At 37.3% G+C, this 144,179-nt stretch overlaps 4 protein-coding genes across 8 annotated transcripts in view; 3 read left to right on the top strand and 1 right to left on the bottom strand.

Moving 5' to 3' along the window:
* Positions 1 to 2,662: 2,662 nt before the first annotated feature.
* On the top strand, positions 2,663 to 63,328 carry bmpr1a.S (bone morphogenetic protein receptor type 1A S homeolog). Of its 5 annotated transcripts, XM_041570413.1 has the most exons (14): positions 2,663 to 2,840; positions 24,859 to 24,961; positions 40,003 to 40,142; positions 47,320 to 47,417; positions 50,033 to 50,195; positions 53,353 to 53,455; positions 53,613 to 53,709; positions 54,608 to 54,704; positions 55,222 to 55,360; positions 55,446 to 55,638; positions 55,835 to 56,132; positions 56,391 to 56,566; positions 58,506 to 58,636; positions 60,044 to 63,328. In XM_041570413.1, exons 5-14 carry the CDS (start codon positions 50,068 to 50,070, stop codon positions 60,167 to 60,169), a joined length of 1,488 nt encoding a protein of 495 aa, XP_041426347.1. In that variant the 5' UTR covers positions 2,663 to 2,840; positions 24,859 to 24,961; positions 40,003 to 40,142; positions 47,320 to 47,417; positions 50,033 to 50,067; the 3' UTR covers positions 60,170 to 63,328.
* A 21,161-nt stretch (positions 63,329 to 84,489) lies between these two features.
* Positions 84,490 to 119,794, bottom strand: mmrn2.S (multimerin 2 S homeolog). Its single transcript, XM_018239474.2, has 7 exons — positions 119,174 to 119,794; positions 107,556 to 107,678; positions 105,957 to 106,063; positions 98,303 to 98,377; positions 95,884 to 96,045; positions 92,907 to 94,805; positions 84,490 to 85,636 (listed from the first exon to the last, which is right to left on the bottom strand). Exons 1-7 carry the CDS (start codon positions 119,452 to 119,454, stop codon positions 85,254 to 85,256), a joined length of 3,030 nt encoding a protein of 1,009 aa, XP_018094963.1. The 5' UTR covers positions 119,455 to 119,794; the 3' UTR covers positions 84,490 to 85,253.
* On the top strand, positions 87,561 to 89,292 carry LOC108703398 (protein FAM47E). Its single transcript, XM_018239475.2, has one exon. It carries the CDS (start codon positions 87,620 to 87,622, stop codon positions 88,964 to 88,966), a length of 1,347 nt encoding a protein of 448 aa, XP_018094964.1. The 5' UTR covers positions 87,561 to 87,619; the 3' UTR covers positions 88,967 to 89,292.
* A 19,323-nt stretch (positions 119,795 to 139,117) lies between the features above and the next one.
* The window catches only part of sncg.S (synuclein gamma S homeolog), a 16,116-nt gene continuing 11,054 nt past the window's right edge, over positions 139,118 to 144,179 (top strand). Inside the window, exon 1 of the mRNA NM_001087359.2 lies at positions 139,118 to 139,333. Coding sequence (NP_001080828.1) covers positions 139,213 to 139,333 — 121 coding nt within the window. The 5' untranslated portion in view covers positions 139,118 to 139,212. The remainder of the gene's footprint in view (positions 139,334 to 144,179) is intronic.

Here is a 144,179-nt window from a genome sequence, read left to right on the forward strand (position 1 = left end):
CTGAATATTTCCAAAACTCTAAAAATTTTAGTTTTTCTAATAATTCATACCTACAAAAAAAATCTGAAAACCTCTAAAGTTTTTTCACTTAATTAATCTCACATTTTTAGAGCTTTTTAGAAATATAGGAAAACCGCAATTTTTTTGTGATCCGTGGAAAAAAAATCACAATTTGATTGTTAGTAAATGGATTTCTTGAGGTCTTCGTATTTTTTTGTTAGATTGTTCAGAGCTTTTTTTTGTTCTTACTTTTTTTAAATCAGAACTTTTGAAAAAAAAAATCCAACCTATAATAAATAAGCCTCTTGCAATGAGGCTTGCACTACTGCTGTGACTAATATACTGTTCGGAGGAAATAAGAGAAGTACTGCAGGAAATCCTCTACATGTTCCAAATTGGCTAATATATTCCGTTTTATACACAGAGGAAATAATTAATTGCGCTAGAAAGGAAAACAGCTGTATTTCCTGCGGGTCTACTACAATCTGAGCTTGCCCTTTGGTTCATAAAGTGCATTAATAATAACTATCAGTAATAATGGATATTCCCTGCTATTCTTAGATTTTGGTTAATACAAACTACATTAATTCACACACAGTATTTATAATTGGCAGGTTAAATTGCATATGTATACTATTTTTAATTACATTTTTATAATGGTATATAGATATACATTTGTTATACTCATTTTAGAATGACAGTTTCAATACAGCTATAGAATCTAGAGAGGTGATCCAGTGCATCCAAAGGGGGATCTTGACCATGCTTGCCCCATCCCTGTATCGGCCTGAAGCCCCCTGTCATGCTCTCTGCTCCAGTGCTTCCCATGGATATCAAAGTATTTTGGCGGAAGATTCTATATATACCTTTCAATGGAGTGGGTAAGTTAAGTTTGGATTGTTTTGCCACCAATATGGATCCATGCTGCTTATCAAATACAAGGTACTGTTTTATTGTAACAGAAAAAATCATTGACAAAAAAAATTGGTTATACGACTCTGTGGGAGATAGCCTTCCTGTCAGAGCTTTCTGGATATTGGGATTGCAGATAATAAAATCTTTTACTCTTCGTAAAAACGCTCATATTGGACAGTTTTCATTGCATTGTATAGGAACAAATCCCTTTCCCGATAAATACTAGTTTTAGTGTATAAGGGTATAAGAAAATCTAGGCCAAAATTGGCTTTGTTCATACCATAGTCAGTTTCCTGTTTTTGAAATCTTTTATTTTTTATAGATTGGTAACAGTTTTAACACGTTTTAAATGTACAGCGCTTCACAGTAAACTAATATTTAGCAAAAATAACTACACAAATATTGCAGTGCAGCACCTGAGGTAGATATTGAGCTCTGTGGTAGGGGAATGCCATCAAAAATTCACCAGCGACGGCTTTGCTCACATCGCAACACTTCGCCAGGCGTATATTCGCCAGTACAAAGCTAATTCACTAAAATCCAAAGTTGCGTCCAGTGAGCCGAACGCTGGCGAAGTTGCACTAGCGTTACTGTGGCAAGTGAATCGAAGTTGCGCTAACGTTGCCTAATTTGCATACGGTGGGAAGTTAAAGTTCAATGGATGTTTTTGTTGCAGCCAATACATTACACTAGATAATCCCAGGAAACGTTAATAAAATAAAACAGAGTTGTTATAATGCCCTACACATGATCCCAGTGTATAGTTTATGTGCCATATGTTAGGAAATGTAGAGGGGAAGCCTATCACCCTGAAAAATTAAAAGTCACCAGCATTTTTTGGGACTTAGAAAAATTTTTAACTATCTTTTGAGGAAGTCCTATCTACTCTATTGCACTTCGCCTGGTCTTAGGTGGCGAAAGCAAGTCTGGCACAAGAGGTAACGTTCAGTAAAATCCGCACCTTAGTGAATTTGCGTAGTTACGTCGCCAGAGCGCATCTTTGCCAGGCGTAAGGGAGCGAATTACCGCTAGAGTCTATCTCCTTCGCTAGCGAAGTTATGACTGCGCCCGTAAGTAAATCGGTGAAGTAACAAAATGGCCTATTTTCGCTAGCGTTATTCACTTCGCCCATAGTAAATCTGAGTGAGAAAGGTCAAAACGAAGCTGAAGAGCTACCCACAATGCTTCAATATAAACACCATACGTTGAAACATCTCTCTCGTATTGTATTTCAGCCAATAACAATTGTGGCGAGTGGCACCCTCTAAAGGTGGCCATAGACGCAAAGATCCGATTGAGAATTCGTACGATTTTCGGACCGTGTGTGGAGAGTCCCGACATTTCTCGTCCGGCGGAGATCGGTCGTTTGGTCAATCGGACAGATTTGATTTCGTCCCGACTGTCCCGCCGGAGCCCATTGTGCTCTCATCGTAATCCGATCGTTCGACCATAGGCAGAATGTTCAGATTACCCCGATATAGCCATGCCCGTTATAGGCATATCGGGGAAATATCTGCTCGTTTGGTGATGTCGCTAAACGAGCGGATCTTTGCGTCTATGGCCACCTTTAGCCATCGAGATGTACAACCTTGTCCTGTAAAATATAGTAGGTATTACAGTGTTAGTAGGAGGTGGAGCCTTGAAGACGTTTTTGCCACCTCGACCTAATACTTTCTATCTAGACAGCACTGACAAGGTTAATTTTTGTTTTGAGACGGCGTGAATGACGTCAACGCGTGCGTGTCCCAGCGGGCCTCTAGTTGTGTGGCGTGGCGCCGGCGGCGGCGCAGTGCATGGAGCTTCTATCGCGCGCACGGGGGAGGTGTGAGAATTCGGGATAAGCGGCTGGAGGAGATTTACGCAGTCGGGTGACGGGATTTTTATCACAATTAAGCAAGACGACAAATGGGAGCCCCGGAGAACCAGTGAGTAAACAGTCATGGGAGGCAATTCGCTGTTTGTTGATAGAAACGCTTTTCGTACTTTCCCTATTTAGGACTGCTTGTATTCGTATAGGCGCTGGTGGGAGGCGGGTTATTTCCAGACTTCCATTTGTTATCTTATTGCTTGTAGTGTAGGGAAAGTACTACCTGGCTGACGCAGGATGCTGGGAGCGGAGGGCCACAGATAAGTCATATTTTGTTTTATTGTAAGTGTTGTATTGCTGTGATTTAACAACAGCTCTACGCACGTTCCGTATTGAATTGAATTTGAGCTCGTTCCTATACACAGTAGGGCTTGTTTCTTTCTCCTGAAAATCTGAGCTTTCCATTTCCCGTGGTCACCTCTGGGTGTTTGTTTAGCTCTTTATTTGCAGTTCTTTCTCCACCATCTCCACCATCTTGTTCTTCCCGCCCCATGTGTCGAGTCTATTTACTTTCTGCTCACCTTCTTTATCTGTTAGTGCGAGATAGGGCCCTCCAGGTGTTTCATAACTTCCAGCAGTTTGCGCTTGAGTGGAAAAAAGCTTTACTCTTGCAAACCCCCCTTCCCTCCCTTGTTGTTATGCCTGTCCTTTTACTGGAATTCTGGGAGTTGTAGTTTTGGAACATCTGCTAATCCACAAAGGTAATCTGTGCTTTAGTCTTTGTGTCAACATCTTTTTTCTTTTTTTTGTTTATGTAGTTTTTTTTAATGGCATAGATACAAATGGTTGCTCTTTGGTGTTTTATATTTGGAAGTCTTAGTGAATGTTCTCACTAATTGTTTTTTGATCTTAAATTTGTAAATCTATGCAATTATTTTGGGGAATCCTCTCTTGCCAGTGACATGAATTTAGTATATTCTGACAGACTATGTTAAACATTTCTAGTATATATTGTTTTGGCTTCATCTGTTGTTGTGGTTGACACTAATCTAATCTGTAACAGCATCCTAAGGCTTTATGCTGACAATTGCCATTGACTTTATTACAAATCTATGGAAATAAGCGTGTTCCAATTTGCTGGATGTTTGAATATTTGTATAGAATATTCACTGTTGTGGTATCCTCATGTGCTTTAAATGACATACAGCACGTTATAGCATGTTGTATTCACAAAGCCGTGAACAAACTACAGTATACAACGGACCTACATTTAGAGGGTTATTTATTTAAGTCTGAATGCTAAAAACTGGAAAAAAAAATATTATTTACTATAAAATCTGAATTTTTAGTGGAAAAAAGCCTCGAGATTTATAATACGTCTCTAACTTGTCGAGATCCTGTAGAAGTCAATAGCAGAGAATATATTATGGTATATATTATGGTTAAGGATGCACCGAATCCACTATTTTGGATTCGCCGAACCCCAGAATCCTTGGTGAAAGATTTGGCTGAATACCAAATCCTAATTTACATATGCAAATTAGGATTCGATTCGGCAGAATCCCGAACCAGATCCTGGATTTGGCGCATCCCCAATTATGGTCTGTGCTGGTTTTCATACGAGAATCCGAACATTTCAGGCTTTTCCGTCGATTTCTCAAAAAAATTGGACTTTTCTGGTATCAAATCCGAAAAATTACGTTTTTTTTGCATGACAATCCAATTCTTTCCGTGTTTTTTTTTTTTTTTTTTTTTTAAGGATAAATATGGGTAAATTGTGGATTTTTGTCTGGTTGGACTTTTTTTTTAATTTGAAACATCAGATAAAATCAGATTTTGATAAATAATCCCCTTTGGTTTAAAAGAAAAACAATGATCACAATCGTTTAACACATATATTAATGTGGGTAAAATGTCTACACTTGTCTTTGTGAATACTAGAATGTTGTGCCTGACATTGCTTTGTGTTGGTTACTTGCGTTCATTATATTGCTGAGTTATTGAGTAGACAAGTAACTTTATTCACAACACTGCTGAATATGTTGATGCATTTTAAATAAATGTAATAAAAATAATGGCACATGCATGTTTTTTTTAATGGGGTCTTGCATTCAAAAACTGATTATTTTTTTTCTTTTGAAAAAATAAATTCTAATTATAAGATATTGGCACATGGAACAGCTTAACCTTGCAGATTAACTGTGGGTGACAATGTGCCTGTGGGAAAACATATACCTCACTTCCGCTTTCCAAAGTTACACACAGGCTGAGGCCCAAACACTGACCTCCGCTCTGCTGTATGCAACCGCACACATGTTGATTGGATTCAAATCAATGGAGCAGGGGCACTAAGCAGATCTGCTTCTCTCAATTTGCGAAAATACACAGGCCGAGAACAACCAGAGCCAACAACCTGTGTGTCCATAAGGTGGCCACATCTTATATACAACAAACAATTCAGCCCCTTCTACCCAAGTTCACATCTTATTTGAAAGTTTATTGGCTTCTTGAGGGGCTCCCTGACAAATGTGGCAGGCCTGTTTGTATTGACTGAAATGGTTATATACCCCAAATTAAAATGTTGCCATTACCTTAATTATAAATCCTGTGTAACATTTCCAATGGTTTTTAAGTTGTTTATATAATTTAAATGTTATGGAGATCAGTTTGTGTCATTTGCTATTCTGACTACTGAACAAACTAGCAGGTGGCAGAATTAGTAGATCTATGAAGAAGCATGCCAGCATGGTAGGAAATTCTTAGCTGCAGTTGAGTTGACTTATCCCAAATTCAAATATAAGAACCATCAATGCAGAGAGATAAACCTGTCATATAATCTCTATCTTCAAAACTGATATGTAAATACTTAATCTTATTAATATAAAGGCTCTGCCATTGTTGGGTGATGTTTAGTTGAAATATTATTGCACTTGAATTAAAAATTAAAGTTACATACAGTATGGGTTGCAGTGCAATATGTTTTTGTCAGATTTGGCCTATCATATGTTTTTTCTTTCGGTATTTGGCCGAATCTTTCAGCAAGGATTTGGGAATTCGGGCGAATCCCAAATAGTGGATTCGGTGCATCCCTAGCTGCAAGAGAATAGCACCAAAATTCGGTTAGGAGATTATTTTCTGTTATTATATCCCAAAGAATGATCTGACTACTGTGTTGGCAAAAAGTAATATGTTGATTGACTACCAGGATATATAACTATGCAGGCTGATGCATTTATGCTATAATTACATTTTATTTTTTTCCTGAACACTACTAGAAGGTACCCTCTTGTTTGTTCAGTTATATTTTTTTGTTGAGTGGCTCAAGGATTGATTCAACCTGGCAAAGGAGAATATAGCTGAACATACCAGATTTATTAGAATTTTAATTGGTTTTTTTTTCAGGTTTTATACAACATATCTTGATACTGCTATCAAGTCACGTTCACAGATAACTTTAGTTACAACTCCATTCATTTAAATATATATTGTGGTTTGTTTGAAATTATATATTATTTCATTATTCTCAGGGATGAATTTAGGAATTTTATTTGAGGATTTGGTGTGTACTAGGACTTTACTTCTTCTGCTTATGACTGCTATGTTTCAGCTGTGTATGTAGTCAATTAAGCAAGACTTTCCTAGTGCTTCAGTTATGATTTTAGTTTATAATAATATAATATAATTTTAGTAATAATATAAGTTTTTGTTATGGTTTTGTATGGTAATCAAATATTAACTTTAAATATGTGACTTGTAAACGCTACCTGCTGATGGTTTACTGAATAAAGGCAAAAAGGAAAACCTATATCCAAATTTAAATTGGTGAAATGTTAAATTTTTTTCTGTTTAGAACAAAAAACTAAAATTTTTATCAAACGCAAATGTTTATTGAAAAATCTGAATATAATTATTATTTTTTTATTATAAATAAAATTGTCAAGTAAAATTTCGATACCTTGAATTTCTCCTCTATGGTATTCAATAGGTCGGAAAATTGAAAAACCTTGCATTAAAAAAAGTTTTACATTTGCTATAGACAGCTCCCAATGACTTCTACATAAAGTTTTCTTTTACATTCAAGGTTTACATAATTTTTCTGCTTAAATTTCCTACATCTGAATTTTTGAAAGCATGATTTTTTGATTTGTGGCAAAATTTTGAATGTGGGTAAATAACCCCCATTGTGTCTTTTATACCCCGATGTCTTTTAGTAGATTACCCCCAATAGGTTCTTTAGGGACTGCATCCCCTGCATTGTCTTTATTATTAATTAAAACAAAAAGTCATATACATTATATACAAAATATACTTTAATTACAACATTTCAGGGATTTTAAAACTATGCACTTTTGTTTCTGACTCCAATCACACTTTGCCTGGCCCCTGTTTAATGCATTGGTGCTATGATGCCATTGTAAAAAAAATTTTTTCCAGTAGATATGGCTTCTGTTTAAAACAATATTTAAATGGGGAACATGCACCTTGTCTGATTAAAGTCATGGCCTTGAACCACAAGATTCTTATAGGTAAGAATGAAAAGCAACTAATATTTACAATATTATTAAATAGTATTTAATTATTTTTTCCACTAAATCCAAGTTTAACAGGTATTGCAAAAGGCTGTGAATTTTACTGCTTAATGGACTCTAAGTGCAGATATGGGATTGGGATAAATCAAATCCAGAAAGCTCCAAATTACGTGAAGGCCATGTCTCTTAGAGTGCATTTCGCAATGTATTTTTCCCTTTTCTCTGTAATAATAAAGCAGAACCTTGTATTTTAACTTACGTTTGCATAAATTATATTGGTGTAAAACAATCCTGTTGGATAAATGTAATGTTTAAATGGCTTTTAGTGTCCTTAATTATGGAAAAACACATCTGAAAAGCCCCAGGTCCCCCAAGCATTTCACATAATAGGTCCCATACCTGTATATTATATATTTCCATACTGTGGTTTATTGCAGATAAGTCCAGCAATGTATTGTTATATGAAAAAACTGGTCTATGGTATGGAGTGTGTACAAAACATTGAGGGGGTTATTTATTAAACTCTAAAATCACGAACAAGTTTGTGATTTTTTTATTTCTTTTATATAAAATCAGACTTAAAAAATTAAGAATGCTTTGGAATTTATTAAACCTCGAGGATGGAAAAGTCTGAATCTGAAAATCCGGCATTTTAAGGTGGCCATAGACACGACACACAGATCCGAGCGTACGAATCGAGGATTCGTACGATTTTCAGATCGTGTGTGGCGTGTGCCGACATCTTTCGTCCGGCGGAGATCGGTCGATCGGTCAGGTTTGATTTTGACCTGACCGATCCCGCCGGAGCCCATGGCACATCGTAATCTGATCGTTCGGCCATACGACCGAACAATCAGATTACCCCCGATATAGCCATGCCTGTTAATGGCATATCGGGGAAGATCCGCTCGTTTGGCAACATCGCCAAACGAGCGGATCTTTGCATCTATGGCCACCTTTAGACCTGTCAAGGTTACATATAAGTCAATGGGAGAAGTCCCAGTGATAATAAGCGCAAAAAACCCGAGCCGATTTGATCGGAGTTTGTACCAGAAAATATTGAGATAAATTCGGACTTTGATAAATAACCCCTGAGACTGAATGCCTTCATTTTATTGCTTGTAAACAGCAGTATCCTCATCATCTGCAGTGCTTTTAGTTAGGTTCTTTTTTATTACCACAATTTCTCAGCACATAGGTAAGGAAATCTGTTGGAAATGTTAGTCTGCAGCACAGATGCAGAAATCCTATTGGATTATGTATACCAGAAATTTAAATTGAATGATCTATTGGTACTGAATGTCTTAATGAGGACATGAATAATAAAGTGCTTGCCAAAGTTCATAGTAAAACATTCCAATCTACTATGAAATTTCAGGTACCTTTATTAGTTTAGTCATGGTCTGGTGCATGAAATGTAGGCACCATGTGTAAGCTTATCTGTGGAAATTCCTGAATGTTCTACTTTTCTCTGACCCTGCATGGGGCCATATAATACCCTTGCTGATGTATGTACTGAAGGAGAAACTTCTAGTTAATGATTGCTGCATACAGTGAAACATTTACAGTTAATTTTGCTGCTTTTAATTTAACTACGATTAAAAGTTATTGTATTCTAGAAAATGTTTCTTCTAATATTCAGCCTTCCGGAGATATTTATGTTTACTTACTATAACCGCAGAGAGCATGCCTAGTAAAAAAAAAAAACTGTACAAGTAGATAGGTTGGCTATATGGTTCAAAGGTGAAACTTATTTCGGTTATTCTGTTGGCTTCTCAAACCATTAGGTAAATAATTCTCCCGAACTGTTTTCCAATACCCTAACTTAAGATGACCATACGTTGAAAGATTCACTCATTCAATGAAGTTGCTAATACGGTCCTTGCCCCAATTGGATTTTCAAGTTTGCTGATCAACATGTGGCTGATTTTGCCTGTGATCTCATTTCAGCTAGCATTAATAAATGCATTCATTACTGTTGTAATTTGTAATGTACTTTTTTCTGCAGAGTAAAGGTACACAATAAGTTTCATATGATTTTTGTGGGTGTATGGAGGCCTCCTGATTTTGTCTGATATCGATATGAGCTGAAATCCGTTGCCCTTAATGTCAAAATGCCCAGCAAATGTCACACAGTGGACCCTACCCTTTTGGCTTCTTGTGAGAGCATCTGGTACTATGAGTCCTTTGGAAGATCATAAAGCTTGTATGCCTAAGTGACAGTTTAGGTATCTGAGGCAGTATCCCCTTCAATGGACCTAAAGGAAAATGCTATTAGAAAATCTAAATTCAACTTGTAGTTTCAGAGGGAAAAAATGTAGACCACATTTAAAGGAGAAGGAAAGGTTTTTTTTTTTTATACTTTGGGGGGCAAAAAGTTATGCACCCCGAGTGATTGTATTTTCTTACCCGACACTTCGGGCCAGTTCTATCCGCAGATAACTGCACTGGCCCAGGATTATTCCAGCGAGCACCACGGAGTGATCTTCTTCTTTCTTCATATTTCAGTTTTCGTCTATGCATGAGCAGTAAAGCAAAAAGCCAAACGTAAACTAAAAAAGCCAGCTATTTCGTTCTACTGCACATGCGTCTGTCCCAAGAAATTTGAAAAGCTAAGAGGATAACTTGTGGTGTTCCCTGGCAGAACCCCGGGCAGTTGCAGTTTTCTGCTGATACAAGCACCAGCCCGGGGTGTCAGGTAAGTTAATTCAACCACTCGGGAGTGCTCCTTTAATTCTTTCCTGGGCACATTTTAAAGGAGTTTGTTTGGTTTCTCCAGTTCATTGTGGTTTTTTTTTTTTTGGTGTATGAAAATGCATAATGTTTTTAGCGAATAGCACATGGGGCAATATGGGGTAATTAAAGTGCTGTTTTTTTATGTTTCCCAGAAAAGCAGCACCAGAACACGTCTAAAACTGTCCTGTGTCAGCATTTGCTACCCGGACCATTCTCCATAATTCGCAGAATTACAGAAAGGCTGACTCCCATAGATTCCATTTTAATCAAATAATCCAATTTAAAATTATTTCCTTCTTCTCTGTAATAATAGAACAGTACCTTGTACTTGATCCCAAGATATAATTCTTATTGGAAGCAAAACCAGCCTGTTGAGTTTATTTAATGTTTATATGATTTTTTAGCAGACTTAATGTATGAATATCCAAACTACGGAGAGATCCGTTATCTGGAAAATACCAGGTCCTGAGCATTCTGAATAACATGTCCGATACCTGTAGTTTGTGAAAAGCTGGTCATTGCTTAAAGGGGTTGTTCACCTTTGAGAGAACATTTAGCATGATGTAGAGAGTGATGATATGAGACAATTAGCAATTTTCCATTTTTTATTAGTGGTTTTTGAGTTAATCCACATTTTATTCAGCAGCTCTTCAATTTGTATCTTAAGCAATCTGGTAATTAGGGTCCAAATTACCCTAGCAACCATGTATTTATTTGAATAAGAGACTGGAATATAAATAGGAGAGGGCCTGAATAGAAGGATCAGTAATAAAAATTACAATAACAATTTATTTTTTAGAAGGGAGTCTGCGACGCCCATTTGAGAGCTGCAAAGAGTCAGAAAAAAAGGCAAATAACAATAAAACTATTAAAAAAAAAAAAAATGAAAACCAAAGTAGCTTAGTCTATAGCATAAGAAAAGTTACCTTAAAGGTGAACCACCCCTTTAAAAACACCCCCACGTACCATTAACCTTATAGTACCTATTCTGTTATATGATTAGGCTCTATCCAATCATTAAATTAAACCATAAAATGTATACAGGTATGGGATACATTATCCAGAAAGCTCCGAATTACTGAATGGGCATCTCCCATAGACTCCATTTTATCCAAATAATCCTAATTTTTCTAAATTTCTCTTTTATTATTAAAGAGAAAAAATTCTCTTTTCTCTTTAATAATATAACAGTAACTTGTACTTGATACAAACTAAGATATAATTAATCCACACTGAAAGCAAAATCAGCCTTTTGGATTCATTTAATGTTTACATGATTTTCTAGTAGACTTAAGGTATGAAGATCCAAATTACGGAAATATCCGTTATCCGGAAACCCCCAGGTCCTAAAGTAATAGGACCTGGGGGTTTGTGGATAACGGATATTTCCGTAATTTGTATCTTCGTACCTTAAGGGTTTTCTTTTTTTTTTTATTTATTTTATTTATATAAAATCTGACTTTTAAAAAAAAAAAAAACACAAATTTTTCGGAATTTATTAAACCCCCGAGGATGGAAAAATAAGACCTGTCGAGGTTGTATATAAGTCAAAGGGAGAAGTCCCAATGATTTTTTGATGAGCGCTGGGTTTCGGGGAATTACCAATAATCAAAAGTTATGAACAAATTGTGAAAATCAGATGAAAAAGTCTGAAAAAATTGTGAAAATCTGATATTTTTCCCGCAAAGCAAATTTTCGGGGACACGTAATAATAAATACCGTAAGCGGGAAAAAAAAAACCAGAGCGGGTTTGATCAGAGTTTGTAGCAGAAAATATTGAGATAAATTTGGACTTTGATAAATAAACCCCTAAGTCTACCAGAAAATCATGTAAACATTAAATGAATCCAATAGGCTGATTTTGCTTCCAATATGGACCCATACCTGTATATATTGCAGCATGTAGTATGAAAATGTATTTTCAATATAATTGTGTTATACATGTGTATAACCTTACATTAATTCCATATATGCTAGTTTTTACAGTGTACAATAACTTTTAACTTTAAATGGCAGAACATTTTCTGCAATTGCTGCATATAACGCATTGTTTACAATGATAAAATTATTTTCAGATTGACTTAACTGTCTTAACATGTCCTTGACTGACCCCCTCTTAAGTTCTTCATTTTACCTTGGGCTTGGAAACCATTATATTTGCTGAAAATTCAGGCAAAGGAGTTTGTTATTGCTATCTTCCTTTTAAACTGTGATTATAGCCATTGTAATAGAAGTTATATACATAAATTGTTCTTTTTATTTGTTGTGGTGATTTAGCTCTGGACACTAAGTGGGTTCATAAATGATTTGCATGCTTTGATTTTTAGTCTTGAATACTGATATTTTTTCTTCTCCTTGCTGATGTGCTATGCCATTATAAGAGCTCAAATTACATGCTAAATGTGGCTAAGGTAGAAGGGGGGGGGGGTAAAAAAGATCAAATTACACATTCTGAGTTCCACTGTTTGTAGCTACACTTGAAGGCTGGAGCCATGCTGACTGGGAGGGAATATGCAATCTCTGTATGTGTTTAAACTCTTCCCCCAACCTTGGGGAGTAAAGAAAAAGCTGTTCTTTTCAGTTGTTAAGGATTACAAGTATTTGGATTCATTCTGCATGGAAGTACCAATCTTGCAATTCTGAATGAATGCAAATCTGATCCTTGCCATTGTTAGCAGTGATTAAATCATTAAAATACTGGTTTTTCATCTTTGCTTTAGAAGATGTGGTTTATTCTGCACTATAGTACGCCATACGATAGTTAAAAGGGCCTTTTAAAGGACTAGTAATATTAAAGGGATCCTGTCATCGGAAAATGTTTTTTTTTCCAAAATGCATCAGTTAATAGTGCTACTCAAGCAGAATTCTGCACTGAAATCCATTTCTCAAAAGAGCAAACAGATTTTTTTTATATTCAATTTTTAAATCGGATATGGGGCTAGACATTTTGTCTGGTCATGTGACTTGTGCCTGCACTTAAGGAGAGAAATGCTTTCTGGCAGGCTGCTGTTTTTCCTTCTCAATGTAACTGATGTGTCTCAGTGAGACATGGGTTTTTACTATTGAGTGATGTTCTTAGATTTCAGTGCGGAATTCTGCTGGAGCAGCACTATTAACTGATTCATTTTGAAAAAATTTTTTTTCTCCCATGACAGTATCCCTTTAAAAAAAAGTTTGTTTGTATATATTGAAAAAAAAAAACCCACCAAGACAGTTTATACTTAAAAATCGCAAAATCTTTATTAAGAAATAACTTCCCGAAAATCTGCTTGCACTCCTCTTCAGAAAGGGATCAGGCGATCCATCGTGCAGCGCTTGATTTCTCCTCCCTGCCTTCCTTATAGGAGATATCCAGGGAGGAGAAATTGTGTGCCGCACGATGGATTGTCATCGCCTTTTCTGAAGAGGAGTGCAAGCGGAGTTTCGGTAAGTTATTTCTTAATAAAGACTTTGCGGTTTTAAAGTTTAATTTGTGTTAGTGGGGTTTTTTTTCGATGTATTCTTACGATTTTTTTTAACCTTTTTTTAATGTAACTGGTTTTAAACACCACATTTTTGGAGTCTGCTGTGTAAAAATGTGATGCTATACCTTAGTAGAGGAAATTAAGATGGCATTGTTTTATGGTGTCTGCTGTACAGCGCATAAGAACATCCAGGGAGGTGACTCTGCCATCGAAAGATAAATCTGTTGCCCTTAATGTCAAAGCTCCCAGTAGATGTCACATTGTGGAATGTGACTTTTTGACTTCTTGAGATTTGACACTAGGAGGGTGATAATGCTGACATTTGTGTGCATTACATTTAGGCAGGGCTAATAGTGTGACTGGTGCAGTAACAACTTTATAGGAACTAAAGGAAAATGTTATTGGAAATTATACATTCAACTCTTAATATTTTTACTGTTTAAATTCAAGGGAACAATCTAGGGTCAAGCTGTACTGTGCACAGAATCTTCTGCACCAACACTGTAATCGTTTTATCAGGGTGATGTAGATGCCATTTTTGGTGGCAAGAACAGGGTTAAATGCTTTTAAAGTCTATATATAAATACTTATTCTCTCATTTTACTGAAATCCAATTCCTACACTGATGAAACCTTAGCAGAAACAGGGTGATCACAGCAGCCCTGGGTAAAGTAGTATTTCCACCAACGGCACCCTCCCTCCTTCCCCCTGCTCCACTCGCTGTTGGTACTTCCTCTCTATTCTCTCCCTTACAGCTGTAACTAACTTGCTTTTTTACCCTCCCTGAGCTGTATGTTTCCAACTGTGCTTGGGATTGCACCCTTTCCTCCAAGTGCGCCCTGGGCAATGAATCAAACAATGTTTTGGCCATTCATACAAAAGTTATATCAAACAAATAGAAGTGACAATCACCCATAGATATTGTCAGATACACAATATATGCAGAGATATTGTCGTTCGCCCACAGAAATCTTCTAACCTTCTCGATCGATCACAACCGATTGCCATGGTATGGAAAATGTCCGTACGATCCACACATGGTCCAAAAATCATACAAACCTTTGATTCCTACAACTATATCTTTGCGTCTTTAGCTTTAGCCAACATATGTTTAGAATAAAAAGTTGTGTAAATTGACACTTTTTAGACCAGGAATTCTTGGCCAATAATACTAAAGAGCTGGTACTTGGTTACCAGCACAAACTATCTCAGAAAAAAGCTTTGTAAAATAAAATGTGAATTCATCAATTACACAGAGGTACAAAGCAAATGCAAAAACAGTACAAAGCTAATAAAGTGTGTGTGTATATCTATCTATCTATCTATCTATCTATCTATCTATCTATCTATCTATCTATCTATCTCTATTTATATATATATATATATCTACATATATAACAGTGCATAGTATATTATAGTATGTATATAACCGTACAAAGCTAATAAAGCTATATAAGTATAGCTAAAGTATAAGTACACTGTTATCCTTACCTCTTGTTTAAATACTAAATGACAAGTGGAAGAAAGGCTTATCCATCTCTCAGATGCCCTCCTATATGTGTGTGTCACTGCTCAAATGGGGCAGAGTTTGGCCAAAAACATATGTATTTTCTGGTCAAAATCTGCACGTTATGCACGTGGCAAGCAGATTTTCATTTTTTGTGACAAGCAGATCTCTCATCACTGAACACACAGGCTGGCATGTGGCAGAAATCAACTATTTTTTTGTAACTTAATTTTTTTAATTGAGTAGAATGTTGTTTTACATTGAAAAAATATGTATATAGCAAGTGGAGAGAATTTATGTCATATATAGGTGGAATAGAGCAGAAGCTAACAATTCCCAGGCCACCCAAATTTCTACAAAGTTGGGGGGTCCTGTTATTTATATTATTGATTCATGAATTTCTACTTTTTGCCCTGTGTTTCATTTCAGACAACATGGAAGGTTTAGGTGTTTTCCATTTGGCTATAAACTGGTGGAGAAAGCACCTTGTCTATCATTAATTTGTGCTGTTTATGAAGCCTGAAGATTTTCAAACAGTCACAAGCACACACTATAAGGGTTATTATTATTAACATGTATTTATATAGCACCAACATATTGCGTAGCACTGTAAAGTAAATGTGACTATACAAGTAAATCACATGAATTGTATACATATGGAGTTACATACATCACAATCAATACCTGTACAAAAGGTGAGGAAGGCCCTATGCAAAAGAGCATACACTCTAAAGGGAAGGCAGTAATACACAAGGCGTGGGAGTGAGCAAGATCGAATTAAGTGGGTGAGAAATGTGGTACTGTATGTGGTGTTGCATTTGGAAGTTAAGCAGAGTGAGGGTAGGCTTCTCGAAAGAAGTGCGTTTTAAGAGATTTCTTGAAAGCAGAAAAGTTGGGATAAAGTCGGACAGACCGTGGGAGGGGTGCAGCCCTAGCAAAGTCTTGAATGAGAGCATGTGAGGAGGTAATGAGGGAAGAGTTGAGTAGCAGGTCAGTAGAAGAGCGTAGTAAGCGGTTTGGTGAGTATATAGAGATGAGTTCAGAGATGTAGGGTGGGGCAGAGTTATGAAGTGCTTTGAATGTCAGGGTCATTAATTTGAATATGATTCTGAGGTAGCGGAAGCCAGTGCAGGGATTGACAGAATGGCGTGGCAGAGGAGGCATCGGGTGTTACTGGTGTTAGTTGGAGGAAAGAGAACCATTTCAGTTTTAGATTTAGTTTTTAATTTAGGGTAGCGTTGCGACATCCAGGTAGAGATAGCGGACAGGCAGGAGGAGACGCGAGTTAGATCAGTTCTGGGTTGAGATCAGGAGATGAGAGATAGATCGTCAGCATAGAGGTGGTAGTGGAAACCGTACGAGTTGATTCATTTGCCGAGGGAGGAAGTATAGAGGGAGAATCTTAATGGTCCCAGGACAGAGCCTTGAGGAACCCTAGAGGTAGGGGAGAAGATGCTACTCCATTGTAGGAGACACTGAAGGAACGATTGGTGATTTAAGAAGAGAACCAGGACAGGGCAGTGTCACGAAGGCCAAGCGAATGGAGGGACTGGAGGAGGAGAGGGTGATCTATAGTGTCAAATGCAGCTGAGAGATCAAGCAGTATTAGTAGTGAAAAATGATTGTTAGCTTTAGCGGTTAAAAGGTCATTAGTTGGTCGAGTCAGGGCAGTTTCAGTGGAGTGTTGTGGCTTAAAACCAGATTGTAGGGGGTCCAGCAGGTTATTGTCAGAGAGTAATGAGGTTAGTAGGTTGTAGACTAGACGCTCAAGTAGTTTAGAGATGAAAGGTAGAAGAGAGATAGGTCAGAGATTGGCGGGATCAAGAGAGGGTTTTGTCAGAATGGGGGTGACAAGAGCATGTTTTAGTTGACAAGGAAACAGTCCAGTTGCGAGTGAAAGATTAAATAGGTGAGTTAAGGCTTTGATTAGACAAGGGTTCGTATTGCGGAGAAGTTTTGAGGGAATTGGTTCAAGTGGGCAGGTGGTAAGGTGAGAAGAGGCCAAAAGCTTTGAGACTTCCTCATCAGTGACAGGGGTGAAGGAGCACAGGAGAGACTGGAGAGTGTGGAGGGAGGGTGGTGGAAGTCTAGGGGGGTTGGATGTGTTTTGTATGATTCTTCTTCCTACAAGCAATGTTTTATGACAGAGGCACCTGCTCAGATTCAGGAAGATTAGTCGGCGATAAATCACCTCTTCTTTGGGACGACTAATCTCTCCCAAACTGCCTCCCGCTGGCTAGAATCTAAATCGTGGGGGATGGCAATCGGTGTGCTTTGTTTTCTGAAGTTGCTTAAGGAGGAAACTTGGGGCGACTTCGAAAAACAAAGCGCTCCGAGTGCCACCCCGCCGGCGTTTTCGATTCTAGTAGGCGGGAGGCACTTCGCCCCAAAGAAGAGGCGATTTATCGTTGGCCGACTAAATCTCCCCGAATCTGAGCATGTGTTTCTGCCCTTATAGGGTGGACCATGTTTGGTCTTTTTGATGGATCATGACCACATTCATGCATGATGTTCTGAAGAAGCAATATAACTCGTTGTTCTGTATACGTTTAATGTGAATGGGGCTTATGCTGGATATATTAAATATTCAAGTAAAAGCAAATAAACAGTGCCCTCTATAATTTTTTTTAACAAAAACACATGTTTTGGTTTACCCCTCTGCTCCCCTGTGTGTAATTTTAATTCAAACAATTCAGACATGATTAAAGTGCACATTCCAGACTTCAAAGTTATTAGCATTAATTTGAGTTTCACAATGTAGAAATTGCAACCGATCAGAAAATCCCTTCAGGAAGCATGTGTGTCTTTGTCAGACTACTATCCGCAGAAGACTTCATGAACAGAAATACAGAGGCTATATTGCAATATGACACTAGTTTGCCACAAAAACAGGATGGCCATATTTCAGTTTGTGAAAAAGTACTTACAGGGGTTGTTCAGCTTCAAACTTTTTTTTGTTTAGTTGGTTTCAGATAGTTCATCTGACATTAAGACTTTTTCCAATTACTTTCTGTTTTCTATTTGTTACCGTTTTTCTAATATTTAAGTGTAAAATTTCATTTTTCACCTTCTAAAGCAGCTCTGGGAAGGGGGTCGCAAAATGTTGCTGAGCAAGAATCCCTGAGCTTCTTTAAGCTGGCCATAGATGTTGAGATTTTTAAAAGATCAGATCCTGATCGTAAGACCACGATCTTCTCAGAACGATCGTACGAATTGACCATCAACTAAAAAGACCAGTTTGCCAGGAAAACAAAAAGGGGAGCTGCCAGCTTGGCCCTGCAAACATAGATTGCACTGGGGCCGACAAAGATTTTTTGACCTGGCCGATCAATTTCCTGACAGATGTCGGCCGAAAAATCGTAAGATGTACGATCGTTCGAATCCCACTAACCGCACGATAATTTCGAAGGATCGGTCGGGCTTCCCTAAAACCGGTCGTTCGGCAAGAAGAATCGTTGCGTCTATGGGGAGCTTTACAGGCTGCTGTTAGAATTGATACAATTGTTGCTGATATTCCACAAATACTGCTGAAAAATGTATCAACTAATTATATCGGCTAAATGTAGCAAATTGTAACCTGGATTACTGAGCTGCCAGACTGAACACTAGAGACCAGAACATTAAACGTTAAACTTAAATTTTGGGAAAACTGTAAAATAATAAAAGATGGAAAGCAATGGTAATGTTTATGGTAAACAATGTGAAAACCACTGAACTGAAAAAAAAGTGTTTGGAAGGTGAAAAACCCCTTTAAAATAGCCTGCAGAAATGCATGGGCATACAAGACCATTATTAACCTGTATCAGAGTGATGGCAAGAGTAAAGTGTGGAGACAAAAAGGAACTGCCCAAGATCCAAATCGTACCAGCTCATATGATAAACATGGTGATGACGGTGTTATCGCTTGGGCTTGTATAGCTGCTACATGTACTGGCACACTTATCTTCATTGTTGATATAACTGCTGATGGCAGTTGCACATTGATTTTTTTAGGTGTTTATTAACATCTGCTTAAGTTCCAGTAAATGCTTCCAAACTCCAACTTAGACGACACTTCATCCTGCGACAAGATAATGATCCCAAAGATACTGCTAAGGCAACACAGGAGTTTCTTGGATAAAAAAAATGGAAAACAATTGAATGGCCAAGCAAGTCACATGATTTAAATCCAATTAAGCATGCCTTCCATATGCTGAAAAGGAAATTTGAAGGGACAAGCCCCTGGAATAAGCAGGAATTGAAGGTGGCTGCATTAGAGGCTTGGCAGAGGATCAGCAAAGGCACTCGGCACCTGGTGATGTCTATGGATTGCAAACTTCAAGCAATCATTGCATGCAAGGGATATGCAACAAAGTACTATATATGAATGCTATAATATACCTACTATTACTTTGTTCCAAACATTATGGTACCCTGAAATGAGAGGGGATTTTTACAACTATATAGAAAGTGCCCGCAGTCTGGGCTCTAACACCCCTCCCTCATTGTGGGGTCAACTTCACCTATAGTTGGACCACTGATGCAATCCAACTTTGGGATAAAATGCGATGCATGTTTTTCCATTGGCAACATTACAATTTTTCCGGTTCCCTAATCGCCTGCATTACATTAATGCAGGTGGGTAGGAAACTATGGATGTACAGTAAAAAGGCACATAAGGTCCTCTTCTCTCCGCCTACAATTTGTATGCAGTCTGATATAAGCATATCCATTCCTATTCAATCCTGTGTGTAGCCCCCCTCACAAACATGGCGTCTGGAGAAGCGCTACTGTAAAGAGCTTAGATGGACCGGAAAAAACAGGAAAGCATGGATTTTCAGGCTATCCGTTCAACCGATGTTGTTTGTCAGTAATTGTAAACAAATGTGCCAATAAGAGTGGATCTACTTCTCTCCACTCGTAAACACAGGCAAAAAGAAGCGAACCATACGCACTGTGCCTTTATCCTTGAGCACATGCGCCAATCATTCTACTCTTATAATTAAAGAGACTGTTCTATTACAGGACTAGGCCAGATAAATTACCCTTAAAATTTAACAAAATGCAGCTTGAACAATCATTTATCTGATTTATCAATGCGTGTGGAAAAAGAATAGCAGCTGAAATATAGAGGCACTGAAATCTATGTATCGGGAAACCGTTCAAAACTTGTTTAAAAAATACAATGTCCCAATGTATTTTATTCAAATTCACGGTCTCTTTGTCTTTCTTTCAGTGGTTAACTAGAAACCTTTTTACATGATTTTTTAGTGTGCTTGCTTTGCACTGTTAGTTAATTTGCTCACAACAATGAATAACAGCTTGCAGATTCACAATGAAAAGCTGAAGGCCATTCAGAAGGTTGCATCCGATTACTCCCACCGTTCATATTTGTCCTCACTTTATCCTGCAGCCTGCTTAATATCTTTTAATTAACATCACTGCCCATAATTACATTTTAAGCATTCATCAGCTAGTGGTTAATGTGTAAATCAGTGGTGCACTGTCTTGCCCCAACTGTTGTTGAATTATTTCATGTTAGGAGATAAGATTTTTTTTCAGAATATAAACAAAAGCCTATTTTCTGTTACTGCCCCTTTTGTGATGACAAAAGACCTGAAATTTTTTACCATCGTAGGACTTGAGAATCGTTGCAGGTAAATGCTTGAATAGCATAAATGTGTAAAAAAAAAAAAATACCTATGTGCATTTAAAATGTTTTGCCTGCTATGATTCTCAACACCCATGATGGTTATTGGACTTTTGGTGTTTTTTCAATAGCCTTTATTTTTTCTTCGTGGGTTTTACATATTAAGGACCTTATTAACATATAACATATTCACATATAAAGTAACATATAATTTATATACATTTCCAGCAAGTGACGTATTTCAGTATCATGACAAAAAAACATACACATGTATACATACTCTAAAACAAAATACTGTTTCACAGTTTACTTGAAAAAGCTTTAGTAATTTTAAAGTTAATTATGATAGAATAAAGTGTGTAAATAGGCTATCTCCCATAAACTCCATTATAATCAATAAATCCCAGTTTTTAAAAATGATTTCCTTTTTTTCTGTAGCAATAAAACAGTACCAGGTACTTGATCCAATCTGATATTAATCCTTATTAAAAGTAAAACCAGCCTATTGTGTTTATAGATTGTTTACATGATTTTCTCGTAATGATGTTATTCGGAAAATACTAGGTCTCGAGCATTATGGAGAACAGATCCCATAACCTGTATATGAATTATTTGGAAATCACAGCAGGCAGGCACTATATTTTGGTCACTGTAATGCAAGCTTTGTGTCGCCCTCAAACTTCTTTTATGCGCCAAAATGGGGGATCTGCTACCCATGCCTGTGCACAGACTACACATTTTGATGATGATGATGAGGAGGAGGGAGGAAAATGTGAGGATTGCAGTGGCATCTAGAAAGGACAGAATCTAAAGTAAAAGAATTGCCTGCCCCGCACGGTAGGCAATATACGATTGACAGCTGAGATTTTTAAATGCCTTTATAACGGTTATGAATGTTTTAATTTTAAACAAATTGGATGTTGTGTTTAATTCGAAAGGACTTTTATTATACGTTTTTCTATGTCTGGGTATCCGGTCCCATTTAATAGAATTAACTTTGGGTTTAGGGTATTTTCCCTAAAGAGCCTTATTTATTTGTATAATTTTTATCTTGAGTTTTTCACTGTTCTGGTGGCATCGTTTGTGTATTCTGCTGTATGATTGAATGTGCGAGGTACTTTGTTAGCGTGCACCACTTTTCTACTCCTTGTGTGGCCATTCATGCTTAGCCACAAGCGTGTTTCAGGACACTCGACTTAAGGGTGAAGATATGCGGAGCTATTAGCAGCAGCTGCTTGTCATGGCTACAGAATGTGAGAAAATACCCTGCCATAGACAATATTGAGACTTACCTCTGCCAAAACATATGGGTCTGCACATTTATTAGGGGCTGAATTTCAAATTCACGTGTTTTTTTTAAAACTCCCATAAATTCGACCAATCGAAATTTATTAATAAAATCAAATTTTCTCAGCTCGGACGAATTGAATTGACCCGAAAACTCCTAATTCAATTTGAATTAGAAAAACTTGATTCAAATTTAAAGGGGACGTATAGCATAAATTTTCACAATGCATAAAAGCATGTAAAATAGTGTAAAGTAAAAGAAATATGTTTTTAATTTAATACCTTAGCCAGAAAACTGAAATCAGCCCTCCCCTTTGCAACTTCTTGTCCAGAACTCTCCAGTATCTGAGTCTGCAGCCAGGTGAGGGAGCACTGGGCGTGTTGGTGATGTCACATCAGTCCTTCCCTGCAGACTTCTGTTAACCCTTAATGCTTGCTTTCCCTTCACTAAACTGCTCCTTTCTATCCCTCTCTGTCCTGTTCTTTTCCCCCTCCCTTTCCTGCAGTGTCCCTTTCTCTCCCTCTGCCTTGTTCATTTAACCCCCTCTGTGCCCTGTTCATGTAACCCCCTATGTGCCCTGTTAGTTTTCCTCCCCCCTCCGTTCACTGCTTGTTACTGTCCCTGTATAAATAAAACATAATCTGCTACTAAAAGTATTTTATTCTTTTTTGGGGGCAATGTGTATCAGCACAGTTAGGGGCATATTTATCAAGGGTCAAATTTAGAGTTTATGGGAGTTTATAAAAACTGCATCAGCTGCATTTATTCCTTTGCAACTCCCTGCAAATAAACATGAATTGTTTCATAAACAGTTGCATTTTTACCTTGCAACTCTGTGAACCTGATCATAAATTGTTCCAGAACAGCTGCATGCATTCCCTTGCAACTCCCTGTGTCTAACCATAAACTGTTCCACAACAGCTGCATTTTCCCTTGCAATTCCCAGCACTTGATCATAAATTGTCCCAGAACAGCTGCATTTATTCCCTTGCAACTCCCTGCAATTAAACATTAACTGTCCCAGAACTGCTGCATTTATTCCCTTGCAACTCCCTGCACCTGATCATAAATCAATATGCAGGAAAACAAACCTACAGCTGCTATTATGGAATATCATAACAGTTAAAACTAATGTGCACACTTTGTATAACTTTTATAATGTAATAGAGGCAGGGAGTTGCACAGTGTATAGCAATGCATTATGGACTGTAGATTATGTCCAGTTGGGCAGGTACATTTGACTGATGCCTATTTGCTGTGGAACACAGGAGCATACTGTTGTACTTTAAATAAAAAAAAATATTACATTACTATTACAGTTTGTATTAACCTTCATGTCTATTGCATTATGTTGAGCATTTAAGGTATATTTTTATAAGTGAATGATCAGACAGCCGCATAAGACGGTTATGTGCAGGCTGGGAACACACAGGACACAGGAAGGGAGGGGAGGAGTTTCCTTGCAGAGTTCAGCCAGTCAGTCAGTGCTCTGACCACTTCCTGGGAAGATTGAAAAGACACTCCCACTCTTCATTTCAGCCTAGCTTCTGACCTGTAAACATCTCTCTGCAGCTCTGATATAATCACAGTTTTAGGAGGTATACTGCTTTCAGTTGCGGTAACTGACCGCAATGGACTGCCCCCCCCCCCTACCTTCCAGTCCCACACAGAGCAAGGCGGCATAGGTGGAGGATGGTGAGAGAAGCTCCTATCACTCCCAACGTAGACAGGCAGGTGCTCTGTGTGGGACTGGAAGGGAGGGGGGGCCGTCCATTGCGGTCAGTTACTTACTTGACTATCAAGCATGGCGCTATTTAAGCCTAATTTTTGGATCTGAACGAAGGTCCTGCCATCTGTCCACCTTTGCGTTGTTTTAATTGTTTGTTTTTTATGGACACAGTCCAGCACTGTGTGCTTACACGCAGTGCATTTGTCAGTGTGGTTGTGGGGTGTCACAAGGTTCACGCTTTGAGTTCACACATTTTTAAAATGGAATTATTAAAAGTTAAATTTTAAAAAGCCTTGTCAGTGCACAAGACTGTAGCAGGCGTTCTGAACTGGGTTGCAGGGGGGCGGGGCCAGATGCACTTGGCTAGCTGGGGGCACGGCTCCAACCCCAATGTTTCTATTTAATGTTGTTACTTTGTATACAACCTTGCAGAACAGCCTAGCTCATAAACTGTAGTTACATTGTGGATGCTGTTTTTTCTATTAAGTGCTTCAGAAACGCATAAGAAGGTAAAAAATTAATCTTTAAACTTCAATATTAGACAAACGGTCACAAATACATAATAAAAAAAAAAACGATAGCAAGTCACATTTCTGGTGAACTATCTAAAACTGAACTGAAAAAGTGTGAACAGCCCCATGGTGTGTACTGTCCACCTTAGTATTGAGCTAGCTAGGGCATGCATAGTTCAGCTAACACTGTTGCTTCCCCTATATAATGCATTCTTTATTAATTAATATGTAATAAGTTATGTAAAAAATACAGAACAGTGTGTAAGAAAATGAGTTCCTTATTGGTTTTAACCTATAAACAGAGATTCTGCAACTTATGGGCTAGGATAGGATGTCTGCATTAACTGCATACAAAAGATCACTGAAGTCTGCCATATATTAGAAAACAAACCGGTGTGGTTGCCCAAAGGTTTGTGTGTCCAATTGATCTGTGAAGAAAAATAAATTGTGAAGTGTTAGACTGCCTATTAAGCAGAGTGGTTCACATAGCTAAAGCTTTTCAATATGTTTTGCAGAGTAAGGTTCCTTAGTGTCTACCAAAGAATAAACAATGCCACATTACTAATGACTTATTCTAATGGATTCTGGAGAAAGAGATTTGTAACCTTGGGAAGGAGGTCATGTAAATCCTGGAATTTTATTTAGTGCTGCCGTTAAAAGATTAGATGATTCTCTGGATGGTGAAGCATATCTTTCTTAATCAAGCATACTTTTTTATTAGTTTTGTTTTACTCTCTTCTAGATCTGCAAGAATATGCTCGAATTTGATATTTCAATAGAAGCAACTGTTAAGCAGCAGAGATTTTTCTTATTCCTGGCAAAAGGCTGTTCAAATAAGAATTTAAGTAAGTATTATTTTTTTTAATTTTGCCATGAATGTATTTGCCTGATGCTTTTACTTTACATTTCTTATGAGGAGGCTGCCATATTTGTGCAGCGGTAGTCCGTTAGCATTAGAAAAACTAACTGACAGGTTAACATCAAAAAATAAGTGTTTTAAAGTAATGAAAATATAATGCAGTGTTGCCCTGCACTGGTAAAACTGGTGTGTTTGCTTAAAGGGATACTGTCATCGGAAAACATGTTTTTTTCAAAACATATCAGTTAATAGTGCTGCTCCAGCAGAATTCTGCACTGAAATCCATTTCTCAAAAGAGCAAACAGATCTTTTTATATTCAATTTTGAAATCTGACATGGGGCTAGACATTTTGTAAATTTCCCAGCTGCCCCATGTCATGTGACTTGTGCCTGCACTTCAGGAGAGAAATGCTTTCTGGCAGGCTGCTGTTTTTCCTTCTCAATGTAACTGAATGAGTCTCAGTGGGACATGGTTTTTTACTATTCAGTGTTGTTCTTAGATCTACCAGGCAGCTCTCATCTTGTGTTAGGGAGCTGTTATCTGGTTACCTTCCCATTGTTCTTTTATTTGGCTGCTGGGGGGGGGGAAAGGGAGGGGGTGATAACCACTCCAACTTGCAGTAAAGAGTGATTGAAGTTTATCAGAACACAAGTCACATGACATGGGGCAGCTGGGAAATTGACAAAATGTCTAGCCCCATGTCAGATTTCAAAATTGAATATAAAAAAATCTGTTTGCTCTTTTGAGAAATGGATTTCAGTAAAGAATTCTGCTGGAGCAGCACTATTAACTGATTCATTTTGAAAACATTTTTTTTCCCCATGACAGTATCCCTTTAAGAAACACTACTATTGTATATATAAATAAGCTGCTGTGTAGCAATGGGGGCAGCCATTCAAAGGAGAAAAGGCTCAGGTTACACAGCAGATAGCAAGTAAGCTCTGTCTGGCTAATGGTGTTATCTGTTATCCATTAGTTAACCTAATGCCATATAGCCGTTTTTCAATTTCCGCCATTGCTCCACAGCAGATTTTTATAAAGTAGTGTTTCTGAAGCAAACAGATCAGTTTTACCAGTGCAAGGCACCAGTACATGATATTTTCATTACTTTAAAACACTTACATTTTTTGGTGTTACTGTTCCTTTAAGAAGGGACATGTTGGTAAAACAGTCAGGTTTAGGAGCTTCAAGTGACTTACAAAAGCAGAACTATCCGTGAAAAACTATCAACATGACTTATAGGTAACTTTTAATGTAGATTAATATTTTAAAAAGAAAATTTTTAGTTTCGGTATCACTTTAAGATTGTAAACTTTATTGAGCAGTTCACCGTTTACCTTTTGTACTGGTTTTTGTAAACTAAATGTTTAACACTCGCATTTATTGTACAGAGCTGCAAAATGAAAATATATTGATAATAGAAGTAATCACTTACTGTCCACACTTTGGTCAGTTACCAAGAAATCTGATCATTCATATAAAAAATATGAGTGGATCTGTTTTTCTCAGACTGCAAAAATTAAAATACACAGGCTGAGAGCAGCAGAACCTACAGCTCCAAATACAGAAAAACCACAGGCTGAGAGCAGTGGAGTCGACACTGTGTCCCCTATGCCTATAGTGTGGTCTACTTTGAAGGAACAGTAACACCAAAAAATTAAAGCATTTTAAACGAATGAAAATATCATGTACTGGTGCCCTGCACTGGTAAAAGTGACCTGTTTGCTTCAGAAACACTACTATAGTTCATATAAACAAGCTTTTGTGTAGCAATGGCGGAAATTGAAAAAAGGCTAAATGGAGCAGGTTAGATAGTGGATAACAGATAACACCATTATGTTTTACAGACTTTATCTGCTATCTGCTGTGTAACCTGAGCCTTTTCTCCCTTGAATGGCTACCCCCATTGCTACACAGCAGCTTATTTATTTAAAATATAGTAGTGTTTCTAAAGCAAACACAGCAACACTGCATTATATTTTTACTACTATAAAACCACTTTTTTATGTTACTGTTTCTTTAAACATACTTTTGAAATTAGTAGATTAATTCTGAGCCATATTAAGCTAAAGAAGAGACACTTGGGCTTCATTCACAACAATGGACAAATTTAGCATTAACTAGTTAATTAAAATACATTAATTAAAACAAGTGTACTGTATGGTTGCCCACTTACAGTAAATGAGCCAGTTTTTAATGTAAAATGGTAATAGTGAGTAATTCATCAGTTTCGCAACTGAGTAGTAGTTTTTCACCCCTAATGCAAATTGTAATGACTGAGAAAAAAAGTACAGGTACTGTTAATATTAGTAGTCCAGTGATGTAGACGTTCATATTTTAAGACACTTTTACAATTGTTTTTTTATCTTTTATTAATAATGGTCCCAGCTGAAAATCCGAAAAGAGGCAGATAAGAAATGCATATAATTTGAAATCTATGAAAAATGAAAGTTAGTACAATTATGTATATATACATATATTATTTGACGTGTAATAAGTAATGTTAACTTAAGTTGAACTACCCCTTAAAGGAGAAGTAAAGGCTCTTCAATCATTTGGGGCACCCCCAGTGCACGAAGATTTTGATAATCTTTTTACAAAAGTAGATTGCATTATTGATATAGATAAGTGTAATTGGTATATAGTAATTGGAATATTATTCTACAGTCTTTACTGAGTAATTTCTCATGGTCTCAAGGTTTACAGCCCAACAGTTGCAGGAGGAGAGAGCTTTGTTTAACTTTGAACAGGTCTGAAAACACCTGCAGTGGAAAACTAAGGGGCCTCATCCTCTGTATAAATGATTTATTTCCTTCCAAATCATTAACTTAATTTTGTTTTTAACTCCACTCTTGTGTAGAATTTGTAGGCAGAGAGAGATTTTTCCATTATTGGCTCAAATAAATCTTTAGTTTAGTTTAAAGGGGTTGTTCACCTTCAAACAACTAGATGGTTTCAGATAGATCACCAGAAATAACGACTTTTACCAATGAAAATGTTTTGTATGTGTGACGGTTTTTCTAATATTGAAGTGTCATTTCTCTCCTTCTGAAGCAGCTCTGGGAGGGGGGTGTTGCCGATCCTGTAAACTGTTCTAAATTGATACATTTAGTTGATACATTTCTTATCTTTGTCCCTGCTGAAAAGAATCCCTGAGTTTCAGTACAGGCAGCTGTTAGACTTGATACAATTGTTGCTAATACTCCAGAGATGCTGCTGAGAAATGTATCAACTAAATGTTGCAAAATAAACCCCTTTAATAGTAAATTTTATCACGTTACAGGTATTGGACCTGTTATCAAGAATGCTCGGGGACCTGGGGTTTTCCGGATAACAGATCTTTCTATAATTTGGATCTTTATGCTTTAAGTCTACTAGAAAATCATGTAAACATTAACTAAACCCAGTAAACTGGTTTTGCATCCAATAAGGATTAACAGTATATGTTAGTTTGGATCAAGTACAAGGTACTGTTTTATTATTACAGAGAAAAAGGAAATCGTTTTTAAAAATGTGGATTATTTAGATAAAATTGAGTCTATGGGGGGACATCCATTCGGTAATTCTGAACTTTCTGTATAATGGGTTTCCGGATAACTGATTCCATACCTGTATGATTGTACTGCAAGAAGCTGAAAGGTGACGTAGCCTAAAGCTGGCCACAGCCCGCAAAAAAAATAAAAACGCTAATTCGGTCCCTTCAGAACAAGTTTGCTGTTTAATTTGCCATGTACATATGTGTCCCAGTGGCCAACACGACTGATATATAGCTAGAAATTGCCCTGATATGTCACGTTTTAATATCTTGTTGGTCGAGGATCATTTTGACTCTCATTTTGCAATGTTGTTGTCCTGGGGGCCAAACAATTTAATATTCTATAGTGCATAGAAAAAAATAGAGAAAGTGTACCATATTTCCAAAAGTCTCCTTTTTTTTCCCTGTACGTGCTCAGTGGGAGTGTTATCATTGGATTAATATGCACACTGAGTGTGATTTATTAACTTGTTTATTTACAGGGTTAATAATACAAGCTTCCTTACTCGCCATTATACATACAATACTGCTGGATTTCCATCAGCAGGTAGAATTTACAGGTCATTTACATTAATGCATTTATTGTGGGATTTAGTACCTGGGCAAACTTTTTACCTTTCATTACATATGAGGTACATTTATGAATAAAATTGGCAAGTCTCAAATAGGACAATTCTTAATTTGCTCTCTATGGACTAAGTTAATTTAAAGGTGAACATCTGCTTTAAGCTTGAGCTGCTTTCACCATACTAATTCGAAAGCCATGTAGTTTAATGGTTTGGTGTTTGCTGCAGGTAAATCAAATGTGATAAACATGATATTAGCCTACAGAAAGGCCTTGATATTTAATAAGGAAAGTTGTGGACTACCATCCTGCAAACAGTTCTGTACTTAAAGGAACATTAACACCAACAAATGAAAATATTTTAAAGGAATTACAATATAATGTACTGTTGCCCTGTACTGGTAAAATTGGTCTGGTTGCTTTAGAAACACAATTAAAGCTGCTGTGTAGCCGTGGGGGCAGCCATTCAATCGCAGGATAAACAGTAGATAACAGATAACTTCTAAAGAGTCCCATTGTATGCCACAGAGCTGATCTGTTTCTACTGTGTATCCTGTGCCTTTTTTCATGTTTCAGATTTGAATAGCTGCCCCTTGGCTACACAGCAGCTTGTTTATATAAACTTTAATAGATTGTCTGAAGCAAACACACCAGTTGTACCAGTGCAGGGCAAGAAGACGTTATATTTTCATTAATTTAAAACACTTTCTATTTTTGGTGTTACTGTTCCTTTAAACAGAGTTAGAATTGCCTTCATAGAATCTAGAAAAGCAATATTTGAGTGAAATATTTACATTTTAATCACGTTGTTTTAATTATGTCTAAGGGTAAGCAAAACACCCCTTTAACCATAGTTAAACATCTTGATCATGGGTTTATGCACATTATTTCAATTATATGTTGGGGTTTATGTATGCTAAGCAATATTTTGAGTCCATGCATGTGCATTGAATTTTAGATGACGACTTAAGTGTTTAAAATTGTGCTCAGAGAGTAAGGAAGCCATTTGCTTCATGAAAACAATATATGTTATGAAGTCTTACATGCCAAATTTCTGCTAGTTAGTTGATGTGGAAAAAATGTTAATAATGTGAAGAATTCAAAAACAATCCTGGTGAAAAAGAGGTACACTGTACATGGTTGTTTGACTGTAAAAAAAAATCACTTTGCGCCGACTTTAACAATTTTAAAAGGTGTAGTAGGTTTACAGTATTTTCCTTTGTTTTTCATTCAAGTGTCTACCCTCTCTATTGATGTTTGTCCTGCGTCCTCATATTCCTTCTTTTTCTTTCTGCTCTTCCTATTATAGTTCTCTTTGCTGCCTTCCTAATCCATAGTACACGATATAATTGGAGTTTGTTGCTCCCCTATACATGCACTCCAAAATTGTATGAAAATTTTATTGGTACGTGTACAGCTATCATCCATACGCTGACTGCAAATTAAACATTTTAACATTAAACTGATTAGGAGTGAATAACCGTGAACCTTAGGCAGAGACACACGGACAGATTTGAGGAGATTTGTCGTCCGTCGACAAATCTCCTCTTTTTCAGGAATACTAATCTCACCGAACTGCCTTCCCTGCGGCTAGAATGAAAATCGCTGACGGGATGGCACTCGGAGCACTTAGTTTTCCGAGTTTCCTCATGAGGCAACTTTGGTGACTTCGGAAAACGAAGTGCTCGGAGTGCCATCCCGTCAGTGATTTTCATTCTAGCCACAGGGAAGGCAGTTCGGGGAGATTTGTCGCCCCCCAAAGAAAAGCTAATCTCCCCGAATCTACCATTGTGTCTCTGCCTTTAGAATCCCCCTCAGTAAATTGTTACTAGCTGTGTTTTGGCTTACTCGCCGGCAAATGACTGTTCACATTTCCCAAAATTAAAAATTACCGTTCGTAATGTAATATACATGCTGCCATTTTCTGGAGATATATTGTCAACAGTAGCACAGAGGTTGTTTACCTTTAAATCTACTTTTAGTATGATGTAGACTGATATTCTGAGCAAGTTTGTAATTGATTTTAATTGTTTATTATTTGTGGCTTTTGAGCTATTTAGCTTTTTATTCAGCAGCTCTCGAAATTACCATAGCAACCATACATTGATTTAAATGAGAGACTGGAATAAGAATAGCAGGGGGCCTGGATAGAAAGACGAGTAATAAAAAGTAGCAGTAACAATATATATATATATATATATATATATATATATATATATATATATATATATATATATATATATATATATATATATATATATATAATGTGTATATATAACAATTGATGAACCACCATGTTGTGTAAATGGTTCCTTCCACATTACACAGTTCAACTGGTTTGGACATATTACATATACATACATATTACAAAACACTGTGACATTGCCCTTAAGCAGCTCTTATGTGACAGTTAGATTCAATACAACTTAATACATCCCTGCTCATGTTTTTTTTGTCCTACTTTTAATGTTTTCTTCACAAAACCAAACTTAATTTAAAACAACAAAGGTGGTTTGAAGCATGATGGGCACGAGAATAAAGTATGGGGATATTCTGTTGAAATGTAAACACAACACCATGGTTTTGCCAACTTGTTGAAAGATCAGGTTTTCTTTTTGACACCTACCAAGTGAAGAGCAGTTCAGCATTTAATTTAATAGCACATATTTAGAGCATGTATCATGGTGTGTTCAAGAATTGGTGTGTGCAAGAATGTGAATCCCTGGCGGGATGGCATTTGTATCTTTGTTTTCCGAAGTTGCCTCATGAGGAAACTTTGGGCAATGCATATGCCATCCTGCAGGCGGGAAGCATTTGGGGAGATTAGTCGGTTGCAGTAGAAAAGAATTGGCCCTGGGCGACTAATCTCCCCGTGTGCCACTGTTCTAAAGTTGCTGATTTTAAACAACCTTTCGATTTGCCTTAATTTTTTTTCTTTTTTTATAGTTTTTAAATGATTTGCCTTCTTCTCCTTCTGACTCTTTCTAGCTTTCACATGGGGGTCACTGACCCCATCTAATCAGCAAATGTTCTGTAAGGCTAAAAATTTATTATTACTACATTTTATTATTCACCTTTCTATTTAGACCCTCTCCTATTCATGTGCCAGACTCTTCTTAGTATCAGTGTGTGGTTGCTAGGGTACTCTAGCAACCAGATTTCTGAAATTGCAACCTGGAGAGCTGCTGAATAAAAAGCTAAATAACTCAAAAACCACAAATAAAAAAATAAAACTGAATTGCAAATTGTATGATAATGTCACTCTCTACTAGGGATGCACTGAATTCACTATTTTGGGTTCGGTCGAACCCCCGAATCCTTTGCGAAAGATTCAGCCAAATACCGAATCCTAATTGCATATGAAATTAGGGAAGGGAAAACTGTTTTTACTTCCTTGTTTTGTGACAAAAAGTCACGCGATTTCCCTCCCCACCCCTAATTTGCATATGCAAATAAGGGTTTGGTTCGGCCAAATCCTGCTGAAGAAGGCAGAATCCTGGATTTGGTGCATCCCTACTCTCTCTACTAAAAGAGAGCTAAAAGTTAATTTAAAGTTGAGCAACCCCTTTTTTTGGCTCTTTATAGGTTTTCAAACCTACATCTGTAATATATAATTAAGGTAACTGTACAAAATAATATATAGTAAAGGTAACTGTACAAATTTAGATTTGTCTGGTTTGGCCACCCTACATTCTGGTACAAATCATTCACTGAATCATAATGGGTACCTGTGCGGAGTGCTACATAAACATGCCAATGGTGGGGTTTTCAATCCTGCCTAATATATATCTGGCTTTTCAAGTATATAGCTATTGGAGAGGCATTCTGTGTGAGCCCATACATGAGCAGGTAAGCTGCTCACTGTCTAAATTTGCATATAGATTAAATGACTGGGTGCCTTCTTCAACTTAGATTTGTAATATCAATAAAGCATAGCAGTCACTGATCTTTTAAGCACACAAAAAGTTTGGTATCCTTTATGACCCCAGCTTTATACCCCTCCATATTTGCCCATGTGTCATTCTGTGGCAGCATGGCTTGTACACACACTTACACACTTACACACTTCTTTAAGTTGTAAAAATAACTCCTAGATACCAAAGAGGATGTTCTGGCGAAATTTATTAATTAAATATTGCAAATAGTCTTAAGAGAAAATGTGATTATAGTGTAAATATATTGTATCATTTGCTATGTTAGAACAAAGAGCCACACTCCATTTTTCACTTCCTGGTATAAGGCTAAAGGCACAATTCTGGCAGAGAAGCTGATTTGCTTCTTTGGGTTGCTCCACTCGTGCACAATGTTGGCCTGGGTGCAGCTACACACAGCAGATATCGATGAGAAAATACTTGCGTTTGCCTTTTTCACGCTAATAACTGCTCATTTTGTAGCTGCACTAAGGCTGATACCATGCCATTGGAGCTACACGCACACAGGATCAGAAATTAGAGGATTGACTTCTGTCCAACTGCTTACAAAATGCAGGTGGAAAGAAGTGGACCCTATGCCTGGTGTGCCCTTAGCTTTACGATTGTTCTGACCCTCAGCCTGAATGAATTGAATAATCAATGTTATTTTCCTATGTATGACCACTTTTAAAGGGGTTGTTCACCTTCAAACAACTAGTTGTTAGATAGATCACCAGAAATAACAACTTTTTCCAATGACTTTCCATTTACTATGTGTGACCGTTTTTCTAATATTTAAGTGTAAAGTGTAATTTTTCACCTTCTCAAGCTGCTCTGGGAGGGGGGGGTCGGCGTCCCTGTGAACTGTTCTAAATGGATACATTTATGTGATACATTTCTTATCTTTGTCCCTGCTGAGCAGAATCTCTGGGTTTCATTACAGGCAGCTGTTAGAATTGATACAATAGTTGCTAATACTCCAGAGATGCTGCTGAGAAATGTATCAACTAAATGTTGCAAAATTGTAACAGTTCAGAGTCTGCACCTGAATTACTGAGCTGCCAGACTCAAACACCAGAGACACCAACATTAAACTTTAAAATTCGATTTTGGAAAAACAGTAAAAAATAAATAATAGAAAGTAATTGAAAAAAGTTCTGGGGAACAATCTTAAAACAATGAATTGAAAAAAGTGTTAGGAAGGTGAACAACACCTGTAACTGTTTTTTTATAGACAGTATGGTATGGTAATTTTAACATAAATAGGTCCAAATGATAGACATCATTGCTCTCCCTTAGCTTCACATTTAATCTCTTGTATGATTATGTCTATGCCATTCATGTGTAAGCAAAGGAATCTACTGCCCAGACTATCTGAATGCCTTAAAGGGGAACTTTCGTGAAAATGAATTCAGTATAAGCTTCAGCATACTGAAATATAAAACGTTCTAAATACAATCAATTAAAAATTCTGCATTGTTTCTGAAATAATCAAGTTTATAATCACTATCCCTCTCTCAGCACCTGTTTCTCTTCATTCTGTCTTCATACAGCAGTTGGGTGTCAGATATTCATTGACAGATCCAATATATGTTATAGGGGGGCTCCCTTTTCTATCTTATGAATTGTAGCTTACTTAAATAACTGATTCCAGTACAAACAAAATCTAACAAAATAACTGCTTTTGGCACAAATTCTGCATGCAGTGAGACAGGATATGTGGTCATTTTAATAGAATGAGCTCTAAAACATCTTCTAGGCAAAAGGAGCCTTCAAAAAGATATATTGGATCATTCATCTGACACCCGACTGCTGCATGAACAGAGAATGAGTAGAGACAGATGCTGAGAGAGGGATAGTTAAGATAAACTTATTTATTTCAGAAATGTTACAGAATTTTCATTGTATTTAGAAAGTTTCTTATTTCTGTATGCTGAAGCTAATATTAAATTGTCATTTTCGTTATAGTTCTGCTTTAAATAAGTGATAGCTATGTTTGTGTTTCTTATTTCAAGCTGCAGATATTAAGGGCACTGGAGAAAAAAGTAGCTGCCCTTGGATTCCACAGATTCCAGGCAGTTTGCTTTTCTGGTACTGATAGAATTAATAAGTGTTTCTTTAATTGAATTCAGGAAATCATAGTTTGTTAATGAGTAGCTTATCTTTTGTTATGTTCATGTTTAAAAGATGGCAAGCTTTTACAGATTTTGGACTCTCTGTAAGCAAGACAACCATATATATATCATGCTGGCAAGGAAGGCATATCCCATCTCGTTTACTAATCTCGTGTCTGCAGTGCCTTAAATGTGGAATCCCCAGTGCAGGCTTAAAATAATAGGCTTGCATTATACAATGGTCTTTTGTCGCCTGCTAAGTGTTATAATATCTCAATGGCTCCTAACGGGATGAAATGATTTGTGGATGAATTATACCGAAGAGAGGAAAGAAACCTGCGATGTATTGAGTATAGAGGGAGGGATTGTTGCTTGAATTTGCTGGCTTTAAGGGTGGATGGTATTCTTATGCTAATCCAGTCCTTGGATAAGGAGAGAGGCAGCCCCCTGCACACAATAGAAGTGGAGCCACGATGTCTGGCCTGTAGTCTAGCGCGCCTTGAAAAGCATGTCAGACAGGGCGCCTGAGGCAGCCTTTAGGGGCAGGAGCTCAAGGAAGAGGAGGGTCCCTGCTTCTTTATTGTGCTGGCATAAAGCCAGGAGTTTAATTCAAGAAATGCAGACGCTGGAAAGTAAAGTTTATATGTGCTTTAGTACTCTGCATTGGGGATTGTATTAAATTTATGGATATTAAAGCTCTCTTCATTTTACCATGATGTATAGACTTATATTTTTGAAGCTGTCTTCCACATTTCATATATGAATCAGGTGTCTCGATTTTTTTTTTAGTCAGGAGAAACAATTAATTCACCTAAAATAAAACCTGAAAGTTGAGAAGTCATACATGCCACATACAGGTATAGGATCCCTTATCTGGAAACCCGATATCCAGAAAGCTCCGAATTACGGAATGGCTGTCTCCCATAGACTCCATTTTATCCAAATAATCCAAATTTTTAAAAAAAGATTTCCTTTTTTTCTGTAATAATAAAACAGTAGCTTGTACTTGATCCCAACTAAGATATTATTAATCCTTATTGGAAGCAAAACCAGCCTATTGGGTTTATTTAATGTTTAAATGAATTGCTAGTAGACTTAAGGCATGAAGACCCAAATTACGGAAAGATCCATTATCCGGAAGACCCCAGGTCCCAAGCATTCTGGATAACAGGTCCCATACCTGTATTATATGCAGGGTTTTAACTCTCCTGCTCCACAGCAGGCTGTAGCTAAAACCGGATTATAATTGTATTATATAACAAGTGCAGATGCAGGAGTGATATAATATTGGGAAACTATATAATATTTGAACAGGTACAATAAGGGGGGGCCTTATTTTTCAAAATCTGAAATTTGACTATTTAATTAAAAAAGTCTGACCAAACTAGAATCCACAATTGGACCTTATTTATTATTTAAAAAAGCACAATTTAATGGCATCAGGGCCAAACATGCAAAAACGAATCAGAGTTTTTTCCCCGAATCGCTCAAAGCCAGGATTTTTTGTATTTTCAGGCTAATTCCAGCGCAGATAGAATCAAGGCAGGTTTCAGATGGCGGTTTTTCGAATTATGACTTTTTGCAGCAACAAGCTATAATAAATCCCCTTACGGTTTAGGAGGCTTTTTTTTAGATGGCTTTTATGCAGCTAAGTTAGTATTCCTTCAGTTAGCAAAGCATGATCAGTAGCTGTATATCTTGCCAAAGTACTTTCATGTTTTTCTCCTTAGGGTAAGGTCACACCTGGAGATTCGGGGAGATTTAGTCTCGCAGCGCTCCGTTTTCCAAAGTCGCCTGAAGTTGCCTCACGAGGAAACTTTGGCCGACTTTGTAAAACAAAGCGCCGCGAGTGCCATGCCGTAGGCGATTTCTCATTCTAGCAGGTGGTGGACAGGGATAAGCAGTTTGGGGTGATTTGTCGCCCCAAAGAAGAGGCAATCGCCGGGCGACACAATCTCCCCGAATCTTCAGGTGTGACCGTACCTAATTCTATCTGTGTGTGAGGGTCAAGGATAGGAAAGCTTTTTAAGGCATCTACATGGAGCATATACATAACTTTTGCATGTGTTGATGCACAAATATTCTCTGAGCAGTATTGGCGTATTCCCTTGATGTTTTCTATGATTCAGTCCAGGTTAAGTCAAGCAGTCATCCCTAGATATGATTTAGACCTAATTATGAACTAATTATGCATTTATGTTTAATTTCACTGTCTATTTTAAGATCTGGGAGATCCACCCTAAGTAAATTAAGCCAAAATACACACTAGAGTAGGGATGGGCCGGATCCACTGATACGGATTCTGACACATTCTTCACAAAAGATTTGGCAACACCTAAGTGGATCCTAATTTGCATATGCAATATAGTAAGGGTTAAAAAGAATATATGGCATTATTAATCAAAATCTGAATTTTGTTGACTATTTAAATAAAAAAGTATGACCAAACTAGAATCCACTATTGGATCTTATTTATTAGTTAAAAAAACACTAAAGATACTAAATCTCCCCGAATCTTGTTTGTGTGATGAAAAGTCACATCATTTTAAGGATTCAAAATTTGTTCTGCCAGGCACTTGAAATGATTGGATGATGTTCTTGACTATTCTTTCACAGGCCAGGCAGTTGATTATGCAAACTGTTGTTATGCTGTCTGAATAGGAAGGCAGCTGCCACCCTTCAAGGGATGTAAACACAGAGTACCCATCAAAGGTTAAACTTTTCTGTTGCAGCTAAATCAGCTGCAGAGGTAGGGTAAAGCTGGTCATACACAGGAACATTTTGTCACCACCCTACAAACTATCTTATCGGCTAACCGATTGTAACTTTGTCGCGTTGGCTGCAAGATCTAACATATATTAATTGATGTCTATCTGTTCCTTCATTTACTTTCATATTTAACTTAAAGGAACAGTAACATCAAAAAATGAAAGTGTTAAAAGTAATAAAAATATAATGCAGTGTTGCCCTGCATTGATAAAACTGCTATGTTTGCTTGAGAAACATTGTGTAGCAATGGGGGCAGCCATTCAAAGGAGAAATGGCTCAGGTTACTTAACAGATAAGCTCTGTAGAACATAATGTTATCTATTATCCATTATTTAACCTGTGCCATATAGCCTTTTTTCAATTTCCTCCATTGCTACACAGCAGCTTGTTTATATGAACTATAGTAGTGTTTCTGAAGCAAACAGATCAGTTTCACCAGTGCAGGGCAACATTACATGATATTTTCATTGTTTTAAAACACTCATTTTTTGGTGTTACTGTTCCTTTGCCACACGCAGTGATTGTTTAAAGGAACAGTAACACCAAAAAATGAGTCTTAAAGTAATGAAACCATAATGTACTGTTGTGCTGCACTGGTACAAACTGGTTTATTTGCTTCAGAAAGACTACTGTAGTTTATATAAACAAGCTACTCTGTAGCCTTGGGGGCAGCCATTCAAAGCTGAAAAAGGAGAAAAGACAAGGAGAAAAGTCTCTGTAGTATACAATGTGATTCTTCCAATATTATATTTTATCTACTGTGTATCCTGTGCTTAAATGGCTGCTCCCATGGCTACACTACATCTTGTTTATATAAAGTATAGTTGTATTCCAGCACAAACACACACTAGTTTTACCAGTGCAGGGCAACAGCACATTAAATTGTCATTCCATAAAAACTCTTTAATTTTTTTGGTGTTACTGTTCCTTTAACAACGATTGTCCAATCCACTAACTGATTTCATAATTTCACACTGAAAACTCTTAAATCTGTTAGATTGGCTGTTTGGACAATGCTGTTGGAAGGATTGTAAATTGTATGATAGTTTGCACCCCATCAGTGTAACAATAAGTACACCATTTTATCCATTAAAAATCTGCTGTGTTTGGCCACTTTAGGCTGAGGGCACAAGGAGCGTTGGCAGGCAGGGGAGTGAAACTGCTCCATTTCCCAGCTCAGTTTATGTGCAATTTATTTTGACATATCATCGTCTTCATCATCATTTATTTATATAGTGCCAGCAAATTATGCTGTGCTTTACATTAATTTATAATGAACAAGGATCTTACGGAAATGTAACAAATAAGGGTTTACAGAGCATGAAGTATTTGCGGGCCCTACTCACAGGAGCTTACAATATACTATGTGCCGTAAAGCATGTAGATTCAATGTAGCTTTATTTTCAGTGACATCTGAGCATATGTATACTGCCCTGTACTGTAGCACATGATTGTCTTTTAGTCTCTGTTGCATTTTGAGAATGGATCCCCCCCCTGTAGCTGTCCTGTCTCTCTTCCCTTGTGGGATGAACTCCTTTTGTTTCCTAATTAGTGAAAAGTCACAGATGTGTGAAAAGTAGGCCACAGGTCAGAGGCTGCATGCCCAGAACAGTGAAATTGGAAATGACGGGCATCTAGTTGCTGTGCCACTAATTTCCCTCTGTGTTAAATGTCTCCAGAGCCCCAATTAAAATAAAAAGTTCCTGGGTTTTGATGAACAGACAGATTGAGTTATTTATGGTGGATGTAGCCACCAACAGTAATTGAGGCACATCCTTGAACAAATACCAATTTCTCCATTTGTAAATAGCGCCAGGCTGACAGGGTCATGGAGGTCAAGCTCACCGAAACAAGAGGCCAAAGTAAGCCAAAACTAGTGTTCCTTTCATTTTAATACAAGCCTCTTTGTCTACATTAACCATTCAGGTGTATAAAACTGTTCCCAGAGTCCATTGAGGTTAATTATAACTTTTTTTGTATTGAACAGCATGAAGAATAGTGTAACTTTATAGACATTTACTGTATTAATTTTAGAAATAGCAAGTTTATTTTTACCAATATCAGTTACACTTAAAATATATCTTATTTGCAGAATTTCCTCAATTTTCATATGCCATATCTTTTTATTCCAGAAGGCGAGCATACTTCTTCAAGAAAACCATTGCCCCAAAGTTTTTTTGGTACCGGCCGGTTGTTTGACAAATTCCCAAAATGAGAAAACGACTTTTCATTGCATGTTTTGGAGTCTTGCTGCTTGCAATTCATGCCCAAGGTAAGAATCCTTATTGTATCAATTGGCAAAATGAAAATAGGGTAGGATGTTTTTGCTTTTAATATTATATGTATTTTCTGAGGCATACTAAAGGTTTATAGCCAAAAGCTTGTAGTTTGGCGACACAAACATGAAAAAAGTTTCGGGTGGGGTGACAAATAAGGATTGTATTTGGCTATTTGTTAGCCCCTATGTGGGCTGACAGTCTAAAGGAGGGTCTGGTTGGCACCATTCCTGTGTTTTATGCAAATAAAGCTTGCAGACAAGCCAGAAATGAAAAAATAAGCACCTGCTTTAAAGGGCAAAGTGAGCAACATGCTGCTCATAAGCCACTGTTCGTCAATCACTGTCTTTATCTTGAAGCTCTGTCCTTTTTAATGTCAGTAGATGTGTAGGAAAACCCAGTTAACTAAGGCTGTGGGCACAAAGGCTGAAGGACTTGGTTGTTCCTTGCATATTTTTGCAGGCTGAGAGAAGCAGCTTTGCTCCGTGCTCCTACTCCATTGATTTGAATCGGATCAGCCTTCGTGTGCACACACACAGTGGAGCTGAAGCTGAGATTAGCCTGGAGAGCCTCCATTGATTTATTTGGGGTGACCACACACAGGCTGATTGCATTCAAATCACTGGAGCAGGGGCCCTGAGCAGATCTGCTTCTCTCAGCCTGCAAAAATACACAGACTGACAACAGTGTGCCAATAGGCTATAGGGATGAAACTTGATAAGCACTAGTTTTCTGCTTATGTTATAAAAGGCATCATTACATTTTTTAAATAAATAAAATAAAAAAATTCAGTTGAAAACCCATGGGCCCCTAGACGTTAATCTGCCCCTGCAGATAATATATTAAAATGTTGTTGATTGTTGGATGATTAGCTGAGAGCTGAATAAACAAGACAAAAGACCTTACACCTCAGCTTCAGTTCCTTGTGTATTCTACTGTCCTACTCCTCCTTCTCAATAGCATTTCAACTGTTTTTTAATTGCTTGGGTCACTGATTTAGCAATTAAGCAATTTTAAACCTAGCTGGGGAAAATGGAACAGGATCTAATGCTAATATTGCACAAGGAATTTGTTCAGCCGCTGCAGAAAACCGCAATCTGCTCTTATCCGGATTTTGATATCCTCCTGTAAATGCAAAAGTGTTGGCTTTGATCCACAATTCACTATTTATGCACTGACTGATGTGTTTCTTCACCGGCAGAAAAATGCCTTGTTTGATATTAGTTTTTTTAGTTTTATATTGGGAAGAAAGACAATAGTCCTTAAATCATTGTTTTGTACCCACATGAATATTTGCCCCCAATTTTTATACATTTTCTTTTTTAAGTTTATCTTGCTGCATTTTTCAACATAAGTTTGTAGCACTTAGCCTGCTCAGTGGTTCTGTAGATAGTTTTTTTTTTTTTTTTTTTTACAAATATCATCCAGTCAGCAAACTATTAATTCCTTACACATTTACAAATAAAAGAACAGCAATACCTTTTATATTGTGAAACCTCCGTTTTACATACACTTGATTTTCCCCTCATTTTACACCATTTTTTTGAGGTCCCACCAATATTTAATGCATAATACATTTCCCTGATTTTATATTTTCTCAGATTTTACTCTTCATTTTCTCTGGACCCCTGAATTATTGCTGTTCACTGATCATTTCATTGCATTTGTCTATGTTCTAGAAGAGGATGAGGACAGTAAACCCATATCTTATTAGATAGTAATCCCTAAAGTGTTTGCCTGTGTGCAGACTTATGTGATCTATCATACAGTTATACATATTTATTGATTCTTTTGTTTCCTTGGTGTGCTATCACATGACGCAGACCATTTGTAAATACAGAAATAAAGCATTTTTTCAGTCTTCAGCATTGATTGCCTAATGCAATCACAGGTACACACTTACAGATATGCAATGCTGTGTGATGTTGCGCATTAAATAAAATGCCAAAGCTACCACCTGAGATAAAACCTAAACTTACTTCCCCATTATATTTACTTAATTTTTTATTTATTAAACATAACCGTTTGTCCATAATTAAAACTGTAGCACCATTCCCTTGACCTGTATGGAAACTAACCAGCCACTTAAGCCCTAAATGTTTTTTCCAGTGTTTAATGTGGTTTTTAGTGCTATTGCCTGCATGCCCAGCAACTGTGTACATGCAGAAATTCTTTCATGGGTGTGGTCATTGGCACTGGAATATTTATTTGCAAACACACTACTATAAATTTACTGCAATTATGAATCAGCATTTTATAGTTAAATTTAACACTGGCAAAATGTACAAATGAAAGATGTCCAAGATTTTAAATAAAAGATACATAAGTGCTTGTAAGAACTTTTCACTTCCATTCAGGACTGATTTTTTTTTTTTCTGTGATACTTTGTAGTTGCTGGACAATTTCTTTATCCCTACTTAAAAATGTTTTTTAAATACCTGTTCTGTACACACAACAGGTATGGGAACTGTTATCCATAATGCTTGGGACCTGGGGCTTTACGAATAACTGATCTTTCCTTAGGGCTCTTACACACGGGCATTTTAAATGCTGCTGAGTGCAGAAAAAGCATATATTGCATTTAAATGCCTTTATTAATGCAACAAAGTGCCCTTTTCCCCAAACACCACCCTCCGTTCTATTTTATTGATAGTTGAAAGCGCGGTAACCCTTTAGTGCCACAGATTGTAGAATCTGTGGATAAAAGTACTTAAGTGCCACAGAACAGAGATTCTACGATCTGCAGCACCAGTGATCGCTTCCTAAGGAGCAGCAGACACATGAAAAATATGTGGCTGCTGCGGCCTACACTTTCCGCGCCCCCAGGATCGCCCCCCCCCCCAGATCATCAAGGATAGCGCACTTCTCAAGCACCAGTGACATTCCTGCGTCTTCTGCCTGCCTGCTTGCACATGTAAGTGACACTACACACATACACAAATATTTTGGGGGACTTTCACACATTCACAGCACAACATAAACTAGTATACACGCAAACAAGCCCATAAAATGCAGTTTGCCAATTATACACACACATAAGCACACACAATTTTCTGATTTTGTTTTTTTTATTTTTTACATTATAGTCTGTCCTTTGCCTGAAAAAAAATGATTTATTGAAAATAGGCTATTCACTTACCGCCCTGTGCAATACCTTTTGTATGTTGTGATTATATTACATTTTTGGTGCATTTCTTGCCATTTTATTGCATTTTCAGTTCTGCAAATCTGTTATTCGATCGCTTCTGTCCGTAAAACTGATTTGACGAACACAAAATAATCAGACTGTGATTCTCACTGCTGATTGCACGAAGAGGGAAAAAAGTGTGCATTCTGCACTGTGCTTTGTTACTTGTTTTTCCATCCATTTGGATGCCTCTGTGCACCAAAGTGTTTGGTAAAGCTATACATATTGGCCATGAAACTGTTCAGTTGCCTTCATATTTAGGATGTTTTTTTGTTGCTAAATTGCAAAATGTGGGGTCATATAATGGGGTAAATGGCAAGCTTTGTGGCAAGTTTCAGAAATGTAATTGAAACCTATATGTTCAGCACAGCTTTACAGTTTGGTAGTTTGCTGTAAAAAAATTATTTACACATTTTTTTTAGAATGTTTACTTTCTGAAAATATATAATTTTCTATGGTCTCCCTACTGTTAAAGGGGTCTAATGGCACATAATGCGCATACCGGAAGCTTATATTGCAACAGCCAGAGTCTCCGACTTGAAAATTCATATGCACTATTTTAATTTGGGTGCCGCTGTATGCCACACCATTTGGTAAATTGCACATCAAAGTGTTCAGTATAACCCTGACGTTCATATTTTGTTGCTATGTTGCGAAATGTGGGTTGTATAATGTGGTAAAATGCAAGCTTTGTGACAATTTTCAGAAATTATATTAAAATTGCTATGTTCGGAATGGCTTTGCAGTTTGGTAGTTTGCGGTAGAAAGACATATTTTCCCATTTTGGTTTTGTCTGAATGTGTATTTATCTGAACGGTTAAAGGGGTGTTATGGCACTTAATACACACCAAGTGTCCGTCGTGACAATGCATATGTACTGTTTTCATTTGGGCGTCTCTGTACACCGCAGTTTAGTAAATCTATGCATATTCAGCATCAAACTGTTCAGTGAATGCTTGGAATTCAAATTTACAGACAATGTTGAGAAAGCATTTTTTGTATTTAGAGCTTATAAACGTGTTCCAGAAGTGTAAATACACAAAAACTCAGACAGATTTAGAATGCTCAGGTTCTCCCAAAAAAAAACAAAAAAAAAAAAAACAATGTATAGTTTTCCTATGTAAACTAAAAATCCCCCAAGGAAATGTCCCTAAAATGAGGGAGCAGAAAATGTTCAAAAAACGTCTGGCACTGAGTGTAAATGAAATGTGAAATTCTGCTGCAACTTAAAGAGTAGAGCACAAGAAAAATGCAACAAGCATCCAAACGCACTGAAATGCAAATGGAGCAAAACACAACTCCGAATGCTCATGAGTACAACCAGGCAGAATACAATGGAATCAATTAGTGAATGCATTTATTTGCACTCAAACCTTGAAAAAACACACTTATTGGATTTTTAAATGTTTTTCCTGGGAAATTAGAGTTTACGATTATTCCTTAGTGTATGGTAGGGATGCACTGAATCCAGGATTCGGTTCGGAATTCAGCCAGGATTCAGCCTTTTCCAGCAGTATTTGGATTCAGCCGAATCCTTCTGCCCAGCTGATCCGAATCATAATTTGCATATGCAAATTAGGGGCAGGGAGGGAAATCGTGTGACTGTGTCACAAAACAAGAAAGTAAAAAATGTTTTGTGTTGGTATTCGGCCGAATCTTCCGTGAAGGATTCGGGGGTTCGGTCGAATCCAAAATAGTGGATTCAGTACATCCCTAGTGTATGGACACACTTCCATGCGCAAACCTTTGTTGCTGCAGAGATGTTTCTTAAGTGTAACAATGCCATTAGTGACAAAACATTGTCAGACTAACTTTAGGAAAAGTATTTTATATGAAATTTAATCACAGTTACACATTGTTTTGATTCAGTCAGTGGAAAGTAACTATCCCTATTAAACGTAAAAAATGTTGCCTGTGAGATTAATCTGTTCTTATTTTGGTGGTTGGAATCTTGTTTTGTTTGAGAAGCAACATTGGAATTTGGAATGCGCAGCCCCTCTATACAAGGTCAATGTGGTGCACTTGGTGATGTAGATAATTTTGAGACAAATCACTCAAAATACCCCCTACCCTCCTTTAAGGTGAATGATGCAGTCAAGTGTTGTGGTTGTCACTTAAAATGTGGTATACAGTATCAAACATAAACTAAAAATCTGCTTCATATATTCATTCCAAATATCATTCTACAGAAATGATTAATGACCTCCAATTTTTGCATATATGGTCTCATGTAACCTTTAAAAGTTGACCATATGCACTTACAAATGCACTGCTATGCCTGACAAAAGGGCTTTAAGACAGGTAACCTTATGTGGATTATTGTTTGATGTTGTTTTCCTTTGAAACCGCAATAGTAAAGCATTTTGGAGGAAAAGCTGATTCACTTTGCCAGACCTCAGACTCCTTTGTGACTGCTAAGTCTATAAACAGGGAGGGGGGAGCAGTAACGCATGTGGAGACAAGATACGAGCTTTGTTTTTCAGAATTCCTTCCCATATGCTCACGCTAAATATTTTTAATCAGATACTTTCATCTTTCTTACCTTTACGAATTGCGTTTTCCTGTGTTGTTCATTTATATTATGCCAAGCCTAACTTATGTTATTGAGTGGATCCTTGTTCTGAGCTGATTTTTATTGAAAACCAATGAAACCCTGTGATGTAAAATCATAAAAAAGATTTTAGTTAAACTGAAAAATTGGATCATTTAAAAGTGATCAGCTCCAAAACTCTGATAACCATGGCTGGAACAAGTTTTCCCCAAACCTCTCCCCCAAGTTTAGATGGCTATCCTGAGAATATACTGTTTTAAATTAGAAGGAAAGGCTAAATTTAAGTAAGCTTTATCAGAAAGGTCTATATAAATAAAAAAATAGCGTTATGGTAAATGAAAGGGTTTCACGCAGAAGATAGCTGCAAAATATTTCAGTGCTTTATTTGTAGCACTGAAATATTTTGCAGCTATCTTCTGCGTGAAACCCTTTCATTTACCATAACGCTATTTTTTGAATATATGCTTCATTGGACGGAAGCAAAAATGATAAGGGTCAAGATTTACTGAAAATTTCCTCGACTGCCTCGGTCTATATAAATACACCAGTAAACCCTCAAATTAATGCTTCTCTGAGTCCTCAAAATAAACACTGCAATTCTTTCCTTCTATTGTGTATACATGGACTTTTATATCAGACTTCCTGTTCTCAGTTTAAACCTCTAGGGCTAGGGCTTGAGCATGCTCAGTTTGCTCCTCCCCCCCTGCTGTAATCGGAGCCCATAGCTCAGGGATAGCAGGGAGAGACTTGTGCATGAAGTGGTCATACTAAGCTAATAGGGCAGCTGCTATCCTAAACAAACAAGGAGAGTTTATAGAGCTGTTTACTCCGGTATGGTAAAGCATTCTGCAGAATAAATATAGTTATAGCTTGCACAATTATGGCTAATCTATTGGCAATAAATTGCTTTAGTAGCTTTCCTTCTCCTTTAAATAAAGAAAGATTACATCCCAAGAAAATCTGGTCCTAGAAATGACATTCAGTAGTTTTTAAATTGTTTCACTATGAAACAAATAGGAGTGTACATAATGCAGATGGAGGAAAGAGTAGCATATGCTTAATTTGATTTTTGCCAAGCAAAGTGATGTTCACGGGAATGTGTTAGACACCGCCCAGTGTATATATCATTAGCCTTAGACCACAGGTCGATGCTTCTCAAAAGTGATCCAGCCCTGGGTGGACTCACTATGATTTGCCAGTGCTTCAGCAATCCTTTTGTTCTTTTAGATCACATGTATGCCCTGTAAAATAATACAGTGTTGTTAAATTTCACAGAGCTTTAATTTTAATGTGCTTACTCTGCTCTGCTGAACACACTGTACAAAGATTTACTAGTCCTCTGCCAGCAGTTCTCTGTAGGCCCCCATTATGTGCCAGTCATTGACCTAGGATCCATTAAATCAAATTTTCTTTATTTTTCCCACCATGTTGACAGACAAATCAAATGGAGATGTGCAGATCGAACACCTTGCATAGCATCATGCCTTGTTAAAACTTTATGGATTTGATGATTTGGTAAACAACTATATACAGGTATGGGATCTGTTATCCAGAATGCTCGGGACCTGGGGTTTTCTATAACAGATCTTTCTTTAATTTGGATCTCCATACCTTACGTCTACTAGAAAATCATGTAAACCGTAAATAACCCCAATAGGCTGGTTTTGCTTCCAATAAGGAATAATTATATCTTAGTTGGGATCAAGTAGAAGGTACTGTTTTATTATTACAGAGAAAAAGGAAATCATTTTTAAAAAATTGGATTATATGAATAAAATGGAGTCTATGAGAGAAAGCTTGTCTGTAAATTGGAGCTTTCTGGATAATGGGTTTCCGGATAACGGATCCCATACCTGTACTAATTTTTTCAACATGACTTTACGTGATAGACCATTTCTCATACAAAGCAAATATACAAGTATCTCGGCTATTATCCAAAAATCTCAGAAAAATATTGCTGCAGTTTCACATGGGGTCCTATTTAAACTAATAATTAGTATTTTTACTGTTTTTGCACTTTCTCTGTAATAATAAAAACTACCTTATACGTAATGGTAACTGCATTTGGTGTTTGTTTAAAGGGAGATCATAACCCCCATTTTTGACATAAGCTGATTCAGTTGGACTAGAAAAGATACATAAACACTATTTGAACTATCCTTTCTATGCATTTTGCACATGCATAGAAAGGAAGCCATATTTTTTGTAAGAACAATTTTTTTTAATTTTTTTTTGTGAAGCTAGTGTCGCATATGTCACCATTTATTTTTCACTTCAAAAAGCCCTTTGTGTCTACTGCTTGTGGGTTTGCCTGGCCATACCAAAGACAGGGTGGAAGGCAGCAGATCTGCGTTTCCTCCCATCATCTTCTTTACGATGGATGAGAAAACGTGTGACTAGTTTATTTAATGTTGCACCTCATTACCCCTTTATCATCTAAAGCCATGGTTCCAAGCATTCCTGCTAGAGTCCTGCTTGGGTCCATTTTTTGGGACCCTTACCCGCAATCCGCAACCCGCATTCTTACCTGCTTGGAACCGCTACCAGACCCTACCCGCAAGTACCTTATCCGCAACCCGGACCTGCGACCCGCTGACCATCAAGAATCAGGAAGTGCTGTCATTGTAAACAAGAAGTGACATCATCGGAAGTAGACGTGATCAGAAAAAAGGGAGTAAAACAGGAAGTGCTGTCATTGTAAACCGGAAGTGATGTCATCGGGAGTAGCCGCAACCAGAAAAAAGGAGTAAATATCACTATTGAGAAGACCCGCGGCCCGCCCGCAAACCCACAGAACCGTCGATCCGCGTCTTTACCCGCACCCAGAACTTCTCCCCTCAACCCGCAAGGTACTGCAGGTATTTGCGGGTACCCGACCCGCTGTAGGACTCTAATTCCTGCTAATAATATATGTATTTGACCAATCAAGCGATTGCAAATCTTATAGTGATAACCAGTCTATGGTAACTCCTGCACAAAGAGGCAGTTTTTGAATTTCATGAATGCAGTTATTATAGACATGGAAAGTTAGATCATGAGCACTGCTTTGGCCTCAGCATTAGATTGTGTTTTTTCTTCATGTCCAAAAGAAAAACTCTTACACAGTTTTAAGCAAATACTTGCAGCAGAAAAAAAATACGTATTTCCTAAGATTTAATTGATCATGTCTGGAAACTTGTCTGCATTTCATTCCTTTACTGGGATTCCAATTTCATTTCACTATGCATGAAATGTTTATCACTTTGCATGTTTTTATTTACCATTAAAGCAAAATATGAAATTAGCATTACTTAAGTATTACTTTTTGTAATACCTGTAGCTAATTTCATTTGCTTACTGGTTGAGCAGTGAAGCTTACCTTATTTGTTTGGTTTCAAGCTATACCATATGGCACTAACAAACTACCATATCTCTGTTTAGTTTGGCGACATACTTCATACAATTGCCTGTTCTTCATTGTAATATCTATAGTTAGTTTTTAGTATCAGTATAAATAGTTTATATAGCTGAGTGTATAGATAGGCCTGTAAAAGTATGCGTATACATGTGCACTAGGATTCATTCAGAGGGGTGACCCTTTTTCAATCCAAATTTGCTATTTAAGTAACTATATGTAAAATGTATGTTGGGCACTAACTGGCAGTAGAGTCCTGCTCTGGTCTAATTCAGTAGACAGGACAGAAAAACTGGTTTTGCAGCCGAACACTGACCACTTTAAGGATATTTCACATGTGCCAGAGATGTGCATTGTGGATAACAGGCCACATACCTGTGCCTGCAGGTTCTGCATTTAAGGAGTAATGATAGAGATGCTATGGTATTAAATATCTCTGTAGGACTGATTCTTTGGACTGTCACTATAGATATTCACTTCACTATATTGGATGTCACCATATGATCATATAGGCAATAGAGATTTATTCTAATGAATTTATTTTAAGATTAATACTGTATATTTAAGCATACCCTCTCCGTTCAATATCATCTGTGCTACACTGAGGTGCTTGGCAGATGCCATAACATTTAGGTCACATTCTTTTTCTCTATAAATAGGAATGTTATGTGATTAGACTTGATGTTCAGACCAAAGTGGTTTTGCAAACTTATATGGTCTGTTTGTTAAATCACACCCTCTCTTCCACATACAGGACAGGACTTCAACATCTTGCCACACAGAACAGGGATGAAATCAAATTCAGACCCAAAGAAGCAGGAAAACGGCGTAACACTGGCACCAGAGGATACACTACCATTTCTAAATTGTTACTGCTCTGGATACTGTCCTCAAAATGCTGTAAACAATACATGCATGTAAGTGGTACTAGGACAGACAGATTTGCTGTTTCTAACTTGTATGTATTTTTGCATGCTTAAAAAGTATTATATGTATTAACTGGGTACAGTAGCATGCCCTCTATATATAGCTTGGAAAAGTTGTATGAGCAGGTTGGGATCAAACTGTTTAATTTAATGAAAAACTAAAGCTAAACTAGGATAGAAATGTTGTACATTATGTTTTGGGCTTCTGTACCAGCCCAAGACAACCACAGCCCTTTAGCAGGGAAGATCTGTGCCTCCAAAGATGCCTCAGTAGCTCCCCATCTTCTTTTCTAAGATGCTCTGTGCTGCTGTCACTTACTGAGCTTAGAGGTCCGACTCACAATATACAGCACACACAAAATACAAATATCGTTATATAAGGTTGATTATTAATTAATACAGATAATTACTACATGGCAGCACAGAAATCAGTCCAACTAGCATCAGAATTTAATAATCAGACCTGTAGCATCAGCTTATATTGCAATCAAACCTAATTTTCTGCTTCTCAACAGCTGCTCAGAGCCCACTGAGCAGACACTTTCCAAGGTGGTGACCCCATGTAACAGGTTGGAAATCTTGGATCGTTGCTGCTATTAAGATGACAATTTAGGCAGATGCAATTAGGTCATTATATAAATTATGGCATATTTAGCCATATTCAGTTTTAAGGTTTAGTTCTCCTTTAAGTCCAAATTCTAAACCATGAAAAACTGACATTTTTCATAATAGATATATACACTATAATGCCAAAAGACACTTTGAATCTATACATGTCAGGAATATTGATGAAATTGGTATCTTTGAGAGACATGTAGATTTTAAATTAATTTTATTTTCACATACCGTATATACCCAAGTATAAGCCGAGTTTTTCAGCATCCAAAATGTGCTGAAAAAGTCTACCTCGGCTTATACTCGGGTCAGCGGTACCCAACCCGAGTAGCTGAGATTGCAGTCACTTTTAATCATTCCTATACCAACAGTACACTTGGGGAGAGACTGCAATATCCCACAATGCCCTCTGTTGGTTATATGAAAGAACAGTGCGCCCTCTGTTGGTTATATGAAAGAATAACAGTGACTGCAATATCACACAGCGCCATCTGTTGGTTATATGAAAGAATAACAGTGACTGCAATATCACACAGTGCCATCTGTTGGTTGTATGAAAGAATAACAGTGCGCCCTCTGTTGGTTATATGAAAGATTAACAGTGACTGCAATATCACACAGCGCCCTCTGTTGGTTATGTGAAAGAATAACAGTGACTGCAATATCACACAGCGCCATCTGTTGGTTATATGGAAGAATAACAGTGACTGCAATATCACACAGTGCCCTCTGTTGGTTATATGAAAGATTAACAGTGACTGCAATATCACACAGCGCCCTCTGTTGGTTATATGAAAGAATAACAGTGACTGCAATATCACACAGCGCCCTCTGTTGGTTATACGAAAGATTAACAGTGATGGCAATATCAAACAGCACCCTCTGCACATAGTAGTGGGACAGTGGGACAATGCACACAGTAATCCGTTTGGCAATTCTCTGTCACCATCAACTTTGCAAAGAAGTCCGGTTGATCGCTGGGGGGGTCGCTTTGGCAGAATGTGCGCTGCTGGGAGACAGGGCTGTAGTTGTGTCTAGGCTTATACTAGAGTCAATAAGTTTTCCCAGTTTTCATAGGTAAAATTAGGTACCTCGGCTTATACTCGGGTCGGCTTATACTCGAGTATATACGGTACACAAAAAAAAGATTTCTGCTGATGTTTCTCTGTATTATAGAGACATTTTTACATTTTTGTATGTGGAATAATTAAAAACTGGCAGCATTCTAAAGGTTAAACTGCCCTGAAAAGCATTATAACATCTATATTGTTTAGTAAACTGAACATTGCCCATAGTTAAAGGAGAATCATTATATTCAAATCCCCTACCCTACATAGCCCCCCTTTCTCCCCTCCAGCCTAGGTGTTGGCCTCGGTAATGCCCCTTAACTCTTTACTTACCCTTCGTTGGAGATTCAGCACATCTGAGTTCATGGGTGATATTTTCTTCTCTTCGGTAATCTTGTGGTCTCCAGCGCTTCGACAATTTCTGTCAGTTTCGGCGCAGGCACAGTTGTCGAAAACTGTAAGACTGCTCCAACTGCGCATGCGCGATACGGCGCTAACTTCACAAAGAGTACCGAAGAGAAGAAGATGGCGACCGTGAACTCCGATACGCTGAATCTACAACGAGGGGTAAGGAAGGAGTTGGGGGTATTTACCAAGGGGTAACACCTAGGCGGAGGGGGGCGATGGTCTATGTAGGGTAGGGGATTTTAATATAATGGGGCTGGTTCTCCTTTAAGTCAGTGCAAAATGCTGAAATAATTGCTTTCAGTTGGAAAGTGCTTTCATGAGAATTGACTGGCAGTGAAAGAGTTAATGGAAGGCAGGCAGGGTTTTTTCTAAGCTTTTACCACTGCTAAACATTCCAGGGTGTTCTGTGTGTTTTAAAACAAGGATACGATGCTGCCATCATGTGGCTGTTTATATCACAGTTTATATTGTTGAATGTGTGATGCACAGTGAAGAAAAGTCATTGAGGGGCAAAAAAAAAACCCCCACTTCTTTTCATATAAGATATGTACTGTGCTATGCTTAATGTTGAGACTGAAACTTTTCTCTGGCTTGCTTTTGGATTTTAATACCCTTTAACGTAGATGGGTTAACAGATGTACCTTTTTCTAGGGTGCAAGTAGGCAGGTGTTAATGCCAAATATATATGTGATATTTAAGTAAGGTGTTGGTCTTATGAAAGTTAATTAAAAAGATAATATAGAATAAATATGCACTACATTAATATTTGTGCAATGATTATCGCACTGTTACTAAAGATTTACTGGTTCGATTTTTAATTATGCATTAACCTTCTCATTACATCTAGCTAGGTTAGTGCTTTGTGAACTTCAGGAGACATTTCCAAGTGATATTCGCCCAAACATTATTTCAATTGGTTTTACATTTAAAACTCCCTGCATTTTGAACAATACGTTTTATTTTGCTTTTTCCATTTGTAAATATATTTGTAAATATTTTTTACTTGACTAGCTTCATATCGAAAGGGTTTTGCTAAATCCTTTTTTAATTGTTTCCAGAACAAATGGTCAGTGCTTTGCAATGATTGAAGAAGATGACCATGGGGATATCATTTGGACATCAGGCTGCATGAAAATGGAGGGTTCAGACTTTCAGTGCAAGGTAAAATTCTTACAATCCATAATGAGCAAAATTGTGTGCCATGAAAAACATGTCTGTAGACTCCAATGGGTGAAAATAATTTGTTGGGTGTCAAAAGCTTTCCACTTGAATGGGGTTTTTCCCATCTCCTAATATTTGTCTAACTGTACATAAACAGGATTCCCCGAAAGCCCTGTCACGGAGAACTATTGAGTGTTGCCGGACTGATTTCTGTAACCGTGATTTGCAGCCTACATTGTCGCCAAAGATCGCAGGTATGATAAACTATTATAGGTACTTAAAGGGGTACTGTCATGTAAAAATATGTTTTGTTTTTTCAAAACACAACATTCTCCAAGGTTCCCTGGCCTTGGTTGGCAAGATTTTAGGGGGCAGCATGCTGTCAGACCACACCCACATTGGTTCAGAAACACTAGGGATGTGCTGGAGATACAATCGTTTTTTAAATTTCCAGTGCGCCAATCCCCATTTTCCCGAATAAAAGGGAGGGGATGGGGGGCAATGAACGTCAGCGGGCCTAGGGGTGCCCTCTATGTAAATCTGGCCCTGTAACTAACTATATTAGAAACCTTTTTCATTTTGTACAGCCTATTTATTTACACAGTTTTTATTTTCACACTGAACTGTTTCTTTAAAATGACAGTAAGTTTATGCATATACAGAGTATACTTGCTTTTGCCATTTTTAAAGCCAAAGCATTTGGAAGTGCATATAAAGCAAATGGAATTGTAATTCCTTAGATTTGTGTTGTTTTATTGTTACTAGAAATGTTTAAATGAAATAATTTAAACTGATATGGTCCTAAAATGTGAGGGCACGGCTTTTTGTTAGCACAGAGCGTTTACTGTATTACCTTTTTATTTCCATGTATATATGGTTAGACCATCAATGCAGAAGTGTTGCAAGCTGACCTCAGTCAAGATAAATACCATACAATATTCTACTCAATTGCAGAAATATTTGCACAATATCTTTTTTTCTGAAAGATTTTTTAACATACATGTAAAACTACTGTTACAGTTGCCACATGTGACTTTTATTCTTCTTTTTTACTTATGTAGTAAAATTTAAGCCACTTGGGGTACATGTAAGGTAAAATTTCTTTATTTTGTAAGCATTAACTTAATTATGAAATGACTTTCCTTGTTGCAGATGGAGAATATGGCTTGCGATTCATTGCTCTTATCATTTCGATGGTGGTCTGTGTTATTTTTATAGCAGGCTTCATTCTTATCATATGGATTTACAAGTAAGAAATTTTCATTTGAATATTCAAATAGCCTGCGCGTCTTGGCACAATAATTTTTTTGTTTCACCCCACAAACACGTTAATGTGGAATAATTATTGATGGCTCAGATGTATAGCTACAATAGTCACACTGATGATTGCATTCTTATATACAGTAGTAGATTATGACCTAGTATATTTGTTGAACTGTAGCATTTTTTTTTTTTATCAAATCTCAAAATACAATATTTTAATGATTTTATAAAAACATTCATAATACCGTAGGTTATCAGTTGCTTGCTTTTCATGCAAACAATCCCTGAGATAATATGGGTAGTGTTTAGTAATTTTGTATAGCTTGGTCACATACTTGAAGAGCCCAAAAGCAGTACTCAAATAAGCCGATTTGGATTTCTACAAGGAAGTTGAGCCACATCTTTTTTGACTTTTCATTCATCCATAAGTTATCTGCAATGTAGTTGCTCCACCTCTTGTTTGTTTTTAGGTGTTGTGGATTCATTTTTTTTTTTTTTTACAGACATAAACTACATTCCCAAAGGATGCTTTATAACCGAAATTTGGATCCTGATGATGCCTTTATACCTGCTGGGGAGTCCCTAAAGGCTCTTATTGATATATCACAAAGCTCGGGTAGTGGCTCAGGGCTGCCTTTATTGGTAAGGATACAATTCTTTTAACCTCTAGGTTTTGTGTTGATAAAATTACATTTATTGTTAATCTTGTGATGTTTTAAATCTGTAGGTGCAGCGTACTATAGCCAAGCAGATCCAGATGGTTAGACAGATAGGAAAGGGAAGGTATGGTGAAGTATGGATGGGAAAATGGAGAGGAGAGAAGGTGGCCGTCAAAGTGTTCTTTACTGCTGAAGAAGCCAGTTGGTTCCGTGAAACTGAAATCTACCAAACTGTCCTCATGCGGCACGAGAACATACTTGGTAAGTATTTAAGGGACAAATTTCCCAGTCTGAAAATAAAGTTGACTGTATTTTTCATACATAATCTTTGTATAACTTATGATTTTATAACTAATGATTATGTAGCCACATGTATAAAGCCTTTGAGAAACTGACAACAGGCATTGTTTTAAGAGATCATTGGCCCTGAAATAAATGCATTGTTTTTCATATTTAGGTTTTGTAGCAGCTGACATTAAAGGAACAGGCTCATGGACACAGATGTACCTGATAACAGAGTACCATGAAAATGGATCGCTGTATGACTTCCTTAAGTGTACCACTCTGGATACTCGATCTTTACTCAAGCTTGCATATTCAGCAGCCTGTGGATTGTGTCACCTCCACACTGAAATATATGGCACTCAAGGAAAACCTGCAATTGCACACAGGGATCTGAAAAGTAAAAACATACTTATAAAAGAAAATTGGACATGCTGCATTGCTGATCTTGGACTGGCAGTAAAATTTAACAGGTAGGTTGTGTCTTTCTCTGCATTCATGGTTTAGGTTACTTATGCTGTGGTACAAATCTGTATGAAAAGTTCAGCTCCTTGCAAGTAAACATACCAATATAAGCTGTCTAAAATAGTTATTTTATTCCTCTAGCTATTTCCATTCTATACAGCTGATTAAATATTGTATTTCTGCAAAATAACAGATTATTTTAATTAAATTTTTTGTAGACTACACTGGCCTTATTCATAATATTTATCCTGTTTCTTCTTTCATAGTGATACACATGAAGTTGATATTCCCCTGAACACACGTGTTGGGACAAAGCGTTATATGGCCCCAGAGGTTCTGGATGAAAGTCTAAATAAGAATCACTTCCAGGCTTATATTATGGCAGATATCTACAGCTTTAGTTTAATTGTCTGGGAGATGACTCGTCGCTGCATAACTGGAGGTACGGCTTCACAGGCAAAGCCTTTAGACTATTTTGCTTGTTGAAATATTAAACTATAACACTAAAGTTATGGGGCTAAATCTTGGTTAGGTTGTCCATGTTATTAATTACATTGCTTTGATTAACTGCATTTGGGGCCACTTTTATGGCATTATGCCTACATATGTAATTATGTAGCAGAAAAGTAATTTTTCAGAAAATACCAGTGCAGGAGATTAGGTGCCTCGCAGAGAAAACAAGCCCAACCAATGAGTTATATTTTGACAAAACATACAGCATAAATCCACATTACTTATAAAAATAATCCAAATTAGTAGCCTAAAGACAAGGTGCTCCAAAGTATGAAATGACCCCTTATCTAAAAACAAAAACACCATGATTTAAGCATTCTAGACAAGGATGTCCAAATTCTATTTCCCTATCATCTTTAAAGGACATGTTACACAAATGCATTAAAGTGATCCATTATGTTACACTAATTGTAAAAAACGCTTTACAGTTAACAGTTGGGTAACAGCACAAGCATGAAAAATTTTCCTGGGTAGTGCACAATAAGTGCTGTGATTAGCTATTCTATTAGCTATTGGGGATTGGCATCCTATGACTCTGTTAGGCAGTACAACTGGCTTTTGTACAACCAGAACTCTCCTCCAAACCAGGAATTTAAATATAAGTACCTGCTTTTAGGCGCCTGGAAACAACATCCAAGGGGTTAGTGAGCAATATGTTTCTCATAAGCCACTTGTCTAGAGAGATCCATGCATGGCACAATCCATGTTAATCTTCACTTAAAGCAAAAGTAATTTATGAATACTTAAGCAACAGTTTACATGAAATTAAGTGGCGTATTAAAGAATTTTACCAAACTGGTATATATATATTTCAGTAAATATTGCCCTTTTGTATCTCTTGCCTCGAACCACCATTTTGTGATAGTCCTTTTCTATCTTTCTATCTTTTCTATCTATCTTTAATAACCATTTTTTGATGTGTCTGTGCTGCCTCAGAGGTCACCTGACCAGAAATGCTACAGCTCTAACTGTAACGGTGTGTAAGCAAAAAACAGCACTGTCTGTTAATTGACTCTTGTGATCTAACATGTTTAGTTTTTTTTGTGCGCACAGTAAATCCTAGGATCCCAGGGGGCGGCCCTTATTTTTTAAAATTTTTATGATTACCCAATGGCACATACTACTAAAAAATGTTTATTATTATGAAAATGGTTTATTTACATGAAGCAGGGGTTTACGTATGAGCTGTTTATATATTAATATATTTTTATAGATCTATATATTTTTATAGAAAACTACGTTGTTCGGGGGGTGTAGTTTTCCTTTAAAGGGTAAGTCTAATACCCCCCTTATTCAACGAGTTATGAATAAATAAGACATGCTTTTGCATACTTTTTGTGTGTTATAAAGGGACAGGGAAAGCCCACTAAACATATTTCCTTATATGAAAAGCCTAACTACAATATTTTCTGAAGTTATCTTGAATCACCCAGAGTTACATCAATTTTCATTCAGTGTTAGCATCCTTCTGAAAATAGCATCTAGTAGTCCCATGACAATTTCCTATAAGTCTTCAGTCTGGGACCAAGACCAGAGATTTTGTGCAGTGGACAAACGAGACAGAGCAAGCTGTTCCAATTGCACATTAGCAGTTCAGTTTGTAAATAAAGTTACATTTAAAAAAAACAACAACCTTCAAGCACATCCCATATAATAATGTCTGCTGTTGCTCTTTTCTATATTAGCCTAAGATCACAAAGTAGCACTGGAAATCTGAAGTCATAGTTATAGGCTAGGCACTTGGACACCTAGATACATTTTACATAAAATACATTTAACAATGATGTTACTAGCATTTTAAAACCTAAAATAAATATTTTATTTGTTCATCCTAATGAATAGAAATATTTCATATAATTTGTTTGAAGGAATTGTTGAAGAGTATCAGTTGCCTTACTATGACATGGTGCCAAATGATCCATCCTTTGAGGATATGAGAGAAGTTGTCTGCATGAAATGTCTAAGGCCTACAGTATCAAATAGATGGAACAGTGATGAAGTAAGTGTTAAGATTTTTTTTCTGCTTTTTCATGGTCATTTGCTTTTGATGGAAAAAAATACTATTGTAAAAAATTTTCCCTGCAGTGTTTCTCTGCTAGAGGACATGAGCTGATAAAAAACCCATTGGCACCAAATATGACACTGGTTTGATTTGACATGTATTTTTATCCAGTTTGTTTTATTCCAGTGTCTTTATCAGCTCTTCTTTTTTTTCATGTCCTAGTTTTCCTGGCCCTTTAATTATGTTGGGTTTGAAAGGTCATATAATCCCTTTCATTTTAATTAACAATTAACACTTACCATTGTAAAATAAGGTAAAAAGCTGAACTTCCCCTGAAGGCACATAGAGGTGTGTTAAAAATGTCTTTGGACTGTTTACTATTTATCTACTACTTATCTTCCATTCTTACTTCCTACTGCTACCTGGTTGCTTTAGTAATAGTACTGTAGCAACAAAATAATTTCAGAGCTAAACAAGGCTATTTGCATATTGTCATAGAATTGTACTTTCAGGTTGAAAAGACATATGACCATTAGCACTTATACTTAAAGTTGATTAAGGTGAACAGTTGTGACTGTAACAGTGCATAGGGGCGCTTTAGACTACAAAGTTTTTTGGGTTTTTTTAAGGGGCCCAAAGTTCCACTATGGACTTGTATTCTATGTGTATAACCTGAAAATGACACAAGTAGATGGGGGGCAGTTTGATTGCAATAAAAGCAATGCAAAGGAAATAACTTCACAACAGTTTTATGAACCTTAATGCTATGAATATAGGCATATTTATAAGTGATTATTTATAAGATGCATTTAAAAATAATAATATTAAAAAGGGACATTTTGGAATAAAATCATATTGATAAGATGCATTTAGGAATCTGAATGCTAAAAACAGAAAATTTGGAATAAAATAATCTAAATTATTTAATAAGTGATGTTAACATGGTTTTGAATATTTTCTTGTGTTTATATGCAAATACTTCATTCAAAGCTTGCATGGAATACTACATGGCAGAGCAATCCACTATGTAGTTGTCGTGTTTGGAATATTTTTTTTCTATCAGCAGCCAGTTGTTCATACTAAAGCGAAACAACAAGGCTACATAAGCCTACTTACTGGCATGGCCTGCAGATAAAGCTAAATCATTAGACTGCTATTATAATGTCTTTGTAATCTGATCTGATTCATTAAAAAGGAAATGGTTATACATTACATTATGCAGTGAGGTAGTGATTGTTTTGCAAACATTGAGAACAGTATTTTTAATGTTGCAAGTATTAAATGTTATAGATTGTTCCAATAAATGCAAATGCATAGAATCAAGTAGTTGTGATAGCAAATGTTAAATTATTGTTTCTTCTGTTATTAACACTGACTTACACTATATAATATCTTCCTCTGTAGTGTTTGAGAGCTATTTTAAAGCTGATGGCAGAGTGCTGGGCTCAAAACCCTGCTTCCCGTCTCACAGCTCTGCGAATCAAGAAAACGCTTGCAAAGATGGTGGAGTCCCAGGACGTCAAGATTTGACATGGAACACAGGATACTCTATCAGAACTTTTTTAAAAAGAAGCCAAGTGCAAGGAGGAGGCAATCAATACTTCCTGTGCACCTCCTTGGTTTATTATGCTGGCTGCTATATATTGACTTTAGGTACTGTGTAGAATTCAGACGCATCTCTTCCTCAGTGGGAGCCTGTGTGTACTAAAGGACAGATTATTTTTGTTCAAAATTTTTATATTGAAACTTTGGTCTTTTTAACATGAAAGTATTCAGCTTGATGGTTACAGAATCGTATGTTCAGAAAATGTTGCTTTCCGTGAAAGCAGTAACCATAATAAAGGCATTTTTATTCCCTTATAGCCCTTATTAACCTGGAGAAGTAATTGGATACAAGTAAGAATTTAACAGTTCTTGCTTTATTGCGGATAGAATGTTGGTAAATCCCAATCATAACTCATACATTATGAATAAACAAAAAAAATGTAATCCTTTAGCCAAAAGTTATTTGCCATATCTCCATAGGTTGAACATCATTATGAAGAACCCATGTAAATATTTTTTTTTCTTAAATATGTTAAGCGTTTACTGCAAAAGAAATGTGCCTAGTAATCTAGATGCTGTACCTTAATGAAACTTTACAGCAAAAATCAAACATTTAAAATGACAAAAGGAATTTGCATGCTGCTACTTGTGACAAAATCTAAAGGATCCTGCTCACACCATTATTGTTTCCCCTCAACACAGCTAGATGGGAGTCTAAACGTGTTTATTGATGTATATTGTTTCTGTGATATACAGTGGCAATTGCAGCCTATCCATTTTAACTAAAACCTTTAACTACTTATTCCAGATTAGATTAGAGTAATATGACTCACTTTATGGCTGCATGATACATAGACAGGTATGGGACCTGCTATCCAGAATGCTTGGGACCTGGGGTTTTCCGGATAACAGATCTTTCCATAATTTGGATCTTCATGCCCTACTAGAAAATCATGTAAACATTAAATAAACAGACCGGTTTTGCTTCCTGTAAGGATTAATTATATTTTAATTGTGATGCAGTACAAGGTACTATTTTATTATTACAGAGAAAAAGGAAATTATTTTTAAAAATTTGGATTTTTTTAGACAAAATGGAGTCTGAGAGATGTCCTTTTCATAATTCTGAGCTTTCTGGATGACTGGTTTCTAGATAATGGATCCTATATCCGTTTGTCCTTTGCCTCCACTCACCTTTTTGCTTGTTTTTTGCTGCAGGTTATTCGAAAAAGAGCAGACCATGGCAAAATAGAGCATTTGTTAACTTGACACCGTATTTATGTACATTTAGGTATTTCAGTCCCTGCCAGGTAATTGCTATTATTTAGTGTCTAATAAAGTAATCCTTTGCCTCTTGGCTAATGGCTGGGTAATAGCTGTCATCAGATCCTTTTCCGTCACAAGTACCCTCAAAAATGTATAAGGCCAAGATAAAAATGTATAGCAAAATACTGGATAGAATTAAAATAACATATCAAGCACCTTTTGCTTAACACACTCTGCTTACTACATCCCCACTAATGGCCACATCATATGTATAAGTTTGCAGGAAAGGCAAGTACCATTGTCTACAGTACAGCTATGGGACCTGTTATCCAGAGTGCTCAGGCCTGGAGTTTTCCAGGTAATGGGTCTTTCTGTAATTTTGATCTCCATACCATATGCCTACAAAAAATTATTTAAAAGTTATTTAAAGCAAATAAAAGTATTTTGCCTCCTATAAGGAGTAGTTAGATCTTCGTTGACATCAAGTATATGGTACTGTTATATTACAGAGAAAAAGGAATTTATTTTTACAAATGTGAATTACTTGATTAAAATAGAGTTTGTGGGGATGCTTTCCTGCAATCCGGAGCTTTCTGGTTGATGGTTTTCCGGATAACCGGTCCCTTACCGTAAATGCTTGCCATAGTCATGTGATGTTAACAGGCATGGTAATGTGGTAAACACAAAGACGTAGAATGTTTACATTATAACCAGTATTTTCATGTATGGTTTACTGTGTCTAAGGTAAATCTTGTGTTTTCAAGGAGTACTAACCATGTGTGCATGCATAACTATATATAAAGTTGGTGGGGTTTTTTTTTTTTGCTTGTTCGTGTGCTTGAATGTACACCAACCAATCTCCTGTATTTCCTCTGTTAACCCAGAAAATACAGAAGTGCCACAGAGTTTTATGTGTTTAATGGGAAACAAATTAAATGTTCATAACCTGCTTATAGATTTTTTACATTATCCCTTTAATGAACTAGAGTACACGTGCATTTATACTGGGTCTTCAAATATAAAACCAAATAATTAACATTTTTAGGCATAGATTTAGAATCTCAACTTTACAGCTCTGTGGAACTATTGTCTACTATCTAGACTCCCAAAGTTCTACTACAGTGCATTGGTACTAAATATCTGATTATAAAGAAAGAACCTTGATTACCCCTGCTCTGCTGGTATGTTTCAGAGCTTAGCCATTACTTGGCAATATGCTTTATAAATCTTAATGCATGCATTTGTTTATTATTTCGTAAAAACATTCTTATGCCATTATCCCTCTTCTACTTTTATCTTACTAAGGTAAAGCCTGCCTACCAATAGATTAAGGGGCAGACTTATCAAGGGTCGAATAGGAAGGAAATTCGAATTCTCAAATCGTTTTTTTTGTCATAACTCAAAAATGCGAATTGGAAATAATACAAACTAGATTCGGATTTGAAATTTGAGATTAATGAAAACTATACCCTGGGAATAATTTGAATTCGACTATTTGCCACCTAAAACCTGCCGAGTTCATGTATGTCAATGAGAGAGGTCCAGTGACCCATTTGAAGATTAATAGCCTTCCTGACTGACGTTCAAGTTTTTTTCTGAGAAAAAACTTGATTCAAATTGAGTTGGGATGGTAATATTAATTCGAGTTTTAGATATTCAATCTTTTTCTTAAATAACCTTACAATCTCATTATATTCAAATTTATTAGCTTTAAAAAAAAAATTCACATGAATTGGAAATTCGACCTTTGAAAATTGGTCCTCCCCAAGTTAAAAATAAGAATAATTTAATAAAATGTTATGTGGTCTGTCGAAATACAGCATATCAGATGTAAATGTGTCAAAGCATAATAACATTAAAAAAATGGAGCAAGCTGTATGTTTTGTACTTTATCAGTATCACCACTTCATATACCTTTAGAAATAGTGTCTTGCTTTTAAGACTATTAAATCTAATGCTGTTTTTGAATATGTGAAGTTTAATCGACCTGCAGATGTTCCGAAAATATTAGCGAAAGAAAAATGACTGCGTGTTGTTCAGCAGACTTGGGCCAATACACACACAGATTTATCTTATTAATGAATGTAGAGATTTTACCTCATTTTAATGTAAAGTAAGTTTTGTACGTTGTGTGCCTAGTATTAATATTTGCCAAACTTATATACCATGTATGGATTGGAAGTTCTAGTTAGGCACTGCTATGATTTGAACATTTTCTGTGTTGTCTTTTTGTTGTTCAGTATATATATATATATATATATATATATATATATATATATATATATATATATATATATATATATATATATGTTTGTCCATATAGGTGAACGCACTCTTACCGGATTTGATGAAAGTGGGTGCGTGGGTCAAACGATTAATACATCATGACAAATGGACCCGCACTCCAAGAAATTTTGTGAAAATAGTGTTTTGTTTTTATTCACAGATGCATATCCAACGTTTCGGTCCCCATTGGGACCTTTTTCAAGGATAAATGGCATGTGTACAAACCAGTGCTTAAATCCCTTTGTAAATTGGCGCAAGTATGACGTCATAGCTAGAAAAAAACCTCATAATTAGCAATCAAAGTATTTGCCTGAAGAAAAAAAGTAATACATACAATTCACCACCAGGTGTCCCTGTTGTGCCAGTAGTAGTAGTGCTCAAATGAAGGTGATACAAGTGTCCATATAAAAGTATCCATTCAAGGAAAAAGTCCATTGAAAAAAATCTGTAAGTTCATACAAATGTGTTACTTTGTTGCAGTATTGTTAGATATGAAAAAATAGTTACACCACTTGTTTTCAATATTATTGCATTGCAATTCAATCTTAATGTTAAATATTAAATATTACATTTCAAATAAAATCTGGATATCATATCCAAGTCTTTGTGCTTTATTCCATATATATGGACACTTGCATCACCTTCATTTGAGCACTTCTACTACTGGCACAACCGCGACAACTAGTGGTGAATTGTATGTATTACTTTTTTCTTCATGCAAATACTTTGATTGCTAATTATGAGGGTTTTTTCTAGCTATGACATCATACTTGGTGCCAATTTACAAAGGGATTTAAGCACTGGTTTGTACACATGCCATTTATCCTTGAAAAAGGTCCCAATGGGGACCGAAACGTTGGATATGCATCTGTGAATAAAAACAAAACCCTATTTTCACAAAATTTCTTGGAGTGCGGGTCCATTTGTTCTGATATATATATATTTAAACAACAAACACGAACATTGCCAAACATTGAAATCTGGAAATGGCAAATTTAGCAGTTATAATTAAAACCATGTTTGATTTAAGTAACTACGTTTTCAAATAACCGAGAAGTCAGGGAATATATGTGGAACCCAATTCTTTGCGCCCTTGAGTTCTACTTCTAATGAATACTCCCATAAATTATACAACTTGGAGTTAAAACGAAAATATTTTTCCCCCAGTATTCTATGTGATGTGCATCAAGTTGTATGAAGTTAAGAGTAAGAATTAGGCACCTTAGACGCAGTAAATCATTTTTATAAGTCTATGCAATTAAATACATTCAATGTGACTGTTTGAAATGCCTTAGCTGTCCTTTAAGCAAATGTTTTTTATTTTTGTTTTAGCTAAAAATGTTAATGTGGCAGATTAGTATTTATCTTCATGAAAAGCCCATGTTTGCTGCAGTGCCAGAAAAAAAATTATAGAAAAATTTAGCAATAAATGGTACATCTTGCACCACTAATTTTACTCTTCAAAAAGGCCACTGGCAACAACAATGTTTAGATTTGTATGAGTTTATATGTTATGTTTTGTGCTTGCTTCAGAAGCTATAAAGAAAAACATAGCCAGTGTTATTCTTATGCTGCTACTGAATTTAATGGCAATTGCTAGTGATGGGCGAATATATTTGCTTAGACACTAATTCGCTGGTGATAAATCCGCTGTCAAAAAAATTGTGGCGTGCATACATCACCAGCAATTGCCTGTCTATTCAAACACAGCAACATTTTAAACCAAAAATTCACATTTGTGAGTTTTGCGGCCAAAATCTGCTGCATGTGTGTGAAGTGACGAGTGTCTGCCATTAAATTCAGCAGCAACCACCAAAATAGTCAGTGTAAGGCAGTATTTTCCCATTAACATAAGAAATGTGGGACATTAGCCTACTATAGTTTCTACAAGAAAGCTGGTGTGTTGCCCAAGGGAGTTCCATTTGGGTGTGTAAGAGCCACATTCACGTAACAGTTAAGCAGCTTAATCGCAGGGAGGTAATCGGGGTCAAATGTCATTCATGGCTCTTTACACACTAATAGAATAACAGAATGAAAACCTTTTCCCTTCTAAAATAGAAATATTGCTAGAAATAAATATGTAATTTAAAGCCAACATCTTCAACTTTTTTTTGGCCCTTCAACGCATTGAGACTCTTTAGCTATTTGCTGAAAAATTAATAAGTAAGGGATGCCCAGCAGGTCACGCAGATCTTGATGTGAACCTTCAGTTTGTCATGGCTCCCAATAATTTAATACCCATAAGTTAATCATAGATTGGGCTTTTTATCGTATGTTTAAATATATGAATGTTTTTTCCCAAAAAATATAAAATTGCATTTTTTCTGAAAAGAGAAAAGGTTGCAGCAAACCAACATTCTCCACTTTTCTTCCTAAAGGTGGCTAAACACGCACAGATATTGTACAAAACAAATTTTCTAACGATATTGAGTGTGTATGGCAAGAGATGAGCCGACTGATATTAGCAGAAGTCTCGTTGGCTCGTCAATCAGAAGCAATTGTAAAATTGCACCCGAACATTGGCAATTCAGCTTTTGTATTGAAACGAACGATCTTTCCTGGAAAGATCGTAATTTTAGCGTGCAACTTTTTCAAATCGTCACCCAAAAACTCGAATTTATCAATTATCGGACGAAAAACACAAATTTTTCAGATTATTGAATGAAAACCAGCATCAAACAGCCCAAAACTCTTGACAATCATGAAGGCAAAAAAAAAAAAAACATGTTCCAATTGAATTTTACATGACTTTTTTAGCTGGAGTATTTTCAAATTCTAGTTTTTATTAACTTTGCAGCCAGATTCTTTTTTTACCTCAAAATGTTTTTCCCTTTAAATACAGGACCGGAAAAATTTGAGGCTTAATTAATAGGCCCCATAAAAATAAACTATACTATTGGTGCACAAATTGCTCATTATATGCAGAATGGGAGAATTTGTGTTTGACTATAAAATTTGGTTTTGGAATTTTTTTGTTTTTAAATTTTCATAAAACCGCTTTTTATATTTTACTTTACATGTTAATGTATTTTTTTATTTATTGCAGAAGACCATTGGTTAGCTAATCCAAATGGCTTAGATCCACCAATGGCTCTAAATACACCAACTGTGCCATGCATTACATACTAGGTCATTTATTCTTGCAGGTCTATACTCAGGAATGAATGAGACCAATCAACATGTACTATGTACCAGCCACTAAAAAGAGTGTCCTGATTAGTTTAATTATAATTATAGTAACACTACCTTTAATAAAAGAAAATAAGCTGAATAGAATTTGCCCTGCATTTATATCAAATCCAACTATGATAGCGGTAGTTAGGCATGCAGCATCATTGCTTTCTCCCAAGCAGCCACAGCTCATTTTATTTCCTGATCTCTAAGAAGTCAATCAGAACTGTGCGTGAAATTAAATTAGGTACAACTTTAATGCAATATACATTGCCACTTTTTTTTATAATCTACAAAAATTACAATGTAGGGCTGACTTGCTTTAGTTTCACAGATTGTAGCAAATGCAGCACAGCATTTATTGTGACACTTTAAAAAAAAAAAAACGTGACAATTCCTTTTTTTAATACATTTTGTAAAACTGACATCCATTTTCCTCATGTGTTCTCGGTTCTTTTTCAGCATGGAAGGGAATTAACCCTTTACACATCACAGGTTGTAAAATATACAGCACGGACAGGCAAGTTACCCAGTACCAGTGCTGTATATTTTATTTTTCTGGGTTACAGGTTATTTGTTTGGGGGGTTGCAAGTTCCCTGGCAGCTCGCGGCCCCCTTCTTTATATATAAGAAATAAAAACGTCCGACATGCAAAGTGTTAAAGGGAACATTTTCTTACATGTGACATTACCGTTCTAAATGTTCAATTTATACCATGTAGTATAATGTATACAATAATTAACTGTAGTTAAATTAGTGGACTTGTAAATAAGGTTAAAATAAGCTGTATGGTTATACTATTGTGATATATGAAAAAAAATGTAAAATAATTTAAAATGTAACACTAAATGTATTTTGTACAGCATCTGGTTTCAGAGGTGCCTTATATTAAGTTTACCATAAATTGCTTTGTTCTGTACACTGATTATGTTCAATGTATCATTTCTAAGTAAATAAGCTTATTTTAGTAAATTATTGTTGTGTGTGTATTTCTCTGGTAACTGTTGGCTCCCATTAAGGGTATATACAATTAAGTATATAAAAACTTTCCATAGTACTTATTACCTCATAATAAATAAAGCATACATGCAGGAGTTGAAGTATGTATGCTTTACTTTTTTTTCTTTAAATTTCTTTATTTCAAATTTTTTTCCCATTCATTTTTTTAAAAAAAACAAACCATTCAATGGCTTATTATTAGTTATCTTGCATAATATAACGTTGACATGTAACGACTTATAAATATATATGTATATAAATGTGTGTGTGTGTGTGTGTATGTGTATATATATATATATATATATATATATATATATATATATATATATATATATATATATATATATTTATTATTATTATTATTATTTTTTTTTTTTTCAAGAATACATACATGCAGGGGTAACAGTGTATTTATACCCCCACCTACTTTTGAAATATATATGATGTCATCATAGGTTTAAACTTCACATCACTAATTAGCCATTGGAAAATGCATCAAAGAGAGAAAATCTCTTATCTCACCACTGGGTGTCACCGTTGTACAGCAAAACATGAATAGTCCATATAGTAACATTTTCTGCCGTGAAATCTGTGAAGTTCATACAAAGTATCTATTTAGTTACAGAAATGACAGTGCTGTCTTTTATTGTCAATTATTGGAAAAAAGAAACAATTTAATAAAAACATCCCTTAAAACCAATTTAAACAATAAATCAATGTTTAGCCTTGTTTTTCCGTTTATTTACACAAGCTTTTTGCTTTTTCATTTACTGTCTTAACTGTAAATTGCTATGTGGAAAGCTTCCTAGTTTAAAAAGCAATTTAGCATTGGTTGGCTGTTTAAACCTTTTGGAGCAACAGTATTCAGTTCATGGATCCAGTAAGCCTCTCTTTTCAATAGGGTTTGTGCATAATCCCCCCCTCGCGGTCCAATCTGAACCTGATCAATTGGCATACACCTGAAAGATGCTGGGCTATGTTTTGCCTCAGCCCAGTGTTTCGCAACCAGTTGTTGCGATATATCCTGTATCTTGATTTTTTCTTTTGTCACCTTTTCATTCTTATCGGGGTTCAATGCTGCTCTGATGCTAGACCTATGCATGCCCATTCGCTCCTTCAGTTGCCTAACAGTCTTGCCGCAATATATTAAGCCACAGGGACATTTCACTATATAAACGACCATGGACGTAGTGCAGGTCATCCTGTGCTTAATGTCATATTTCTTTATGGAAAGACTGTGTTTGCTGAATTTTTTCCATTTTGTTATTTTTAAACTATTCAAACTGGTATGTTTCCATTTTTGATGGAATTTACTTAAAGGGTATTCCCTAGATTCCAGCAAAATTTTATATAGTAATGATAATTCTCATGTTGGTCTATATCGTCCCATGAACAATTGCTCAAATGATGTATCAGGTGGGCCATTATGTCTAAAAATGTTGTACTTGCGTCAGGCGTAGCCCATCTATCCCTGAGATCTGGAGATAATATACTTTGTAATGAATGAGTTTTTCTGCAGGACATCAGTTGGTATGCAAGTAAAGAACTCTAAGTGGACCAGTTTTTAAAATATTAAGGGCTTTGGCCCGGTATGAAGTCCGGGTTATAAAAAAAAATAATAAAAAGGGGAGAAATCTTGATTTAAAGCTCAATAAATGTTTTTTTTATATATTTTACGCTGTCCCAGATTTTACTAGAAGATTCACAATCTCTGAATCTTTTAGTAAGGACTTATTTAGTTTCCACTGCCATGATCTCCTCTGGGTACTTGATCTATCCACCAAGAATAAGTTTGGAGCTTGGTCAGACCAGGTTATAGGACCAATATAAGCTTTCTTAACCAATGGTAAATAGTTCGGAGTTGACCAGAATTCCGTAGGTACACAGTGGAAAATGTAAACATCTTATTTCCAATAACACCCTTGACTGCTACACAGTAATCTAATTTGTCTGACATTAACCCTTTAAGTGCCACAGAACGTAGAATCTACGTTCTGTGGAAAAGTATCTTGAAATGCCACAGAACGTAGATTCTACGTTCTGCAGCATATGCGTGTAGGGGAGCTCAGGAGCGGCTTTAAATGCTGCTCGCTCCTTCCCCGCTCGCTCAGAACCCCCTAGGCAACGAGCAGAGCGGGTGGGAAAGGGGCTCCTGGGGCGCGATCGTCCAGGGGCCCCATAAACGCAACAGATGCACGTGTCTGCGCGCTGCTGCTGCTGCCTGCACTTCCGGGTCCCTCCAGCGACGCCCACGCATCGGATCAACGGATCTGGCGACTCCCTCCTGCTTCTCCACTCCTCCTGCCATCATGGACACAGATCTGCAGCTACACACCCCAGGTTAGTGTAACACACACACACAAAATACACTTACACACACTTTATACACTAATACATGGTTAGATTTACACTTACACACACTCACATACATTTTTTGGGGGATCAGGGGGGTCACACACACTTGGGGGGGTACATACACTTGCACACACAAACACATGCACATAACATGCAATTTACCAATTGTACACATGCACACACACATACACTGTTGTGTAGCTTTTTTTTTTTTTTCCATATTGCATTGTTGTGTTTTTGGCTGAAAAAAATGTTTTATTGCCTTTACGAATAGCGTATTCGCTAACCGTACTGTGCAATACCTTTTGTATGTTATTTCGGTGATTATTTTGAAATTTTGGGGATTTTGGTGCATTGTTAGCCATTTTATTGCATTTTCAGCGCTGCATAACTGTTATGTCTTGTAAATTTTATCTACTATATATCCAATTGGGCGTCTCTGTGCGCCACATAGTTTGGTAAATCTGTGACTATTGGGCATGAAAGTGTTCAGTAGACACCTGTCGTTCATATTTAGGATGGTTTATGCGGATACTTTACGAAATGTGGGGCATATAATGGGGTAAAATTCAAGCTTTGTGACGATTTTCAGAAATTTGATAAAAACCGTTACGTTCAGCATTGCTTTGCAGTTTGGCAGTTTGCAGTAGAAACACATATTTACCCATATTGGATTTATCAGAATGTGTACTTTCTGAAAATATATGGTTTTCTGGGGTCTCTGTACTGTTGGGGGGTCTAATGTCGCATAATACACACAGCAGGTGCTTATATTGCAGCAGCCAGAGCGTCAGCCGTGAAAATTTATATACACTATTGTCATTTGGGGGTCTCTGTGGGCCACATAGTTTGGTATATCTATACATATTGGGCATCAAAGTGTTCAGTAGACCCCTGGCGTTCATATTTCGGATGTTTTATGCTGATACACTACGAAATGTGGGGCATATAATGGGGTAAAATTCAAGCTTTGTGACGATTTTCAGAAATTTGATAAAAACCGTTACGTTCAGCAGTACTTTGCAGTTTGCAGTAGAAACACATATTTTTCCATATTGGATTCGTCAATGTGTACTTTCTGAAAATACGTGGTTTTCTGGGGTCCCTGTACTGTTAGGGGGGGTCTAATGTCGCATAATACACACGCCAGGTGCTTATATTGCAGCAGCCAGCGCGTCGGCTCTGAAAATGTATATACACTATTGTCATTTGGGGTTCTCTGTGCGCCACATAGTTTGGTATATCTATGCATATTGGGCATCAAAGTGTTCAGTAGACCCCTGGCGTTCATATTTAGGATGTTTTATGCTGATACGTTACGAAATGTGGGGCATATAATGTGGTAAAATTCAAGCTTTGTGACGATTTTCAGAAATTTTATAAAAAACGTTAGGTTCAGCATTGCTTTGCAGTTTGTCAGTTTGCAGTAGAAACACATATTTACCCGTATTGGATTCGTCAGAATGTGTACTTTCTGAAAATATATGGTTTTCTGGGGTCCCTGTACTTTTAGCGGGGTCTAATATTGCATAATACACACACCAGGTGCTTATATTGCAGCGGCCAGCGCGTCAGCTGTGAAAAATGTATATACACTATTGTCACTTGGGGGTCTCTGTGCACCACATAGTTTGGTATATCTATGCATATTGGGCATCAAAGTGTTTAGTAGACCCCTGGCGTTCATATTTAGGATGTTTTATGCTGATAAGTTACGAAATGTGGGGCATATAATGGGGTAAAATTCAAACTTTGTGACGATTTTCAGAAATTTGCTAAAAACAGTTACGTTCAGCATTGCTTTGCAGTTTGCAGTAGAAACACTTATTTACCCATATTGGATTCGTCAGAATGTGTACTTTATGAAAATATATGGTTTTCTGGGGTCTCTGTACTGTTAGGGGGGTCTAATGTCGCATAATACACATACCAGGTGCTTATATTGCAGCAGCCAGCGCGTCAGCCGTGAAAATGTATATACACTATTGTCATTTGGGGGGTCTCTGTGCGCCACATAGTTTGGTATATCTATGCATATTGGGCATCAAAGTGTTCAGTAGACCCCTGACGTTCATATTTAGGATGTTTTATGCTGGTAATGATACATGGACAATACGATGCTGGAAAGTTGAAGCTTTGAAGCAATTTTCAGATATTTCACCAAAACCGCAAAATTTGGCAAAGCCTCGCGACTTAGTAGTTTGGAGCAGAAAGGCATGGGTACCCATTTTAGATTCTGTAGAATGTGTACTTTCCAAAAATATATGGGTTTGGGGGGTAAACATATATTTCTGTGTTTTTACCCCACAAAAATGTAGTCAATATGTTGATTTTTCATTAGCTGAAGTTACCCACAGGACTATTTGTATGCGCTAACTTCGTTTTGGGGCCTCTAAATGCCAGATACTTTGGTAAACCTATGCACAGTGGGCACCAAACTGTTTGGAGGACCCCTGGCAATCATAGTTAGGGTGCTTTTTCTTGGTGCGTAATGATACATGGGTGATATGGTGCTGGAAAGTTGAAGCTTTGAGGCAATTTTCAGATATTTCACCAAAACCGGCAATTTTGGGAAAGCCTTGCGACTCAGTAGTTTGGAGCAGAAAGGCATGGGTACCCATTTTAGATTCTGTAGAATGTGTACTTTCCAAAAATATATGGTTTTGGGGGGTAAACATATATTTCTGTGTTTTTACCCCACAAAAATTGCAGTCAATGTGTTGATTTTTCAGTAGCTGAAGTAAAGACCTGAACAATTTTGGATGCGCTAACTTCATATTTGTGTCTCTAAATGCCAAATACTCTGGTAAACCTATGCATAATGGGTATCAAACTGTTCAATGGACCCCTGGCAATCATATTTCAGGTGCTTTTTCTTGGTACCTAATATAGTTTGGGATATGCGGAGCAGCAAAATAAAACCTTTGAAGTGATTTTTCAGAATTTTGAAATTTTTCTAGAAAAACCGCTATGTTCAGACAAGCTTTTATGTTTGGTAGTTGGGAGTAGAGAGACATAGTTACCCATTTTGGAATCAGCAGAATGTGTACTTTTCAAAAATGTATGGTTTTCTGGGGTAAACCTACGGTTTCAGGATTTTTTGCCTTGGAATCTAAAGCATGCCGTTTTCTGCCTTAGTGCTTTCAAAATTCGGTAATATACTGCAGGGAGTTTTTGCTGTACAGAAGTCCTAAATCTCCCTAAAACTACACATATCTGGTATTGGCACGTTCGAGAGACATAAGGCTTTCCAAATCAGTTGGATTTTCATCCGTAAAATGAAATATTTTTCTGGTATAAATTGATATACTATGAAAAATGGTAATTTTTCATTTTTTTTTGGTATTTAGCACTATAAATTTTTTTGCACAGGTGGAAATACATAAAAACTCAGGCAGATTTAGAAAGCTCAGTTTCTACCGAAAAAAACAATGTATAGTTTTCCTAGGTAAACTATAGGTTTCCCCTCAGAAAATGCCCCTAAAGTGAGAGAGCACAAAATGTTTAAAAAACGGCTGGCATTTCGCGTAACCAAAATGTGAAATTCTGCTGGCACTTAAAGGGTTAAGGGGCATGTTTACTAACATTGGAGATAAATATCTGGAGAAATTTCTGGAGATGTTGCCCATTGCAACCAATCAGCAATTAGATTTAAACAGCCACAGCCAAGTTAGAAAACAAAAGCAAAGATCTGGTTGCTATGGGCAACATCTCCAGAAATTTCTCCAGATATTTATCTCCAATGTTAGTAAACATGCCCCATAGTCTCTAAAGGACCAATGTATTGAATCAGAAAACAATTGCTGTTTATATGTTGAGAATATTGCTATATTTACTGTACCTCCAAAATACCTTACTAGCCTTCATATGTCTGTTAAAATAACCTCCTCTCCCTTTCCCTCTTTATTCCCTCTCCCCCCCCTCCTCCACCATCCCTTCTCTTCCTCACTACCTCCCCTACCCCATAGAGCTTTAAATCATCAGTAAACAGGTATAGCATATAATAGTGAACATATAAATAGTATATCATAAATACATAAAAGTGAACTTAAAAATAGTATTCAGTATATAGTAGTGAGAAGCATATAGATAGTATGCAACAACTGTATAACAGTATATTACAGTGAGCATATACACAATGTATCATAAGTATGTATCAGTATATGGGTAATATACCATAAAACAGTGCAATGTAGACAATGTACAATAAATATATGGTAGTGAACATGTGGATAATATACAATTAGTATTTAGCATTAGACATAAGTAATAAGTAACTAATACTAAATATGTGAATAATATACAGTGAACTCCACCTCCATCCAAGAATAAAATACTAAATTGAGAAGAGCTATAATAAACAAATTAGTACCCGTTCTCCATATAAGGACTACCCTAAAATAAGGGGGTGGGGAGGGACAGAAGAGGAAGTGAGCCTCTACCAAATATTACCATTGTTCAGAATAATAAATATAAGCTACATAGTCTGCTTAATTAGCATGTAGAAAGAAGAGAAAGGAAAAACAAAACCCCTACAAAATAGGGAAACACTTCAGCAGTAATACCATATGTTAATATCAAATTACTATATATGATAAGCTTCCCATAATCAGTCAGTTCATCTTAATTTAGCCATCAGTGTCCATTTCATTGTGATTCCTCTAGCCTCTATGTTTCTATAGGGCTAGAGGCCTGTTTCCTCTGTACTTTTACCAAGATTTGTATGCTAACATCGGCAATTAGTCTCCGCAATAAACCAACTGTCTCCATTCCTTAAAATCCAATATTGGCAAGTGTCTATGGCAGAAGATGTGTTTGGCTATTGTACTGGGCAGATAAGGAAAATGGATTTCTTACTAATGCCCTTCTCTGTAAGAACAGTAACTGGACTTAAAATCTGCGTTGCTGTAAGGTCTCTACTTTATTGCCCTGAAACATGCATTTACCTGCCGCCCACGCCTGTCATAATTATTTCTTTGATCTTATAGGTATTCAGGTGACAAATATCACGTGGCCAATCTCGTATAGTGGAACCTGCTGATCTATGCACCCTGTCAAATTCAACTACCGTGTCCGGTGGCCGTTGGTGAATCAAATTGAAGATATCCCTCAGTGTAATCTCATGATCTTCTGGCTTCACAGACTCTGGGAAGCCTCTTATGCACAGATTATTCCCATGGTTATCCAAATCTTCCAAAAGGTGTTTATGATGCTCATTAATGCGCTGGATGCCTCCTTCAATAGTTTGCTGTAAACACGCTCAGAGACGGGAGCTCTACCTATACACGTCCGTTCAGCAGTCCATTAGTTCACACTCATTTACTTTTCAGCTTTTGCAGAGGTATTTCTAAAGGAATAGCAATAAAAAAGACAGATTGGGGGGGTACTGTAGCAATTTTCTTCCCAGGTTCACAGGGGACCACCACCAGAATATCTAAATACATAAATAAGTGTTAGCTGCCTATTATGGTATTATTTAATAAAAAAAAATCTTAACTTATTTGCTTTCACTTTTAAAATACATAAGGAACTAAAAAATAAATCCTTTAAACACTGCTCTCTAAATGAAGAATAACAAATATCAGGTATTTCATCTGATTGATTTAAATGTAATTATACATAATGTTTTTCAAACTTGAACCTTGATCTCTGCTGTTATTATGCTTAGGTATCTGTATATGCAGAAAATCAGATGTAAAATAGCTGTTATTATAGACCTTATTTAATAGCTGACACGGAAGGCACAATAACGCATCTGAATATCAAAACACCAAATGAAAGATAATCCATTGGCTTTATTCCCACAGTCGCCCCTGAACATGGTCACCTAACCAGGAGCACTGGCATGAACAATGTTCTGCGAGTCTTAGTGAAAATGACCACTTAACATGGTGCTGTGTAAGCCATAAAGAAATCAGATGTGGTTGTTGCATCGACACAGAGGGGTCTATATGTCAAACAGTGTAAGAAAAAAACAAACCAAAGAAGCTATCAAATACACCATACATCAAAGCAATCAGGAGTCATCACCATTTCTCAAGAGGGGTATTCATAGCATAACATTTCAATGCAAAATCCATTCATCTGCCTTTTTAAAGATAATTTTTTACTGCCTGAACATAAATGTAGACCGCAAGTTTCTCATTGACTTGAATGGGTTTCACCATAAAAATAATGATGGTAAATACCATGTTCAAGCAGCATTAAATATACTTCCCTTTATACATTTGCCATTTATTTTACATAGTTTGCATCATAAATCTGTTTACTCAGCGTAATAAATGGACCCCTACGTGTTAACAGCCATAAACCTGGACTGAAAATCGCACAGAATATTCTATATGAGATGGTACTCATGCCAAATTTATGCATATTGCTACTACTGCGTAATAGCTTGCTAAGCCATGCAGAATACAGAGACCGGGTGTTCAGGGCCTACTGGGAATACAACATTAAGGGACAATCACCCTGACCCCCTTCACAAACTGAATTGTGCCCCCCCACCCTGCGGTGTGAACTCAAACCCCCCTGGCTGCCCTGTCGTAATTTCCTGGCTGCACGCCTTATATCTCCTACTGGGCCCACAAAATTTAACCAGAAGGTAAATGTGGAGGCCCGCAGACCCAGACAGCAGTCCTGGGTCACTGATTCCTCCCCAACTGCTACAGCCTCTCTCCTCTTGAGCCCACAAATTCCAGCCAGTAGGGAGAGAGTTAGGCCTCCTGGGCCTATTGAGTGCTGGGGCCCACCAGGTTTTCTCCCAGTGCTTCCTTTGCCCATTCCAACCCTGCCGAGAGCTATTTCCATGCAGGTCAACAGATGTGGGTTGCAATCCACTTACCATCATTTAAATAGATACTTGAAAAAGTGTGATTTAAAGTTCTATTCTACAGTATGTGTCTTTCTAGAAGAAAGTGGACTAGGTAAGACTTACCTAAACCTTTGCACTTTTAAGGGCAAATCCTACTTGGAAGTCTGTGTCATAGAGTTCACCTCAGAGCCAGTCTAACAAGCACTAGGCTCTCCAGCCCTAATGCGCCATTCACTTCTGGGCAGGCCCCTGTTATCTTCTTCAGTCAACATGAACTCCCTACAAAGTGCCACAAAACCATGGGCAGCTTTCCAGGACAGCCTTCCAAGTGGTTCACATTCTAGGTCCAAGTGTCCCTGTTCCAAACTGTCCCATCGCTGTCTTGGAATGGCAGTTGTACCTCACTTGCACTTGACAGCCGCTATGTCCACTTGCACCTTGGCTAGGAACCTCTTTTAATAAACTCAGTTTTTTTTGTGCTGGTTCCGAGTATTTATTCGCCGGCAGCAAATCGCGGGAATTTGCCCATCACTAGTGATATGATAACTATGTATAAATATTTAAGGGGATCATATAATAATCTCTCTAATGCTTCATTTATGAGTAGGTCTTTCCAGCTGACACAAGGTTCGATTAGAAGAAAAGAGGATCCGCCTAAATATCCGTAAGGGTTTTTTTACAGTGAGAGCTGTGAAGATGTGGAATTCTCTCCCTGAATCAGTTGTACAGGCTGGTACATTAGATAACTTTAAGAAGGGGTTAGATGGCAAGTGAGGGAATACAGGGTTATGGGAGATAGCTCATAGTACAAGTTGATCCAGGGACTGGTCCGATTGCCATTTTGAAGTCAGGAAGGAATTTTTCCTCCCACTGAGGCAAATTGGAGAGGCTTCAAATTGTTTTTTTTTTTGTCTTCCTCTGGATCAACTAGCAGTTAGGTAGGTTATATATAGAGTTAAAAGGTTAAACCTAACGGATGCATGTCTAACTTGTTATGTATATTACTATGAAACAATGTAAGTATGTTCAGCACAACTCTATTTGTTGAACATTTAAGGCAAAATTGCAAAATTAATTTTTTATATAAGTGGCAGGTAGATACATTTTACTCATTTTGACAGAAAGAAGATCTTTCCCCCAGGTCTGAGCTGGCAAAAACAATTTTTTGGAACACTGATAAAAAGTTACATTTATGTCAAAGGCCCCTTGAGCAAAACATTTCCATCAAAACCAAAGTCTTATTAACTAATAGAAAAGACATGGAAATTGGTGAAATTAACAAACTTTGCTATACATGGCATTGTTTAAATCTGACCTGAAATGCTGTATAGATTTTATTCACCACATGATGGCAGCATTGTGCTGCTGTACCAAAATATAATACACTGACAGCCAATGCCTTCAGATGTTAATTAGAATGACAATTGTACACATCTCTAGATGAGCCACAATGTGATTTAGACAAAACATTAGGCAGCGCTATAAAAGGGGTGTGAAATGAGGGACATTTAAGAATCTCTTTACGGCCCCCCTGGTTGAAATATGAGTTGTTATTATGTGTTTGTGTAATGAATAGGATTAAATACATGTCCCGGCACAGTAACTCTCCCAAAGTTGCTTTATGAGGGCTATGATAACAAGACAAAGAACATATGAGCGGCATAGTGTACCTTACAATTAGCGCAGTGTTCTGCGCCTGACACGCTCATAGCTCGGCCTCTTCCCCGGCTTTTAGCGTTTTAGTGCTACCTGACCAGTTCCCCCCGGATTCCTGACTATTTGTCTTTCTAATCAAGGTGAAGAGTTTACACAGGCACCAAATGACTTTGGCACACAAGCCGGAATAGGTGATCACATTAAGAGATGTTGATTAAAATCGCTGCATCAATAGAAACTGAATGATTTACGATACCTGCTTGAGATACCTCCATTTGGCTCTTCTATAACCAGGTTTTGACCTGCCCGTGGGAAAAAAGTGAGAGTTTTGTTACAGCAACACCAGGTCGGTGGCCATACACGGGCAGATAAAGCTGGCAATATCGGTCAATTTGACAACTTATCTGCCCATGTATGGGGGCTTCTGATGTGCCTTCCCGATCGATATCTGGCCACGATATCGATTGGGAAGGTTTGATTTTTACCCGACCGACCCGTCGGAGCCCCTTGGTGTATCTGAATTTGATCGTTCGACCATACGGCAGAACGTTCTAATTACCGCCGATATAGCCATGCCGTTAGTGGCATAACGGGGAAAGATCGACATCGCCAAACGAGCGGATCTTTGAGTCTATGGCCAGCTTTAGTCTAATGCAGGTAGTTGTGGAGTGAGCAATACATTGCACTTGTGAGGATTCAAACGATTTCTACGATCGATCGAACAATTTTACTTCGACCGAAAATGGCCGTAAAATTCAAAAAGAAAACTTCGACTATCGAATTTGGCCAATTCGATGGTCGAATTTCAAAGTTTTTTATCTTCGAAATTCGACCCTTGATAAATATGCCCCTTACTGTAAATACATTGGCCTGAGATTTCAAGCTTGAGGAACTTGAAGTGCTGCCATTTTCATTCTACAAGTGAACTTCCTAGGCAGTTTTATTGCTGGAAATTCTTTCTTTTTGATTCTAAATGTTGTCATCCACCGGAATATCCAATACAAACCCAATACTTTAAAGTAGTCCCTGTGACTGAGCAAGATTAATAAATGTTCTTAAAAACACTTTTATTTTATTTTTTTTGTCATTTTAGAGGTTTTCAGATTTTTACACTAGTAATTGTCTGAAAAACTTGAATTTTGTTTTTCTGGATTTTAAGAGCATCTTTAAGCAGTTTGTTCAATCGTACTTTTTATAATCAGATCTTTTAGAAAATTTCATGGCATTTGTGGTTTTAAAGAAAATTTAAAGGAAAAGTAACAACAAAAAATGAAAGTTTTTTTTAACGTAATAAAAATATAATGCAGTGTTGTCCTGCCCTGGTAAAACTGCTGAGTTTGCTTCAGAAACACTACTATTGTTTATATAAATAAACAAAGGGCACATGTGCCCGAAACATGTCGTTTTGATACACTCCTAATAAAGGAAATTGCAGCGAAGTTCTGCGCCTCAGCTTCCGCCATTCTAATGAATTGATTGATTATGCAGTGCCTGGACAGGAGCACAGAAGGTAAGCAATAAGAGGAATAATAACCAGCTTTTCCTGCTACAACTGTACACTTATTGGATTAGTGTTTCTAAAGCAAACAGATCTGTTTTACCAGTACAGGGCAACAGTACATGATATTTTCATGTCATATTTTCATAATGTAAAATACTTTATTTTTTTGGTGTTACTGTTCCTTTAATTGTAGTTTCAAAAAGCTGTAATACTATTAAAATTCGATCTTTGGTAAACGGGTCTTCATGTGATGGGATTAATATATCACTTATTACTAATACAAGATCCACATTTCTGTAAGAACATACAGTAACCCATACAGAGAGACAATATTGCTCTCTGATGATTCCTTGTGATGGTTTAAAGCTCTACTCTTTATAAACAACCAACCAACCATTTTTAATTAATCATTTCCAGAAACCCTGCTGTATCGGTAGTAAGCAATGATACTAAGAGGTTTCTATTAGTTGGGCAGCTGGGCATTACCTTTAAAGGAGAAGTCAAATTTAACTAAAGAAGGGCAGACATACTGTACAATGTTTTGTGCTTCTGTACCAGCCCAAGGCAACCACAGCCTTTTAGCAGTAAAGATCTGTGTCTCTAAAGATGCCCCAGTAGCTCCCCATCTTCTTTTCTACTGATTCACTGAACATGCTCTGTGCTGCTGTCACTTACTGAGCTTAGGATCGGAAGCACAACATACATACTATATTTATTTATTTATAATATAAATGTCACAATATAAGGCTGATTAGTAAATAATGGAGATTATTGCTACATAGCAGCACAGAAACCATCACACCTAACATCAGAATTAAATAATCAGTCTTACAGCATCATCTGCTTGATGATTTGTGACGACCCCTAAGCTTAGCTTCTCAACAGCTGCTTAAAGTATGTGCGTGTCACAGATAACAAGATCCAAGATGGGGAGCTGTTGTGATAGCTTTGAAGGCCTGGATCATTACTACTGCATTATTTGTAGTCATATTAATTTTTAGGATCTTGTCCTCCTTTAATGTTATCATTCTTCTAGGCCACAAAGCTGGCATGCTGGCTAGGTTTTTTTTTTTTAATTAGGGACAGTCAGAACACAATAGCAGGGCTATAAGACTTTAAAAAATTCTAATCTCTAACAAACCAAATAGGTTCAGTATGACTGGATCTACAGAGAAAAATAGTATGGCAAAACATTTCAAATCTGGCAGTGCCATTGGAAAGAATCTTTGTATATATGTAGGTCTGTATATAGGCACGTGGAGCAAAATTTAGTATGATATATTTATTGCATGAGATTTGCATATGTTCATATGCTATTTTAGCCATGTCCAAGAGTACTTACTACTTTAGCAGATCATTCCTGTACAGCTTGAGCCCGTGAAAGCATTTATGTTCTCCATGTCACGCAAGGAAGATTGGGTTTGCAAATATATATTGGTGAGTGACGCAGGAAACTCTATGCAAACATAATTATTTTTTTCAGTCAGTAAAATCATTGCTGTACAGATGTGAGTGTTCTCAAAAAGATCCAATCACACTTGAGTAACACTTCATCCTCTGGATGGCTGTATATATAAACTTTCAGACAATTGAGTTTGCTGGAAATAGAAGGAAGGACACATTCATAAATCATATTTATTCAGTGCTGCCAGAGCACAATTTACAATTTTTTTTCGTGATCTTTGTGTTGTATCCACAAATATGTATCTTTTTTCAAAAATAACACAAAAAGCGAATAAAGTAAAGAAAAGAAACAGTACATGGCAGACAAGAACATTTTTCCGAAAACTACTGTTGGCGAACAACAATAAAATAAATAGTGGAGTATCAAAAATATTTGTGCCTTGTGTGTAATATATATGTATATGTGTATATATATATATATATATACTCACAAGGCCCAAATATATGTGAGTGTGTGTATATATATATATATATATATATATATCTCTATATATATATATAATCACAACCTTAATGTTGCCAGCACTCTCGACAAAAAGGTTTACATGCCTGGGTGCAGTGTCCCACATATTTATCCAAACCAAAATGCAATAAGGTCCGCACTCTCAGGACTTCTTAAAAGGAAAAAATGATTTATTGTAGAACTTACAGACTGACGTTTCGGCCTGGTCCCAGGCCTTTCTATATATAGTCATGCAGTGTGACAGCACTCCAAGGAATTTCAAACAAAAAGAAGTTGATGCAAAGGAGGTTTTATTAGATCCGACGTTTCAGCTCCAGATTGAAGCTTTCATCAGGGAAACGTCGGATCTAATAAAACCTCCTTTGCATCAACTTCTTTTTGAAATTCCTTGGAGTGCTGTCACATTGCATAACTATTGATTGATTTTTTCGACCAGGACCCAGGTTAAGTTTTTGGCTGATGGTGTGCGTCCAAACGAACTGTATATATATATATATATATATATATATATATATATATATATATATATATATATATATATATATATATATATATATATATATATATATATATATATATATATAAAATAAGTTAGGGACCGCCATTCGGGGTTTACCTTGACGTGGTATGGTGGCTTATCAATTTTATGATCATAACTTTGTAACAAAATAACCCCTATTTGGGTACATATGCAATAGCATTTATTATACTTATATATATATATATATATATATATATATATATATATATCTTAGTTTAAGAAGGGCCCACACTCCAGTCTTTATAGTGAAGAATCAATGTTTATTCAAACTTGTGCATCCAACGTTTCGGCCGTGTTTGGGCCTTTATCAAGGGCCGAAACGTTGGATGCACAAGTTTGAGTAAACATTGATTCTTCACTATAAAGACTGGAGTGCGGGCCCTTCTTAAACTTCTACATGTTCACCTTTTGACCCAGCACCCAGTGTTGATTAAGACTGGATTTGAGTGCGAGTGTTTGCTGGTTTGTGTGTGTGTGTGTGTGTGTGTGTGTGTGTGTGTGTGTGTGTGTGTATATATCGAAGTCAATGTGTCTGCACTCTTCTCCAAACAATTTGCTGAAGTGCACAGTTAAGAATGCATATGTTTGTTAAGGATCAGCACTATCTTGTATTTGATTTAAAACAAACAAACAAACAAATAAAACCTTTATTTTACATAACACTGTGATGGCCCTAACCAAACATATATATGTGGGTGTTTATGTATATAGATTATACAATGTTTCCTCCCCCTGTAACCTTTATTCCCAGTACAGCCAGGACCCTGTTATTAATAGAAGTGCTGATGAAAACTTTTTTATATTTATCTGCTCTGTCTGAGCATGCACCCTTTTAGAATGCAGACACGTGTATATGTACAGAATTTACTTGCTGCTTGGATTTTACTCTTTGACTTGAATGGGTTACTCCATAAAAATAGGATTGCAAAATAGCAGATTTAAAAGGAGAGGTTCACTTTTAAATGAACTTTTATTGGGTGTTGATATTGATACTCTGAGTCAATTTGCAACCGTCTTAATTTTTTATTTTTCAGTTATAAAGCATTTTATTTGAAAGCTCTCCAGGGTTAATTTACTCTAGCAACCAGGCATGCTGCTGGGGTCAGTGACATGTGAAAGCTGGAAAGTGGCAGAAAAGGAAAGCAACAAAAAAAGACAAAAAATAAATAACGAAGACCAATTGCAAAGTTGTAATGGATAGGACATTCTATAACATACTAAAAGTTAACCTAAACTCAAACAACCCCTTTAAATACAGCAGTTAAGTTGCATAAAAGAAAATGCAAACTCTTGTGAATTTTGTTTGTTTACTCTGCATGTTAAACTAGGTCCCTTAGTGTTCTGAATATCCACAGAGCAAAGCATGCTGATCTCTAACTAAACAGGTCATGATGCAATATTAAAGAAAACTGCATCACAAGAGAACACCAATGGGCAGATTTATCAAGGGTTGAATTTCGAAAGTACAAAAAACTTCTGAATTCGACCATCAAATTAAAAAACTTCGAATTCGCATATCGAATTCAAAGTTTTTTCAACAAATTTGGCAATTCTGTGGTCGAATAAAAATCGTTTGATTGTAAGATTTAATCATTTGAATCGAACGATTTTAGTGATCGATTGAACGATTTTCCTTCGACCTCTAAAGACTTAGAAAATGGTTGTAGAAGGTCCCCATAGGCTAACATAGCACTTCGGCAGGTGATTTGGCGAAGTATTGAAGTCGAAGTTTTTTTAAAGAGACAGTACTTCGATTATCGAATGGTCGAATGTTCGAACGATTTTTATTTCGAATCGAAGTAAATTCGAGGTCGTACTATCCTATTCGATGGTCGAAATATCCAAAAAATCACTTCGAATTTTTTTACTTTGAAAATTCCCTCGATTTCACTTTGACCCTTAGTAAATCGGCCCCCAAAAGTTAGGAACTTAAAGTAACCAAGTGCAATTGTGGGCAACAACGATGTAGAATAAAAAATGACTTAACACTGGTAGACAGATAGATGCAGTCACTATACAGTATATCATTTCAGTAAACTGACATAGCAGAAGTCAGCCAAAAATTCATAGCTATAGACTTTTTAGCTTGAAGAAAGCCGCTTTACACAATGGGTAAAAGCAAATGATTCACTTACGCAGCTGTCTGCATGTCCAGATGTTGGTGGAAGAAAGGTTTCAAATTCTATTGTGCCTTCTCCAACACTAGTCCTACCATGAATCCAGTAATGGGTTATACACAGAATTATGTAAGTGTTTTCTACTACTCTCAAACTATAATTCGCATTTCAGATCTATTATACATTTGATAACAAACATGACTTTTTCATTAAAGTTCACTACTACCAAGAGAAGGTGAGGTTGTATAAAATACTTGCAGTATGATCCATGATAGCAATCACTAAGTTACTACCACACATGATATAATCTGGTAGGACAAAGTACTATGAGCTCCGACATATATATATATTAAACTGTATAGTTATTCAACCTCTCTTTGAGCTATTTTTGAAATATTTCTTATGAGACATATTTTGGAAGTCTTCTAGTATATTAAATTCAAGTTTTGAAAATTAAGTAACCAGCAAGAAGGGTGCCAGAAGAATTCTTCTTAATAGAACCTTGAAGAAGTTCAAGCCATACTTTATCATCCTTCTGAAGCTCCACCACCACAAAACTGTCTTTTAAGCTTTCACTTTCTTGTTTAATACTGTTGTAAAGAATAACTTTTTGTCGTCCTCCCAATAATAAATAACTCAGTGCACTTCCAGGACTAAAGTCAACAGTAACTGAAAAAGCATACACTCCATTACATGGGGCAGTGAAATGTCCATCTTCTGGTGAGAAAACATTCCCATAGTTGAGGAAAATTTTGTTGAAGGTTATGATTTTCACCCCCTCAGCACCTTCGGTAAAACCAGCAGCAAATGCCACTGAAGAATCTGTAAAGAACAAAATAATAATAAAAAAAATTAGAGAAGCTGTAACTGTCCAAATATTCCTCAAATAACCTTATGAGAATAAACAAATATCAATAAAATAATAAAATAATCTGGTAAATAAGAAGTTGCTCATAAAACCCTCTCTGGGTTGTTTGTGAAGGTTCTCATTCATCCAGGTCATGGTATATCTATAGAAATAAGTCAAATCAACTGGACTTGGTTAACAATCTAGTTAATCTGTGCATGCAGGAGTTGATGGTGAGATATTAAAGGGGTTATTTATCAAAATCTGAATTTATCTCACTAATTTTGGAAAGCCACTTTGACCAAATCTGCACAGACTTTTCTTTTCTTTTTTTTGGATTTGACGCCCAAATACCATAGCTTTTTCGAAAACCCTGCGCAAATCAGGATATCTTCGGGACATCTGCCATTGACTTCTACAAGAACTCGGCAGGTCTGAGTTGGAGTACTTTTTTATTCTGACTTTTAATACCATCGGGGTTTAATAAATCACAAAAATTTGAGGTCCAACCACAAAAACCGGACTTGCAAATTGAAAGAAGTAGTTGTAGTACTTCGCACCACCCACCTGGTCATGCACACCACTTTTGAAGCAAGACTGCAAATGCACAAAGTCTATCAAATACAAAATTGGGGTCAACTTTCACCTGGCCAATAATACTTGCCATTCAATCTAAATTTTAATTTGATTGATTTATTTTCTGCTGGCTCTAAGAAGCTAAACACTAATTGCTATGGGTTACTGCAAAGGTTCACTTTTGCACAGTGTTGAGAAAGGAGCCTGGTTTTCCATACTGTAGTAATTTCAAAGAGGAAATTCAGACACTATACAGGCTCTATAACACATTCATGGCATGAGACCATATACAATGTTATGTTTTTTGAAACTACCATCAGAATCAAAATATAACCCTAATGTAGTAAGGTCTGTGGTTTGTAATGGAAACACATAAAGCATTTATACGTTATGCTCACTTGCTTTGTAAGCCAGCATCCAGTAACTTCCAGTAATTACATACTGAAAATGCCTTTTAACTCTTTGAGGTCCCAAAGTGGGCAGTAAAATTACATGATTTTAATATTGAGCATAGAGATGTCTTGGTAGAACAGTTAGGCTGTCAGCTCCAGATCTCAAAACATGACTTCTCAACTTAACCTCTAGTACAGGTATGGGACCTGTTATCCAGAATGCTCGAGACCTGGGGTTTTCTGGATAATGGATCTTTCTGTAATTTGGATCTTCATGCCTTAAGTCTACTAGAAAATTATGTAAACATTAAATAAACCCAATAGGCTGGTTTTGCTTCCAATAAGGATTAATTATATTTAAGTTGGGATCAAGTACAAGGTACTGTTTTCTTATTACACAGAAAAAGGAAATAATTTTTAAAATTTTGGATTATTTGAAGAAAATGGAGTCTATGGGAGATGGCCTTTCCGTAATTTGAAACTTTCTGGATAATGGGTTTCCGGATAACGGATCCCATATCTGTAGTACTTTTCTGTCCAGTGCAGTAAATCTCCTTGGTCCACTCGTGAATAAAACAATAAACTTTATTTCAGCAGGTTAAAACCATCAAACATCCTGATGCATTTCGTATACATGATACGTAGCCGTAGTAAATCAATTTACTACAAGCTACTGCAGGTTACTAAACGGAAACACTGGTGTATGTATGTGATTGTGGTTTTATACTCGTGCACTGGTGTAATTTTGCACTTATGCTAATCAATTACTTAGGGGCAGATTTACTAAGGGTCAAATTTCGAAGTTAAAAAAACTTCGAATTGAAATCTTTCGACTTCGAATATCGAAGTTGAAGGATTTTTGACCGAATTTAGCGTTTGAACGATCGAAGGAAAACCATTCGATGGAACAATTAAATGATTCGCCGGGTCCTTTCCTAGGATAGGAACTAGCCGCTACCAATCCCACTGTGGCAGGATCATTTTTGTGCAATGTCAGCTTTGGCTTGGAGTGATTCACCGTCTCGTCACCCCAGGTACAAAGAAAGATTGCATAAAAAGTTCCTTAAAGAATCCAGCCCAAAGTTAAACTTCTCTGGAGCCTTCAATAGCCGCCATTGGAAATTTTTACCCAAGGGCCTGGATGATTTCCGAGATGGCTACCCCCCATCCTCTGACACTAACCATAGTCCATTATCTAATTGTACAGGACCAGCTCCCATTTTGAATAACAGACTTAATGATCCTGGATCAACAGAGAAAAAGCCAAAGCAAAGGTTTACCAAGGAACAAACTTGTTTCTCTAAGCTCCTCCCATTACAGCAAGCTCGTAGGGAGCACATTGCAGAGATAGTGTATGGTCTTACACAGCATCCACTGGCTCTTTACCCTCATCTAGAAGAAGGACTTCCTCCTGAATTATTTGAGGAAGTAGTGGAAATCATTGACCCGGACATGACAATAAGAATTTCTGCTGGGACCTATGAACATGTATTAGAGGAGCAAGAAGACGAGGGTGACACCTCACGCCATGAGCAACAGGAAACCCAGAGTGCAAAGTCAAGGGATCTAAGCACCAGAACCTCAGTGATGAGTGAACAGTCCAGATCAAAAAACCCCTACATTTGGATTTCGAAGGGTGAAGAGGAATGTGTGAAGGAAGACAAAAAGGCCAAGATAAAAAGGAATTTGACTCCTGGACTAGATGAGAATGTCAAAAGTGTTGCTAAGGAGTTCTGTAATTGGGTGGTTTCTTTGGGTGGGGAAACATGTAATATCAATGAATCAACCATCTTCGGTCTTTTTGCTAGCGGGTATGATACTAAACCTGCATTCAGCATCCCTAACCATGTGGTAGAGCTTAATAATGTGCCACCAGAACTGAGAATGTCAGCTGGAGCCACACCTACACAAAGCGCTTTGGGTGCTCAACGCAGAAATCAGAGAAAACCATATCAGGAACCTATATACCAGCCGAGCTGGGTGAAAACAAAGTATGGTGCTTGGTACCTGGACCCAAAAACATGGAAGAAGCAGACAATCAATGAATCTTTAAAAGATCCAAAAGATGAAGCTATAAACAAGAATGTAGATTCAAAAGCCAGTCTTAGTCCAAAGGATGAAGAATTGCTACAACTTTATGGAACAGGAGCTTTTAAAGAATTTCTGAAAAAACGAGGCTACAGAAACCCAGAGTTTGTCAACAAATTATTTCCTGAGGAGGAACCTGCCGGTCCAGCAAGTGTCTTTTCCAGGGAATCCAGAGCAGCGTCTACTTCAAGAAGTACCTGGATTCGATCTACATCAGCCTCCACCCATGAAGAAAGTCTTATAAACTAGCTTGCTTATTGATACTCCAACTTATAGGGTTTTCAAATCTTGCTATGTTCTAATACATGAAAAAAGCTGTTTCTAACTATAGGTATCCATATTTTTTTTCATTTGAATCTGTATACCTGAACTCATCAGTGAGAATGGAGTGAGAGTTTTCTGTTTTTTCTTTCTCCCCTTGTTAGTGTGAAATATAAGGGGCACCATTGGGTATGAATGATTGCCTATTCATTTTCTTCCTTAAGAGAACAGTACATATTTAGGCAGTCCATTGAGATTACATGATAAAGTTTCCAAAAATATTATGCCTAGTAAACTTCTATTATAAATCCAAATTTACTGCACATCATTGCTGTTCTTTAAGCGCTATATAGAGACATACAGTATATTTTGTGTTTAGGTAGGAACATAACTCTTACTATAAGTGGAGGTCAAATTCAGTTGGACATTTGTGCCCACTGCCTGTTTAAAAATGGACAAAAAACTAGGGATGCACCGAATCCATTATTTTGGATTCAGCCGAACCCCCGAATTCTTTGCGAAAGATTCGGCTGAATACCGAACCGAATCCGAACCCTAATTTGCATATGCAGATTGGGGATGGGAAGGGGAAAACATTTTTTACTTCCTTGTTTTCTGACAAAAAGTCACGCGATTTCCATCCCCACCCCTAATTTACATAGGCAAATTAGGGTTCGGCTGGGCAGAAGGATTTGGCCGAAACCGAATCCCGAACCGAATCCTGGATTCGGTACATCCCTACAAAAAACATCTCTTTTCAGAGCAGAAAAAACTTGAAATAACTAGGGGTGACCAGGCAGGTAGACACTTATGTTCCCCCAATTTTTTTTAAAGCCAGGTTACAATCATTTACATATAAAGATTATCAGGCAATACGGCAGCCCCAGATATCTCTTTATGGGCTTAAAGGAGTTGTTCACCTTTGAGTTAACTTGATGTTTACTTTACAGTGCTACGCAATATGTTGGCGCTATATAAATACATGTTAATAATAATAATAATAATTTTAGCGTACGATCGAAAGATTTTCCTTTGATGTACAAAGACTTAGAAAATGGTTGTAGAAGGTCCCCATAGGCTAACATAGCACTTCAGCAGGTTTAATTTGGTGAAGTATTGAAGTCAAAGTTTTTTTAAAGAGACAGTACTTCGATTATGGAATGGTCGAATAGTCAAGCGATTTTAACTTCGAATCAAAGTCGAAGTAAATTCAAAGTCGTAGTATCCTATTCGATGGTTGAAGTATTCAAAAAATTACTTCGAAATTCGAACTTTTGAACTGTGAAAATGCACTCGAACCTTAGTAAATCTGCTCCTTAATGTTGAAAAAGGTCAACTGTCCATCAAGTCCAAACCCCAGGGGATATATATAAATATAGATACCAAGATGGACCAGCACACTGTATTTCTTAAGCAGGTTAACTTTTATCAAATCATCACTCTGCATGGTGATGATTCAATGAACGTTTACATGCTTAATAAATACAGTGTGCTGGTTCATCTTGGAAATCTGAACAATACACTTCTGACCAAACACCCACGTGTACTAAAGGAAGGAGTGATGACACTTTCTGGACTGTTATATACAAGTGTGTGTGTGTGTATATACACAGTATATATTTATTTATGCAGAATTATCTATATCACTCTTCACATCAACCGGTAGGGCATTCCACAACCTCACAGCCCTCACTATGAAAAAAAAAACATTTTCGCTGCTTCTTTTCTATGTGAAAATAGATCCCCTGCTATTTGCCTTTAATGTCCTATAATATATGTGTGAAGTACTGTACCTTTTCTCCAGAGAAAACAACCCCAGCCTCAACAGTCTTTGTTCATAGTTTAATTCTTCCATTAACTTTAAAAGTTTAGTTGCACGTCTAGTTGCTAATGCCTCTTTAAATGCAAAGTGGAAGGATTTGTAAGGTAATATTTGTATCCATTTTGATACTAATTGCAAAATCGCCATCCTGGTTTTCCTAATCTTTTCTAGATCAATATTTTTGTAAAGTATAAACTCTCCGTTGTAACAAGAATGAATACAGCTTTTAAAATATTCAGAGTTTCTAAATCCAATTTAATGAAAAAATAACATGGGTCTTGGGAAATGAAGAAAACCTTAGGGAATGTTATGATGCTGCTGAATCACTTTTGCTTTGTTACTTTGCAAAGTCACATAAATCTTGCAACGCTTCCCATTAGCCTTTTCTATTATGTATAAATGCTGCATCTCAAAGAGATATGCACTTGAGCTTTAATAGAGCAGGGAGACAATTTTTTTTTTTTTTTTTTAAATATGTTTAAATGAGAATAAGAAGTATAAATACCCTGAAGATGTATTTTTTTTGCTTTAGAGGAGGTGGGCTTGCTTAGGAAGTAGCTTAGCTGTTTGTAATCACATGATGCAGGTTTCTCATGTATGCATTATTCTATCATAGATGTATTCAGGTCTGACTCAGACCTAAATAAGTCTATAGGCTGGTTTTATTGATTTCTGTGTCCTTAGCAGTATTGCCATTCCAGTCAGAGGATTTCTGTTGTGTTAAAGGGGAATCATCATCATTATTATTATAACAACCCATTACACTCTAGTGGATGTTTAATATTTTTGTTTCACAGTTTTATTAGTAGTATTTGTCTTACAGTTATTATAATAAGCAATGACATATCTGAGAGTTCATTGAAGCCATAGGCGGACAGTGAGGTTTTTTGTTTGGTAGGCTAAATGTGGACACACACAGGCAGACTTAAAGGAACAGTTCAGTGTGAAAATAAAAACTGTGTAAATAGATAGGCAGTGCAAAATAAAAAATGTTTCTAATATAGTTAGTTAGCCAAAAATCGAATGTATAAAGGCTGGAGTGACTGGATGTCTAACATAATAGCCAGAACAATACAGCACTTCCTGCTTTTCAGCTATATAACTCTGAGTTATTCAGCGACTTGTAGGGGGGGCCGCATGGGACATAACTTGTCAGTGAGCAATTGATCCTCAGCATTCAGCTCAGATTCAAAAGCAACAGATATGATCCATGTGGCTCCCCATCAAGTCTCTGATTGGTTAATGCCTGGTAACCAGGGTAACCAGTCAGTGTAAACGAAGAGAGCTGAAAAACAGTGTTCTGGCTATTATATTAGACATCCAGTCACTCCAGCCTTTATATATTACATTTTTGGCTAACTATATTAGAAACATTTTTTATTTTGCACAGTCTATCTATTTACCCAGTTTTTATTTTTACACTGAATAATTCCTTTAAATGACAAAGCTATACCAGACGTGAAAAGAGATAACGGATCTCTTGTCACAGAAGTTTGCAGACATACAATTCAAGGGCCCCACCACAATACAATATCTCAATCGGCTGACAGCAACATCCCCCCATCATCAGCTTCCGCTGAACACAAGGTATGAATATAACAGCAGTATTTGAAACTGTAAGGCTAAGGCCACACTAGGCGATAGCGCCGCGATTTGACTCGCGGCGACTTTTCGCCGCGACTTTTAAGCCGCAATCGCTGGGGAAACTTTTGCCCTGGCGTCTATGGGGAATCGCGAAAAATCGCCAGCGTAAAAACACACGCGGCGATCTTTTCTCTACTGTCGCTCGAAATTGCCTCGCTAGGCGATTTCGAGCGACAATAGAAAAAAGATCGCCGCGTGTGTTTTTACGCTGGCGATTCCCCATAGACGCCAGCGCAAAAGTTTCCCCAGCGATTGCTGCTTAAAAGTCGCGGCGAAAAGTCGCCGCGAGTCAAATCGCGGCGATATCGCCTAGTGTGGCCTTAGCCTAATAATACCCTCAAGGTAGGTAACAAATAGCAAACATTTTTGATGTAAGAAATCAATGCAATAAAAGTTGCTCATACAATATAAAACATTTTTGATGTGATAAATCAATGCAATAAAAGTTTTTATTATCCATACCATGCTTCATTGCAAGTCTTGCTGCTCCATCCGACTGCCAGCGATGCTCTAACTCCTTTTTATCTCTTTGTATATTTTGGATCACTCCTTCATTCTTTTTCATTTTCATCTTTTTATCAACAAAAGCTTGAACCTTTGCAACATTTAAAGTTGTATTGGTTGCAATCAGTGTTTCATAATTGCTAAATATCTTCTGGAAAGTATGTACATGATCTGTGAAAAGCTCTCTTAATGCAAATATATCTGACCTCATGGATCCCAAGGAGTTATTTAATGGTTTGAAAGCATTAAATATGGTGTCATTAATGCAATCATTTCCTTCAGTGACTTGAGATTCGATGGCCAATAACTTTACATTTAGATTTCTTATGTCATTTTTTAAGATAGCAATATCACTGTGCACTGGTTCATCTAAATGATCATCCCTTGAAGCTTCATTGTTTGGCTGTTTGTAATCACTGAACTGACCATAATTTGGAATGCCCTCTGTTTGTTGCTCAACATTAAAGATGGTAGAAATATCAGATGAGTCTCTTTTCTGAGGCTGCATCTCAAGAACCTGTAGTCTTCTGTTTAGTAAATCTGTAATCATCTGTTGGTATTCAAGCCTGTGACGTGTTTCATTGACAACTTCATATATCTCTGATAGTGACATCTGTAATACTACAGGATTATCTTCAGACATGACCTCTAAAACATCCTCACCAAGTAAAGCTTGTAGAGCTCTATCGTGTCTAGTGGCATCCTCCAAAAGGGAACTAAATGTACTGTCAAGAAGTTTGATATGGTTGTTTATCACATCGTTATCTTTCTTGAGAGATTCAACATCTTCTGAAAAGTTCTTAGCTTGGGATTTCAGCTGAGAAGTAATGTGTGCTAGGGTTCTTCCTTGTTCTTGTTGGGCAGATAGAGACTGACGATTAAGATGAAGAGCCAAAGAAAGGTCTTCAACAGAATTCTGCAATGAAGTCTTTGAAAACCCTTCTTTTACTTTGACATCTGCTATACCATATGAAACATTCTCAAGTAAGCTGGAAAGATTCTTCTGACCTTCTTCAAGAGCAAGGATATCCATTGTTATTTTTTGGCAGTCACAATCCTTCCACAGATCATTACTACCCTCTTGGAAACTTGTTACTGTATAATTGAGTTTCATTATCTGCCTCAAAAGAAAATCCTTATTCTCTTCCATAGTAAGACTTTTCTCCATCAAGGAAACTTGAACTTCGTGAGCATTCTTTTTGAATTCAGTTCGTAGTTCTTTAAACCATTTCTCCAAAGTAGAAAGGTTCTCAAATGCTGCATCTGATTCAGTGTATAAATCCCTAATTTGGTCTTTGTATTCTGCGAGAGTCTGATTAATATGTTCATATGTAATCTGTTTTGTTTTTCCTCCTTCAGTATGACAAGACACCCACAACTGGGTGATATTTTGAGTTAAAGATTGAAGTTGATCTTGAATTTGCTCTTGTCCTCTACTGAGTTCATCGATGCTTATGTTAAAGTGTGCAAACTGTGACTGTTGCAATTTTTGACTTTGCTTAAGTTTCATGTCTGTGTCTGCCTTTATCACAGTAAAATTGTAGTGAATTCCTGCCTGCTGAAAATGCAAATGGTTGTACAATTCATGCTTCATGTGATCAAGTTTGACAATACTGTCCTGGATTTTTGACTCAAACTTTGTTCCTAGCTCATGAAGGTCTTTTTTCGGTACTGTATTCTCCAGAAACATATCCATTCTCTTTCGGTTTGTTTCAACATTTTCTGAGAGGTTATTTACCACGTCTGAAAGATTTTGTAAGCTTTTGTTAAAACTGTTCCACATTGGATTAAACTTCTCCCGCAGGAAGTTTTCCATGTAAGGTAGAAAGATCTCTCTAAGAAGACGATCCTCAGCATCTGTAGTAAATCAAAAATATTTGTTTAGGTGTTTCAGTGTAGTATAACTGTTGTAAAATGCAATCATCTGTTTCTTCAACAGCTTATTTTTTCATGTAGAAGCAACTTGCATTTTAAGTAGAGCTTAGAGTGCCTTATCCTGATAGAAAGAGAGACTAAGCATTTGCAATTGTTTTACTGTATGTGGAGTTTGATAGACGTAATTTTTTTAAAAATAAATAAATGCCATTTGCTTGAGACTGGATTCACTAGGGAAATTGCCAGGACATATACAATTAGATCACTGGGCAAAATAGCTTCACACAAATGTAAAACTGATTTAATTTGTTTTCTTATCAATAAATACTCCTACCTTATGTTTCAGCATTCCCTTGAGACATAGCACTAGGCTAGGTGGAGAAGCATATTTCAGGGATAAATGAAAAAAACAGGAGAGATATAGGTAAAGTTGCAGAGTTACTTTATTAAAGTTATTTTTTGTACCAAGGATAGGCTTGAAGTGATCACATTTTCTTACCAGAATTCAACCCTGAACTCCTTTAAAAATACCTCCAGGCAAACCTAATAATGTAGATATACCTGGTTTACGAAGGTATTAGGCACAGGGGGCTGAATCAGCCTACTGAAATACACAGGCTGATCTCAGCCTGTAGCCTCCTCTTCTTTTCAAATCTAAAACCGTTGTGATGGCTTTGGCACAAACACACTCGGGCTTCAGCGCGATAATGCAACGTGTAAACCGACACAATGGTTCCAGATGAGAAAAAAATAGCAGATTATTGCGACTGAAATCACCCTGTGTATTTCAGCAGTCTTATATTAGCCCCCCTTGTGGCACTAGCCTTTACAGGAGTCTCAGGTGATCTAATTGACTGTAGACTCAATGTCCTTCTAATCTTATCTGCTGTGGCTAGGATTTTTGTACCCCAACCACAAGGAGGGGCTCCTTTTTACGTTTATTTTGCTCTATGTTTGAAATAGTAATTTGTTTGAAATGGTATTTGTATCCTATTAAAACCATAAATAAAACGATTTAACCCTCCAAAACATTTCTCACTTTATTTTTACTGTAATTTACCTGACTTAGTTTGATTCATGTTTGATGAAAGACTTGTGTTTTTTTCTAGTGCATTCTGTAAATCCAGAAGGTTGTCTGTTGCCTGATGAATGTCATTTTGGATTTCCTCAATAAGAGTTTCTTGCTTTTGTATGGACTGTATAATCTCAGGAACCTCTGTTGCTGTAAATAGTTCATAAGTGTAAGTTGTGGTTGAAATTAATAAAGAATCATTTCAAGAAAGAATTATGCTTGGTCATTTTGTGGAACATAGGGCTTTCTTACATAATGCAGGCTCCAGTGCAGCCTGGGAGTAATGCCCATAAACAGTTATCAGGATATTGAATAAATGTATGCGGTGATAATAGAAATATTTACTTTTCAACAGTTAAAAGCCATGTAAAAGAAGCAGCTGTATAATTGACAGAAGTTTTGCTTACCTGAAGCAGTTTCTGAATTGCCTGTATGAAAAGAAAATACATAAGGGGGCACATTTATCAAGGGTCGAATATCGAGGGTTAATTAATCCTCGAATTCGACCCTCGAAGTTAAATCCTTCAAATTCGAATATCGAATTCTAAGGATTTAGCACAAATACTTCGATCGATCGAAGTAAAAATTGTTCGATTGAACGAAATAATACTTTGAAAATCAAAGGATTTTTCTTCGATCAAAAAAAAGCTTAGAAAAGTGATGGGGAAGGTCCCCATATGCTAACATTGTACCTCGGTAGGTTTAACCTGCCGAAGTATGTAGTCAAAGTATTTTTTAAAGAGACAGTACTTCGAATGGTCGAATAGTCGAACGATTGTTAGTTCGAATCGAAGTTGAAGGTCGTAGTAGCCTATTCGATAGTCGAAGTACCCAAAAAAATACTTTGAAATTCGAAGTTTTTTTCATTCGAATCCTTCACTCGAGCTTAATAAATGTGCCCCTAGGTGTCATCTAGGATGTGCAGTGTGCAAAGTGAAATTTTGAAAATTTTCTAAAATAATTGAAACAGAAACTGGCAAACATATGTTACCTATTGAAATCCCTTTTGAATCAAACAAGACTCCATCAGCCATAACCATTACTAAGGCTAGAACCACATATGCATGTAGCTAGTTAACTGCTGCGCTTGGATAACTGGGGTAGACATGGCAATATTGCAGTGAATGGCTAGATTGCAATTATCATGGTGCAGTAATGGTGTGTTTCATATACTGTGTAGCCATAGACCAGAAATGGACATAAGGACTAGCTAGTGAGCGGCACTTGAGAAATCACTCAATTATAAACAAGTTGCTTCAACTATACTTGCTTTTTTGTAGCGTCGGGTGCATGCTGCTTTCCCACTGCCAATGGAATCAATTTTTCATAGAAGAATTCACGCTGCAGCACCCCGAAATGGTGAAAATTTGAATTTATTAGTGCCAAAGACTAGGCTCTTGAGAAATGCCACCTGCAGTTTTCCTTGGCAAGTGTTTCTTTTAGTAAGGGTTCGGGAATAGATCAATCTCGCACACCCTGGCGTTTCAAAAGAAAGATTACCTGGTTCACAGCTTTTGCAGGGATCGGCACCCTCCCAACCAATGTGGAAAGGGAAAAATCACTGGCACACAAGGGACGTGCTAACAGGGGATGGCCCTTGCAATTTTAATAATTGTGGAAAGTGAGTGCAACTTTGCAAGGGCCAGTGATTTTTTCTTTTATTAAGTGTCCCAGCTGATGTCCACCCATCAGGCTGCAGGTTAATTTCTGCAAGAAACTTACCAGTATAGGCCTTACCTACAATAGACAGTTAAAGAAGAACTAAACCCTTAAAATTAATAGGGCTAAAAATGCCATGTTTTATATACTGAACTTATTGCACCAGCCTAAAGTTTCAGCAGCAAAGACCCAAGACTTCAAACTTGTCATAATCTTGGAAAGTGTCTGCGACACTCACATGCTCAGTGTTCTCTGAGCAGCTGTTGAGAACCTAAGCTTAGGGGTCGTCACAATTTATCAAGCAGAAAATGAGGTTGTTCTGTAATATAAGCTGATGCTACTAAGTATTAAATTCTGATGCTAGTTACACTGGTTTCTATGCTGCCATGTAGTAATTATCCATATTAATTACTAATCAGCCTTATATTGTGACATTTATATGCTATGTGTACTGTATATTGTGAGTGGGTCCCTAAACTCAGTAAGTGACAGCAGCACAGAGCATGTGCAGTGAATCAGCAGAAAAGAAGATGGGGAGCTACCGGGGCATCTTTGGAGACACAGATCTTCCCTGCTAAAGGGCTGTGGTTGCCTTGGGCTGGTATAGAAGCCCAAAACAACTTTCTTTGTCCTTTAAAGCTCTATCTGTTTAATTAACTGAAATATATACATGTTTTTTTAGGTTGTAAAATCATAAATACATTAAATTGTTCACCATATTATTATGTGTCTTATCAACTGTCCATACCTGTGTTTAGCAATGGTTCCCATTCAGTCTCAGACCTTGCTGCTAGTATTTCAGGAATCGGAATTGAATTGGGATCTGCAATGGTTAAAAACAAACATGAGGTATGAGAATAATAATGCATTAAACAAGGTGTTGGGAATTTTGTAATTTACAATCTAGTACTTACAGTATTAGTCAGTGTTGGACTGGCCCACCGGGATACCAGGAGGGCCCAGGTGTCAGTGGGGCCTCATGCTGCTAAACTTTTGGCCTATTTTATGGTCATTCCCTATTTCTATGAGAACAAAATCTAAATCTGGCTAAATAGGTGGAATAATAGATCACAGTATGTAATGAAAAGAGACTAGGAGAATAGAGGTTGAGTGAGTAGAGGAACAAAATAGTACTGAGAGTGGGCCCCTGGTCTAAGGTTTTCTGGTGGGCCCCTGGTGTCCCAGTCTGGCACTGGTATTAGTACATTTCAAGGGAAAAATCAATTAATGCATTTAGTACTTATGCATCTGTGAAATAAATTTTTTTGGATTTTAGCAAACTTGTTTTAGCATTTAGTCTTTCTAATTTGAAATTATGTTTAATACAGCACTGCCTTAAAGGAACAGTAACAACAACAAATGTAAGTGTTTTAAAGTAATGAAAATATCATGTACTGTTGCCCTGCACTGGTAAAACTGATCTGTTTGCTTCAGAAACACTACTATACTTCATATAAACAAGCTGCTGTGGAGAAATGGCGGAAATTGAAAAACGGCTATATGGCACAGGATAAATAATGGATAAACGATAACACCATTAGACAGATAGAGCTTATTTGCTATCTGCTGTGTAACCTGAGTCTTTTCTCCTTTGAATGGCTGCCCCCATTGCTACACAGCAGCTTATTTATGTAGCGCTATAGTAAACTGACTTGTGCTAGGGCAGTTTAGCTACTTTCCTTGGTGGGCTGAGACCACCGATGAGCTCTCTTTCTCAGGGGTAAGCCCTCGCAACGGTGTGGCGGCAAGGGTGTAGTGTAACTGTAACCTGGTGCGATAGCACAATGATGGGCGCCAGTAGTTCTTTAACAGTTGAACAAAGAACAGTATTTATTGAAGAATAGCACAGAGATCATTTAGCACATTGATCCACAATGGAGTATAGAACATACACAGCAGCATAAAGGAAGCATATACTCACAGCACGTATAGGCTGAATCCCCACAGGCTAGGGAATATACAGCAGAGATTAAGTTGACAGCATGCGATGGGTATTGCCCAGTTTTCAGGATATCTTCCAGTGGCAGACTAGGGGAACTCCTGACATCCCTATCTCAACACTTGGTTCCTTACTCTGGGTCAGTAATACCCTGGGATCTTAATTCCTCTAATCTCCTCGGCGGAGCCTTGAGCTGCTCACTCCTAGAGCGATCTATAAAACGAGTATAGCTGTCTAATTACTAGGGCCAAGGCCCCTAGGGTGAGCACTACCCATTCCCTTCCAGCCTGCTTGGTTGGGCTAAAGCAATGGACCCAGAGCACATGGTTCCTAAACCTTTTATACTCTGGCACAGTGCCATCTGGTGTACACTGTGTGAACTGCAGGGGTTACATAAGCACAAGGTCCCCATAAGGACCCACTGAGGTGTCCATATTACTAGGGATGTGCCTGTCTGTAAAGTGTAAGGGTGTAGATTTTCACATCCCTACATTTATATAAACAATAGTAGTGTTTCTTAAGCAAACACAGCCGTTTTACCAATGCAGGGCAACAATGCATTATATTTTCATTACTTTAAAACACTTTTATTTTTTGACGTTACTGTTCCTTTAACCGGTGTCGACCGGGATGCCAGGAGCCCACCAGAAAACCTTAGCCCAATTTCCAAACTACTGTATTATACTTCTTCTTCTCATTCAACCTCTTTATTATTCTAGTCTTTTTTCTCTACATACTATGTATGTTATTAAACCTCTTTGTTCCCAGAAAGAAATTGGGAATGACCATGAAATAGGCCAAATGGCTAGAAGCAAGAGGCCCACTGACACCTGGGCCCACCGGGAGTTTTCCTGGTATCCAGATGGGCCAGTCCGACACTGGCTTTAACTTATCTAAATGATACACTTCACAGGCCAGCACCCCCAGCTATACATACATCTGGTGAGTAGATGAATTAGATCACCTTACACCCACATGTGTTTGTATGGAAAAGATTTGCTCATACACTTTTTTTAAGCAATAATACTGGCACATATGCACTTTTATTTACTTGCACCCTAGGTTTATTTTTTTGTGGCTTCCCTACAGAATTGTTGACTTCATTCCTATGGTTCAGCCCACAACCTGTGTTACATTAACCCTTTGCCTGCCAAGCACGTACACCGTACGTTCTGGCAGGCAAGGGCTTTAACTGCCAAGCACGTACATTGTACGTGCTTGCAGTTTTACATGCTGTACTCTGCATCAGCGGCTTTAGCCGCCTCTGCAGAGGTTTAGCAGCATTGACAGCCCCCTGGGCAACGAGGCTGGGGGGCTGTCATGTCGGTCCTGCGACTGGATTGTCGCAGGGCCGACCTAAAAGAGGCAGACACAGCAAATCGCGTGTCTGCCTTGCTGCACTGCTTCCTCCTGCTCACCTCGTGTTCCAGCGACGCCCACACACTTCCTGCTTGCTGTGAATCTGCAGATCTCTCTTCTCCAGCTCTTAGATCAGCCAAAAACGGTAAGTGCCCTTTATTTTACACACTTGCATACACCTACCTACCTTATACACACATACACACATATTTTAGTAGTAAAAAAAAAAAAAAAAACACGTTTTTTTTAATTTTTAATTTTCCACTTATATGCACTTATATGCATTTATATACACTTATATGGACTTATATACACACTTATACACACTTATACACTGTCACACAATTCTTGGAAGTGTACACACATGTATACACATTTTATTTTTTTTACTTTTTCATTTCACCAATTTGTGTTTTTTTTACCCATAAAAACTGTTTATTTCAGCAGCGTGACTATTGGATAATCGATTTCGGCCACTAATTACGCTGTCGGTGCAGTTATTTTGTTATTTCATTGATTTGCACAATTTTTGTGGTTTTATTGCAATTTTATCCCTGGATTATTGTTCCTTATGTATCTTTAGTATAGTTTTGCTGTTTGGTGCTTTGGTATATTATTTTACTTAGATTGATCCGTCAGAATATATGCTTTCCAAAAATATATGGTTTTCTGGGGTCTTTTTACAGTTTGGGGGTCTTACGGCACATAACGCACAGTTGGGGTTCTCTTTTCAGCAGCTTAGTTGGCCAGTGTGAAAATTCATATGCACATTTTTCATTTGCGGCCGTACACACCATATACTTTGGTAAATCTATGCATATTGGGCATCAAACTATTCAGTAGACCTCTGATGTCCATATTTGGGGTGATTTTTCTTTGTACGTAAAACATTGTGTGAGATAAATGTGGCATACTTCAACATTTTTAGGCGATTTTCAGAAATGTAAAAATCTCTATGTTTATAAAAGTTTTGCAGTTTGGTACTTTGCTGTAGAAAGACGTCTTTATCTTGGTTGTTTTCGTCAGAATGTGTACTTTCCAAAAACATATGGTTTTGGGGGGTCTTTGCTGTTAGGAGGGTCTTGAGGCACATAATATGAAGTCAATGGTCTATGTTTACAGAAGGCGAATCGGCAGCAGAGAAAACTCATATTCACTATTTACATTTGGGGTCCGCACATGCCAGCTGCCTTGGTATATCAATGCATATTGGGCATAAAACTGTTCAGTAGACCCTTGGCATCAGTATTTATGGTGTTTTACAATTGTATGTAAGAAGTTGGGTGAGATAAATGCGGCCAATTGCAATATTTTTAGGCGATTTTCAGAAATGTAAAAACCGTTGCTTTTATCGCCAAATTTAGGAAAGGCTTGCGACTTGGTACTTTGGAGTACAAAGACATGCATACCCAATTTGGATTCGCGGGAATGTGTAATTTCCAAAAATATATGGTTTTCTGGGGCGAACATATTTTTCTACCTTTGCCCCCCCCCCAAAACTATGTAAATGTGTTGATTTTGCAGTACCTGAAATGACAGACCATATGGGGGTCTTCCTTTTGGGGCCCTATATGCCACGTGCTTGGGTACACCTATACATATTGGGCATCAAACTGTTCAGAGGACCCTAGGCTTTCATATTTGGGGTGATATCTCTTGATACCTAAAAGTATGTGGCTTATACGATGCTGCAGGGTAGAAATTTTGAGGTGATTTTTGGAAATGTCGCCAAAATCATCAAATTTAGGAATGGTTTGCGGCTTGGTACTTTGGAGTACAAAGACATCCATACCCAATTTAGATTCGTCGGAATGTGTACTTTCCGAAAATATATGGTTTTCTGGGTTGAAATTACTTTTTTCTGCCTTTGCCCCCCCCAAAACGATGTAAATGTGTTGATTTTGCAGTACCTAAAATGAAAGACCATATGGGGGTCTTCCTTTTCGGGCCTCTATATGCCACGTGCTTGGGTACACCTATACATATTGTGCATCAAACTGTTCAGAGGACCCTAGGCTTTCATATTTGGGGTGATTTCTCTTGATACCTAAAAGTATGTGGGTAATACGATGCTGCAGGGTAGAAATTTTGAGGTGATTTTTGGAAATGTCACCAAAATCACCAAATTTAGGAATGGTTTTCGGCTTCGTACTTTGTAGTACAAAGACATGCATACCCAATTTAGATTCGTGGGAATGTGTACTTTCCGAAAATATATGGTTTTCTGGAGTGAACTTAATTTTTCCTACATTTGCCCCCCTCAAAACGATGTAAATGTGTTGATTTTGCAGTATCTGAATTGACAGACCATATGGGGGTCTTCCTTTTGGGGCCCCTATATGCCACGTGCTTGGGTACACCTATACATATTGGGCATCAAACTGTTCAGAGGACCCTAGGCTTTCATATTTGGGGTGATTTATCTTGATACCTAAAAGTATGTGGGAAATATGATGCTGCAGGTTGGAAATTTTGAGGTGATTTTTGGAAATGTCACCAAAATCACCAAATTTAGGAATGATTTGCGGCATTGTACTTTGGAGTACAAAGACATGCATACCCAATTTAGATTCGTGGGAATGTGTACTTTCCGAAAATATATGGTTTTCTTGGGTGAACTTACTTTTTTCTACTTTTGCCCCCCCCCAAAACGAGGTAAATGTGTTGATTTTGCAGTACCTGAAATGACAGACCATATGGGGGGGGTCTTCATTTTAGGGCCCCTATATGTCACGTGTTTGGGTACACCTATACATGTTTGGCATAAAACTGTTCAGAGGACCCTAGGCTTTCATATTTGGGGTGATTTGTCTTGATACCTAAAAGTATGTGGGTAATACGATGCTGCAGGGTGGAAATTTTGAGGTGATTTTTGGAAATGTCACCAAAATCACCACATTTAGGAATGGTTTGTGGCTTGGTACTTTGGAGTAGAAAGACATGCATACCCAAATTGGATTCAGGGGAATGTGTACTTTACGAAAATATATGGTTTTCTGGGGTGAACGTACTTTTTTCCTTTTTTCTACCTTTGTCCCCCCCCCCAAACAATGTAAATGTGTTGATTTTGCAGTATCTGAAATGACAGACCAAATGGGGGTCTTCCTTTTGGGGCCCCTGTCTGCCACGTGCTTGGGTACACCTATACATATTGGGCATCAAACTGTTCAGAGGACCCTAGGCTTTCATATTTGGGGTGATATCTCTTGATACCTAAAAGTATGTGGGTAATACGATGCTGCAGGGTAGAAATTTTGAGGTGATTTTTGGAAGTATCACCAAAATCACCAAATTTAGGAATGATTTGCGGCTTGGTACTTTGGAGTACAAACACATGCATACCCAATTTAGATTCATGGGAATGTGTACTTTCCGAAAATATATGGTTTTCTGGGGTGAACCCACTTTTTTCTACTTTTGACCCCCCCAAAACGATGTAAATGTGTTGATTTTGCAGTACCTGAAATGACAGACCATATGGGGGTCTTCCTTTTGGGGCCCCTGTATGCCACGTGCTTGGGTACACCTATACATATTGGGCATCAAACTGTTCAGAGGACCCTAGGCTTTCATATTTGGGGTGATTTCTCTTGATACCTAAAAGTATGTGGGTAATACGATGCTGCAGGGTAGAAATTTTGAGGTGATTTTTGGAAATGTCGCCAAAATCACCAAATTTAGGAATCGTTTGCGGCTTGGTACTTTGTAGTACAAAGACATGCATACCCAATTTAGATTCGTGGGAATGTGTACTTTCCGAAAATATATGGTTTTCTGGGATGAACTTATTTTTTTTTACTTTTACCCCACCCCAAAACGATGCAAATGTGCTGATTTTGCAGTATCTGGAATTACAGAACTGATAGCTCAAATGAGGTGTCTACAGTTTAGGGCCCCTATATGTCACGTGCTTGGGTACACCTATACATATTGGGCATCAAACTGTTCAGTGGATCCCAGGCTTTCATATTTGGGGTGTTTTACATTGATACCTAATGATGTGTGGGAGATACGATTCTGTAGATTGGAAGCTTTGAGGTCATTTTTCAAAAAATTCACCAATTTCTATAAAACATTATAACTTTAGGAAACAATTGCAACTTGGGAGTTTGGAGTACAACGATATGTTTACCCATTTTTGATTCACCAGAATCTGTTCTTTCTAATAATGGGTAGTTTTCTAGGGTAAACCTACTGTTAGTGGAATGTTTGGCCTTGAAATCAGAAGTATGCCGTTTGGGGAGCGGTGCTTTGGACATTTGCTAGTGTACTGCTTTTAGATTTTGATCTATACAAGTGAGAAATCTCCATAAAACTATATATATTTGGTATTGCCGCGTTCAGGAGACACAGACCTTTCCAAATCAGCTGTTTTCTCATACATAAAGTAAATAATGTTTCTGATATATGTGATTGTTCTTTGTGAAACATGATTTTTTTCATTTTATTGGACACTTAGAAGCCTATATTTTTTTACAGAAGTAGAATTACACCAAAATTCTTGCATATTTTGAAAGTTCAGGTTGTCCTGAAAAAAACAATATATTGTTTTCCTGGGTAAACTAAAAGACCGCCCCAGGAAGGGGCCTAAAAGTGAAAGAGTGCAAAATATCTAAAAACTGCTTGGCAGTAGATGTTCGCATCTAGGACAAAACGGCTGGCAGGGAAAGGGTTAAGGTGTCTTATAATGGCACTGTTTTGATTTTTATTGTTTGTTAAAGAAGAGGTAGGCAGTCCATATGTGGATTTTCAAGGTTTATTGAACCACACAGGGGCCAAACAATGGCTAACATTTGTATGTTCCAATAAGATCAATAGAGTTTGGCCATGACAGACTATCTTGCTTTCTATGTATTTCCAAACTATACCTATCTGATTTACCACTGGAATCAGTTACACTTGTAGCAGGAAGGAGGTGAAATTTTTTGTAATTGTCAGTTTATATCATGACCTCCCATTCATGCTGAAAGAATTCATTTTCTGACTTGATTTTCAGTGCTGGCAGATAAATCTAAAAATGGTCTGTCAAATTTGGCCCATGAAGGTTGCACACGAAACTACAGTCAAACAATATATTGGACTATTAGAAAACAATGTCTCTTACCGATGACCTCACAGTTGGTACCAATATATCCAGGGCAACATTTCCATTCTAAACTGGTTACTTCTTTCCTTTTAATTTCATACACTGGTTTCTGAGCAAGTCGGTACCTGTTAAATTCATAAAGTTTTATTATTTCTCAATGTAATTAGTAAGTAGCATTATTTTATAATTCATAGAGCTCCAAAGCAAACCTTCTATACACTGATCCACTGTCCATTCTCTTAAATGTAAGGGGAACCAGATTCTTTTGCCAGCTTTGTTTGCAGCAATTTGGTAAAAATATATTGAATTATTGAAGGAGTGGGCCTACCTCTATTGGTATGACCCTGAAAATGCAAAATTCATTGTTTGTTTGAAACTCCAAAAAAAAAAGAAGAAACTTTAGGTGTAGATGATTAATTAAATGCCTGATTCTTGTGGGTCTATTACGTTGTAGGAGGAGGAGTTGGCCTTGAGGTTAAACTTTTGATGTGGGATCACATGCTAGGGACCTTGGTTCTATTTCTTGTGGGAACTCCTTGTGACACTGGACAAGTCACCATCTTTTAGGGTCATCCTGGCATAATTATTATGACTTACCTTGATTGCTGTAAAGTGTTTTAATTCCCACTGGTTTCTGATAATTATCCTGTCCCTTATGTCATTTTTTTATTTTAAAACATAAGAGCATAAAATCATATCATCCAAAGTCCATACTTGCAAGTGGTACTTGCCATTATGTGGGACATGGCTAGGCCAATTACTTATATCCATAACAGGAACATGTGTAACCTTTCCCAGAATATTTATAACAAAAACACGGATATTAACTAATGGGAGCTACTGTTCAAAGGCAGGGATTCTTTACTGGTGAAGTGCTCTGAGATCGTTTAGTAGTACAGGTATGGAATCTGTTATCTGGAAACTCGTTCTCCAGAAAACTCAGAATTAGGGAAAGGCCATCTCCCAAAGACTTCATTTTAATTCACATTTTATTAGTAATTTCCTTTTCTTCGTAATAATAAAACAATGTATTGAACTTGATCCAAACTAAATATAATTAATCCTTGTTGGAAGCAAAACCAACCTGTTTTATTTAATGAGTCAAAAAATGGTGAAGGAAGCCATTCTTCCTTCACCGTTTTTTTGGCTTATAACTTTAAGAAATTTTGTGTGATGTCAGGAACACGTGGTGGAGCCAGCCCAAGATTTTTTCCAGCCAAAACTGGAACACTGGATATACCTGTACTGTTTGGTTTATTTAATGTTAACATGATTTTTTATAAGTCTTAAGGTATGAAGATCTGTTATCCAGAAACCCCCAGTTCCAGAGCATTCTGGATAACAGGTCCCATACTTGTATTTTGCACTTCTGCCAGATAGGCAACTACCTTTGACACCAATTAGTGAGAAGTCACAATGAATGCAACTCGAATGAATGCAATATCATTAGCTCACAGAAAGTGGGTCTGCATAATTTAGCAGATAAGTTTACAGCACTCATATGTCACAGATGAGCCTTTAACTATTGGCCTTTTAGATTCTACGTTACTTAACGTGCACAGGTTTATAAGAAAGCAACATTTTGGTTGAAGTTACTATAATTGTTTGCATACTCACATAGTTCTTTGGCAGTCTGGTGTACCAGATGGGCAGATGGTTTGGGACCTTATGATATACTTCTCTGTTTTACAAAGGTGTACAAATGACACAACTCTTGATCGAACATATGGACACCGGTTTCTTAAAACAAAATGATACACACGGTTATAATTTCATAACACATATTAATAACAACAATGACAATATATGAAATGAAAAAGGATGGTATCACTGACAAGTTTAAAGGGCAATAACAGTTGAGAATAATGAGGGGTATCTTTTGCCATAGATAGCCAGCCAGATAAAAAAAGGCTGTCTTCAAATTTGGGTATATGGCTCTGAATGGTTAGGCTATACATGTGCTTTAGGTTCTACATTCAGTAAGATTGACCACAGGGAAATTAAGGAGTAGTTTGCATGTCTTTACCCTTCCTTAATTGAGGGATAAAAACTCTATTTACTTTGAATGCATGATGTTTGCATCTAATATGTTTTTAGATCCCCAAGTGTGTCAGGTCCATCAAAACATGAACAGCAAAACATATTTTCTACCAGTGCTCATTTAGAAGTCATATGTATGAAAAAATGGCATAGGTTAAATAATTTGCTTTATTTGCTCCCCACTCCTGCACATTTATTGTGCTGCATAGCATAGTCACTGTATTTAGCCATATATTTTCAAAATGAAATAATTCTTAACCTTCTTTTATAAAAAATCTCAGAGTGCTATTTTTTTGCTTTGCAATGGTTACCAGATCACTTAAAATTCAGGGACTAACTAACTGCTTGACATCTTTCTGGATTCCCCAGTTTAACCTATAATAAAGAAGCCACATCAATTTTAAAACAACCCCTAAAAGTGTTTCTTCCAAAAGTTCAATTGCTACTACACAGTCCGAATGGGCCAGTACATTTCATATTGCTATTGTACTTATGAAAAGAAAATTGAAAAGGCAGTAATTACACACATCTGGAAGGTCAGTTTGCTTGTCTTTCACATGAGCTAAGAAAGCTACTGTATTCAACAAAACACCCACTCAGAAAAAGCAGGAATTCTGCTTGTTTGTGGAGAGAACAATGTCAGGAAATGGGGGCTTTTTACAGGTCATTGTATGTTTACAATCACATTCATTTACCATGGTGTTCCCAGCAGATTGGCAATCTCTGTTGACTAAATGAGACCAAATCTACATCTTATTAGGGGTGTGTGCAGATTCCCACCACCAACTGGTTCCTTACAAAAACTATGCTGCTAAAGGAAATTCTTAGATCATAGAAATAGATGACATTTTCTATTAAGTGCAAAATGCTGTATGGCGCTTAAAACAGTTTTATAATTGTAGTTGTACTACTTTATAAGGAAACTTAAGTGGGCATATTTGCTCAGCATTATGTTTCTGCTAAATGACTTTTCCCTATTTTGCTTATTGTGCAAAAATAAGTCTTTGTGCATGTATTTATGGATCAGTTGATATATACAGGCAAATAATTATAGAGGAAGCAGAGTGGGCCCAGGGGACAGGGGCACCTGGATCTTCTGCACTGAAATTTCCACTCCCAAGCCAAGTTCTTAATGTAAAATGTGCACACCCGCTGAAGTGGCAGGCTTGAGTGGGCGGACAGGGGGACCGGGGTTGCTGTGAGCACTGGGCCCACCAAAGTTTTTATTTGCGGAGGGCCTGGCAAAGGCTAGTTAGACCACTCCGAATCAAAAAAGGAGTGTTTTGGCTATGCTTCTTGCCTCTCTTGGTCTTCTGCCATTGTGTGTTTGTAAATATAATATAGGCAGCATATAATATTTTTCATTCAGTATAATTACTCTTTTTATGGTTATGTTGATATCCAAGTTGGCTTGTATAGTAGAATCAGCTCCCAGACTTTGTCAATTTGTAAGTCCTGGTGCACGTACCCTGACTGGCCACCTTCCAATCATGTTGATATCCAAGTTGGCTGCAAGTCAGCCAGACATGTTTGGGGCCTTCTGATGTACATTTGTAGGCAAGAGGAAACCATCTATGAACACTGGTGTCTGGCTGAAGCAGCCAATTTGAAAATCAACATAACCATGAAAATAGCTATGACTGCCCATCCAACTCATGTGTGCCTAGACAAGTAAACAAGTTGCATTGCAGTTTGAGTTTGCCTCCCCGTATTGTAGTGCTCCAGTGTTGCATGCCAGGAAGAAAAAGACTTACCAGATAAGGGAAAGCAATAGTAACATGGTGCTGTGCCATCGTGCTTAAGTCTCAACTGAAAAAGAGCTCTATAAAGAAAAACTTTTACACACAATATGGCAGTTTGGGGTATACTATTTGGAAGCATCCTTTTACAGTTTCACTTATGACACAAATTTATAGTTTCCTGAAAATCAGTTGTAGTCTTGATTCCATCCGTCAAAGGGCAGAAATAAATTTGACTTAATATTTGGAAAACGAGTTCTGCAGACATTATAACTACTAAGTGACAATGGAGTGTGTTGTAAAGCGCTGATATCTTGCTATCAAAATGCCATTTCTTTAATAAAGTGCAATGTGGTAATAACTTTGTATTTAAAAAAAAGTATTTTAATGAGCTTATTGCACCACCCCTTTTCTAGGGACTGAATTCTATGAAAAGTAACATTGTGCTTTTTTCCCCCCTGTTAAAGTCTAGAGGAAATGTATTTAAAATATGTGGAAAATTGGAAGCGAACCAATGAATAATTTAACACATGCAAATGCAACAGCATACACTCCTTAATGTCTCTATGGTTTTTCTAATGCAAACTGATACCAGATGAGAATTCAGTTTAGTACTATGCCAGGACTAACACCTCTCACATTTGCTGACCTGCAGCACTTCCAGGGATAGAGAAATGTGCACTTTGCTTTGTAGTGGGACAGAAAGAAAGATATGCGCTAAATTTGCAACATAATTATTGGGGTATTATGAACAAGGGGCAAATGGAAGTCACACATTTTTTCTATCATAAATTTTTCCATAGCAATAAAAATAATGTCAAACAAAGCAAACTTCCTTGACATTACACAATTTTTGCTAATTAACTTTAATCCATTTCCTATATACAAGTTTAGGGGTCTATTCCCTTCCCTCCAACCACAGATGGGACCAACGTCAGAAAATGTTCTTGGTTAAAGGAACAGTAACACCAAAAAATTACAGTGTTTTAAAGTAATGAAAATATCATGTATTGTTGGCCTGCACTGGTAAAACTGATCTGTTTGCCTCAAAAACACTACTATAGTTCATATAAACAAGCTGCTGGGGAGCAATGGCGGAAATTGAAAAACGGCTAAATGGCACAGGATAACTAATGGATAAAAGATAACACCATTAGACAGACAGAGCTTATTTGCTATCTGATGTGTAACCTGAGCCTTTTCTCCTTTGAATGGCAGCTTATTTATATAAACAATAGTATTGTTTCTTAAGCATACACAGCAGTTTTACCAGTGCAGGGCAACACTGCATTATATTTTAATTACTTTAAAACACTTTTATTTTTTGACGTTACTGTTCCTTTAAAGTACAACTGCAAAATTATCACAGTTAATATTTTCTCTTTTTAATTCAGGGATGGGATGTTGTGGAACAGTAGTTTCAGGGATGTACATTGTAGGCTGAACATTTCTGATTCCCATGAGTGTAATACAAGGAACAGAACACCCTGTTAGTTGTGGGGGCATGATTCTTACTGAAGTGCAAGTTCACCATATGTGTAAAAGTAAATATCTCCTGAAGATTTGGTGCACCTGCAAGACGGGAGCTAGGACCGCGTGGCCCGGCACTAGGACCTCACGACCAAGGGGCGCCTGCTGGTGAAATCCTGCGCTGCATGGGAGACAAATACCTGGCTCTCCAATCTCTTACATTTCAGTATTAACTTTCCTAGACGTGAACATTATTTTTCTTATTTATTACTAAAGTATTTATTATTAAAGAACTAAATACCCCCATTAAATCATTTTCTTTATAAACCACTAGGACTAAAGGTGGCCATAGACGTAACAATTACAATCTTTCCTGGAAAAGATATTTTCAAGAAAGATTGTTCCTTTCAATATAAATGTGTAGAGCGTAATCATCAGATATACTGGTAGAAACAATAGAATTCTACCTGTATCTGATGATTCAGCAGTAATAATGGCCGGGGGGTTGTTCGGTGCCTTCAAAGGCTGATATCCTAGTCTTCTGCCTTCTGTCTTCTGCTCGTCTCCCACCATACACAAACCGAATATCATATGAAAATTAGTTTTGTATGATATTATCTGTGCATCTATGGCCACCTTAAGAGTTTGCCAGTGTGAAGGCATGCACATTTTTTTTAAAATCCAAAGCCAGACCACTGGAATCCAACCTGAGTGTCACTAGCAGCCATTTCCACATAGAATGTGAAGAACTGCCTCTTTTGCTCTGCACCCAGCCACCCTCAGCCCTGGGCTGCTCCCTGTTTTGCCTGCTACGAGGTCTAAACAAGAGAAAGAACTGGAAAACCATAACAAGTCTTCTTCGCTGATGGCTCAAAATCTACTACTGAAAATCTACTGATCTGATGAAGAACTTATCTGTCAATAACATTACCAGGCAATATTCAATGTCCTAGAGACAAGCTGTTTCATTAGGTTGAACTATAGTTTTTTCTTTAATCATATATTTGATTAGCATCCCTTTTGCATGATGGTGTTCAGTAAATAATACTAGCTGGACTTGTGTGTGTTAACTCATTAATACTTTGGAGGAAAACCACAATCAACTGTTGAGGTATTTGCTGGCAACAGATCAAACTTAAATAATCTAAATGTGTTGCATTGTTCTCACTTCCTCCCAGTCATCCTTCTACACTTGGTTTAATCTGTATTTTTGGGAGTGGGCTGCATTCTGTGCTAACATTAGTTCTTCTCTAATAAGGCAAATGTATTATTTATAATTAAGTAACCTTAAAAAAGAAAATATAGACAGTTTCACAGCCTCTGTATGCACATATTGTGTGTTGTGATAACAGGTGCAAGTATGTACCAGTTTTAGTAACCTACAGCAAATACCATTTACTACTATTGTTTGAAAGCTTACTTCTGATTTTTTGCTATAGCTCACTAGGCATACAACATGCCTGTTACAACATTACAATATATCGAGGAATATCATAACAGGCACAAGGTTTGATCCAGGTCTTTGAACCTACACAAATACATGAGATGTGTGCTTTCAAACAGGGTAGAGTAGATGCTATGGGTCAGGGTAGCCAAAAGTCCCCAAAGAGGAGGTAAAATATGGCAGGTAATGCTAACTGGGCCTTCCTGGGTTTTGGTTTTCCCTCATAAACCAGAGGGAATTAAAGGTGTTCAATGTGCTTTACCAGTTTATTACCTTCATACCAAACAAGGGACAGTATGGAGCACCACTCGTTAACATTAACATTATTCTCCTTGATGACTAAAGCCTGTCTTGTTCCAGTTGCCCTGTTCCATTTGCCCTGCTCCACTTGCAATGTACAATGCTACATTATAAAGGGGTTTGAAATTAGATTAAAGTTTGTTTATTTAATTGCTTATATATAATTGCTGTCTGGTATTGTCTGATTAAAAACCTGTAACAGTGAAGTGTTCATGATTATAATGGATGACAGTGGAAGGTGTCTGCTGTGGAAGAAAAAAAAAGATGTTTCGCTGACTTATACACACGGATTAAAAATGTGTCCGTTTTTTTTTATCAAACTACTTTATAAAGTGTGAACATATTGTATTGTGCCTCTTTTTGAACCAAGGAGACTGGGCGTTCCTTTGTGGTTCCCAGTAGCTGCATATGGTGTCTCTGGGTGGGTTGATTCCTAGTATAGAATAACATTTGTCTGCAGACACAGTCTTGGTAATTATTCAGGGTGTTGCCCATAATTGGACAATAAACCAGCCAGCAAGAATATAAGCAGGAAGGTTTGATGTTTAAATGTTATTATTGTGAAATGACATCACACACACACACAGGTTGTCCATCACACATACTAGGACATTTAAGCAGTTTCTTACATGCAGAAACTGTCTTACACAATAGCACATGTAAGGTCTGTCCTGCGTACAGACATAAACTATATAGGCTGCCTATCCCACAGGCTGTTACACACACAGTAACAGACAAAAGCTGAGACACACATGGAGTGTCCCTATCACTCCATCTTTCTCTTGGTTTATCATGTGGCTATTTTTTTTCCTATATGTACTATTCTGTGGCCCACAAATGCCTAGGCCCCCGGGAGATCCATTGGTATTCTAGCAGGCCAGTCCAACACTGTCTCTTTGTGTTCACATCTCAGACTCATTCATGTTGTGTTGTATAGCAATTACTGAATATGTATAGTTCAAAGACTGAACTAGTCTAAATACCCTCTAATTATCTCCATTAGCATGTTACACTCTTACTGTCTATGCAGCCCCAGCAGTTAAGGGTCATTTACAATGTTGCAATCATCCTTTATTTTGCATTTTGCACACTGCTTGGGGCATTGTGCAAATATCTGGAAGCCTCTGAGCTCCATTTCTTGAGACCTGTGGAATGTGTTTAGAATGGGACACTGTCTGCAGTAGACAGCACTCCATTCAATAGGAGTGGGTGAGGGGAGGCACATAGGCGTCTTCCCCCCCCCCCACATCTATACCTGAAAAACAGTTCTGGAGGCAGAAAGTGCACATAAGTGTAATGCAATACAGCAGTTAATCCTACCAATTACCATTCATTGCATTATTGGTGTCCCCTTGATGCTAATTGGTAGGATTTCCTCCTCTCTTGGTGTCAGGTTTACCAAAGGTTCCAGTGAAGGAAGGACTTAGTCAAGATGAACTTGACCCACAAGAGGCTCAGACAACGCACAATCCTACCTGAAGGTTGAACAGGAGGACTGCGGGTGGAGAGAAGCCAATGAGGCTAAATAGTAAAGCGAGGTACCAGGGTTGAGATGAAAGGCTTGGCCAACAGATCTGGGTCAAGTGCAGGCAGCGTAGATTCAAGGTCACAAGCAGAAAGTCAAGACAGGGAGCAGAGGTTCATGGTCAGGAAACAGGCAGGATGGGCAAAGGATATAACAGCAGTAGGTATAAGGCTAGGCTTTAGGAATACACTTTACTAACCAGGCACAGAACTGCATCTGGCCTTTCCTTAAATAGCATCAGATTTGGCACCAATTCGCAGACATTGTGATGGCCACATCTGAACGCTACGCGTTAGAATGTAGGCAACATGACGTCCTGCATTTAGATGTACATGCGTCGGAATTTGTGTGCATACGGGAATCACTATAGCTTAATGTCACCGCAGAGGGAAGGGAGCGTGCCAGTGTAAGTATCCTTACACTGGGGATATTTTACTTGTGTTTTAATGATGTGTCAACTGTATAAAGCTTTGTAAAAAAAAAAAAACTGCTTCCCGACATGGTTCTACTTAAATGTATACAAAAAATATAAAGTACTATAGTTTAGTGAATGGGACTGATCTAACACTGAAGATGTAGTCAAAATGTTTGTCATGAGGGCAATGTCACTGTCAATGCTTACTAGGAGCCACATTCTCAGTCTGAGAAAAAGAGAGATCAAGAATTTGTAGGACTTGTGCAGAATGCTGGCCCTTGCACCAAGCAGATGACACACAGGCTTATCTGTCAGATGACATGTGATTAGGCCACACACATAGGTCAAATAATAGACCAGGCTGCAAGAGAAGTGTACATGAAATGAGGACCATTATCTACCATCTATCAATCAATTGATCTACCTATCTATGTTTAGCAGCTTGTTAATAAACTTAAAAGGGCTCATGCAGTTGAAATGCCATGTAGACATGCTGCTCAAGCCTCAAGCAATTTGCCAGGCCTTTGATGAGAAAACATAACTATCTGCTGTTTGGATAGCCTCTTTTGTTAAGTTTCCATGGTTTGCTGTTGTTATGGTTGCAACAAATCAAATTTTTCTTGAAAGAATGCTATAAAAAAGAGAGCGTATTTGTGGTTCTGGGGTCTGGGTAATCTAATTTCCCAATGTAATTTACAAAGAATGATCTGGCATATACAGAAAAAGTATTTGCATTACTGGAAAATCACTGGTAGACACACCAGTAATTATAGATTATTTATGGATAAATGCAGAATATACGCTCCATGAGATAGTAAAGTCTATAGTCTATAATACTCTGAGAGATTGTGATTAGTGTAAGATATTATAACATCATCTGAAATTAGATGATTGGCATCTTCTGAAATTGTTTGTTTTAAAATAAGTTAAACATCTGCAAGAATTTAACTGTAGCAATAAACGTATTATTATGAAATATGAATACATACATTCCATATTGTTGCATATATTCAAAGTCTTATGCGATTGAGGCAGTTATGGATGATATGTCAAAATGTGCACACTTGCGCATGTGATTCAGTGTAAATTGAACAAAGTTATCCCACTCCAGTCCAAGTGATAGAGGTAAGCCCATGAGGCACATACTCGGGTTTGTTGGCTCAGGAGACAGCAGATCCAGTTTACCTTTGTTATTTCATGGTCATGGGAAGCATGTCCCACAAAGGTCAGTGGATTCTGCATGGAGAACCATCAGAATGAACATTGAAAAAAACTGCATGAATGTGAAGTAGCAATTGGGAGAGTGAAACAACAGAAGAGAAGCAAGTATTCTAAAGGGCTGTGCATTTAACAGCAAAAGGGTAACAAAGAAAAAGATGTCTACATGGAGAAGGTGCTAGTGGAACAGAGGCCCACGGAGGAAGCACAGAGTCAGCAGGGAGTAGAAACACACACTAATTGTCAGGAGACTTCATATTGGGTAGTACATCCCCTCAGGAACAGTAACACCAAAAAATTAAAGCATTTTAAAGTAATGAAAATATCATGTATTGTTGCCCTGCACTGGTAAAACGGCTCTGTTTGCTTCAGAAAAACTACTATAGTTCATAGAAACAAGCTGCTGTGTAGCAATGGTGGAAATTGAAAAAAGGCCATATGGCACGGGTTAGATAGTGGATAACAGATAACACAGTTATGTTCTACAGAGCTTATCTGCTATCTGCTGTGTAACCTGAGCCTTTTCTCCTTTGAATCACTGCCCCCATTGCTAGCGCTACACAGCAACTTATTTGTATAAGCAATTGTCATGTTTCTGGAGCAAACACAGCAGTTTTACCAGTTCAAGGCAACGCAGCATTATATTTTTATTACACTTTCATTTGTTCATTTTACTGTTCCTTTAAGAGTATTACATAAAATACTGTATTGTGCAATATTTGGCAATTATTCTAGGACAATGGGGGGACAGTGCCATGTACTACTATCAAGCTAAAAGGGACACACGGTGGTGTTGCCTTATAATTAATTAGGGTTATAAAGACCATGTTAAACAAGCTCAGCTGGTGATATGCAGTCAGAGAGAGGTAACTGTTGAATACTACTGTAAAATTAGAACATCTTCAGTCTAAGCAAAATGTTCTGCCAAATAAAGTAAAAGCTGTTATAAAAGTATGGGTAAATGTAACCTTTGTAGCTGTGGTTTACTCTTAACAGTTTATAAGGGGCTGTATAACCCAGCTTCTTTAATAAAGCTTAATAAAATATGCCTAACTCAGAGCCCACTGGTTTAAACTTCTTCTCCCTTTTGCCTTGTTTAGGTGCCTGGGATTTCAAGATGGCAAAAGGCAAATGGTAGCAAGAAAAGTAGCCATAACAGCTCTCTGTGTGAGTGGTTCAACACAACATAAAGGACGGCTACACCTTAACATTTTCTAATAGAACTGTGCTTAGTTCTGGGTAGTACTTTTGCTTTCATTGGTATTATAGGTTCAAAAAAACCTTAGGGAGTTGTCCTACTATAGTAAGTATCAATTATAGCCTATTAAATGAGCCACTGCCCTAATGATATAGTTCCATGATCCCTAAATTGATAGGCCTCCCCCTTCTGCCTTGTTGTAATGGCATTAAACTCAGAGATTATATGAGATAATAAGGAGCTTGTGGTCAGTCTGACAGTGAGTCACTGGCTACTTAGGTAAAGCTAAAATTGCAAGTAGTTGTAGTTCTTTATAGATGCTTGGTAATATAAAGCAGAAGGAAAAGACTTTAAACAGGCTAATTCACTCTCGGAATCCCACATTCAACTAATTCATACTTTTTGTGCCTTAAAAAGTTGGTCACAGTTAAAGTGTAAGAAGATGCCCATGGACTTCCCCTACATACAAGTTGTGTCTCTGCATGTGCCTTATTTCTTGTGTTTGGTGGTGCAAAAGTTTGCCCCTAACAGTGGTGGGTATAAAAAAGCAAGTGCATTGTGGACACAAACATAATACTTTGATTCTGTTATTTGTAAGTTGCTTAATTCAGAAGATATTGATCATTAAAACCAAGCTATTAGTTTGAGATTGTAAACTATTATGGGCAGGGCCCTCTTCACCCTTTACATTGGTTACCGGTCACTATGTATGTAATTCTGGATGTTTTTGTATAAACCTGTACAGCGCTGTGGAATATATTGGATCTCCAAAAATACACGTTAAACATAATCACGTTAAGATACATTGTTGCCACTTACAGATACATTTATCAAAATCAGCTACATATTGCAAGGTGCAAAGAAAAGTGCAAATTTGCATTAATAAAACATCATAAAGAAATAATTCATCCCATGTGGCTGCCGTATTTAGCATCATTAATGTAAAACCTGTGCCTTACAGCTGGGGTCCCCAACCTTATTTTACGTGTGAACTTCATTTTGATTGGTCCAATTTTGAGTTCATGGGAGTTTTTAAAAATTCACATGAATTCAAAATTCAACCTTTGATAAACCTTTGATAACTGATATTACAGTTCCTGCTTTCCATGCCAATAAATAATGTTTTTGGTCCAGAATAAACCACGTCATTATGTTTATTTGAAATGTAGCTGTTACTAATAAAAAACATTAAGGAGGAAGTCTCTGAAAGGCATCCTACTGGCAGCCAGGGAAAGATATGGCTATGGAAAATAATTAGCAGAGTAATCAACAGAACCCTATCACTAAGTGACATCATGTCTGACAGGTGAAACAGCAGAGCTCACCCAGCAGCAGGCAGTGTGGGCAAGATTTACAGTAACCTAAGAAAATATACAATTCCATGGTAGGTAAATAAATCTGTAAAAATAAAAAATTGCTACTGCTTGCTGTTTTGAAACTAGTGTTTCAATTGAACCCATTCATGAAATGCCTTGTGCGCTTTTATTCAGTATACAAGAAGCAAGTATCAATGGCCATAGTAAATAAAGATCTGCTTGTAATTCCAATGCGCTTCCAGCTCCCAGTCTGACAGCTGAGCCTCTGCATGCTACTAAACCCAATGACACAATGCCAACATTTCCTCTGTATGAAGCGAATAATAAAGGAAAGAAATGGGGTTTCCTATATAATCTTAATCTTCTGCAAATAATCATGTACATATTCAAAAATCGATATTGCTCCCTTGAAGACGGTGAGCTACTCATGTCCATTTGACATTGTTGTGGAATTTTAATATTTACACTAGTGCACAACACAACAACCTAAATGCATTTAATTCAATATCTAAAGAAGGGAATGGCAAAGCATTTCAGATGTGCAGAAACAACAGATAACATTTTACTCACCCGCTTGTTGGGTAAGGCTCTTTGGCATCATGGAAATCTGATTTGCTGCCTTCTGATGGAACAGTACTTGGTACATCAGTTAAGTCCTGATCCAAAACATCTTTTCTGTCTAGGTTATCAGTGTGCCCAGGAAGTCCATGAGGATATGAGGATACCCCATGCACCTCTAGTCTGGCACCTATGGGGGACAATCCAGCATCATAATGATATCTGCTTGCTGAAGAAGTGACCAGGTATATTAGCCTAGTGAAGCAGATAAACACACACCGCTTCTCTGCCATGGTTCTCTCTCTCACAGGCTGATATCCACTTGAGCTTCCCTGCGCTCGGTCTGAAGGACTGACAGAAACCCCTTTGAACTGCCTTCAAGTTAGAAACTAGGGGTGGGGGAGGCTCTTCACAAAGAACGGAAAAAACTCACAATCCCTCTCAGCCAGTGTGGAAATGTGAAAGGTCAGCAGACAATGTGAGGGCCTGTTCCTGTGGGGTGAGCACAAAATCTAGTTAGGCGAAAAAAGGGTATTTTTCAAGGAAGCTTTGGATGCTGGCAGCCTCTTCAGTAACATTATTCCTGGGAATGATGGTCTTATCAGAATCTTCCTCTGTGGTCAGTGTGAAATAGGGCTGACAGAGGAAGGAAAAGGATGTTTGTTTTAGCAGAGCCAATAAGACAATGTTTACATTATGTTTCTGTTAAAACCATTAAACCTATATTGAGTAAATATTCTATAATCCCACTGATAAATGGTGAAGGTATAGCTTATAATTAAAAAAAAACAACATCTTAAAGGAAAAGTTGTAAAAAGCAAAATAAAAAGATAAAAATCATTTTTTTTTATCTTCTGATTTCTTCTGATTCAAATACTCTGGCAATTGCTGATGAATTGTGCTTAGTGCAAAGGAATATCTACAGTAGCTAATAATTGTAATGTCTCTCTCTTATTTGGGTTAAAATCACAGTTAGCAGATTGTTTCTGCTCCTGTTATACCAGAACAAATTCTGTTTTAAGTGGCAATGCCCCAAGTAGTGTAACACCCTACCCACTTGGTAACCAGGCAATGCCCCTTGCTGCCAATAAGGGGATAACAGTGCCAAGGAACAAAATAAGAACTATTGTGGCCTTGGCAAACACTGCAGACAATTAAGACTTACATGACTCAACTTGCCAGAATGCATGCATAGAAGCTAGAATGGAAATATATTTTCCATTCTGCTTTATATTTCCATCAAATACACTATATTGCCAACCTAATTCACACACCTGACTGTCCAACATCTTATTCCTAGAATCATGGGTATTAATATAACTCACTTCACTCTTTGCTTCTATACCAGCCTCTACTCTTCTTGGGAGGCTTTTCCTCTACATGATGGAAAACCTCACTTTGTGCATGGCGGCATTATTGTGCTGAAAGGCTGAGTGCTCTTCCCCAAATTGTTGCCTCAAACTAGTAACAGCAGGACTATTATGAATGCTTTTGTATGCTGAAGTGTTAATATTTGCTACTACTGGAATAAAGGCCCTTCGTAGTTGTGGTCCAATCTGACCCGTTTCCCTTCGCCAAAAATTCATGAAACAATGAAAATTCATAGAAAAGCATTAAAATCTATGGGCGAAAAATGTGTTCATCCATTAGAGTCTATGGGCAAAAACTTGGCATCATCACTAGCTCTTAGATGATACTACTGAAGAGTATTGCTCGATCATCCCCACACCTGGTGTCTCAACTCCTTTTCCTTTTAAATTGTAAGCTCTCCTCACACGTTGTAGGAATGCCTAGACATTTGTACAATGTAAAACTGCTTAATTTGCAGCATTTTATATTGTTACTGTTCAATACATCATCTTTTTGTTAAGAATCACTGGTTCTCAGTTATTTCTTAAATTACTTACTGGAAGTTACAGCTTATATTTCACCAACCTTTCCTCCACTACCTTGTAAAGGCCCAGATGATAGAGGGAGGATTGAAATGTAACGGTGCTCTGCCTGGGAAGAGTCTGGAAAGGGTATTACTGCCAAGAAAGGGTTACATATATAGTTACACTAATTAGAACGAATGCTTGAAATTAACATCTCTTTTGGTAAGTTTAGGTGCACTACAGCCTTTAACAAAGCTTGTAGTTTGACAAGCGAAACGCGCGTCAGGCGCATCTATTTTTAAAACTGTTAGGCAGGGACGATTACTAGCTGGGATGGGCGGCTCTGTGGAAGGGAGGAAGGGCGGAAGGGCTGGAGAAGGGCACCTTAAATTCGCCGATATCTACTTTAAAGGCAATCTGCCGATCAGCTACTCGCGTCCTAAACCGTGGACTGATCACAAAGGAAGGGTGGTGTGGGAGGATACGAGGGCTCTCGATATCGGAAGTTTGCTTCCGCCTCCAATTGTCTCACTACCTCTTCCATGATACAAGGGGCACCCCCACAGTTGACACAGGGACTCTCAGGTGGAAACTGCCATTACGGCATCTGAGTTTAAAGAGTATACATTGAGCTTGTTTTTCATATGCCTACCTAACTCCAAACGCCACTCATCCCTCACACGCACAGAGGCACGCCGGCACGGCAGCAGTTGGGATTGATGGTGGGCAACAGTTGCTACTGTAGCATAAACCCACGTCACACTCTCGATCTTATATATCGTATATTAGCTGATGACCTCGTGTCGATACAGCTACCCTACCTAACCTTGCTTTTAATTCTTATTATCATTTCTTCTCGTGTTAATTTAGTTGATTTAATAAAAGTTAAGTTTTACCTTATATGGTTGGAATTTCTGACTAAATAATGGGATGGTGCAATGACATGGGACACACTTTTCCTTCTTGTACTTCAGCACTACATTTCTTGTGTTGTTGGAATGGCTCTGTTGCAGGGATTTTTTGTTAAATTCAATATGAATCCATAGTACTCCATATAATCTTGCCACACTGTTTTATTTGCCTACTGTAATTCATCTGCTTATCTTAACTACACGTGTTTTGCCCTTTTGGATTGCTTTATGTAAAGTGAAAGTGAGACAACATGGATCAAAACAGGACAGATGGCAACCCTACTTTGTTCTGTTAATGAATTTACACTTATTACTTATGAATCTGCTAACCATAAATTCATTTCTGGACTGAGAACAATACATTTGTGATTCATTGCTGCACAACCATTTACAAATCCACACATTTCTGATTCCTATTATAGAATGATTTGTGGCAATGTATTATCACTCACTTCATGAACTGATCTGTAATTTGCCAAATTTCACTTAAAGTCTGATGATTTGCACATGATATTTAAATATTTGCATGCCCCTAATACAGAAAAACCTAACACAAATATTTAGGAACCGGCTTAGGGACCGCAAAGAACACAATGGGCATTTTTATCCAATGCAATGAGGATCAGTCAGCAATTTGCAGTGATATCTGGCTGACATATATAGCTTCACCAAATAAGTACAGTATGTATTGCCCAGTATGCTTAATTACATAATAAGCTATAACTTTTCAGTAAGCTGATGTGCTTTGTGTCACCAAAAGCATATTGGAAAAAGACACAACTTGGAATGTATGGATTGTTTATGGAAATATGTCCTTGCATGTTTCATGTACAAATGTAACAAATACACAAATGTCAATTCCATATGTAAAATTTATTTTGTTAACATGGACCATGCTAAACAGATGTACACCAAGAGCGAAAAAAATGCTTTGCCTCATGAGTTTAGAAATCCTTGCAGATCCCTGGCACTCAGATGCACTGCTAAGCCTTATGTTTCTGACAAGCTTGCAGGAGATTCTATAAATCTGAATATGGGGTGAGATAGAAGTCAAAGCTATTACCAGCACTTACTGTAAGTAACTCCTACGTTATTTCTAAAATGTCATTATATCACATTGCATATATTTTATGCAGGAATGGAAAAACAGACATTAGTGAAAACAAACAATCTTGGACCTTTATGGAGATGTTGATAGAAAATAAAAATCTTGTCAGGTTGTATACAGCAGAACTGGCCCCCTGGGAATACCAAGGGCTGCTACTGTAATTTTTGTATGCTTTTAAGATGTAATGTGTGAGGTAGGCCTCATAAACAGACCAATAAGCTGCAGACTTTGTCTAGAGGTGTTGTCACCCTGTGTATGGCCAGTTTAAGACAAATATACCACATGTAATGAATGAATGTTGGTGGATTGATGATGAGCCTGGCGGTGAGATAGATGGATTTGCCAGAAAGTAGATTTATGAATATTGCAGAGGTGGCAAATGGAATCTTTTCTTTGGGGAGAATGACTATAATTCAGTGGGATTAGAGGAAGGTCTATCTGTTATCTGATATGGCTAAATTGTATTTGTCAAGACCATTCGGCAGTATGGTTTAAATTAGCAAAACTGCCTATAGTATTCTCATTAATAGGCACGTTAATCATCTTTATTTATTAAGCTATCAATTATGTTGTCTGTTCTCTCAGGATTAATGAATAAGGAGTTCTTTAGTCCAGGGTCAGACAAGAGACTTTCTCACGCCATATAAATACAGGGGCAAAGTTTGTCTAGTAACCCATACCAGCTGTGCAATTGTTTGCAATCTTAGGCTGAACTGCACCAGCCTAGAACAAGGTTAACTGTTAGTTACTATGGGTACTATAGCTTGGGAAACTTTGCCCACTATATCACATAAATCTGTTTCAGGTATCCTGCTGCCTTCATAAACTGATCTGCTCTTGTTACTAAACCACAATAATCCACATAATAGACTGCAAATCTGATAACCCATTACCACGTTAATTGCAGATTCTTTGCTTAGTGCTGTATCATGGCTGTGAGACTAACCTGGAACCCTCTGTTGTTTCCTCACATCTGATGTGTTTAAAACAAAGGTGCTTTGATGTTGCATCTCTAAATCTGTTACCTTTGAGGTTTTCTATTAAACAGGAGAATGTTTAACATTTGGTGTAGTCAAAGCCAAAGCAGCATTTAAACTTTGCTACAAACACAGATAAATACAAACAAAGATAAACTGTATAATAATTAAGGTGACATTAATGTTTCCTCTTCAAATATTGACAAACAGATCATTGCACATGCTCAGAACTTAGGGGGTTATTTACAGAGCCAGATTTACATACTGGGCGCCCCTAGGCCCACTTCCGTTCGTCGCCCCTGTCCCCTCCCCTTTATTCATGCAAATTTTCATCATCAGGACCTGAGCAATCGGAATTGGTGCACAAAAAAAATTATATATTGTATCTCCTGTGCATCCCTAGTATTTTTTTAACCAATGTGAATTTGGTTGGGCAGCATGCTCCCCGCCTAAAATTCTGCCGCCCCTAGCCCCGGGCCTTGGTATCCTTTCCACAAATCCGGGCCTGTTTATTTATCAAAAAGCAAAAAGTTCTCACTATTTTCTGAAAACGAAAAAAAATCCACCGCATGTGCCTGTGCTTTGGGACAATACAGTGGTTCCGGGTGTAGGTAAGGAAGAAGGCTGATGCCAGTGTAGGGGCTGATTCTCATTAGTGTCTCTTTTGGCCTGGATACAGCTTCACAGGAGAGTTGCTCTAAAGCAGGGGTCTCCAGCCTTTTTCAAGGCTACATTCAAATATAAAGACAATTGGGGAGCAACACATGCATGAAAAAAGTTCCTGAGGGCACTAAATAATGGCTGTGATAATCTAATTTATACACCCTATGTGGATCAGCCTTCAGGAGGCTCTACTTGGCATTACACCTATTTTTTATGCAATTCAAACTTGCCTCCACAGATGGAATTTAAAAATAAGCACCTGCTTTGAGGGCAGAGGGAGCAACATTCAATGGGTTGGTTGGTCAGCAACATGTTCTCAAGAGCCACTGGTTGGGGATCACTGCTCTAAGCTTCATATGACAAGCTCCAAGAGGTGCCTGCTTCCACTATTTCCTTTCTGCCAAGTTCAGCACAACGTTGAACTTTTTCTCTCCTGCCCCAACTCAAAATTTTGCCTACTTATTGTTGGGGCTAGAGCTGCCCACACAAAATTCCATGCACACCGAGGAACATGTAGAGGGCAGAACCCCTCCACATTTATTGTGTCAAATCTGTTTAACATTTCAGGGCAGACCTATTTATCAAACATGCAATAAATGTGCTGCTTGCAATGTAAGCAGGTAAATATTACATCACTATGCAAAGTTTAGCGTTTACACCTTTTCTGGAATTACTTTAAATATTTTGTCGCAAAATACGATTTGCTATTCCAAAATTTTAATACATACACTGCGAATGTTTGAATGGAAGTTGTTGAGGTCTGTAATCGGTCAAAATAGAAGCAGACATGATCCTGGATATAATAATATCCAAGAAACAGAAATGATGGCAAGTATGTGTAAGAAAATCTTACCCTGGTGGTCTAGTGGGGGGACGGCAGGGACGCCTGCCGCCCCCTCGGCGAGGACGCTCGCCGCACTGAAGCCGTGTCCACAGCAAACGCCGGTCTGTTAGGGCGCGCGCGCGCGCCTCTTCCTGGGTTTATGCGCTTGCGCGCTGACGTGATGACGTCAGCGCTCAGTGGCGCGAAATTCAAATGCTATTTAAAGGGATCTCTAGTTTTATTCAGTGCCTGTGATAGGATTTGTTCCTGGTGCTGTTAGCTTTGCTATTCCGTTTGAAATCTGATCCTGATTATCTGTTTTGACCCCTGCCTGCCTGTTTGACCATTCTGATCTCTGGAACCTGACCTCTGCCTGCCTTCGACAACTCTTCCTGCTAAATCCCTTGATTGACAACCCGGTTTGACCCTTGCCTACCTGACGATTCTCGATATCTGCCTGCCTCGACCCTGCCTGTCTGACGATTCTCTTGCCTGTTCCATTTGTACCGAGACCATTGGCCTAACTGACTTTTACAACAGTCGTGCCCCTTTGCTTGCCAGAACTCCTCGCTTTGCTCCTCTCGAAAAGTCCAGGTGGCATCTGAGTACGCTGAGGGCTCCTCCCGAAGCCAAAGGTGGTCACACTACTGGTGAAGCCGAGCCGAGACCAGGGAGCTTGGCATTAGTTCTGGTTTAGGGTGCCGACCGTGACAGTATGAGATAAATCATGACATCCTTTGTGTGTGATGACCTAAATGTTTGTACAAAATATATGATTTCTCCGGGTTTATTAATTAAAGACCGATTTCTTCTGGTCAGACTTTTAAAGGGGAAAACCACCATTTTTTTGTAGAAAAAAACCTTAAATTTTTTGTGATTTATTAAACCCGATGGTGTTAAAAGTCTGAATAAAAAAGTACTTCATCTCATACCTGCCAAGTTCACTTAGAAGTCAATGGCAGATGTGGATGTCCCGTTGATACCTTGATCTGTGCTGGGTTTTGTTCAATAATCCGGAAATTTTGTGGTTTTTGGGAGTCAAATCCGAAAGGTTGGAAGTTTCGGCAACAAATACGAAAAATTTATACGATTCAGATTTTTTTCGCAAATTTATTTTGTTTTTTTCCTGCACAAGAAATTTTAGGAAAAATGTATTTATAAATAGGGGGACAAATCAGTGCAGATTTGGTCGGAGTAGTTTTCAGAAAATAGTGATAACTTTTCGGATTTTGATAAATAACTCCCTAAGTGTTCTTCAAAGCTATTCAAATTAACGGGTGGGTGTATAAAGAATAATGTGGTAGCAAAACCACGAAATACTAAGTCAACAATTATTTTATATATCTAAATAATGCCTTTGTTATGATGTACACTATTTTGTTGTTATATTAGGCATCTTCAGGAACCGGAATACAAAAGGACAGTCTAGACTTTAGGATTAAAGACATGGAAGAAGTGCAGGCATAACTGCAGTTGGATAACAGTAAATACAGTACATGAAAGGCAGCAGCCACAGTTGGGGGTTATAATTTTAAAAATATCAAGACCGGATAAATGAGTCACAGGAAAAACAGATCTATATTTCTTAACAAGAAAGAAGAAAAACACCAAACTAGGAAACAGTAAAATATTAGTTAGGAGATATAACCTTTAACAGGAAGATGCTTTAGCAATAAAAGGGTTTGAGGGAAGGAAAAGGAAGGATGTGGATGGATGTTTGTTGTGCAGAAAGAATATTTTGTTACATCACATAGGAAACCACAAGAGGGCAGAAAACCAAAGCAAAGGTACCACATGACATCAAAGCTTAATGGAGTACTAGGCACTGCCCTATAAGAAGAAAATGATAACATAATATAAAACAAAGTGGTTTAGAAGTATTATTTACTCCGCACCCTGTGCTGGGTGTGACAGTAATTGAAAGTCTTTGGCAAGCTTACTGTTCTTTTGTTACAGAAAGAAAAATAAGCTTAAACTTTTTATTCGTTATTTAAAAGGTATTATTATTTATTACATTGACTGCCATTTGTGCACACATATGTATGTGTTTGTATAGCAGAAATACAGCACTCCCCCTTTTTTAACTTCAGTTTATTATTTCAGTTGATATTGATACATGGCACTGACATATTACATGGTGTTTTGTATCGATGACAAAGCCCCAGCAAAGCTAACAATCTGACAAGATAACTAGACTGGGGCAGAAACAACCCAAGCCTTTATCTTTATAAGGCAGCCAAAGGTAGAAAAGTGCAAATGTGAGTTCCATTGGGCACAGTAACATGAATTCATTACATTCCATGAAAATCTGTTGTTTCTTGATGTTTCTCATCAAGGATAGGTGGATCACTTACAGTTGGTGCAGGTATTGCAATAATAATAGTATAGGTGTCGATTAATATCTATATCTAAGTTGGAGGGTCTTTAGAAGATAAAACAGTTAGGCAATCTGCAACAATCAGAAAATCAAAAGTGTAAATACTCTCAGCATAGAGTTAGTAACATGGCACTGGATCTGCTAGATACTAACCACTGATGTAATGTATATTGGTGGATAACTATTCCAAACCACACTGCTACTCCTCATATATATTAGGATGATGATACTATTAACATAACTATAACTAGCACATTACTAGCACCACTGGATTTCTATGTGGATTAGAATTACCCCTGAGCTTTGTTGTGGCAAGAGATTCATAGGGTCATTTATGACCACAGGGGGGCGCAAACGCACTTATGTCCCCCCTGTCTACTGCGTTCTGCTCTTTGCACACCAAGTGGTGCACAGTAAACGAGCCCTATAGTCATTTAAGATCTCTAGTGCAGGGTTAGATAAATATATGGCAAACCAGAAATGCAGGGAATGTTCAATCTAAAAAGGCTGGATTTGTCCAGATTATCTATCCCTACTCAATAGATTCTTTTCTTGCATTGTTGGTATTCTAGATCTGATTCTGACCCAGGCAATTATCTGCAAAGAGATCATGTATTGTGAGACAACATACTATGATGGTGTTAATCCACAAATTTAGCTTTCCTCCCACATGATAAAAAAACTTAAGGAAGATTAAGTGGCACCTAATGAAACTGACCATATTATGTCTGTCTGTGTGGTAGGCATAATGTAAGCTTTGTAAAGTTCTTCAGGATATATGGGTACTATATAAATGAAGGATAATAGTGCAAACAATGTATAAGAGACCTCTGACTTGGAAAGCTCTCACAGATTTCATATTAATATTGTTTCTTGTTTTTAAAAAAATACAAGTAATTCATCCTCTTAGACAGTCTTGTCTGTAGCCACTTCATGCTATTATCTTATTTTCATTTGTGCCATCTGCAAACAGTAAGATCTTCAGTGAGGTCAGACATGCTTTTTTAAAAAAAAACATTCTTTGGCAGTGTTTATTGAAATGGGAAGGTAGCGTAAAGGACACAAGCAAGATCTGTTGTTCTAGCTTAATGCTGACAATCCCATGGATTTCATGCTATTTATATTTTTAGAAATGCTCAGTACATCTCAGAGTTTATTCTGGCAAAGGAAATGACCTGTTTTATAGAAGTTTTGTTCAGGCCATGGATCAGTAGCATGAAAGCAAAGACATGAAATAGGAAGTCATATGCTGAGCCTTCTATTTAACCTCCTTCTTAAAGGAAAACTATACCCCCGAACAGTGTAGGTCTCTATAAAAAGATATTGCATAAACAGGTCATACTGTATGTAAAAACCTGCATTTTCATAATAACATACTTTTTTAGTAGTATGTGCCATTGGGTAATCCAAAATAGAAAATTGCCACTTTAAAAAATAAGGGCTAAAGGCTGCCCCCTGGGATCCTACTATTCACAGTGCACACAAACAAATCATACATTTTAGGTCACATGAGCCAATTAACAGACAGAGCAGGGCCGGAACTAGGGGTAGGCAGAGTAGGCGCTCGTCTAGGGCGCAATCATGGGGGAGCACGCTTTTAAGGAAAATTATTTTTCTTAAACCTTGGTTTGCTTGGCCTTCAATAGTTTTTCAAATTTATAAACCATCTGTTCCAACCCCCTCTTGTCCGTGATTTGTATTGAGGGCAGAAGCAATCTCCACCTCCCTCTTGGCAGCTGCTGGCACAGGTACATATTTGTGGGAAATGTCTTGGCTGCTGGTTGCACAGGTAAACAGATGATTAGGTGCAATATGATGGATTTTTGGCTGCTGCTGGCACAGGTACAGATTGGGGGCAATACGAGGGATTGACTGCAGCTGGCTCAGATATATGGGGCAATATGGTGTCTGCTCGTACAGGTACATAGACGTTTGGGGCAATATGATGGATGTTTGGCTCCTGCTGGCAAAGGTACAAATTATGGGCAATATGATTTTTTTGGCTGCCGCTGGCATAGATACAGATTGCGGGTAACAATACGATGGTTGTTTTGGTTTATGCTGGCACAGATACAGATTGGGGACCTGGAAGCAATCTGAGGGAATGACTGCTGTTGGAACAGGTACATGGGGCAATATGATAGGTGCTGACACATGTACAGAGGGCAATATGAATGGTAAGGTGGGAAATGGTAATGCAGGACCGGGTGGGTGGGGGGGGCACTGATTCGAGCTCTTGCCTAGGGTGCCCGGGCCTGAGACAGAGTTTTGCCTTTTGCTTCCCACACTTCTTCCTGTTACAGTTAAGGTGGCCATAGACGTAACAATTACGATCTTTCTTGGAAAAGATATTTCCAAGAAAGATAGTTTTTTTCAATACTAATTCAAATAATTCAAATAAATAAAGTTATACATACAATACATATATGTAGAGCTGAATCGTCAGATATACAGGTAGAAACAATAGAATTCAGCCTGTATCTGACGATTCAGCACCAACAATGGATGATGTTCGGGTGCCTTCAACAAGCCGATCTCCAAGTCTTCTGCCGATATCAGTTGGCTAGTTGCCCACCATACACGCACCGAAAATTTGTTTTGTTTGATATTATCTGTGTGTCTATGGCCAGCTTTAGAGTTGTGGTATTTCTGGTTAGGTGATCTCTGAGGCAGCACACAGACCATCATGAAATTGTAGGTCAAAGAAAACAATGTAAAAGGACAATATTTACTTAAAGGGGTGGTTCACCTTTACGTTAACTTCTAGTATGTTATAGAATGACCAATTCTAAATAACTTTTCAATTAGTCTTCATTATTTATTTTTTATAGTTTTCCAGCTTTCAAATGGGGGTCACTGACCCCATCTAAAAAGAAATGCTCTGTAAGGCTACAGATTTGTATTGCTACTTTTTAGTATTAATCTTTCTAATCGGGTCCTCTCCTATTCCTATTTCAGTCTCTTATTCATATCAATGCCTGGTTGCTATGGTAATTTGGACCCTAGCAACCAGATTGTTGACATTGCAAACTGCAGAGCTGCTGAATAAAAAGCAAAATAACGCAAAAACCACAAATAATAAAAAATGAAAGCCAATTGCAAATTGTCTAAGAATATCTCTATCTACATAACTCAAAGTGAACAATCCCTTTAAATATATATATAACAGTTTGGTAAGATTATTTAATATGTCACTTCATTTAATATAAACTGCTGCTTTAGTGTTCATTTTGAGGGTATAGTTTCCTTTAAAATGATTTTATGATCTAAACACTAGGCATTTGTTGTCAATGGTTTCCCTTTGAAAGTGGTTCAGTGTTGTACTATTGCGTCACTGATAAATATCTCCTGCTGCCCTTTAGCAATAACAGCTGCGTGGCTTTTCCATAAATCCAGATCTGTTCCCTTACAATTTTTTTAGTAGCAATATAACAGTTCTGGATGAGCAAAAACCAATGCAGTTATTCACTAACTGCCATCTAGTGGCATATTTTAGGTAGTTCAATTGCGTTATTACAAGGTGTATGTATGTATGACTAGGAGAATAGAGGTTGATTGAGGAGATAAAGAATATTAGTACTGGGAGTGAGCCCCTGGTCTAAGGTTTTATGGTGGGCCCCTGGTCTAAGGTTTTATGGTTGGCCCCTGGTCTAAGGTTTTTTGGTGGACTCTTGGTGTCCCAGTCCGACACTGTTGATGCCCCTGGTTGTAACACTGGAGCTGTTTGGGGAGACTGCACAGAAGGGGGACAGTATGGTCCTAAAAACAATAATGTGCTATTGAATAGTTGAACGATTTTTAGTTCGAATCGTTCGATTCAAAGTCGAAGTCGTAGTCGAAGGGCGAAGTAGCCAAAAAAAACCTTCTAAATTTGAAGTATTTTTCATTCTAATCCTTCAATCGAGCTAAGTAAATGTGCCCATTACTGTATATTTTGACCCATTTTTTTTCTAGAGCAGGGCCTTGTTTTCTGTCACTGTCAAATAATTTCAATTATAACCCCAGTGTATCAATATATAATTAATTCCAGTTGTTCTGCACATAGAAGTGGTGACACCTTATGACTCAGAGAATAAGAACTTACAACACTGATGCAACCCCAATATTAAAATGTTGTAATATTTAATGCTATATAATTATACATCCATTCTTTAGGTGCAATCATGTTCAGCCCTTTTCAGTTATGTCCAACATGATTATGGTTGTAAATTACTGCAGCATGGAACTGAATATTAGAGGCTGTTCATGAAACACCTGTATGGCTAATGCCGCACACAAAATGATTCATCATAGATTTGGCTTTTCAGAAAACATTTATCAAAACATGCACAAAATAAATCATAGACAAACGCTCTAGCATGAACAATGCTGGTCTTAGATGCATTAAAAAGCATTTTAATGCATATTTTAACAGTGGGAATTTCTCAGAACTTGTGAAAATAATGCGATTGTGAATACCACATGATTTCATCCCTGGTAGCTGTTAGTCCATTGGTTGCAAACAAAACAAAGAGTTTTATATGGTTTATGGGTCACATGAGCCATAGAGCCCTAATTATATGAGTCAAGGTGAATGGGTACTTTATGGCATTTGCAATATACCCTGCGGAAAAGATTCTCACCGTTTGCCACTGCACACTCCTAGGGGTGTCTCCACAGGTATGCTGGTATCAGCTCACCAATTCACATACACATATGTCTCATCATGTCTCATTCATGTTGATGTATGTACTGACCCAGCGCATGTATTCATGCCACATATGTATTAACACTGCAATTTAAATGGAGGCCCAGCAGAAAAACAAATTGCTTAGTTTTCTTCCTAGCCCGGCTTATGTCTGTTTCCTGATACCTTCTGCTGTGACCTGACTTGCAGGGATGGGCGAATTTGACCCGTTTCGTTTCGCCAAAAATTCGCCGCTGGCGAAATGTCGCAGACGCCCATTAAAGTCTATGGGCGTTATTTTGTCGCGCGTCTTTTTTTTTTTGACACACGTCTCCATACAAGTCTATGGGCGTCATTTTTTCGGCGAAACGAGGCGAAAAAATTCGCCCATCCCTACTGACTTGTTACTGATTTTGCTGTTTGTCCCCTATCTGTTTACCTTCCTGGACTAGATTTGCAGGCTGGCATTGAGGATATGCCCTATACATAGAGGCCCAAAGAGTACCCCAACCAGCCAAGTAAATATTGACTCTGTAAGGCATCTTACATCAGCCCCTCTGGCATTTGCTAGAATGCTATGGGTTATTTCTACGGAACTGTCCATAAAGGTTGAGTGAAATGATTTATTTCAGATCCTGCAACCATTGATTTGCTAATTAGCAGCTGAGAAATGTTTTTACTTTACATTTGAAGCAGAAGAGGAGAGGGGGTGTCATCAACTAGACATGATGTAGCCTTTTAAGCCTCTTTAAAACAGCTGTCTGAGCAGTGAAACTGTTGGTTTTATAACAAAAATAGGCTGCCTTGATATGTGCTATTGTTAAGGCAATCCCTTACAGTTCCACCTTCTTAAATGGAATCTCATGATTTTGTCACCCCTCTAATTCTTACATTTATTTCATTTTAAAAACTGAAGACAATCAAATAAGCTCTGTTTGGCAATACCCTAGTGATATCAAGGATTTTACTGTATAGAGAGACAGAAACCACGTAAAGCAGAGTTAAGGAACACGTAGCAGCATATTTGGAAGAGTCCCAGACAGCAATCAAGAGCAACATACTAAACTATTGGCCAGGCTACTTATTGGCAATATAGAGATGGAGAGGCCTTCTAGAAGAACAAAGAGCAGCAGCCAAAAGATTGTATTAAATGTCAAGGGGAGTGAAACTGAGAATGTACTGGAAAGGAATTCAAATTCACCACAATTATTATAAATTTGCATTTACATTCTTTTTATAAATTCTTTATTTATCTGACATTGTGTAGAGATACAGAAGGCAAAAGGGAAAGGGTGGGTTGGTAAGACTTTAATTTTGACATCAAAGGATGTATCATGCAATATCTCAACTCAATTTTCCACTATCACATATATTTATATTGTTACCATAAAACATAACACAGGGGGATAACTTGGGGGTGGGGGAAAGGTAACGTTTCGGGGGCACGCCCCATCGTCATTGTATTTGCTGCTACATATAAGTCCATTGTACTTTGACTTGGCGCCGTATGCAAATTAGACATCACTAGCGTAACTTCGCTTTGCTTGACAATTTAACACTTGCACAACTTTGCTACCTTTCGCCTCCCTGGGTGCAACTTCGGATTTTTGTGAATTTGAGCAGCCCTGGCGAAACTACGGCTGGCGAAGTGCGGCGAAGTGCGGCGAAGCCGTCGCTAGCGCATTTTCGGGCAATATTGAATTTGCCCCATAGAATCCATTGTAAACAATTCACATTTTAAAAACAGATTTCCTTTTTCTCTACAATAATAAAACAATACCTTGTCCCTAAAATATAATTAATCCTTATTGTAAACAGAACTGGATTTATTTAATGTTTACATGATTTTTTAATAGATTTATAACCTCTAAAATTGTGTTGTATATTGAAAGTGGGTGCATGCTGTTTTGTTAGGGCCATTTTGGCTCACCATACAACTTTGCAATTGAGCAGTTTTCAACCCTAGTAGATCAATCCACACAATAGGAATGCTGTGTGCTGGAAGAGCAGTATATAATTTTCCACAGGCAAATGTAATTTGTCATTAATTCTTTTTTAATAAAATGTGTACAATTTTAGGAATGTGTGTATATAAATATACTGTAATGTGGCTAATTAACACGGACCCAATAAAATCTGTTGCAAAACCACATTAAGGAAGATGCCAATTCTATTAAAAATGTATCACTGTCCCGTCATCCACAAACCATCTCATCGCACTGCAATGCAACATTCCTATACTATTCCATCGTTCCTTTAGTAAATTGCTGCTTTGGCCTATCTTGTTTTAGGTGATCTTTGCAATTTGCTATTTGCTTAATCATAACTATATATTAGTAAAAATAATCTTCATCAGTCACCAGGTCTGCTGCCTCTTTTGCTACATCACTTTTGATAAATATTTATAGAATTCAAAAATCTATGAAAATGATTAGGAATTTTACGATATGGAAATCCTGACAGGGTCTCACATATTAAGAGGTATGCTTTCTAGATACCACCACCAAACCAATCCTGGGCTCCAATTGTTACATTGTGATTATGACCAGATTTTAGATAAAGATGAGACCATAAAACAAGTGCTATTTGTAAACTGGTAATTTAAAGAGAGTGTTGGCATTTTTTTATGAAACCTTCTTATGCACACCAAGGCTTTAAGGCGGTGTTTTTTTTCCACAATTCTATTTTGCTGTAATTCTTCTCAGGCGTCAACTTTAGCTTGTTAGTAGAGACATGAAATGTTTTTTTCGCTGTTTGTGAATATCATAGTTAGAATTATCAGTTATTATCTTAGAAAAATGCATGCTCTGCAAATCAAGTATTCAAAATGGTATATCTAATAAATGAAACATGTACCAATAGCTTTGTTAATGCAATATAATGATTGCCCCTCCTGTGCTATAGACATCCAATGACCCAGCACAACTGTAAATAATTTATTCAAATGCTAGAAATCAATGGCACTGCATTCTCTGTGATTGTAGGCAATCACTAAAACAGGCTCTTCTGGGGATGATGTTCAATCTAAAATCAAAGCAACCCATGTTCAACCTTGAGAAAGTCCTTACTTTGCCATATATTTCTGCAAACTCATGAAATGTAATCCCTTTCCTCTGAGGTGATGACACGTGTTTGTCATTTGTTAGTGTGGGGAGCCTATATTTTCAGGAATTAGAATAATGTCCAAAGAGCTTTTTCGGGAAAATGTAATAATAAATAAGCGTTAAAACCCCGAACGGCTTAAATCGGAGTTTGTAGCAGCCAGTACTGAGATAAGTTCGGACCTTGATAAATAACCCCCTTAGTCTTGGTCTTCAGAATATTGGCTGCCACTCAGAAATCAACAAACTGGAATTTTATAGGAAACTGAACACTTTTTTCTTTATGTTCTGATCAACTGAATCATACTAGAATCAGAATATGATCAACTGAGTCGTAATAGATATGTTGTAAATTTGTAATTTTCTTGCTTAAAATGTTAGCTATAATTGAAGATGACCTACTTCACACTTTTATTATCTTTTATTCATACATACATACAATATTTATACATATATATGTATGGGATCTGTATCCGGAAACCCATTATCCAGAAGGCTTGGAATTACAGGATGGCCATCTCCATTAGACTCCATTTTAAGCAATGATTCAAATTTAAAAAATATAAATATTTCCTTTTTCTCTATAATACTAAAACAGAATCTTGCACTTGATTCCAACTAAAATAGAATTAATGCGTATTGGAGCAAAATAATCCTGTTGGTTTAATAGTTATATGTCTGTACTGCGCACCATTCTGGAGGAAATGTTAATGTAGAGGGCCAATTTAATTCTGCAATTAGTTTGCTATAACTGATCCTATCCAGCCTAGCCTATAATATACCAACACATATATTTTTTGACTTTAGCTCATATGCTGCTGCCTTCATCAATGTTTTATATGGGCGATCTATCACCCAATGCTGTGTAATCACTCAGTAGTCAGTACTGTGGCTGCAAGAACATCTGGTGGGGACCTTTTTACTAGAATTAAAGCTTTCAGTACTGACATTGAGAAAGTCCTTACAATGCTAATTGATTTTGTTAGCTCACTTAAATCTAATACATTTATCTTCCTTTAATGTATTGGTTGGAACATATCCTTGTCTTTGTGGGGCTTATAATGCATTTAACACACTTTGATGAGATTAGACGAACAGTAAATTTACAATCTGGTACTGTGAATTTTCCTCTCCACACAGGAGACAACCTACACATGTCATATTGTCTTTAGACTATAACCAAAATATCTATAACCCAAATTTCTATTTACCCAGTTTTTGTTTTTTCACTGAACTGTTCCTTTAAGTATCACCTAAGCTGCCATAATTATTATACAGATATAGGATCCATTATCTGGAAACATGTTATCCAGAAAGCTCTGAATTATGGAATGGTTATCTCCCATAGACTCCATTTTATCCAAATAATCCAAATTTTCTCTGTAATAAAAACACAGTACATTTTACTTGATCCAAACTAAGATATAATTAATCTTTACTGAAAGCAAAACCAGCCTATCCAAGATTGTTATCCTGAAAACCCCAAGTCCCGAGCATTTTGTATAACAAGTCCCATGCCTGTATAATAGTAATTATATAGAATAACAATATAACTTTTAACCTTGTACAAAGTATGATTTGAGCCTTTACAGTTGCCCAGATAATATTTAGAGACATCTATTATGCTTACTAAGCAATTTGTATTAAATATATCAGTATGGTCACCTATAAATGGGGGTTAGTTAAGAAGGCATTGCCTTGGAGTTTGGAAAGATTTTCAAGCTCTGATATATTTAGTCTGAATTAAGACAAAGTGTTAGTGAGTATTTGGCATAGGCTGTGTCTACAGTACCTTGAGTGAAGGCACATTGTCAATTGCTCATATATAAATCTGGTTACATTACCAGGTAGTGAAAAATAGTCCAAGCAGCATCTTTCTGCTTCTGCTGCAGGTACCAAAGGAGACCAAGAAATGGCTTTGACTTGTTCTCCTGAAGCCCTTTTAGCGGCTCTTTTTGTAACATTTATAGGGAATATACCATTTTAATTCAGATAAGTCTGAGCACCCTCTTCAATCTCTTGTCTTAATTCAGGTTCAGAATGGTTTTATGGTCCATTCAAAGGAATCTCGAGAGATAAGTAAGTGAATATGACATCACTGCACCAAAACTTATTCCCCTGATACAGCAATGTTACATACCCATATTTAGCTCAGAACTGATATATAGGCATGGGTATTGGATTATCTGCTTTATAGTAAAAAGAGCACTCAGATTGGTAGCACATCACTTCTGCCAAGCCCATTTTATATGGTGTGTCCCAGAGCAGAGAAAAATCAATATTTAGTAAAAAATTAGATGGGTGGAGAATATGAGGGGTGTTCATAATATGAGCTTTCCATGCTGAACACAAGCTCTTGAAAGTTGGCATTTTACATTTCATTGTTCCCATGCCATCACATCTATGTAACTCAGAGTTCTGCATAGTATGGGGACGTCACTTTAATTAAAATGTTATTAATTTGCAATGTTTGTTTTTATTTAAGATAAGAAATATAAGCGATTCCTAATTAATATGATATTAATTTATAAAGGGCCAGCTCTTTTCAGACAACTATTTCAGTGCACAGAGCACAGAGACTAATATGACAAAGCATTTTTTATGTCTGTGTTACTGATACTTTCTGCAATGCTTTTAATATCCTTTCTGCTCAAAGACTTTATTGGATAATGCCTAATAATGCTAAAAAAATCACACATATGTGTCTCTGTGTGTTTAGAGAAAGGATTCTGAAAATCGTTTGATGTTTGCAGTCAGAAAAAAAAAATTAACACTTTCTCTCCTATGTATACTGTATGTAGCTGGGCCCTTATCGTTCCATCTTTAGCTTTCCCTTTATAATTAGTTTTGATTATTGGCATACAGCTGCGTGTCATTTCTGAGTTAGAACCTTTAGAATAAACAATACCATAGAAAATACATATATTCTGCAAACTCTGGATTACAGTGGCAGGACTGGTATTGAAGATTCAATAACTCTGAAGGTCATTCAGTAATTCAGCTGTATTATAAACACCCCCCCCCACACACACACACATGCCACCACAATTTGTAAATCTACAGGAGAAATGTTATCTGATACTTTTCATATAATACAAGAATTATAGAGCTATCTGCATAAAGTATCTTCTGATTTAATGTTAAGGCAGGTTGTGCTTCTACAGCATCTTTCTCTGCATCTGCAGCTTGCCCTTGAAAGGCTGTTCTGTACTGCAGCACAGCAGACTGAAGCATGAAAAGTGGCTGGAAATTTTCCAGTGGTCCTTTAAGTTCCCTCCCCCTATGTAATCAGCTCTCACCCACCCCATCCTCAACCTCCTCCTCCCCTGCCCCCTATCCCATCTAGATGTACCATCCTAATGCATATCATTAATATTTTAGAGCTGGATTCCGGTGGTCATTGGTCAGACTGCAGTGCACCAGTTTAATAAGAAGCTGCTTGAAGCTCAGCAAACTACCACACTGCTACTACCCTTCAGGACCGGTGCATCTTCTCAAGAGTGACACACACAAAGTTGAGGACCCCCAAGTCTTGCAGAAAGCAAACAACCATGGATGTGTTTAAGAAAGGTTTTTCTATGGCTAAAGAAGGCGTGGTTGCTGCAGCAGAGAAAACCAAGCAGGGTGTGACAGAAGCTGCAGAAAAAACCAAGGAGGGGGTCATGTATGTAGGTGAGTACATATTTACTGGTTTGAATTGGGATTTAACATGGACATAGTGCAGTCAGTTAGCATTTCTCAGCCAAAATGTTTCCCATATAGCAGTGCTTCCCTGTTTGATGCTGCCAAGAATTGCCCAGAGGTCACAGGTGGAAAAATACTGCAACGTGTGCTTCTTGCACTACTTTAGGGAGTATATTATTTATGTGCTCTAACATGCCCATGTATGATGCAACAGAAAATGATCAGCTTTACACCCTGAAAATTTTTCCTCTTTTAATTTTACTTAAAACTAGTCAGTGATGTACACGGCCCATAATAAACTATAATTCCAGCTGTGATGCAACTGCCTGTCAGTCACTGTATGAATGAAAAGCATACACACCTGAACCAGGGCTGGGCATGTGCTGATCCTATGTGAATCCAGATATGATGATCTTACATAAAATGCACTGAATGAAAGCAATGATGGGCACATTGCACACATACTAGTTTTTGCAGAAAAATGTAATCCTTAGTAGTACTGCAAAGACTACAGATGATATTTTAAATCTCTCTCTTTTTATTCATTTAAACTGCATGCTACTCCATTTCATAGCCATTCTTCTGGTGTGAAGCAGTGACTGGTTAGTTATAGTTCGGGTAGCCTGCATGAAGATTCCATTCAACTAATACACCCAGTGCCCCTTAATGACTTTCAACCTACCAGAAGAAAATGATAATTATGTACCATTGTAAAAATTCATCAGTTTTTTTTGCTTGCTTAAGCATTTAATTCATGCGACAATGCGCCTTTTAATGTTAAATTCTTTTTGAAAAATACAGTATTATGCCTTAATGTATGGGACCCACACAGCATGGATAGTTACTTCATCAGGCCACCAAGTATTAAGTGTATCTTTATATCATTCAGTAATTTATTTTCTGCAGCAGAAGAGACAGAATTGAAAACATGACAAAAAATAAATCTAATCCATACATAATGTAGTAGCTAAAGCTGAATAATGGAACACATCCATTATGTGCAATTCTTTAGTCTAATATGTCCTGCTTTAACACAAAATTGTGACAAATGCTGCCAACTTTAATTTAAAGGGGCCCTAAATGATTAAACAGGAACTATCTATGTTGCTGAGCTGTTACAGTAGCAACTCTGTTGTACATATTACAGATTTTTTTAAAGTTAACTTTGCTTGGATACAGATGAATACTGTATCATAGAATAAAGTAAATGCAAAATTATTTACCTTTATTAATAACACAATGAATTTGTGAATCGGTCTTTGTTTGTCTGCCATTCTGACTGCAGCATATTTAGAATGTTATTTTGCAAGAATTTCTGAATTTGTTTTCCAGCAAGTTTTATCACAAAATCAAGGGCTGTAATGCAGTGCAGGTAAATCCACACATTCTCTAGTATCTACCAGTTTAATGAAAAACATTGTTAAATGTTGGGAAGAGAATAAATGAAAATTATTATATACCAGGCAGACAGAAAAAGCAACTCTAACAAACTGTGTGTGTTACCTAATTCGGTGTTTTTGAAGAAACACGTGTTCCTGCAGTATAGAAGATCTGTGCATAATCCGTATTTGGGTGGGGCAGGTGGCAGACACTGGCTTTCCAGCATTCGACTGGGTGTGTCAGTTTGAGCTGCAGTAGTATCCCTGTATTTTTTTTTTAATACATGAATTCAGTTTCCCACATAATCAAACCTTACCATAACTGTATAAACTGCCAATAAATACAACTAGCAATGAACCTGAACTGCTGAACAGGACAACCAAGGGCTCATTGTGAAAATGCTAAAAGAACCTGCTTTTTTGTAACTTAACCATTTCCTGAAATAGATTTTAGGCATATTTAGTCTTAACAAGTAGAAGCTTATAAAATCACAATAACTATGTGGCTAAATCTGTAGCATACAGTTAATACAGAATTTTTGAGAACTGATCACTAAAGGGCAAATGCGCCAAAAGGCCCCTAGAGTCCTGTACCATTTGTAGACCTACAATTACATCACGGGTCCAAGTGGAGCCTTGATTAGAAAGCCTCAAAATGTACTTGTTAATGAACAAAATGCGAGGTTAAAAGAACCAGGCCCTGATTTTCTCTCTGCCCCCTGAAAGCAACTACTCCATCTGTTGCGGCAAAACAAATGAAGTCAGTGAATGTCTGACTCAGGATGCTGGGTAATGTAGCTCACAGTGGCCGGAGAGCTGCTGATTTCATACCCTTATGCAATTATGTAAATAAGGTGGGAAAATAAAACAGCTTCCTCTTTTTAAATTTAAAATTCTTGTCTCAGATTTTAGAAAAAAAAAATAGAAAGCTATTTTAAGAAGTCATTATTTGTTGTGTTTTTATTTCCAATGTTGTTTTCTGAGGTCTAAAAAAACTTTTCTCAAATCTTCCCCTAAGCCTCCCATTCACTAGCATTGTGCTAATTTTAATGTAACACTTATTAATCTCCTGTATTGATGGGCGAATTTATTCGGCAGGCGAGAATTAGCGGTAAATTCCCGTGATTCGCCCCCAGCGAATAAATGATTTTTTGCAGTTTCGCTAATTTCGCCGAAAATTAGTGAATTTTTGGTCGAAGCGAAATGCCCCAAATTCTCCCATCACTAATCTCCTGGTGTTTGACACTTCAGTGGGGTGTTAGAATTCATAATCTGCTGGTGTTTCACACTTCAGTGGGGTATTTGAGCTCTATGGGGCAGATTTATCAAGCGTCGAATAGGAAATTCTAATTCGAAGTTTCTAATAGTTTTTTGGGTCAAAACTCTCAAATTCAAAACTAGATTAAAACTAGATTCAAATTTGGAGAAAATAAAACTCGATTGTAGTTTAGTCGAATTCGAATCGAATTTGATTCGAGTTTTCAAGTCGCTAAAATTTGTTCGACTTTTAGACATTCTAATTTTTCCTTAAATAACCACCCAATCAAATTTAGAGTATATTCAAATTTATTCGAGTAAAAAAAAAATTCACATAAATTCAAAATGGGCCTCCCAGAGTTCTAACACCCTGCAGAAGAAAAAAAACGGCCAAAAACACATTTTAATGAACTGGTACATTTAAAAAAAGCTAAAAAGTTACATAAAAAACATATTGAACTGTTAGAAATCCCTCTGTTTTCCCCAGTTCGGCAGGTTGTAGATTTTTCGCCATGTTTTCTGAAGGCGAACCATCCTTTTAATATAAATCTCAAGTAGAATATGAGTGGTGAAGCAATGGTAACATTATATATGGATGTTATTGGCTCACTTATGATTCCTGCTGAGTGCTATTTGTACAGGGCTCCTATTAAATACATAAATACATGCATAGCCAATCTTGATACGAGGAAAGTGCACTTTGACTTCCCATTGATAGGTCACCGGTGGGTGATTGTGGCACGTATTATTGTGCTGATAAACTATTGGGATTTCCTTGTCCTGTGTACTTTAGGGTTTTATATGCTGTTTAGTTACGTTGATGGTCATTTCTCTTTACCTTCATACAAACAAGGGAAAGTTGTGCTCACCACTAATTTTTAAAAATATTAAGCGGGGGTACAATGAGGTTGTGACCACAAAATTCACATAGACAAATATAAGAGGTCCTCTGCACTCAACCCATTATCAATATATTAAGGACATTGAAACATTTTGTGCCTTAAGCTACTAAAAATGCCTTACCCTTTAAACAAAACAGGGATTGTTTGTCCATATATTGCAATATATTTAAGCTGGCCAACTACATCAAAGTCATCCCTGGTATGACCAGTCTCACACTCAACTTTCATCTGATTCATTAAGAATTCAATTGCTTCATTATTATACATTTTACAAAGGGACTAAGTTTTACCCGCAACTTATTTGCTGCTTTGAAAGTAAAACTCCCAAACTTGGCTGCCCTTTTATTGGCCACCAGTGGGATCACCTGACTATAGCTGGGTAGGGTGGGAGTTACAACGCTGAGCTGACCACTGCTCCTGTATAAATTATAACAAACAAGGAAAAGTTTTGCTCACCACTAATTTTTAAAAACATCAAGCGGGGGTGCAATGAGGTTGTGACCACAAAATTCACATAGACATATATAGGAGGTCCTCTGCACTTAACCCATTATCAATATATTAAGGACACTGAAACATTTTGTGCCTTAAGCTACTAAAAATGCCTTACGCTTCAAACAAAACGGGGATTATTTTTCCATATACTGCAATATAATTAAGCGGGCCAACAAAGTCATCCCCGGTATGGCCAGTCCTACACTCAACATCCTTACCTTCCTACTACAAACTGCAGTTCTGGTTATATGTTATACAAAAGCTCAGAAGGTGATCAGATAAAGACATTAAAACAATTGATCTTTTTAAAGCCTTATAATACTTCAAATAAAAATATATTGCAGATTATTTCACCTTTAATAGTTAGCTAGCACATAAGGCACACTGTTAAGAATCTAGTACTGTAAAGGTCATTTACAGAACAAATATATAGAGATGATATAATACCACTAGAGGGCCTGTGTACTGTATCATGTTCCTCCTTATGGCAGCATAGTTTTATATCTTTGTACAAGCTTAGGTGGTCTATGACCAGATCTCTACTTATGCTATGTCCAGAATAGAGTTGTTATTAGTAATATATAGGATGCTTAGTAGGCTTTGTAGGCCTGTCTAGGCTTATATTTATTAAAGGTGAAAAAAGAGTTGACTGCAGTTCAACATAATCAAAGTTTTATTTGTTTGTACAGGTATTGGATCCATTTTGCGGCAATCATTTATTCAGACAGCTTCAAATTACAGGAAGGCCAACTTCCATAGACTTCATTTTAATCAAATAATTTACATTTTTTTTTTAAATGA

This window comes from Xenopus laevis, chromosome 7S (genome assembly GCF_017654675.1).
Source record: "Xenopus laevis strain J_2021 chromosome 7S, Xenopus_laevis_v10.1, whole genome shotgun sequence".
Lineage (NCBI taxonomy): Eukaryota > Metazoa > Chordata > Amphibia > Anura > Pipidae > Xenopus > Xenopus laevis.

Excerpts from the sequence above, each read along its gene's own strand:
- bmpr1a.S (XM_041570411.1), top strand. The coding sequence starts at position 40,082 with ATGAGAAAACGACTTTTCATTGCATGTTTTGGAGTCTTGCTGCTTGCA. Across the intron at positions 50,196-53,352 it reads GCTGTAAACAATACATGCAT|AACAAATGGTCAGTGCTTTG; the intron begins GTAAGTGGTACT and ends AATTGTTTCCAG. Across the intron at positions 55,361-55,445 it reads GCTCAGGGCTGCCTTTATTG|GTGCAGCGTACTATAGCCAA; the intron begins GTAAGGATACAA and ends TTAAATCTGTAG.
- LOC108703398 (XM_018239475.2), top strand. The coding sequence starts at position 87,620 with ATGTCAGCTTTGGCTTGGAGTGATTCACCGTCTCGTCACCCCAGGTAC.
- mmrn2.S (XM_018239474.2), bottom strand. The coding sequence starts at position 119,454 with ATGGCAGAGAAGCGGTGTGTGTTTATCTGCTTCACTAGGCTAATATAC. Across the intron at positions 98,378-105,956 it reads TACCAACTGTGAGGTCATCG|ATCCCAATTCAATTCCGATT; the intron begins GTAAGAGACATT and ends TAACCATTGCAG. Across the intron at positions 94,806-95,883 it reads CATGAATCAAACTAAGTCAG|ATGCTGAGGATCGTCTTCTT; the intron begins GTAAATTACAGT and ends GATTTACTACAG.